The sequence below is a fragment of the Peromyscus californicus genome, unplaced genomic scaffold (genome assembly GCF_007827085.1).
Source record: "Peromyscus californicus insignis strain IS unplaced genomic scaffold, ASM782708v3 Scaffold_19__1_contigs__length_69161282, whole genome shotgun sequence".
Lineage (NCBI taxonomy): Eukaryota > Metazoa > Chordata > Mammalia > Rodentia > Cricetidae > Peromyscus > Peromyscus californicus.
The window spans coordinates 41,813,374-41,957,552 of NW_026294491.1; the positions used below are offsets into that span (position 1 = coordinate 41,813,374).

General features: G+C 38.5%; 1 pseudogene; it reads right to left on the bottom strand.

Annotated features, from left to right (window-relative positions):
- Window positions 1-28,756: 28,756 nt before the first annotated feature.
- On the bottom strand, window positions 28,757-89,609 carry LOC128113921 (60S ribosomal protein L27-like; annotated as a pseudogene).
- Window positions 89,610-144,179: the final 54,570 nt, after the last annotated feature.

The following is a 144,179-nucleotide window of genomic DNA, read 5'->3' on the forward strand; positions in this document are numbered from 1 at the left end:
TTTGCTTAATTACTTTTAAACTATTCAATTTTTCCTATGACTGTCTATACCCATTTTCTTTTTTTTCATAAGCACCTACACACACTGTATGTAACTCCTTTAAAGGTTTTTTTCTGTCTGGACCTGTTTTACTATGCAACTGTAGCATTCTCTAACCGTGTGAGCCAAACCTTAAACTGCTAAAGGGCAGCTAGGCCATCTGCTGTGAGGCTCTGGCTATTGGCTCCGCACACTCCTTGGGGGTCAAAACAAGAGCTGTGTTCAACTGGGAGCAACATTTAACTGAGAGTTGCATTTAACCACCCCAGCTCTAGGAAGTTGGTTCCCGCACTTATGGCATGCACTTTTTTGTAGCTTGTTGTTGCTACTTAATATGCTGGCTGCTCAAGTGCTTGCTGTATGACAGAGCTGTACCTCTGCACACTATGAGCACCGGGCTACTAGGAAGCATGTCTTTTTTTTTTTTTCAGCTTTTTCAGGCCCTATGTAGAAATATGGGCCTCATGTTGGGCACCAAGGTAGGCCTACAACTCAGTCTGGGACTAGTTATTTATCACTGCTGTATCTAGTTCTCCCTGTGTATTCCACACAACACTCCATGAATCATGAAGTTCACCTGAATTAATTAGAGATACATGCAATTTCAGGCCATGTATGAGCTTCAGACACTTGCCTCTCGGTAGGGTTTCTCTCACAGGCCTCTGACAACACTCAACTGAGTGCCTGAGGGAAGGCTCAGAATCTCCAGAACTCTGTCTGTGTAAAGCCCACTTGTGGGCTTTCCAGCTCACTCCCTGGCTCAGGGATCCCATCATCCTGAACTTGGGCTCCTCTCCTTGGACCATCACCTGAGTGGCCTTCCAAGGTTCACAGCAGGAAACTTGATCTTCTCTGCTCATCTCAGGGATGTCTTTTTGTTGCCTGGAACCCATCCAGGGATGTCATTTTGTTGCCTGAAACCCATCACTTTATAAATTATGCCCCCTCCCTTCCTATGTTCAGAGGTTTCAGATATGAAGTTTTATTAGACCCAATTTTTCCATTTTGCCTGTAAATTCATTTACTTTTTTTTTCCCATTCAACAGCCCTTAACACTTTCCCATAGTTTCTGCCACAGTGCTTCCCTGGAAAATTTTCCCTTGAGTCATTTTATTTTCTCTTATTGATGGAATTGGAGTTTATAAACTATCTGCTTTTGTAAATTAGAAATCTTAAGCCTTTCAACCTAAAAATGTCACTGAATTCCGGAAATTATTTTTTGATATTAAGTTTAAGAAGTGAAATCAGTTTGGACTGACCCAAATACTGATAGTTAGTTCTCAAGCTTCATATGTGAGATAGAGGTCATCCATCAATCTCTTTACAGGACAAAGACAATGCTTTCTCAGGTTCTGTTAACAAGACAGATTGTTTGGTGCCTGGAAACCCAGAGATTTAGAGATAGAGGAGCAGCTGAGAACTCCCTCAGCTCCCATAGAGGCATGTCTTATTCTGACACTTACTACACAGCTGGGTGTACTCCTATTTCTGAAGAGAAAACTCACTCCTTGCAGTATGTGCTAATGTTTACTAAATAGTCAGTTAAAGACTCTTGACTGTGGAGAAAGCTAACAAATAATTACCACAGGCAACTGCCCTCCCCTAGGCAGCTCATGCTGACAAGGGTACTTAGCTCTGGGAATTTCTTCTTGCAAATATATAACCTCACTATTACAATGTGTTAGAAGTCAGCCATAACCAAATTGAAGGACATTCAGCAAAACTTCAGATTTTAGGATTGCTGCTTCCTAAAACAGTCAAGGTCATCAAAAATAAAGAATGATTGAGAAACTGTCACGGTCCAAAGAAGCCTAAAGAGATGTGACATTTAAATGTAATCTCACATGAAATGGGTACTGTAACAGGAAATGGACATTAGAAAGAAGGTAATGAAATCTGAATGAAGTGTAGATTTTGGTTGCTAATTATGTATCTGTGTTGCTTCATTAGGCATGACAAATGGGACGTATGAGCATTAGAATTGGCACAGAGGAAACAGGACATGAGATCTAAGAACTGTGTACAGCACACTACAATGGCAACTTTCAGTAAAAACATTTCTAAAATTAAACTTTCATATATATGAATATCATCCAGCTACAGGAAGGCTGTATTATACCAGAATACCTTGGAAAGAGCAGAGGTGCCCATTTACCCTGCTCTACCACAAGGTCCAAAGCCAGGACAGGGTGGTAGACTGTGATGAGTGTTAGCAGCTGAATCCCAGGTCTCTAGACCTTTGAAAAATCCAGAGAATTAGTACCAAAGCTGAATCTCTCTGTCTCTCTCTGTATCTCCTCTGTCTTTCTGTCTCTGTCTCTCTCTGTCTCTGTCTCTGTCTCTCTGTCTCTCTGTCTCTCTCTCTCTCATGTGTGTGTGTGTGTGTGTGTGTGTGTGTGTGTGTGTGTATCAGTGTCTTTCTCTTGAGATAGGTTGTCTTTCTGAACCTGGAGCTCAGAGACTGGCTAGACTGGATGCCCAGTGAGCCCTAGCGATCCTAGTCTCCACTTGCATCACTGGGCTTTCAAGTGTACAATGCAAAGCTTGGCTTTCATGTGGATGCTGGGGATCTGAGCTCAGGCTCCCATGTTTGTACAACCAGCACTGAGACAGCTCCCCAGCCCCTTTATAAACTACAGCCTTTATAAACCAAGACAAGCATTCTTTATCCCAAGCAATTCCTATAGCAGTAGTTCTCAACCTGTGGGTCATGACTCCTTCAAGGGCAACTGACCTTTCACAGGGGTCATCTAGGACCACTGGGAAACACAGGTATTTACATTAGAATTCATAACAGTAGCAAAATTACAGTTATGGAGTTCAATGAAAACAATTTTGTGGTTAAGGGGACACTACAACATAAGAAACTGTATTGAAGAGTTGTAGCATTAGAAAAGTTGAGAACCACTGAGCTATAGAGTGGGAGTCTGGTGAAATAGGTTGTTAGAGGGAGAGTTAACATCTTCAGGAAGAACAATTGCTTGTCAAATTTTGGAGAAACAATATCAACATGATCATTTACCATCAGGTATGAATCTCAACACTTCAAGTAGGATCCTAAAAATGGCATGCCACTTATTTTTGTATAGACAGTCATGGCTATATTCCATCTTATATTCTAAACTCCCTCTTAAGAAATTACTCCATTCATTTTAAGTCTTAAATGGAAGACACATTTCTCATTTTGATTATGTGCATGCCAAGTGCACTCATATTTTTTTCTGAACAAATAATGTAAAAGATAGGAAAACATATATCATGTATCATATCTCTCTGATTGTTTAGTTATTTTTTTATCTTTAACAAATGAGTTAGTAGCACTTTTAATACTTTGAATAAAAATTTTCTGGTCCTCAGAAATATATAATCTATCCCTTGATGTGACCTTCATAATGAGGTGGAGCTGATATTGTAAGGTTAATGAAGCAATCATTCTTACAGAGAACATCACTCACAAAGGCACAGTGTCTTCCCACCTTTATTAGGCACATTAATTAAAATAATTTTCTTTGCTATTTGCATTGGTAAGTAACCATCGTGGATGGGAGGAATGCTTATGACCCCATGTCTCCTGTGCACTCCTAGGCTCTCGGTTTTTTAACATAGCATTTTATTACATGATAGGTGCTTTTAGAGTTTCCTCGCATGGTTTTCTATGTTTCTTCTTCTCCTTCTTCTCCTTCTTCTTCTTCTTCTTCTTCTTCTTCTTCTTCTTCTTCTTCTTCTTCTTCTTTTTCTTCTTCTTCTTCTTCTTTTGCATAAATGCAGAAGTAATGTGTGTTACTATGAAAATCAATTATATATGAAAGAACAAACTTTGAAATTGTTTCTAAATCTAACATTGGCTATCACCTCAAAGAGGACTCAGTTGGTTAACCGTGGCTTTAATTATACTTTGAGTTTTCTTTCAGATTGAATTTATCTTTGGGTACAATACATGTATATTTTATTAATAAAAGAACATTCACATATGAACATTCCTAACAGAATGCAAATCTTTAATATAGTTTTCACTCTTCCACAGGAAATTAGTTAGTAAGCCTGTAGGCACATGAATTATTAATAAACTTAACTGAGCATTATTTGATTCCAGTGTGGTAAATTCTCATAGTACACTTCAACCAAACTCAACTGTCACATTTCAGACACATACATGTCTCTACATCGGGGCTTAGAAATACATGAATGCTGGAATTCAGACTTTTATTTTAAAAACCAACAACGTATTTGCTTCGGTAGCTTAGAGGACAGACGTATGCTTCCCAAGGAGCCCCTTTTTCTTTTGTAAAATGCTCTGTGGAGATATTAGGTTGTGAAAATTGGGACTTGGACATGACTGGAAGGGATGAAAAACAAGTAGAGGAAGGAAATGGAGAGGCTTACGGCAAAAGAAGAGAGTGCGGGCAGCCAACAGAGCCAGTGTGCGATGGTGGTGGTGAAGAGGGCCAGAGCATGCACCTCTAGCTTTCCTTGCCTACCCACAACTCCATGGTGACAGTTCCAGCAGAGGGATGTCCCTTTGAGAAGCAGGGATACAAAAGCCCTTTCTACCTCTCAAGACCCAGAGAAGAGAGTCAACAGCTTCCCTTAGGTAAGGGTCCTCGGCCTGGGTCACTGGAGCCTGAGCAAGGACCCACCAGCTTTCAATCACCAGTGAGATAGGTGTCCTCACATTAAAATTTAGCGTTGCTATTTCCAGCACCTCCGCAGTGCCCATGTTTCATAATGCTTTAGGCACGTTGTCCGCCAGATCAGTGCACTGTGGCTTTTCCAAAGTGTTTCGTAAGAATCCGTGAACACCTATATACCTAAAATAGAAAGGATGTCTGCTTTTGAGAGAAGAAATACATCGGCCACATCGAGTAAACGCTCGAGCCGTCTCTCCCCTAACCTATTGCAGTGTCAAAATCAGAGACTGGCTTTCCAGGTCACACTGCTCAGCAGAAACCGTGGAGGAGAAACCGTTAAGGGTACTGTATAGACCTCCTGAACTGGAGGAAGTGAAGTGGGGCTCAGCTTTGGTTTTCTGTCTAAGGAAGTGCCTTAACATTGTGCTATTTCTCAAGTGATTTGGAAGTCATTATTAAACACTAATCACTTTTACAAGGTTTAAACTTTGTCTTAAGGTGGCTGACCAATAACCTTGTAGTACCATTAATTAGGCTGGTATACAGTTTATATAAATGCTTTTTGGTATATTTTCAACATAAATGACTTCTGAAAGGGAGAAGTTATACGGACTGTGATGATCTTTATCTCTTCTTATTGGATCAGGAAAGAATAGTACATTAGCCTCTTCCACAGAAGTTAATTTCATAATTTAGAAACTTACTTGGATAATAACTGACTTAAAGTAGAAATATATGGGGATTATTAGACATTCTTACTTTAGCATGAATTGCTTGTTAGATGACCTTGTACTTAACATATGTAAGACCATCCATAATGAATAATTCAGAGTGTCAACAGAGCCAGAGAAGGAAGCTTAATTCTGAGCAAGGGTCAATGACACCAGCTTCACTGACAGTGACCTGAGGCAGGTTATGGCCAAACAAAGGATGAAAGTAAGATACAAAGGATCACAGTAAAATATGTGTTCTTCTCAGTTTTCTCACAGCAACCCATACGTTTATCACATTCAGCTATGGGGTAGCCATAGAGATTTAGGACGGCCAGAGAAAATGCATTCTTAAAGATAATGGAACAAAGATTTTTAAATCTATTTTTAAAAATGGTGCTGTTTCTCTGTAGTCTCTAGATGCCTGCATCTACCAACAGTAAATCAGTGGTAGCCTTACAAAACGTCACAGACACTTGGCCTCGAGGGTAGAAAGACGAGCAGAAAGCAGGGCTGAGAGCCATCAAACACCCACTTGGAAGCAGCACACCTGTGGTGACCTGCATCGGGTGCCTTTATTTCATTCTGATGATTAGCTTTACTGTTTCCTGTAGAAAAGAGAACCGATTTCTAGAAGCATGCTTGTCTCCTGAGCCCATAATGTCTGAGCCCATAGGTAGCTCATAGACACTAACTACACTGATTCAATGGGCTTAGATAATATCAAATTTCCTGAAATCTTTTCCTGAGTAGATGCCCCTACAATAACTGTTTTAGTTTAGGATTTTACACACACACACACACACACACACACACACACACACACACACACACACACTTGTAAAAACAACTCTTCATTGATAAAATGAGGCTCAACAAATATTTTTGGTGTGAGATTCACTTAGGGGCATTGAACACAGAGTGGACATAGTCTGTCAGTTGAAGTGTGGCTGAACATATATCACTCTCCATAAGACTTTGGAAAGAATTGAGTGTGTGAAATAATATATTAAAAACACTGTAAAATCCAAAGCACATATAATGACATGTTTACATTCTTAATTGTTATCATTTGCTATAGTATACTTTGTTTTTGTGGTCTACCAGAATGCTCTAAGGTATGGGAAACATAATAACCTAAAAGAATTACGTAGAAATTAGGTCATACATGGCAGAAAGCATTTTCTGCTATCAAAATATATTAGTTATATTTGAAAAACCTAGACTGACATGTGGGCTGTCATTTAAGCTTTCTGAATTTTCAATTATCTTTGCTGCCATGTCAGGGCAGAGGTGACAGGGAGTGCTGAGACTATCTAATCTCTAAGGTCCTTTCAGCTTTAATATTTTATCATGTTAGAATTAGTACCTTTTCTATAATAAGAAGTGAGCCCCTGAAGTAGACAGCAGGTAGATTTCAGGGAAATGTCCTGTTTTGTTTTAAATATCTTGACATTCCTCTAGACACTCTGGCAAACTATTTTTAGTTAAATATTTTAGACATGTATATTTATTGAAGCTAAGTGTGCAGTTAGCTATGGTTACACAAGGATGGCTCAAAAATGAAAATGCTGCCCTTGAAAACATTTCCTTGACATCCCTGTGTTCTCTATCAGATCAGGATTCTCTAGAGGAAATAGAAACCACTCAACATAAAGGTAATTATGTGCTAATGACATTGTTGGGTGAGCTGAGGAAGCAAGCATTGCTCAGGGTGGTCACGTTTGATTTTTCAACACCAGAGAACTGGCCTAACCCCACATCCGCAGGTAACACTCCCATGGCCAAGAAGGATCCAGGGAACAGGGAGAAGACAGCTCTACTGCTAATACACCTGCCATTGAAACTACAGTACCCTCATCCCCTTGACAAGATGAAGAATTCAGCTTTTCCTGATGCTGGAGACATGGAGATGGGCCTGCAGTTCTCAGAACCATGAGCAAGCACGTCTACCTGCTGAAAACTGACTTAAGTCTATCTAGATCCCTGCTGGAAGGGATCCTGACCAAAGCAGTTTTCACTTTTTGGGGCAGTATCAGAAAATGATGGATCTCAAAGCCTTATCCTTGGGGTAGAAGCAACCACACATCCCTGAGAAATTGTGGGAAACATAAAATTGTGGCCTATTGGGCCATGACCCAGTGCCTTATAATTTCAGGAGACTTGTAGCTGACTCTGATTCAGAACGTGTTGCAGCCAATAGGAACTATTATAAAGACGTTCCCTTCTCCTTTTGCAATGATTTTGGCTCCACTACATAACAACACATGGAGATAAGTGAGTATAACATGATATGTGCCACACATGACATGTGCACCTCTAATCATGGTATGTATGTGCCTGTGAGTGCAGGTAGGTACAGTTGGCATGTAGGTGTCTGTGGTCAACCACAGGTAAGGGCCTTGCCTTGTACCTTGTTTGAGATGGGGTATTTCTTTAATGTATACCTCAATCCAGCTGGCCCATGAGCTTCTTGGAGCTCTTCTGTCTCTACCTCATATCCTGCCCTGGGAGCATTGGGGTTGCAGCCTCCAGGTGTCACACCTTGGTTTTGCATGGGTTCTGGAGATTTGAACTCAGATCCTCATGCTTGCATGGCAAGCGCTTTGCTTCCTTAGCTGTCTTTCCATTCCTGTGTTGGCTTACTTCACTTTTGTTGTCATTATGCAATTCTTTTTTGTTTTTGTTTTTTCGAGATAGGGTTTCTTTGTGTAGCTTTGCGCCTTTCCTGGATCTCACTCTGTAGACCAGGCTGGCTTCAAAATCACAGAGATCCACCTGCCTCTGCCTCCTGAGAGCTGGACAATTCTTTTTCTACATTACTATAGACAGCATAGGGACTAACATTCTTAACTCATGAGGTAGGTAAGCACTGAATGCTGTTGGTGTGTATTCTTGAAAAGGTGTTATTTTTATGTTTCATCCCCCACATTTTAATTACAACAATAACAACACGATAGTGCTATTTTTAAGAGGTTTCCTTTCAAAACCTTTCTAGAAAAACTGCCATAGAATTTGCTAATGGAAAATTCCTTGCTGAGTATACACAAACTCTGGGTGTGATCCCCAGCCCTAACAAAACACAACAACAACAACAACAACAACAAAACCCTCTCACATCTTATTGACTTCCATATTCTTTTATCTAGATCTCAAAAATTTGTGAAAGGAGGCTAGAAGACAGATGGTTCAGTGGGCAAAGCACCTGCTGTGCAAGTGTGAGGACTTGAACTCAGCTCCTTGAGACCCTTGTGAATTTGGCCCAATAGCATGCATTTGTAGTCTTTGTGCTCCTGGGCATGGTAGGAGGTAGAGACAGGGAAAGCCCTTAGAAGCTCACAGATCAGCTAGCCTGGTGAACGAAGCCACAAATAAGAGACCGTGACCCAAACAAACAAGTTGAATGATAAGGACTGACACCCAAGGTTGTCCTCTGATCTCCACATTCATCACATGGTACATGCACACTGAGACTCACACATGAATACGCACACAAACACACATACACACAAAAGTCATATATATGTAAATCATGTATGTGCACATACATACACAGATTTCTCAAAAGTACAAGAAGGACTGAGCGACACCTTCTCCTCTCTCTGTTCCCCAGACCCAATGCCTGAGTCGCATCTCTAGTGCTACAATAGAAGATCAAGTGCAGCCTCCCGCCCCCCTGCCAATATCTCCTGTGGATCCCACAGACCATCCCCTCCTAACTTCCCTCCCTGCCCCTGCCTGTTTCTGTAACCCAGCCTCCAAATTCAGCAGGCACCCCCTGTTAAACCATAGCCTAAGCCTGCCAGAAAACCAGATTGGCTGCCTACAGACATTCTCCTCTCTCTTTGTTCCCCCAGAGCCAATCCCCTATCTCATCCTGAGCTCTGCAACAGAATGCCTGTGGCAGATTTCCCTGCGCCTATCTCCTGTGGATCCCACAGATCTTCCCCTCTAACTTACTTCTTCTCAGCTTGTTGCTTTGACCTAGAACCCAACTCCAGCACACACCTCCTGCTAAACCAAGAGTTGTTCCTCCCAGGGTATAACAAGTAGGCTGAAGGCAGACCTACAACTCTCCTATTACTCCTGAGATCAATCCCGTCAGTCTCACATCCAACTGTGCAGCTGGAAACCTGCTTTGATCTCCCTTTCCTCTCTGACCTCATCCCCCAAAGATCACAAAGACCTTCTCCTCCAAGCTTCCTTCCCCCAGCTCATTCCAGTATCCCAGCCTTCAACACCAGCAGGCATTCCCTGTGAACACACCAGCTGAACAGGCCAGGAAAACAGGCAACACACAGTCATCACACTTTCCAAAAATCCAGAGAGGAAACAGAAACCAAGGAATGAAACACCCACCCAACAAAAACAAATCCAGAAATCAGCACCTAGAAATATAATCATCCCAAACCCAGATGTCTAGATGCCAGTGTAAAACAACCAGGGCAATATATCTTCACTAGAGCACAACTATCCTATCACACTAGGCCCCGAATATTCCAACACAGCTGAAGCACAAGAAAAAGATCTTAATACCAGCTATGTGAAGATGGTAGAGTTCTTAAAGAGGAAATGAATAAATCCCTTAAGGAAATCCAGGAAAACACAAACAAAAAGTTGAAGGAAATGAATAAAACATTTGGAACAGAAACCATTGTTCTACTACATTCAAGAAACACACCTCAACATTAAGGATAGACATTACTTCCAGGTATGAAAAAGTGTTGGAAAAAAATATTCTAGGCAAATGGACCAAGCTGGTGTAGCCATTCTATTATCTAACAAAATAGACTTCAGACCAAAATTAATCAAAAGAGGTGGAGAAGTAGGCTGCATACTCATTAAAGGAAAAATACAAGATGACATTTCAATTCTTGATCTATATGCCCCAAACACAAGAGCACCCAAGTTTGCAAAAGAAGCACTACTTTAGCTTTCATCACACATTGACCCTCACATACTGAGAGTGGGAGATTTCAATGCCTTATTCTGACCATTGGTCAGATCTTCTGGTCAAAATCTAATTAGAGAAATAGTGGTGCTAACAGACATTATAAACTGAATGGAGCAAGCAGATATTTACAGAACATTTTACCCAACTACAAAAGAATACACCTTCTTCTCAGCACCTCATGGAACTTTCTCTAAAGTCGATCATATTCTGGGACACAATTCAAGTCTTAACAAATACAAGACAATTGAAATAATTGCCTACATTCTATCAGACCACCACAGATTAAAGCTGGATATCAAGAACAATAGAAAACCCAGAATCTCATGAAAACTCAGGAACTCTCTACTGAAGGAAAAAATGGATCAAGAAAGGAATAAAAAAAGAAATTAAAGACTTCCTAGAATTCAATGACAATGAATACACAACAATCCAAACTTATGGGATACACACACACACACACACACACAATGAAAGCAGAGCTAGGAGGAAAGTGTATAGCCCTAAGTACCTACATAAAAAATATTGGAGAGATCTCATACTAGCAACTTAACAGCACACATGAAAGCTCTAGAACAAAAATAAATTAGGATACTCAAGAGGAGAATATGGCAGGAAATAATCAAACTGAGGGCTGAAATCAATAAAATAGAAGCAAAGAAAACAATATAAAGAATCAATGAAACAAAGAGTTGGTTCTTTAAGAAAATCAACAAGATAGACAAACCCTTATCCAAAGTAAATAAAAGGCAGAGAGAGAATATCCAAAATAACAAAACCAGAAACAAAAAGAGGGACATAACAGACACAAAGAAAATCCAGAGAATCATAAGAACATACCTTAAAAATATGTACTCCACCAAATTGGAAAAATCTAAAAGAAATGGATAATTTTCTCAACAGATACAACCTATCAAAGTTAAATCAAAATCAGATAAGCAATGTAAATAGACCTATAACCCATATTAATATAGAAGCAGTCTTTAAAATCCCTCTGCCAAAACAAGTCCAGAGCCAGATGGTTTTAGTGCAGAATTTCACTCAACTTCCAAAGAAGAGTTTGCAACAAAACTCCTCAAATTATTACACAAAATAGAATCAGAAGAAACACTTCCCAATTCATTTTATGAGGCCACAGTTACCCTAATACCCAAACTACATAAAGACTCAAAGAAAGAGATTTGCAGACTGATTTCCCTTATGAACATGATGCAAAAGATTCAATAAAATACTTTCAAACCAAACCCAAGAACACATCAAAAAGATCATGTATCATAATGAAGAAGGCTTTATCTCAGAGATGCAGGGATGGTTCAATATAAAAAAAAATCTATAAATGTAATCTGCCATATAAAAAAACAGAGAAAAAATCACATGATCACCTCATTAGATGCAGAAAAGTCTTTGACAGAATCAAACACCCTTTCATAATAAAAGTCCTGGAGAGATTAGGGATTCAAGGGAAATACATAAACATAATAAAGACAATTTATAGCAAGCCTAGAGCTAACAAGAAATTAAATGGATAGAAACTCGAAGGAATTCCACTAAAGTCTGGAACAAGAGAAGGTTGTCCACTCCCTCTATACCAATTCACTATAGTACTTGAAGTTTTAGCTAGAGCAATAAGACAACTGAAGGAGATCAAAGGGGTACAAATTGGAAAAGAAGTCAAAGTATCATTATTTGTAAATGATATGATAGTATACACAAGTGAACCTACAAATTCCACCTAAAGCTGATAAACACTTCCAGCAAAGTGGCTGGATACAAGATTAACTACAAAAAAATAGCATATATACAAATGACAAGTGGACTGAGAAAGAAATCAGAGAAGCAATACCTTTCACAATAGCTTCAAATATTATAAAATGTCTTGGAATAACTCTAACTAAGCAAGTGAAAGATTGTATGATAAAAACTTAAGTCTTAAAGAAAAAAAAGAAGGTATCAGAAGATTGAAAGCTCTCCCATGCTCACGAATCAATAAGGTTAAAATAGTAAAAATGGCTATCTTATCAATTTATCTTACAAATTCAAAGCAATACCCATCAAAATCCCAACACAATTCTTTACAGACCTTTAAAGGACAATTCTCAACTTCATATGGAAAAAACAAAAGAGTCAGGATAGCTAAAACAATCCTGAACAATAAAAGGACTGCTAATATTAACACCTAGCCCTGATTTCAAGCTCTACTACAGAGCTAGAGTAATAAAAAATGCATGGTATTGGCATAAAAACAGACATGTTGATCAATGAAATCAAATTCAAGATCCATACATAAATCCAAAATATATTAATACCTGATTTTTTTATAAAGAAGCTTGAAATGCACTCTGAAAAAAAGAAAGCATCCTCAATAAATGGTGCTGGTCAAACTGGATGTCTACATGTAGAAGAATGCAAACAGATCTATATTTAATACCCTGCACAAAACTCAAGCTTTGTAGCTGGAAGTTTTCCTGTGTCCCACCCAGGTCTGCATCCACTCAGACCCAAATAAACACACAGAGGCTTATATTAATTACAAACTGTATGACCATTAGCTCAAGCTTATTACTACTGACTCGCTCTTACACTTAAATTAACCTATAATTCTTATCTAAGTTTATCCACATGACTTGGTGCCTTTTCTCAGTTCTGCCTTGTCATCTTGCTTCCTCTGTGTCTGGCTGGTGACTCCTGACTCAGTCTTCCTTTTCCCAGAATTCTCCTTGTCTGCTTATCCCACCTATACTTCCTGCCTGGCTACCAGTCAATCAGCATTTTATTTATCAACCAATCAGAGCAACACACATTCACAGCATACAGAATGACATTTCACAGCAGAGCTTAAGTGGATCAAATACCTCAACATAAAACCACATACACTGAGCCTGACAGAAAAGAAAGTGAGGAATAGCATTGGCACAGGAGACAACTTTCTGAACACTGATAGTACAAACACTAAGATCAGCAATTAATAAATGGGACTTCATGAAACTGAAAAGCAATCTTCACCATCAATCTCAGAAAGTGTTAACCTATAGAATGGGAAAAGATTTTTACCAACTCCACATCTAATAGACTGATATGAAAAATATATAAAGAACTCAAGAACACAAGATACCAAAAAATCCCAAATAATTCAATTAAAATGGTGTGCAGATCTAAACAGAGAATTCTTGATAGAGGAATCTCAAATGACTGAAAAAACACTTAAAGAAATGTTCAACATCCTTAGCCATCAGGGGAATGCAAATCAAAACTATTCTGAGATTCCATCTTACACTTGTCAGAATGACTATGATCAATAACACAAGTGACAGCTTGTGCTGGAGAGGATGTGGAGCAAGGACAATATTCGTCTGTTATTGGTGGAAATGCAGACTTGTAAAGCCACCATGGAAATCAATATGGTGATTCCTCAGAATGTTGGGAGTCAATCTACCTCAAGATTCAGCTATATCACTCTTGGGCATATAACCAAAGGATGCCCCGTTCTACCCCAAGGATACTTATTCAACCTGTCCATTTTGGTTTTATCCATAATAGCCAGAAACTGGAAACAACTTATATGCTCCTCAAAAGAAGAATAGATAAAGAAAATGTGGTACATTTACACAATGGAGTATTACTCAATTATTTAAAAAAAATGACATCAAGAAATTTGTAAGCAAATGTATGGAACTCAAAAAAAAAATCATACCGAGTGAGGTAACCCAGACCTAGTAAGGCAAATACTGTAATTATTCACTTTTAAGTAGATAACAGATGTTAAGTAAATGATAACCAAGCTACAATCCATAGACCCAGAAAGGTTAGGTAAAGTGGAGGGCAGTAACATGGATCTTCCTGGGAAGGAAAAATAGATTAGATTTTCAGGTAGACTGGGGGCAGGTGGGGACAGAGCAAGAGGGATCAGGTAGGGGGATGATGGAGGGATAGTGTGGAGAGAGATGGCTAGAATTGAGGGGCATTTGGGGAGTGGTGTGGAAACCTAGTGCAGTGGAAGCTTCCTGGAATCTATGAAGATGATCCTCATGAGGACTCCTAGTAATGGGGGATATGGAGTCTCAATTGGCTATCTCTTGTAGCCAGGCAAGGCTTCCAGAGGTGGGGCTGGGTTGTATTCAGCTGAGTTGTTGGCCAAGTGGTTCTCATGGAAATACCCAAACAACCCAGTCTGATGCTAAGATAAAGGGTTGTTTCTTCACAAATTGACAGTGCAGCTCCATTGCTGAGGACAACATCCAAACAACTCATTAAACATGGAGAAGTTGAACTGGTTGGTGCCTATATAGAGCTTTCACCCTTATGTTCTAGAGTCTTCGGTGTGGGAAGGTTCTCTGCAGGCTACTAAAAGAGAAACATGACCAGCAACACAGCCACAAAAGTCTTTGACCTACAATCTGTCCTGCCTGCAAGATATCCTAGGGTAATGATGACACAGAACTTGTGGGAGTAGGCAACCAATGACTGATTTGATTAAGGCCCACTCAACACCTGATACTGATTGGGTAATCAAAAACCAGAGACTAGCTGGGCGGTGGTGATGCACACCTTTAATCTCAGCACTTGGGAGGCAGAGCCAGGCGGATCTCTGTGAGTTCTAGGCCAGCCTGGGCTACCAAGTGAGTTCCAGGAAAGGCACAAAGCTACACAGAGAAACCCTGTCTCTAAAAACCACAAAAAAACCCCAAAAAACAACAACAACAACAAAAACAGAGACTAGACAGCTCAGAGACCTAGGGTGAAACAAATACTACAGATATATATATATATATATATATATATATATATATATATATATATATATATATGACAGATAAAATTAACAAAATAATTCCTAATGATATTCTGCTATGCTCAAAGATCATTGTCTTATCCAGTCATCATCAGAGAGGCTTGCTCTCACAGTAGATGGGAACAGATGCAGGGGCCTACAGTCAGACATTACATGAAGAAGGAGTCTAAACTTGAAGTCTCCATCAAATCCCTTCTTTGAGAGCTCAGGGATCCCATGGAAGAGGAAAAGGAAAGATTGTAAGAGTCAGAGGGGATGAGGATACCAGAAGAACAAGGCCCTCTGAATCAGCTAAGCAAGGCACATATGAGCTCTCAGAGCCTGAAGCAGTATTCACAGAGCCTACATGGGGCTACACCAAGTCCTCTGTATATATTTTAGCTATTGGCTTAGTATTTTTATGGGACACCTGACTGTGAGAATCAGTGGATCCATGACTCTTTTGCCTACTCTTGGGACTCTTTTCCTCCTGTTGAGTTGCTTGTTCAACTTTGAAATGATAGTCTTTGCTTCATCTTATTATATTTTATTTTGTCATGTTTGGTTGTTACCTCTTAGAAGCCTGTTATTTTTTAATGAGAGACAGAAAGGGAGTTGATATTGGGAGGGAGGGAGGTGGGGAGGAACTGGGAAGAGTAGAGGGAGGGGAAACTATAATCAGGATATATTATATCAGAAAAGAATCTATTTTCAATAAAAGAAAAAAGAAAAATCAGTAAATGCATACACACACAGGAGAGAGAGAGAGAGAGAGAGAGAGAGAGAGAGAGAGAGAGAGAGAGAGAGAGAGAGAGAGACTGGGCAGTGTCTCAGTTGGTAAAGTGCAGCCATGTATCATGAAGATCCATGATCAGATCTCCAGCAGACAGGTGCAATGTTATGCATCTGTAATCCTAGCATTGGGGAGATAGAGACCAGGGCCATGGCCAGCCAGCCTAGGTGAATTGGTTTGCTTTAGGCTTTGTGAGAAACTTTGTCTCAAATAATAAGGTGGTTAGTGGTAAAGGAAGATACTTGATGTCAGCCCTTTGCCTTCACACACAAACTTGTACATGTGTACACACACTTGCACTCATGTGTGCATGGACATGAGCCCATACATACATATACCATGTACAGATAAACATTTACAAGAAATTTGAGACATACTGCTTTTTTCAAGTTAAACCTATAAGTTTTCTTGAAAAGTGGGTTGATGTGTTCATGCTGAGAAAGCAGAAATTAGTTTGCTGGAACATTTATGTTCTCTATACTGCAGATTTTGTTTTCTTTTTTGTAAATTAGAGCTTATTGAGTATTGAGGATATTAACTGGTTCTTTTTTTTTGTTTTGTTTTTTTGGTTTTTTGAGACAGAGTTTCTCTGTAGTTTTGCACCTTTCCTGGAACTCACTTTGTAGACCAGGCTGGCCTCGAACTCACAGAGATCCTCCTGCCTCTGCCTCCCGAGTGCTGGGATTAAAGGCGTGCACCACCACTGCCCGGCTATAACTGGTTCTTAAATGTACTGAAAAAACTTTCTTTGATATGCATTGATTTACATATATTTTATATATGCATAACTTATGTGTTTTTTTTTTTTTCAATAATGAGTTGGTTGCAGCCAGGCATTGTAGAGAATACCTGTAATCTCAGCATTTAGGAAGCAGAGGTAAGAACATCATCTCATCACAAGTTTCAGGGCAGCCCACACAGTGAGACCCTGTTTAAAGAAAAAAAATGATTTTAAAACTTCAACAATTAAATTCATCAACATATTTAGTGGCTTCAATCCTTGCTGTCTATCTTTTTCAAATAAAGTATCTCTAATGGGTTTTTTTTTTCAATTCCATAATTTTCAGCTACTTTTAATAATCCATACTTAATTTTGTTTTATGCATCAAGCCTTGATTATGCCAGTAATATTTTATGTTAATATATTTCATTATACAGCCATGTAGACTGTGTCACTGGCTGGGTAACCCACATCTCTCCCAGAGCTAAAATGCCACCACTTCAGCATTAAACACTGTGGCCTGAATCTCACCTTGTAATGTGTGCTATTCACCTTGTAGTTTTTCTGTCCATACCTTTGCATTTTGTGACCACAGTGCTTTAGTGTTAAGCTTTGTCCCTATACAGTGACCTTTAGACTGGCATGTTGGAAGAGTCACCTCATTCTCCTCCCAGCAGGTTTTGAAGAGTCACTTGTCGAAAATGTGCAATGAGTCTGAATTCTCTTTCTCAGCTGCTTTCTAATCACTGCTTCTTCAGAGCTCAGTATAAATATTAATTAGCCTTTAATCAGACAGAATGAAAAGTCTGTGCAAAATACATACTCATAAACTCTAGGAATATTTGTGAAAATATGTTTCATTTAATACTGCTTGTGTATGATTTTGCAATTTAAAATACTTATTAAAATATTTTTAAAATGTTATTTATTTTGACTTTCTGTGTATGAGTTTTTGCATGAGTTATTTCATGCATGTGAGTATATGCACCTCATGTGTGCCGGGTGCCTGCAGGACTCAAAAAGAGGGCAGCGGGTGGTTGTGAACTTCCATGTAAGTGCCGGGAACTGAATTCATCTCTCCAGTTCCTGAAGTCCTTTTTTGCGTTTCTGTATAAATATTTATAGTTTGCAGTTTACTTTTTTTTAATACCTGATACACTGTTGGGCATTTGGGAATTAAATACTAATAGAGACAGTATAGAAACGTCAAACATTGCTTATCTGAATTTACATTTTAAGGAGACTTGGAATTTAAAATGTTAAATTATATGTATGTTTATATATGATTTATACATATTTATATATAATTTTAAATATAATTTATATACTAATATAATATAATACTATAATATATTAGTACATAATAATAATACATAATGTCAGCTTTCCTTATGGCACTAACATCCATAGTTTTAGTCCAGCTTTCCCTCAACCCTTTCCCCTTCCCCATCCCCATGTCCTTGACCGTGATCCTTGCTTAACCTTTTTGGCCGCAGTATTCCCCCATCTACTAGTATATCTCATGTGTTCAACTTTCTTCCCTTTGAAGCTTCTATTTTCCCTCTGATGAGCCTGTCTACTTGACTATCCTCTAAACCCACTCACTCCCACGTAAATACATACATACAAAAATTAAAGCTATTGTCGTTATCTAATTACATTCAAGAGTAAATGTCTGGTGTTTGTCGTCCTGAGCCCAGATTATCTTATTTAAGAGGATAATTTCCAGTTCTATGCATTTTTCTGAAAATATCAAAATCCCACTTTTCTTTGCAACTCGGTAGAATTCTACTGTATCTATGTAGCATGTTTGCATTATTGATTCACCTGTGGGTGTACATCTATGCTAAGTCTACTTCCTACAAGGGATCTTTTCAAAACAGATCTGAAAAATATGCTTTTAACTGACTAAGAAAATGGAATTACCCTCGTTACATTCTGAATTGTTGTGCGGTGGTATTGAGTCTTACTATGAACTCTGAACAAGTGTTTATTGAGTGTCTTAGGGTGACTATTGCTGTGATGGAACACCATGACCAAAAGCAACTTGATGAGGAAAGGGTTTAGACCACTCACAGTTCCATTGAACAGTTCATCATCACAAGCAGTAAGCACCGGAACTCCAGTAGGGCTTGAGGCAGGGAAGGCAGAAGGAGGAGCTGATGCAGAGACCTGGAGGGGTGCTGCTTGCTGGTTTGCTCCCTCTGGCTTGCTCAGCCTGCTTTCTTTTAGAACCCAGGACCACTGGTCCAAAGGTGGTCCCACCCAACATGGGCTGGGCCCTCCCATATCAATTGCTAACTAAAAAAATGTCCTACAGGCTTGCCCACAGCCCGATCCTAAGGAGGTATTTCTTCAACTGAGGCTCCCCCTCCTCTCTGATGACTCTAGCTTTAATCAAGTTGACATAAAACTTGTGAGAACGAAGGGTATGCATTCATTATACCATCATCTAAAGAATTCTTTGCCTCTGAGAAGGTCTGAATGATTTTACCATAGATGCCAGGAAAAGGGGTTCCAGGGATGGGAATTGGAGATTTTAGGGTTGAAAATTCTTTCTTGATATTAAGATTTTCCTCCCCAGTGAAATAAGTCTTTATTCTTAGATATTGTACATATTGAAATTTATAAGGAAATGTTACCTAAACTGGGTGTGGTGGCACAAGTCTTGAATCCCAGCACTTCGGAGGCAGAGGTAGGTGGATCTCTGAATTCAAGGCCAGTCTGGTCTACCACTTGAGTTCCAGTACATTCAGGGCTACACAAAGAAATTCTCTCTAACTCCACAACACACCCCGCCCCCCCCCAAAGCCCTGAAACAAACAAACAAAAAACCCAGAAAACAAACTAAAACCCCAAAGCAAAACAAAACAGAAAAAGAAATCTAAGTCTACTCATGAAGTAACAAGCATTTCATAAATACCCCTTCAGTAGACATATGGGCTAGTGATCAGGTGATTTGATTTAAGTGTCATTTGTATTCAAAACTCCTGATTTCAGAACCCTCACATCTTCAGTGAAGCTGACTTTCCTGGTCATTTAAAGTTGATTTCTTTCTAGGATTTGCTGCATGTTGTCACCCAAACTGACACTATCATAATTAGCAATGCTGACATTTAGGAGATGCTGACCCTTTCTGTTTTGAAAATGCAGGAATATAAGTTAAATCATCCCTTTAATGTCTATATGTAACTGTCTCACTTTTGTGGAAGGTTTTCTAGTTTTTTGTGTAACAATTTGTCTTAAAGTACCTTTTATTACCTGTGAATCTAGAGAAATGCCAAGTAGTTAAATGTTAACACATAGGATTAAAACTATTTTTTGTTATTTGCTAAACAAAATGCCTGATTCATAAACACTGATAGGTGAAAAAATTTATTTCAATGATTTTTTCAATATACAAAAACTTTCTTTGATTGATATGAAAATGTTAGTGTGAATATTTTTAGGTTCTGTTTTTATTTAACTGATATTTTCAGCAATTTATTTTATATAATCATATTTTAGCCCCCTATTTCCATATATCTTTCATTATACTTTCCACAAATAATACAACTTCTAAAGCGCTGTTTTACAAAACCAGATATTCAACTCAAGCCATGTCTCCTGAAACATCTCTAAACACAAAGAGACCTCTTTGTCAGATGCTTAAACAAGTGATGTTTTTTCCATCCTTTGACAGTATCATGAAGAATTTCTGTGTGCTATGAAAACTTTTTAATTAAAATTTTTGTTGATTCTTGGGGATAGTTCCTGTGCTATTGGAGTGCTTTTCAGAAATCTCTTGCTTATACACATATCAAAATATTTTGCTTATTTTCCTCTAGTAGTTTCAGAATTTCCTTATGTTTTGGTTGTGAGCCTAGCCTTTAATGGCTGAGTCATCTCTCCAACTTCAGAGTTTTCTTAACGTCTTTGGTCAATTCTGAGCTGCTTTTTTGAGCTGTACACTGTTGGAAGTATTTTCTAGAGCCATCTTTTTTTTTTTTTTTTTTTTTTTTGGTTTTTTGAGACAGGGTTTCTCTGTGTAGCTTTGCGCCTTTCCTGGATCTCGCGCTGTAGCCCAGGCTGGCCTCGAACTCACAGAGATCCGCCTGCCTCTGCCTCCCGAGTGCTGGGATTAAAGGCATGCGCCACCACCGCCCGGCTAGAGCCATCTTTTACAAGGACCCCTTGTTGAGGAGTTTTCTTTCCTGCAATGTATGGTGTTGGCATCTTTGTCAAATTTCAGGTCACTCCTACAGTGAGTTTACTGCTGAGTCTTCTATTCCATTGATCTTCATGCCTGTTTTAACACCAGTATCATGATGGTTCTGTTCTATGTAGTGTAATTTGAGAAAGGTTAATGTGATGCCTCCATTTCTGCTTAGGATTGTTTTGGGTATTGGGGAGTCCTTTGTGCTTTCTTAGGAGTTTTAAAATTGTGTGTTCTTCTTCCGTGATATTAGAATTGTGATGGGGATCTGTATATTACTTTTGCTAGTATGGTTATTTCTGTAATATTAATTCCACCCATCCATAAGCAGGGGAGGTCTTTCTATCTTCTGTGTCTTCCTATAAGTATTTTCTTCTTTCTCTCACAGTTTTCATTATAGAGGTCTGTGGTGGTTTGAAAAAGAAACGTCCCCCATAGTCTTAGATATTTGAATACTTGGTCCCCAGCTGGTGGTATTTGGAGGAGGTTTAGGTAGCGCTGCTTTGGTGGAGGAAGTGTATCACTGAGGGGATTAAAGGTGTTACACTTCTTCTACATCATTCTCCCTTTGTCTTCTTCACTCTTAGGCTTGAATATGAACTCTCAGCTTCCTGCTCCTGCGGTCATGCTTGCTGCAGTATCTCCTAGCTATGACAGACTCTTTTCCCCCTGCAACCATAAGCCCAAGTAAACCCTTCCTCTATAAGTTGCCTCAGTCATAGCAATACTTTCATTAATTCTTTGAGAATTTCACGCAGTATGTTTTGAATATGTTATCCCCCACTCCCCCATGACCACCCTCTCAATCACCCTATCTCACCTCACCTAACTTTGAGTTTCTTGCCCCCACCCCATCCTTTTCCTGTCAAATCCACTTTGTCCCACGTGCTAGATTTGAGAGTGAGGCTCCTGGTGTGTCATCAACCCACCAGGGGTCATGTCATTAAAGACAACCCTCCAAGCAGCTATCAATGCCAGTAGCTCCTCAGCTAGTGGTGGTATTTCATGTCCAACTTCTCTTTTTGCTGGGATTTTGTCAGGTAAGATCCGTGATGACCTTTCTGCACCAACATCCTACATAGCACCTTTGGTGGTATGAATGCTACCCAGCAGGGAAGAAACATCCAGCTCTGTTCTGGTTTGATTCTTCTATGTCCTGCAATAAAAGTATTGGTGTACTCAGTGATAGAATCTTACCCCCTGGTACTTGATGGGAGATATTTGACAAAGAAAAGAGAAGTGCAGTTAAAGGATCACTCAGTTAACTGCTCCATTAAGTGTGAGACATGGAGGATCAAGTGGTATTATAACAGCTGGTTGGTTTGCTTTTCTGTTGCTGTGATAAAACATGCTGAACAAAAGCAACTTAGAGAGAATAGGGTTTATTTCAGCTCACACTTTCAGGTAGCAATCCATCACGGAGGGAAGTCAGGACAGGATTCAAGCAAGAGCAGTGGTAGGTACCATGGAAGAAGGCTGCTTATTACCCCTGACTCATGCTCAGCTCACTTTCTTTAAGAAGACTAGGGTGGCCCTGCCCACAGTGGGAGGGGCCTTCCAACATCAATCAACAATAAAGGCAATCTCCTATGTACATGACCACAGTCTGTTCTGATCTGAGCAATCCATCAACTGAAACTCCCTCTTCCGAGGTGACCCTTGATTATGTCAAGTTAACAATAATAGTAACAACAATCATCCAAAAAATATTATACCATCTTAAATGGGAGAAAACCAAGACTTGGAGCATTCAGCGTCATGCAGTGAGTAGTTGGTGTGCTGTAATTTCAATATAGTTGTATCTCAACTTTGGTCTGGCTCTAATGCTATTCTGTGTTGCTTCTCATATCATGCACCTGCATTTCTGTCCTAATTGCCACTCAAAGGTCCTTTAAATATCTTGTTTACCATAGAAACATAAAGATTTATTGGGTGAACAAATGAATGATGTTCTGAAGAAACACACATATTTAAGAGCTATATGTTTATTTATATTCTAGTCTCAAAATAGGAAATTTTAATTCTTTGTTTATAAAAGATAATTGAGGTACAACCCTTCACTTCATCTGTAAGATTTATGCTGGAGTTCTGAGTTATGCTTCTTATCAAATACAGTAAGTAGATTATGCATTTTAAAAATTGATTTACAGCTTGAAACAAAACTCCATTCATCAGAAGTAAGATATTGGATGAATCCAAAATTTTATAATAATATTTCATTTAATATTTGATTCAAGTCTTGACTTATTTGTCCTAATATTGATCTCTCTCTCCCCCACCCCATTTCCCTCCTCTACTAAAGACTATTGAGTTATCCTGTCAATGCCTTATAACACTTTTTGGAAGCAGTGGCAGAAACTTGAAGAGGGGCAAGGAAAGGAGAGGCCAGGGTGTTTCTTTCCCTCCCCCTCTCTGTTTGTATAACAGGGATCTTCTGTGACAACTGTCTCTTGACTCTGGTCCCCAAAGACATCCATTATGGTCACATCTACCAGATAACATTGGCCTTATGAAATTATTTATTTTTATGACACATCTTTCCCCTTTGTATAATGTAAAACCACACAAACACAACAGTGCATCCTATTTTGTTTCCTTCAGAGGAGAAAAGTCAGATTTAGCATTCCATTGCTTCCTTATAAGCAATGGTGTCTGATTCTAGGGGTGGCAAGTCAGATTTTGTGATGATTGTTGTGTTTGAGTATAGATGAAATGGAGTTAACTGGACTATAAGGAAATTAAAAGTATTGACTTAAGTTCAGCAAAATGTTTGATCCAGAAACGCATGCTATAGCAATACATGTTTGTGAATGGGTGGTTGAAGGTGAACTTCACAGCTACCACATTTTTGAAATTACAGTTTAAGAGGTTCTTCTGTCAGTGAAACTACCCTGTGGACTCGTCACACCATTTATCACCTAGATGTATCCTTGCTTTTTCTCCTCTTGCTCTTAATTCACCACAACCATAAATAAACTATAAACAAGTCAGAAGAAATTCATCTAGTATTTGATTTTCTGCACAGCAGATAGTCACATTCTGAGATATGTTTAATATACTTGTCACCTTGCCACTAATTGGCAGAACAATGAAAGAGAGATTATCCCAGTTTGTTACTTTGGTATTTACCCTTTAACTTTTAACTGGCATAGAGCCCTGTAAGGTAAGGAGCTGTATATATGTATTATGTAAATATCTTTAATAGAATGGGATAGTGGATGTCAGAGGATGGAAAAGACATGCATTAAATAATAGTAAGTTTATAACTTAAATTAGGGTCAGATGAAAAATTCAAGCTTCCAAAGAAAATGGTGGGAAGAGTATTGGATCATAATTGCAAGACAGAGGTTGAAATCCTACTTTGTTCCTCTGCTTGGTGTAGGGCTTTAAGGAAGTTCTTTTTCAGCCTTGTCAGTACCCCAGTCCAATAGACTGGCCACAGATATATAGAGTAATGTAAGCAACTGTATTTTATGAACATAAAGAACAGTATATTATTACTTTACTTCACACATTCAATGTCTCTATGATCCCCAGACATTACTAAGCTTTAGTAACAAGGGCCATGCATTGATTGTGATGTGTTGTATGACTTTTCCTGGGGAAACAACACTCACACATCTAATCATCTCAGGGAAGGAACTCAGAACAGACCAAAATAGTGACTTCGTCAAGGTCCAACTTGGTGAATCGGTGCATTTTTATTGGGGTTACTAACAGGAGTGTGGGTGAGCAATTACTTAGAAGGAGCAGTGGTAAATCTAATGCAGCTACATCAGGGGTAAGCCACCCCAACATGGGTGATGACTCCTGAAAACTGTAGCCCTGGAGCTCTCTGCAAAACATGGAAACAGCTCCATAGTTAGAATCTTGTTTTCCCTGAAGTTGAGCTGGTCAGAGTCTCCACCTTCAACAATTGTTTATTTCTTGTTATACTGCTGGGGATGAGCACTCAAGACTCACCCAAGTTTCTGTCCTTCCAGTACTAGATCCTACCTTTTAAATATTGCCCCACCTCCCCAAAACACAGCAGACTTACAGCCAAACCTTTAACACAGAAACCTTTTGGATCAAGACCACCACATTGCTGGGGATGTCTTTCTGTATGCTGTGAATGTATTGCTCTGATTGATTGATAAATAAAACACTGATTGGCCAGTATCCAGGCAGGAAGTATAGTATAGGTGGGATAAAGAGAGAGGAGAATTCTTGGAAGGGAAGGCTGAGTCAGGAGATGCTGCCATGAGAAGCAAGATGTAAAGTACCAGTAAGCCACAAGCCACGTGGCAATTTATAGATTAATAGAAGTGGGTTAATTTAAGATATAAGAACTAGATAGTAAGAAGTCTGCCACAGCCATACAGTTTATAAGTAATGTAAGTCTCTGTGTGTTTACTTGGGTCTGAGCGGCTGCTGGAGCTGGGTGGACACAAGAAAACTTCAACTACACCACATGATGTGTATGTATGTTTCTTTCTCCATGATTTTTCACCTCATCCAGGAATCACTCCCCTACTTGTTTCTTAGGGGATGGTTGTTTAGGAATATAGGAAGACTGTGGGCATTGTAGCATTAGGTACAGAGTTATTGGTTACATTTCGTATTTCCAATCTTGAACCCCACAGCCATGTACTGTCTTAATTTGTGTTACCATCACGAACCCTATTTATCCATCATTAATGGTGAACCTCTGGGTGACCCACCTGTGAAAGACCTTTTCTGCTCATCTTCTATGGTCTCTGGCACTGGCACCTTTGCTCTTAATGTGGTTCAGATAACACGTCAGTCACTTGTCTCCCTGATGCAACACAATTCTTGACAAGAACAACTTAAGGATAAGTTTATTTTTGGCTTGTGGTTCCAGGAGAGGTAGTCCATTAGGGTGGAGCAGATGAGGCAGAGGAAGAAGGTCACATGGTCAGGACATACTATCTCCATTTTATTCAGACCAAGCCTTCAGCCCTCGGGACAGGAAAATCTACATTTAGAGTGGGTCTTCCTACCTCAATTAACCTATTGAGATAACCTCTTACAGAAATTCCCAGAGATCGTTTCCATGGTGATTCTAAATCCCATCAAGTTGACAATTAAGATCAGACATCGTAGATGGCCCCTGGGGCAACTTTATCTTCAGACACTTGAATTTTGTCTCCTTTCATTCCTCTGCTACAGTTATCTCTTAGTTTATCTTCTCCCAATATGTTCCTGGCAGCTCAAGCCAGCTTCCCTTTTCTCATCCATGGTGAGAATTATAACTGTTCTAGTTCTTTACTCTCATTTGCAGAGGGCTTTGTGTTTGATAAGGAGGGATAAGTTTGCTGTGGCTCAATGGAGATCTAGTTTTACATTTATAAAACTCCAGTCCAATATTGTAAAGCACAGGAAGGAAGCTCGATAGTCTCAAATATGAATCATCTCAACTTTCTTCTTTAAGTTTCTCTCCTTGTTAATGAGCATTTTAAACAATGTAGGCAGGAACCATCTTGTTTTAAATATGGCTCACTAGTTTATTCTTGCATGTTAAAAATGGCACAGCATACTAAAGTAAACCTGAAACCTATAACCACGGCCATAATTTACATTTCAAAATACGTGGTTCACTATGGCATGCTTTTGAAGAAGCACACTTAGTTGGCAAGACTGTAAATTCTTCTTTAGAAAATAAAATAGTTCATAAAATTTCATCTCTCAACATGAAAAATCGGTGTTAAATTGTGCTAACTTAACTTCGATAGCAGCATTTAGTCTCTGATGATTTTATCTGGTACTCATTGAGAACTGGCTTTCTGAGCCTCTGATTTTGTTTCTTTGGTCTTATCACTTAGTACAAAGACATCTTTACAGAATTGGAGGATGACAGTAGGAGATAAAGATCAAATTATTTGTGCAAGAAAGAGAACTGGATAACTTATCATGTTTTTCCATTCTTAAGGTTTCTAGGTGAAATCTCCCCCCTGTCAATGTCAGCCAAATAAACATTAGAAGCACCTCAATTTTCTTTTTCACTGAGAATGATATTAGAGTCATTGCGATTTACTGTGCAGGTGGGACTAAATACGGAGCCCAGAATTTGTCGCACTGTCACCGTTATACTCCTAGCAGTGGATTTTACTTAATTATAATGCCTGAAGCAGACCTGTGAAGGCATCAACCATGTAAATAGTGATTACAACAAGTTTATTTCCAGAACCTATCGTTTTACTTAGTTTTATTGTCTCAGCTTTCCCTCCATGATAAAGAAATGGCTCATGTAATTTTGTGTGATGAATCTTAAAGCAATATTTATTTTTGAAAATGTATCTAAGTGCTATATATTGTTTTCAGACAACTTATTTAATAGCTCATGAATGTAATGGAATGTATTCTAATAGATGAGAAATACACATACAGGAAAAGTACTTCCAATTTTAAACCTAAATTATGCTTTTAAAAAATGAATTCTTGGGATGTGTCTTTTGTGTATTTAAGTACTTCCATCTCTGCCAGTAAATGCTTTGGATTTCTGTCACAGAAGGAAACACAGCCAATTAAAACTGAAGGAAAGCACTCTGTGTGGTTGGCTCTAGAAACACCTCACTCCAGTCTTCAGATAGCCTGGCACATGCGTCGTTATAATAGGAATGGAGATGGCACACCCGCATGGGCTCCACAACAGTCCTTCACTATGGCTGACCTTGAAGCTGTGGATCAAGTGTGCATGGTCAATGATAAAAATCTTTCATGTTTCTGGATCTTTCAATAGTGATTCACAATCCTTTTAAAAGGACAACCTCCTCCTCCTCCATCTTATTCTTCTTTCTCCTCCTCCTTCTCTTTCTTTTTTCTTTTTGGTTTTTTGAGACTGGGTTTCTCTATGTAGCCCTGGCTGTCTTGGTACTCGCTCTATATAGAACAGGCTGGCCTCCAACTTACAGAGATCCACCAACCTCTGCCACCCAAATGCTGGGATTAAAGGTGGACCCCACCATTGCGCAGCTAGGATAACTTTCTTAAAGGACCCAGAACAGGACTCCATGCAGTGGAGCAAGTTTCAAGTGTTCTCTGGATTTGCAAATCAGACTCCGATAGCTAAATCCACATACGAAATAAGGGAGAGATCTCTGGCAAGCCTTACCTGCATGTTTAAGCTAGTCATGGAAAGTCAAAGTACTGACACACCTGACTAAGACCTAAAATAAATCAGGACAGGCCCCCAAGGGGGTAAGACAGCAAAACTAATGAGGACCAGGCAGGCAGCCTGCAGAAAAGGGTAATACACTCCACTCCCCTTCGCGCTCTCTTTTGATTAGTTTTTTATCAGGCTCTGGGGAGCAGGCTCTGCCTCATGTGTGCAGCAGGAGGAAGCTGGTACTCTGTGGACCAATGTTACGGAAGCAGGAGCTATGGATTGTTCAGTGTGAATGGGAGTAACACAAACTTTGCAAACAACATAAAAACCTTGTGGGTCTACAGAATATCAAAAATGACAGTCTTGCTGGAAAAGGAGTATATCATTATAGTCTCGCAATCTGAAACCAATCTGCTGAGTGAGGTCATTTTTTTTTTTTTTTATTGGCATCTAACTTAAAGGACCCCAATCCATATTTTTGGGAATGCTTAATTGTAGTGTTTTGTTTAATTATTAGTGTAAACAAAGACACAAAATATTTTTAGCTTTCTTAAGGTTCTTAATGATTTCATTTTTATCTCCAATCATACTAGCTTTGAATGAAAATAGTGCATCTACAGATGGTACTGAATTCAATAAAATTAATTACATGTGCAAGGTTTCAGCAATTAACTCCAGTATGGCCTGTAAAAATCCATTGTGAACAGAACTCCATGCTTCTTAACCTCCTGGTTTCCAACCTGAAGATTTCATTTGCAGTGTTGTGAAGAAATGAAAGTGACTCAGAATTGCAAGGCTCACTCAGGAAATGCATTAAATGCTGGTGGTACAAAGGAGCCAAACTCAGGCTTGTGGGATCCCCATGGTTCCCAAGTGCAGCAGGTTTTCATTTATGGGGTGCTCGTCTCTGTGGCGGATAAGAAGGTCATCACTGTCTGCTGCAGCTGGTACTGTTGTCTTGCATATGCGCTCCAGCCACTCCACACCTCGGAGACTGGCCAGGCGCTGGTCCAGCATCTAAGACCTCATCTTTTGTACTGCTGTGAGATGTTGACTTCCACAGCATTTTCTGTTGTCTTCATAAAGGAATGCTTACATCTCCAAACATACTTCATTCAGTTGAATATTTTGAGTGAAATATTAATGTACCTTGTATAAAACAGTAATGCATCTGGTCTTGCTAAAGAGGCTACTGCCATTGGATAAGAAAGAAACAAGGGAGTTTCAGATTTTCATTCCAAACCGCTAACATTTTATTTTTGTTTATTTGCTTGAGACAGAGTTTCTCTCTTATACAGTCCTGATTATCCTGTAATTCATTAATAGAGTAGGCTAGTCTCTAGCTCACAGAGATCCTCTTGCCTCAGCCTCCCAGGTGCTGGGATTAAAGGCATGAACCAACACTACTGACAGGCTGATAATATTTTAAATTGAGAATTTTTACTAGGTATTTAGATGGCATTTTGAGTCATGGACCTTCAAAATCTTCATGGTTGTGAACTGTGGAAACTTTTAAGCCATTTGAATTTTATCCACATGACATAAGGCACTATTTATAGTAAATTTGGAGCCTGTTTAATTAAAGACATTGTATAGTTTAATCATTTACTCATGTGATAAAGTTAGGTTCTATAATAATAGATTGAATTAGTTTAAATATAAACTTGGAAGTCCCTCAAAAACATCCAGAGACAATGTATTACTTTTTAAGCATTATCATCCCGGTTCATTATCTATACATATAGACAAACTGGCTGTTTTGAAATGTAACTATGAGGTTCTTCAAGATAAATTTAATGCTAGTCTTACCCCAGACAGAGCAACCCAACCATGCATTCTCACACCTACGCATATACTCATGACTGAGCAGTTTCTCAGCTAGCATGCATTGAGACAATTATTGCTTATTTTGGGGGGAAATTGCTAACTTACTTTGCTTTCTAAGGATATGATGTTCATTCTAAGTTCCTTAAGAATCCCATGTCTGAGGAAAGATTGGGATAAATTACATAAATAATTCAACAATTGAGATTTACATTCAGTTTCTGGCATTCCTAGAACTTAAAAACAAAACAATAGATTAGATGTGAAGCTTATTTTGAAGAAGAAGAAGAATTGTCTAATTTTTTTCAATATCATCCAACTGTCAAGGAGAAGGCAACACCTTAGGATTTGTGAGGCAGTGTCTAAATCCTCCTTCTGACTCTGGGCAACTGTGAAGAGAACAGGAATTACTACAAGTGGAAACTGAGCTGATAGGCAGATCTTTGCTGTATTGCCTCATTCCTATTTCCAGGTCTTGTTCCTCAAAGACAGAGGATGTTTATATTCCTTGCTTCCTGCTTATGGTTCAGCTACAAAGTATGATACCATTTTGGACCACTGTCACATTGTAGTTGACATCCTGGAGAGATAGGAAAGATGGATGTGGGAGCCCGTTTTCAGGTTCCTCGTGGCTTTACCCAGCAGGTCCACATAGAGAGGATGATTAGGACCACGAGCCTGAGTGCAGGTGTCTGAGATGGTCTGCACTTGGCTGTGCTGGGGGGGAGGTCTTTTGCTCTACCCCTTGGCGTCTCTATAAATACCCTGGGGCAGAGACAGGCCTGTTGGAAAAGGTTCCAGGCCCTCTCGAGGCTATTCTTTATTTTCTGTTTATCTCCCCAATATAAATCCTTCTATCTAATATTTCCTGCTGCTCGCACTCAAGGAAACTCTGGGGAACTGTGGGGTTGGTGGGTAAACGCCCCACAAATGGAGGCCCCACTGTGAGTTAGCACTGTCAATTTGACAGAGTTCAGGACCAGCTGTGAGATGGGTGTTTGGTAGTGCCTGTGGGAGGTTGTTGTTTTTTTTTTTTTTTTTTTTTTTTTTTACATTAGTTGACATGAGAAGACTCATCTTGACTTTGAGTAGGATTCTTCCCTTGGCAGGAAATCCTGGACTATATGTGTAGAAATCAATTTTGGCATTAGAATGCACTGCTGTTTCTTGACTGTGGATATGATGAGACGAGTCACTTCAAGGTGCTGCTTCTGTGGCTACCTCTTATCTGCCATGATGGACTGTCACTTGGAACCTCAAGTTAAACAAACTTTTCACCATTAGGTTGCTTTTATCATGATTTTTTTTTTCACAGCAGCAGGAAAGGAAACAGAGACACCTTTGTGTCTACATGAAATGGATCAGACCCAGAAACATCCAAGGGCCTGTCTTGGAAACTTGGCAGAACGGGAAGCCATACCAATTCAGAGTAAACTGATAGCATGATGGGGAGATGGTGAGTAGAGGGTGTCACTAAGAATCTTGCCTCAGCTGGGAGAAGCTCTGTGAGTTATCAGCTGAAGACATACGTATCAGTGGCTAACAGGGCATCCAGTGATCAGCAGTGACCAGCAGTGACCAGACACTTCTTTGGTGATGGCAATACAGGCACCACACCCTCAGAAATCATACAAAACCATCTAGTCAACTTCATGAGAACATGGATGTCACACTGCTTTCTCTTGATGTAACTGAACACCATTCTAGAAAAAAAAATGAGGAAAAGAGATCAGTATGTGAGTGACTATGCTAAAATTTTACTAGGCCATGAAAGTAAGCTTTAAAACTATTAAAATAACCAAGTGTGCTTCTTTCTTTCTTTCTTTCTTTCTTTCTTTCTTTCTTTCTTTCTTTGCCTTGGAAGAAAATCATATTACTCCTATTAAATATGCTACTGACAAAGTAAAGCAAAGTGTATATAAATACTGTTTTGAATATTGGATGACATAGAAGGAACATTATATGTTCCTATTTATTCTACATATTTGCTTCAAATATAATTTCAAAAACATTCACAGAAGGACAGTGAAATGGCTGGGAAGGAAAAAAAAACTGCTTAACAGGAAAACCTGATGACCTGGGTTTGAGCCACAGATCCTGTGTAAAATGCTGGATTTGGTAGTACATGTGGAATCCTAACATTCCTACAGGATGGGAGGTAGAGACAGAATTGTCTGGGAGTTGGCAGGTCAACTAGCCTGGAATATGTGGTATAGCAGAGACAGGAGAACTATTGCTTCTAAAACAAGGTGGGAGAAGAGAAACTGTCCCCTGAAAATTGTCCTCTGACCTACACAGGCATGTGCACACCTACATTTACACATTCACACACATGCACACACACACATATACCATATACACACATATACACTAATAATAAATACAATTAAGACATCTTAAAGCATAATTTAAAACTGAAAATCTTTTTGATTTGAGTTTTATTTACATAAAATATCTCACAACATTTGAGATTTTTGTAAGTTTTGCTAGGTGTAGTGAATAATATAACTTCATTGATGTGAAATTGAATTGCTAAATTTACTAGTCTGCTCAGACTGCAGAAAAGAAATGCATTTATTCACAATTCTGGAGGTCTGGTGACAGCTCTCCCACTGGCTGGGAACAGCTACCTTCTCACTGAGTTTATTTGTCCTCTGCCTTTTTCACTCCATGTGGCCACAATTTCGTTAGACTAAGGGCATACCCTATGACTTTACTTATTGTATTTATTTATATATTGTATAATATAGTATTTACACTGGGTGACAGGGTCACAATTTATTAATCTTAGAGAGAAACATTTCTCTATTGCAGTCATATAAATCACAGTATTTCAACATAGTTCTAGTCCTCCATAACATATGCATATAAACACAACTTCAGGCTATGTAAGGTACTGACTTGGCTTCTGAAGTATAAGCAAGGACCTGAATTATGTTCATTATATTTCTTGTGTGAAATAGCTTTTTAAACTGTATAGAGAATGTGGTGATATTTGGTTGATAGCACAATACGTTGACCATCCGTTCCATCTTTTACTAATTCTGAGAAAATGGAACTCATCATGTTTTCAGCTTGGACACTTATTAGAAGACGTTTGACAGTCCTTCCTTCATTTAAGTGAAAACTTTTCTAATGTACACAATAGCTAATACGCCGTTTATTAGTCATAACAATTCGGTCAAATAAACATGCAACATTGGCACATTTCTGAAACCACTTTCGTGTGATTTTCATTCCTTGTCCTTATAAACCATGTTCCTTGGGACCCTTCCCCACTGTAACTGTAGTGAAAGGTGGAAAACACATCTCTTAGAAGGCAGCGGCCTTTAATCTCCAGGCTGCCACATACAGCTACTCTGGCTGTGACATGTCTAGTCAGGTTCCACTTATATAATAGGCATTGTTGTTTGCGTACGGATTTCCCACAAAAATGTTCCAGTAGATGGCAGTCAAATGTCTCCTTCTACGGAAATCAGTGTAAGATAACAATTTTCTGATAGGTAGAAACAATGATTTGTAAGGAAAGACCATCGTTTTGTAATTTACAAGAAGATGTTGAACAGGCTAGCTCATTCTGGGTGTGTCCCCTGCAGCACGTGCATGGGTTAAGTCGTCTGCAGTCATTCCTGGTTTAGTCACAGACTGAATGAAGATAAGTTACTAACACTTCTTCAACAGTTTCTAGTTCTGCCCACTCTCAGTATCCACAAGGGCAGGTTAAAGAGCCCACACATGGATAGAAATATCTTCAGGAAAGAGAGATGGTATGGAGTTCTTTCTTATAGAAAAATGAATTCTTTTGACAATATTATTTTAAAACATTTAGTGTAAGACTTAAATTTTACCTACAGTGAATATTCAAGATTTGATTATATTAGATATCAAGACTGATATATTTAATTTTTCTCATAGAATATTGGGAAGTAAGGATCAATGTTTCTTAATAATACATTACTTTTAAGGTCATTTCCCCCTTGTTGTGAGCAAAATGTGTCAGCTCAAGTCCTGTGAGAGGAGGGTTCTAAGACAAGACTGAAGAAGGAAAGCATGGGAATCCTTCGGACTATATATAATGTAGGCCTTAAGCCTGTGAAAGGAGAAACTGAAGGAAAGAATTGACAGGAATCTGAGAGAATATATCATATTTCTGTAAAAGCCTTGGTCAAACCAACATGACCATCTAAACCAAGGCTGTCCACAGAAGTCTCATATTGGACAGGAATAGCCAGTCTATACCACCTTTCCCAAGCTGTTATTAGTTGGAAAGAGCCTAGAGGAAGTACATTCTCCGACTTAATTCAATGGCAGATCCAAAGGCGTAACAGGTGGAGCTATCCATCTACCTTTTCCATAACACTTGAAGAAAGTTTTTAGTGAGATGTGATTACATTTTCTGATCTTGCTTTATGTATTTTAAAGCATCATTATAACACACACACATACCTATTCACCCCTTAATACATGTAATAGTGTAACATCAATATTTGCAGAATTGAAGGAAGAAGCATACAGAGCTTTAGAAGTAGTGAGATATTTCCAGTCCACATTTTCAATAAGAGATGGAGCAACAGAAAAATCAATCATGATGGAGCTGACCGGGACAATGCTAATCAGATTTAGCAGGTATATGATGAACATTTTATGTGACAAGGGTAGGACATGCATTTTTTTCAAGTGCACACAGAGAATTATCAAGAATATTTTTAGACCACAAAAAATTCTAGTAAGTTCTAAAACCTCGAAATAACGTAAGTTATTTTTTATCACAATAGAGTGATGATAGAAATCAAGTAGGGAAGAAAAGCTGGGAAAATCCATGTAAATATGTGGAAATTAACAGCATACTCTTGAGCAACTAACGGTCAAAGAATGAATCAAAAGAGAAACATTTAGGCAAACACAAGAAAAAACACACTATAAAAATGTGAGTTTTAAAAAAAATATAGTGCTAACTGCAAAATTATAGTCTGTAAACTCTCTCTTTAAAATGAAGAAATATCTCCAATCCATAACTGTACTTTATAATTCATGGAAGTACAAAATGAGGGTCCAATTAAGCTTAAAGTTAGCAGAAAGGAGAAAATAAAAATTGCCCCAGGGATAAAATGAAAAATAAAAACACCTAGAAAACTACAGAGAAAATGAATGAGGCTCAGAAATTGGTTTTGGGCTAGAAGACCCATCAAACACTAAGGATAGAGAACTCCTCGCTGCTGCTTTTACAGAAGAAGCATGGAATAAAAGAGCAGAGTGTATAAAGTTGCACATCAGCAAACAGGATAACCTGGACGAAGCAAGTAAATTCCTAGCAACACATCACCAACCAAGAGTAGATTGTGAATTGAAAATATGAATAGACTTAGTAAAGTATTGGCTCAGTAATAAAAATGTCACAAAAACAAAAGCCCAAGACCCACTGACTTTTCTATTGAATTCCACCCAAACATTCAAGGAAGAAATACCAATCTCATTCCACAAGGCTGACACCAAAGCTAGAGAAAGACCTAAAGAAAGAGAAATTGTACACCCTCTGCAACCTGCATGGCCTGGCTCTTGAAACTTCAGTAGGGTAGAGAAGGAAGGAAGGAGAGACACCCGACAGACCTACAGAAAAGCTGGGGTCAGAGTTTGATGGAGTGGCAACAGCCAGCACAACTAACCAGAAGCTCAGTGTATTTATCGTGTACAGCAAGTGGGGAGAATTTAGCTCAGTAGGAGGTTTCAATAGACAAGCAGTCTCAGGCTGTAAAAGCCCTAGAGGAGGAAGCTGCTGTCACTAGTTTGGGTACACACTAGTCTACTTGGACCAGAGGAAAGCTTCTCCAGTTTTAGCCTCGTGGGGTGGGGGCTTTATTAGATTCTCATGGGTCTGAGACATTGGTTCTCGACGTGGCCATCCCCATGTCATCAGTACACACTCTACGAAGACTTCATCTACTCTTCCCAAACTCAGAGCTTCCTCACCTCCTCACAGGATCTATATTCTTGATGAACAATGAAGTCCTCAGTAAGATCCTGTCTACACAATTCAACAGCATAAGATTATACATTTTAAAAAGATTTTTAGGATTTTTGTTTTGTTTCTCTCTCTCTCTCTCTCTCTCTCTCTCTCTCTCTCTCTCTCTCTCTCTCTCTCTCTCTCTGTCTCTCATCATGTACATCAGTGCAAATGTCTGTGGAGGCATTAGATTCCCAAGGAGCTGAAGTTATGGGAGGCTGAAAGCCACACAGCGTGGATGCTGGAAAAGAACTGAACTCTGGTTCACTGGAAGGGCAGCAAATGTTTTTAATCACTGAGCAATCTCTCCAGCCTCAAGGTTAAACTTTATAATCAAGTAATATTTATAACGAACATATAAGAATTTTCTCACATAAAAAATTCAGTATTGTATGCCACACAAATAAAATGAAGAAGGAATACACACACACACACACACACACACACACACACACACATTGATTGATGAAGAAAAACATCAGACAAAACTTGTTTTTATTTTGATTATAAAAACTCTCAACAAACTGGAGTTCAACGGAAACACTCTCAACACAATATCCATATATTCCAAAAATCCAGTTATCTTTGTATTTGGTGGTAAACGACTGAAAGTTTTCATCCAATCCAAGGGGTCAGGTTAGGGCCGACTTGTATTGGCTAGTCCTTACCCAGAGAATTGGGTGAGAACATAATACACGGAAGGATTCTGATAGCAGACTGACTCCCTTTTCCTTACTTCACTTGCTTTGTTTTGATCTCATCCTTGGCTCCCTCTCTCCTAGACTTCCTCCCTAGCACCTTTTCTGCTCCTTCCTTCTTCCTCCTTTCTTCTCTCCCTGCCCCTGCCATCTCCTTGTCTCCTCTCCCCTTCAACCTTTTCATTGACATTCTAATTGCTTCTTATCTCTGTCTGGCTTAGAGTAGATGAGTAAACAAAATGACATATATGCACAGAACAGAATATTTTCAATTTTAAGAAGGAAAGAAACTGAGCTAGGAATTCTCAATGGGAGAATGTTTTCTAGTATACACAGGGCCCTGTGTTTGATCCTAGCCTTGTGAAAAAATAAGGAAAGAAATTCTGACAAAACGTACTGTAAGGGTGGTCCTTGAAGACTTAGGTTGAGTGAAATAAACAATAAGAGCACAAGTACTAAATGACTTCACTTCTATGACGTACCCAAACTAGTCAAACTCACTTATTTAAGGAAGTGGAATGTCTGCTGCCTGAGGCTTGAGGTTTATGCTTTAATAGCATAAAGTGTCCCTTTTAAAGATAAGGAAACATCTGGAGATGGATGTTCATGGTGGTTATAGAACAACAAAATGTACTTAACACCACCAAAATGTACATTTAAACTGGTGAATTTTATTTTATATATATATCTTATTTTATTATTTATTATATATTAATATTAATTAATATATAGAATGTTAAACATATATATATTTATAACATATAATAATCTCTCAATACAAATCATGAGTAATTTAAGCAATGACGATCTGTGTCAAGAAAACCAGATTGGACTAAAAAATACCGATTTAGCCATTAACTTATCAAGGGGAAGAATGAACATTCAAATTCCTCTAAAGTATTCTGGATATATTTGTATTTCAATATTTATTTCAGATAAAGTTAAAACATAGACAAAAGCTTCAAAACTCAAACTGTGGAAATGTCCCATTGGTAAACTATTCCTGACATTTCCAAGGTATTTTGATGACAGAATCGAAGTGCTAAAATTTTGACCCTTTTCTAGACAAAAAATTGTTGTGGTATTTCTGTACATGCCCACTTAAGCATGTAGCATATATAGTATTAAAGTTTTCTTGTAGTATTTATTTAAACACTTCAGTGAATTGAAGGAAATAAACACAAGCTATACCATCGTTAGGTGATTGTGTGTCTTGGTCTTTGATGAAAAATTTACCACACATCAAAAGATGTGAAATCAATATGTGGCTAAGGGAAACACAGAATTATTGAAAAGTCACTAATCCCAGCAGTTGTCATTATTTAACAACCAAGTACAGCCACGTACCACATAATAGCATTTCATCAATGAGAGACCCCATTCCAACTGTTACTTGGCAGGATCATAATGCAGCTGAAACACTCCATCTCTGTCTGTGTTATTTTTCTATTGCTGTGAAGAAACACCATGGCCAAAGCAACTTATAAAAGAAAATATTTAACTGGTGGCTTACAGTTTCAGAGGGCTACAGTCCACTAACATCATGGCAGTGAGCATTACAGCAGACAGGCAGGTGGGGGATACACATACAGGAAGCAGAGTGAGAGAGGGAGATAGAGACAGATGCAGAGACAGAGGCAGAGAGACACAGAGACAGTGAAGAGAGGCAGAGAGACACAGAGACAGTGAGAGATACAGAGACAGAGGCAGAGAGAGAGAGAGCTAACAGAGAACGGTACCATCTTCTAAAAGTTCAAAGTTCAAAGCCTGCCCCCAGTGACACACTTACTCCAACAAGGCCACATCTCCTAATCCTTCCCAGACATTTTCAATAACTGGGGACCAAGTATTCACACAAACATATGAGTCTGTGAATGGGCCATTCCCATTCAAACCACTACAAGCACTGGGTGATGCATGGCCATTGTCATGTTTAAACTTCATGTTATTCCTCTATGTCTGGTGGTATGAGTGTAAACAGCCCCATAGTGTATTGTCAGTGATCGAAGTATAAAATTATACAATTATGCATTGAAATCATACTTGATAATAAAAATAGTTCCTATTTGGGTACTTACTATATTTCACTGTTTACTCCATATTCATATAATATATGTATAATTAAAATTTCAAGAGCCTCAGGAAGGTCCACCAGGAGACTTTACTGAAGAAGACATTGTTATCACAGGAGTTGACTTCCTTAAAGACCCTCAAATGAGGCAAGAGGAAGTCATCTAAAACTTTATGTGCTGATGGCTTGATCCTGAACTCAGCAATGTCCAGAAGTGAGCCTTTCAGAGGTAACTGGAAAATGGGCATCTGGCCTCATCAGAGCATTAACCACTTGGGGAGTCTTAGCTTAATGGAGAACTGGTGTGTGGGGACGAGTAGCAGAAATCTGGTCACCAGAGGCATGCTTTGGAAAGATGAGTTTGTTTTCCTGCTTTTCTTCCTCTTGCCGAAGCAAGCTGCTTTGCTCCAGTGCATCTCTCTCCATCACAATGTTCTGCCTCACCACTGGCCCAGACCCAGGAGCCAGGCACCCTGGACAAAGCCTCTGAACCATGGGCCCAGAGAAGTCTTCCTTCCATTTCCTTTTTTGTCTTCCTTCCTTCCTTCTGTCCTTCCTTCTTTCCTTCCTTCCTTCCTTCCTTCCTTCCTTCCTTCCTTCCTTCCTTCCTTCCTTCCTTCCTTCCTTCCTTTATTTTGATACAGGGTCTCACTCTGTGGCCTAGGCTGCCCTTAAATTAATGGAGATCCTCCTGCCTCAGTATCTTGACTCCTGGTATTACCAGTATGTATCATTATTCTGACTTTCAGATACTCTTCAAACAATAATCAGCTGATAACTGAATACTGATGATGTTGCTGACTGCCAGAAGGACTAAACTAATATATGTTTCTATCTGTAGTTTTGACAAATCTTTAAATATAAAAAAAACCAAAATGAAATCTATCATTTTTTAAAATAGAAAATGGTTTGTTTAAGACTTTTAGAATTTAAATTATTTCCATACTGTTACACAATGTGTTTATATTTGAAGTGATGAATTGTTACAGAGTTGAAAGTTAAAAAGATTGAATAATTTATTAAGTAAATAGTTATAGCAAATTTAGGTTAATTTATTGCTAGAAAAAAGTTTTAACCTATATTTAGCGAATCTGGAGAGACTCAATGGTTAAGAGTACTGCTCTTACAGAGGACTTGAGTTCTATTTCCAGCATCCAGGTCAGTCAGTTCACAACCTGTAGCTCTGGCTCCAAGGGATCTGACATCCTCTTCTGGTCTCTGCAGGGTGCAGGCAGGTGTACACACACACACACACACACACACACACACACACACACACACACACTGACACACACACAGACACACACACAGACACACACACACTCACACACACACACCCCACACACACTCACACACACACATACACAGACAGGCAGATAAATAAATAAATAATAAAATACACCTATATCTACCTACCTATCTATCTATCTATACATATCAGTGTAGCACCCATGTACCAGAAGTACAGTCTTTAAAGTCTCAGTAACTGACAGTCCAATCCCTCATGTGCATGTCTCTCACTCACTGATCCACATGGAGTAACTTCCAAACCTGTATGTCCCATTCATAGAAAATGCTCAAACGGTGCACACATTTCCAGTTTTATACTCTGTTTCTAATGTTACTTTTCTACACTTAGAGGGTGTGCTTTACCATTGCGTTTCAGTTGTCTGAGGTCGTCTGTGTACTGATGTGCTGTACAAGCAAACAGCCTGGGAGCAACAGGCTATGCCAGGGTGTTGCAGGTTTGTGGAAATGCTACCATTGATGTCTGAGTAACATTTTCTAAGAATGTTTCCCTTTGATAAGTGTTCTCATTGTGTTAATAGCGAATAGTTTGAGAGTCTGTCAGACATGAGTTTTTTTCTTTAATGTATATTATGTTCAAATCATTAGATAATTTATACAGTTCTGTCACTTCTGCAAACTTCATGTCAATAAAGGGAAAATATTCCGAAAGTGTTATTTTCTTTCAATAAATAATTATTATTTTCTGATTTAAACGTTAGAAAATACAGGATGAATTGCATATATACATGCACAAATAGGATTGATACCTCTTGGAGAAATTTCATTTAAATAACAATGACATCTTAAATTGTTTATGTAACAGTGAGACTACCGAATGCATTAGAATCAGAGTCAAGTTAGCTCTGTGTCTATAAACTACACATCATCTCCCAGAAAGTTATAAAAACACAGCTGGTGAGAATGCAGGATGCTAAGGAGAATCACTCCCTCATTTGATTCAGAGGAAACCGAACAGAATCACATCCTTGTCAATCAATTGTAGTTATATTGCTTGAACGTAAAATGCATGGTTGAAAGCGCTTGATGTATGTACCCATGCCCAGGATCCCATAAAAATCAAGTACACATTTTTTATAATTAAATTTTCTATTTATTTACTTCTTGATCCTGTGTCTCTCTGTGAGTTGATCACACTACATTCCTCCATGTCCCATTTTAGATAAAATGCTCCATCTGTACTGACCATTCTTCTATACTCTAATTCTTCTTTCTAGTAATCATAAAAATGAGGAAATAACTTGTGTTCTTCAGCCTTAGCTTCATCTAATAAAAGAGGAAAACCAGATACAGAAGTAATTTATAGGAATGTATGTAGGTATCCCTTGGGATGCACTACCATTTAGATATAAGACTTCCACAACGTTAAAGTTTGTGTGAAAATGTGTCTATTAGAAGGGCCAGGGAGATGGTTCAGTTGGTAAAGGCAATTGTCACCTACCCTGTTCACTTGAGTTTGATCCCTAGGATCTACACAGCATTGGGAGAGAATCAACTCCTGCAGATCGTCTTTTGACTTCGACATATATGTTGTGGCCTGTGTGCATGTGTCCTAACAAGAATACAAAATTACATGTATTAGTTATTTATCTCGTTATCATAGTAAACTACTCTGACAAAAGCAACTTTAAAGAGGGTTTATTTGGCTCCCATTTTGAGGGTACAGTTCACCATAGTGGGGATGTCATCGTGGCAGGAGCTTGAGGAGGCAGCTGGCCACACAGCCCTCACAGTCAGGAAGCAGAGGGAGATGGATGCTGATGCATGGCTTCCTTTTTCCTCTTTATTTAGTCCAAGACCCCAGCCCATGGAATGATGCCACCTATGGTTAAGATTTATATTCCCACCTCATTTAACCTAATCTAGGTAACCCCTCATAGGCAAACCCAGAAGTCAACCTAATCTAGATACCCCCCCCCCATAGGCACACCTGGAAGCTAATCTGACCTAGATAATTCCTCACAGGTCACACAGAAGCTTGTCTTCTAAGTGGTTATGGATCATGCCAGGTTGCTGTATGATACTAAGCACCATTATATAAAGAAGGTTGGCTTGGGAAAGGAGATGCGTGGTGTGTGGAGAGGAGACAAGAGTGATGTAATGATGGAGAAAAGAGAAAGAAGATCAGAAGAGAAAGAAGTGGGGAAAAAAGAAGGGGAGAGGTAGAGAGGGAGAAGGGAGGACAAAGGGAGAGGGAAGAAGGGAGAGAGAGAGAGAGAGAGAGAGAGAGAGAGAGAGAGAGAGAGAGAGAGAGAGAGAGAGAGTTTCAGGTAATAATCAAAGGCAAAAAGCAGATCCCTACTAAAAGAAGCAAACTTGTTGGCAGCTTAGGAGAGCTAAACTGTGGAAACACAACAACCATCACCATTTAAGTAGAACACATGCATTGTACATACTATGAAATTTATGTTTTTCTGATATTTTTCCAAGGCTTGATTTTCACTAATATACTTCCAAAAACATATTTGGTGTTGGATTTTTGAACTATGGCAATATATAGAACTGACTCCAAACGTCACAGAAGGAGCCTCATTATGCTTGGGTTTCAATTACGTATATCCAGTTTAATGGTGTACAGGAAACTGAGAGCCAATTTTTGAAGAGTTAAAAAAAAAGTAAATAGTCTTTAACATTGCTTTCCCACTTACTCAGATCTAGCAATATCTCTGAACTATTTAAAGCAACATAAGAATTTTGATTGTTCATTTATGTATATTAGTGGGTTCAGTCTTCATTAACCCTACTATACCATCACTCTTACTCTAATAAATCCATCCTTTTCCAGCAAACTAGGAAAGCTTAAAGTCTCACAATTCTCTTCCTATATTATTAATAAAATCTTACATATATTTCCACAATCATGCAAATCTATAAACAAACCAGTTTCAAAAACATGGTTGCTTTAAGATACATATATGGGCCATCTATGAAAGACAAAAATTTAAAAAGTGTGTGAGAGTAATGGTCTTGGAGCCAGACTGAAGGCCAAGAACTATCTCTGCCACAAATTAGTTATGAGACCTTGACTGCCCCATTTACACTCTCTGGGCTTCTGCTTTCTTATCTTTTATATGAGAAATTTTATCTCAATGACCTTTAAACCTCTTCCAACTCAAAACCTTTATGGGTGTTATAACGGTTGATTAGAAGTAAGTAGAGGTATTTATGGTCAGTTGTGATACTCAGCTGTAAAGTAAGTATCAACTGACATCAGCAATATAGCTTATTTGGCGACTTACTTTTAAGTCTCAATATACTATCACTCTCTTCATATATTACTAAGTAGTTTTGGAAAGTTTCCCAAAATTTTTATGTTCATAAAGGTCTAAGCTTTGAAGGAAGGACAAGAAACTCAGATCTATTTTTTCAAATTATGTTTTTTAATTATTAGCAAATATATAATCATATATGTTGTAAGAAGTAGTTCAGATAGATCCTGTGTGCCCTTACCTGGTTTTTTGTTACTAGATGGTAACACTGTATTGTTAACATTTACGTGTGTCAGTGTGTGTGTGTGTGTGTGTGTGTGTGTGTGTGTGTGTGTGTGTGTGATAGAGATGATAGATAGATGATAGATAGATAGATAGATAGATAGAGCCTTGCTATAAAGAGTCCAGCTTAAAATCAATCACATGATCTTCCTGCCTTAGCCTCCTAAATCTCGCAAGTGTTTGTTCCAGAGGTGTGCATCGCCATGATCAGTCAGATGATATCACCTTGTAGAAAATATGATGAAGTCACAACCAGGATTTTGACACTAATATACTCAAGGTATAAAGTCAATGTTGCCATGTAAAAATCCTTGATACTGCCTTTTATAGCCATATTAAAAGCTATAATGCCAATTGGCCTGGTTAAATATCCCCAAATGGGCAATAGTAGCATGCATGTCGTGAGAGTAACCAACTAATTTCTTATTTGACTTAAGGCCTACTCTATAAGATGTAACTCATGCCTTCTATCATTAATTGTCAAAAATCCCCAAAAACATGGTTGACTAGGTTGGGGGCTCTAAGGGAGAATCTAATACTGTTATTCTTCTTAACAGATATAGTGTTAAATTTTCCCTCATTTCTCAACCCTCATCAGACAAGTTTCGTTTTGCAGTAGATGGTGATTAACACAGCTGGTCAATGTGCAGAGAATAAGAGACGGTAGAACAATCTGATATAATTGAGGCACCTACATCATAGTACTTCTATTTGAGGATCAGTGGTTATTAAAGAAAGAGTGGAAATATTATAAGAGTCAGAGAAAATGGATATCTACAACAAATAAATATTTGTTGGAAAGACAAGACCATTGCACATATGAACCTCACAGTGGCTAGGGTTGTGTAAAGATCATGCTAACCAAAATCCCAGCATGGATAAGCAAGGAGCTCATGAAATCTTCCTCTAGCTGAGGAGCTTTGACAGTTGATTGCTTTGGAAGAGAGAGTCTGTTTTCTTCAGGGATGGAGAAGTACTAAGGTGACTCTTTCGTTTAAAAACAAAACACAAAAAATTAGGAGGGAAAAGTAGTGGAGTGGATAAAACATGAACTGGAGGGGAAAGACTGGAGAAAGGAATGATCAAAACACATTATATTATATATTTATGTAATGAGATTCTTAAACAATGAAAAAGTTTGTTTGAGCCATTCTTTTTAAAGTCTGTTGATGATAATTTCATATTTTCCCCAGGGAAACCTTGCTTTTCCCTTCATTTATGAATAATGTTCTGTTTGGAGATAGTTTTAAAACTATTATTCCAGTGTGCATGAAACCCTTGATTTCTGATGAGAAATCTCTGCTGCCATCCACTATTTAAGTAGTTTTTTTTTTTTCTTTAGATGTATGATTTCATTCCATAGGACTCTAGGTCTAATTTAAATCTTTTGACTTGGCCAAGAGGTCACCTCCATGGTCACAAGAGCAACACAATCAGTTACTGTTAAGTCTCATCTGCACCCTCAAGGTCCTGCAGAAGCAGTAATGAGTGCCTTAGCTCTCTGGATATAGAACTGGGAAGAAATGCCCTATGTAACATTTGGTGTGAGGCCCATGCAAAGTGAAAGGCAATGAGGTTATGTGGAATGGGGTCGATTCTTGTCATTCTATGTGACATTACCTTCTGCCAGAGCTCCCAGAGAGAAGGAAGACTTCAACGGCATCAGAGACAACTGCCAAACACAGTGATTCAGTCATCAATGATGCCGGGAATGAAAACAAAACAAAAAAACAAAACAACAAAACCAACATCACAGCCTCTTCTATACCTGAAGACAGCTGTGGTCTCCAAAGTGTAAGGCTTTTGTCTTTTGTAAGGACACCAGACAGGACATCAGAAATGTGTGCATACAACAATAAGGATGCTAAAAATTCTGGTCTTCCTCCGATATCACTCTAATGGGAATAAGGAAGATATCTGTCTCTTTAGTTAGCTGACAGTGGAAAACCAAACCTTGCTTGCTGTTTTCTTGTTACCTGGGAGGAGGGTACAAGACCAAGCACTTTCTTAGTCTTTTCTGACACTATAAGAAGGAAGGATTAGGTGCTCCATGACAGCCACTTCAGGATTGAATATGGTCTTACTACTCATATTTGCTGCCATGGGTGAGGTGTTGGAGTGTGTTTTCCCAGTATAAAAGCAGCTGTTGTGTGAGAGGTTGCTGTTCTGCTGGGTTTCCCATTCTCTCCTCTTAGGCTCCAAATATCAGGCTTTGTTGCTGCTGCTCCATCTTCACTCAGGGGTGTTTGTGGTTTTCCAGCTTTCTGTTCCCAACCTGGAATATATGGAGTGGGAAAACACAATACTCCCAAGCAAAAGCCCATGGAACTCATCCCTGCATTCCTGTCCCTCAGGTCCTGAAGTTTGACGAAGTCCGTGTTCTCTCTTTCATAGACTTTTCTTGTTCATTTGATATAAAATAGCTCCAGCTTTTCTGGAGGTGATAGGGAAAATGGGTCTGCTTCACTTCCCAGAAACGGAAGTCAAATGTTTTTCTGCATATGACTAAAGATCTAACTTAGAACTTCAAATAGTAACTTAACAGTTAGATGTCTGTGCCCCCATTCTAAGAAAAACAAGAAGAAAGTATCTTCTTTTAAAATAATTATGAATCTTCAATAAAATGTATTTACTATGCAGTTGTTCTAGAAACTGAGATGGGTTCCACTATGTATCTTGTCATTATTTTTGAAATTCCTTTAGCGTTTTCACTCCCAGATGGTACGGCCCCACAGGGTTAATGTTTACAGAGTCTTAACTCTGTAGCCTCTGTGTGTGTGTGTGTGTGTGTGTGTGTGTGTGTGTTTTCTGCTTCACTTATTGACTAATGCGTGTTTAGTCACTGCACTCTCAAGACTGAAAAATGTGTTTCCTTATCTCTACTCGAACTAGTATTCTTTTATCTTGATTTTTTTAAAGAAAATTTTGCTTAGTTGTAGAACCAATTGACTCTGATTAATAACAAAGCTTAAGCAACCATAAGATAAAAAAAATAAGTGTTTCTGCTTTTGTTATATTTCAAACTGAGTCATTATATGGATATCAGTTATTGTTTTTGTTTTGTTATTTGTTTTTGTCTTCTTTTTTCCATGTGGTTTTCCAGGTGACTGGAAGATTCATAAAATGTACGTAAATTAGCTCAGTTAGAACAAGGGGGACCTAATACCACCTCACTTACTTACAAATGGGAGAAGAAACTCAGAAACCTTAAGTAGATTGCTCAAGTTTATACAGTGACTAATTTCTGTTGGAAAACACTGAATATTGTCGCTCTTACTGAGGCTCGGGTGAGACGCAAGATGAAAGAGCCAGTCCTCCACTAAGCTCCTGGACTGGTTAGGTTATTATTGTTTGTTTGGTTTGATTTTGTTAGCTTGGCGAACAGTGGTCATCAGGGAAGAGTGAACCTCAACTGAGAAAGTGTCCCCATCAGATCAGCCTGTAGACAAATCGCTGGTGGACATGTTCTTGACTAATGACTGATATGGGAGAGCCCAACCCACTAAGGGTCATGCCACCCCTGGGCAGGTGTAAGAAGCAAGCTGAGCAAGACATGAGGATCAAGCCTGGAAGCAGTTTCTCTGTGGTTTCCACTTTAGTTCCTGCTTCCAATTCCTGCCCTTGTAGTCTTTCCATTGGCTTCCCTCAGCAATAGACTGAGATTACAAAGTGTAAGCCAAATAAACCCTTTCCTCCCCAATTTGCTTCTGGCCATGATCTTTATCACAGCATCAGGGAGCAAACTAGAACAGCCACTATTGTGTCCAGAATAGAGTCCTGTGTTGTAAGTAGATATGTGCCCAGGAACATGGTACCAGCAAGCAGTACTCTTCAATGAAGGACTTTTTCCCTCTTACCTGTGCATTCATGCTTTATTACTAAAACATTCTATGGACATTTCCAGATGTATAAATGGACCCAGTGCAAAATAAAAATGTGAATCCTCTCTTCAAAAACAACGGCAGAAGGTACTGAAATTTAAAAGGTTTTGTTGTTGTTTGCTTTTTGTCCAATGGCTCTTAGTGTCTCTACTTTCTTTTTTCCTGCTTTAATATTATTCTTTGTGGAGAGAAATTGCACATTCAAATTGTCAGTGTAAATTTCTACATTCATTCTTATATTCATGATGGCTTTAATGCAGTATGATACTTGACTATTTAGAATGGTCAAGCACACGAGCGTGCACGTGTGTGGGTTCTGTTCCTACAGAACAGTGGCAAAGCCTGCTCAACCCTGGCACTAGGATTCACCTTCAGGTATGTGCTCATGCCGCCCACATGTTTCTGTCTCACTGCTGAGCGTGAGGAACAGAACTGCATGTTGCTCTCTGTCCCTTCTGCGGTATCATTTTTAGCTTCATTGGCTAGCTAATGCAGGGAAATAGCATGAGTGAGAAAGGGTAGGATTGTGTTCCCTGAGTGTTATGTTTTCAGGACATCGTTGCTTTGTTTTTGCACTTCAAGCAAATGGTTTGTTAAAATGGAAAGCTGGTGCCTGCTCTCTGAACCGTTTCTGTTTGGAGATTCAAGACAGAGTAATTTAATCAAAATCATCATTAATAAAAAGCTATTTTCAGATTTGTTGTTTCTTTTATGTAGCAAATCAAGGTTAATATTCTAGACAAAGGTTTTTGGATCAACTCTGGGTTGAACATTTTGCATATAAATTGGAGGAAACACTTTATGAGAAAGGCTATTCTCTTTTTGGCTGTCTTGCTAGTTACAGCATAAACTTGGGAAACCTGGAGTGTGGTTGTCTCTCTTGCATCCTGTCATGCTGACCAGACACAAATGTAAGATGCTTGAAATGTTGCTAGAGTGCTATTCTTGGTAGAAAGCATTCTAAAATTTCTCTAGAAACAGGCATTGTCTTCCCTAATGATAGACTTTATGCTGTTTATTGTCTTTTCTACATGTGACTCAAATGATGTCACACACTAATTACAAGAGTCATTTCCCTTTTGCGTGTGCTCAGCAGATGCCTCTCAGGTCTGCATATTTTCCTGCATGAGTTCTTGCCTTTTTAAGGATCAAAACTAGCTCAGGAGATAAAGAACATAAGTTACAGCATATGTGCTATGACATCAGACCTCACCCAGAAAGCTTTTATGAGTCTCCTCATTTTAAACTGATAGACTAGTATTCATCATGGTGGAGGTGGCTGTTGCAAGATTGAGAAAATGTGAATCTTCTATGATAATATATCTACTGTCCTGATAGGGCTTAAGACAACTATTGCTGGAGTAGGTGTGAGGGATAACCAGAACAAGAAAATTTTGTAAGATTAGAAAAATCCATAGATCTAATTATAAGAATAAGCTTATAAAAACATTTTTTAATAAGAATATATGCGAGTGAAAAAGGAACTAGAATTGGAAGGTCAGTTGGAAGGAAATCAGGAAATCTCTTCATGTCTAAATAAAGCTGAGACCCAGGAATATTTTGCTGTTAGTTTTTAAGTATTATAGTATATTTATGTTAATATAATAATAATGCCTGGCACACAGAATATGCTCATGTGCTAACGGACTCTATTATTACCATAGTTGTCATGATTTTTATTTGAATGGAGATAGCTGGATAATGTTGGACAAATATGTAAATCCTAAAATGGTTTCTTGTATCTTTTTTTCAGATTCGAATAGATACTTAGTGCATGCTATTTAACCTTAATGCCACTGAAGTCCATGTCACAGGCTCTTTCATCTTCATTTGGTGTTGTAGAAGAACACAAGCTCTCCTATCTACTCACGATGAGCTCAGTGATTTGGAAGTCAAACCCCGAAACTCCATTACCTATTCAGCTGTTGAATTGTGACACAGTTTCATTAGTCATATCAGGTTGTTTGGGAAATACATCTCATCAACCTATAAATTATGGAGCTGTTGTTATAAATTCATAACACAACTGTATGGAAGTGTGCGATTAAGTTCATAGCTCTTTGCCTGAATTAAAATATGAATGAGCTACTCTGCATCCCAGACTGCGGTTCCCTCAAAGTCTGAAGAGGGAGGACAATGCTAGAAAAAAAATTATGAGAACACAGTGTTATTTGAAGTCTGAATCTAGGCTGTCACTTTGACAGATGCATGTTCTGGGCTTATTTTAATGCTTAGTTTGAGAGAAAAATGTAAGAATTCTAGTTCAGTTTTCTTATGGATTTTCAAATCTATAAATTTTTTTTTTACTCCCACAGGAAAGAAATCATGAGCTACTTTAAAAAGAGAGAAAGTTTTATGTCTGGTGTTGATTATCAATCCAGGAGTCTGTTTACAGTTCAGCTAGAACTTTGTGTCATTTTACCATGTTTTTAATTCACTCAAGAAAATCTGTGTACTGAGTTGTAGTTCATACACAATTAACAGGCTTAATACCCACCTTCACAAAGCATGCAGTAAGCACAGTGGGCCATGATGCAGATACACAAAATGAAAACAGTGGTAGAGAGTCTACTGTGTTGTTGAGAATAAAACTGAGGGCAAGTGCCACCAATCTTCAGAAATCTGACCTATGCTCTAAACTGCTATAGAGAATTCACTATAAGGGAGAGCAGTTAGTACCATTTTGCAGAGAGTTGCAGCCTGTTATCCAGCTTTGATATCATTACTAACCTGAGGTTTCTCACTGTCTCTAAAGCTAGCCAACAATAAGATTTGCTTAGGGCACAGAAAGAATTATAAAGTGGTCCATACATTATGGTGCGCTTAAATTTATTGTCAGATTATGTCAATTTTTATTTATTGTCCTTGTCCGTTGTGATGGTTCTTAACAGGAGCACATAATATGGGGTATGCAATCAAACACATATAAAGTTGTTTTAATACATATCTGTCTGTCACAACTTACAAATTTTTAAAATACCACTTCAACATAAATGAACAGGACTTTCAGAGATGCACCAACCATATATTGTATTTATATCACAACCAGATCTTCTAACAATATTTAAACATACCTCCCAAGTGCTAGCCCACCCAGAAAGAGCTTTTGTTTATACTTTATGCATTATTCTCTGCATGTTTTCCTTCAATCTGCATGTGTATTGAGTATACGTATCTATTGATTGCTCTAATAGTAATACCAGGAATACAGAACTGAACAAGACATGTGAGATCCACCTCTTGCCTTCTACTTGGAAGATGACAATGAACAAGTAGGTGTGAGCTTCATCAATAATTAGAAGTGTAGGAAGAAAAGTGGGAGTAAAATAATACAGAAAGAGAAGGATTGGAGAAGAGGAGTGTGTCAGCACAGCGCCCTTCCTAAAGGTTTTTATCTGAATGAGGTGAAGAAGTAAGTCAAAGATAAGGGTATAAAAAGACAAAATGTCAGGGTTGGAGGCCCGAGTGCAGCTGGTCACTCAGGACAGACCTGAGGAGCTGTTTGGGACTTTAGAGGGCCAACAGTAATACAAAAATAATTTCAGAGGGGCTCAGGTTTTATTGGAATGAACTTTAAAATTGCCAAGAAGACTTTGGTTTTGCTCTATTCAAGGTAAGAAACGACAAGATCTGGCTTGGCTATAATAGGAAAACTCTGATGTGTTGCATTCAGAACTGGCAAGTCAAGCCGGAAGAAGAGAGAACCAGAGAGGAAGTTCTTATGCTAGACTGACAAGATGGGAAACGGAAGTTTGAGCGGCAGTATAGCTGTCATGTGGGAGAGGTGACATGCAAGAGAAAGGAAGACATACATGATTGGTTAATAGGTTGTGAAGGAAGTGAAGGCTGATGCCAATATTTTTGGAAGAACAAGGTTCCCATTTCTCTGTACACGGGCTGTTGATAGAGGGTCAGCTAAATTTGTACTTAGAAGCCAAAAATCTTTGGACTGGGAACACTGACTTGGGGACAGCCATCAGACACAAAAGTGTGGACCTTGAGCCTAGAGCAGAAGAAGCAGAGACCTGAAATAGGACACAGTCTTCAGTGTGTATATGGCACCCGGTGCATGGGCCAAATAACATCAACAGTGTCTGTGCTTGCAGAAAAGGACAGAGGTTAGAGTGCTGTCTTTGGGGTATGCCAAAACATGAAGATAAGGGAGATAGAGTAGAATTATTTATAGTCCCAGGAGAAGCAACATGTGAAGAAAATTGCTGAGGCAGAGATAAAAATCCAACATGTTTCAGGAAGATAGAAATTTATAAGACATGTAACATGCTGCTGACAGAGCATATGAGAATAGCTGATTGACCAAAACACTTCACAATAGAAAGATTATGTAACCTGTCTCTGAAAATTCCCTTTCACCTACTTTTTATCTAGCTGATTACACTCACACACTTCATTTCCCAGTGGTGGAGGAGAAAGAGGAGAGGAAGGGAGGGAAAGAATGTTAAAAATAACCTTCACAGAGGGAGGAAGGATTTTATGAGTCAGAGGGGTCAAGGAAATCCCAAGAACCCCCAGAAACACTAACCTGGGCTTATAAGGGCTCAGAGTGTGAATAGCCAGGGAGTCTGCATGGGACCAACCTAAGTCCTCTACATATTTGTGACAGCTGTGTAGCTTGGTCTGGTTGTGGGACTCCTAACAGTGGGAACAACGGCTATCCCTAATGCTTTCCTGACTTTTGGGAACCTATTGCCCATAGTAGGTTGCCTTGCCTAGCCTTAATACAAGGGGAGATGCTTAGTCTTAATGTAACTTGATATGCCATGCTTTGTTGATACCTATGGGAGGCCTGCCCCCTTCTGAACAGAAACAGAGGAGTGGATTGGGGAGAGGGGAGGAGGAGGGATTGGGTGGAGGAGAGGGAGGGGAAACTGCAGTTTGGATGTAAAGTAAATATAATTTAAAAATAACTTTCACATGTCTTTTACATGTAAAATAAGCATGTATTGAGCTCTAGAACAAGGTCTAGGTTAATTGATGACACCGTCAGATGTTGGTCTGTTGTGTAGCTGTGTCATCGGCTCTGAACTCCCTATAACAGAGCACGTGCTAACCAGTGGGAAGGGTTCTGACCACTACACTCCTTGCAGCATCCATTAGTATGAGGGCAGAGGAGAGCCAACATTTAGACATCTGCCATTGCTTTCCTGAGAAAACAAACTGTTGATACCATTCTGTAAGGCAATTGTTTTTCATAAATGTTTGAGAGTTTCTGGAAGTACAATGCAGATGTATTTTGAATTAGAAAATAAAAATATTTGAGATGTATTATTACCTCCCTAAAATAATCCTTAATAAGAAAAGTAGTACTAACGTGTGGATTAAGGATAATACAGTTACCAGTGGATAGTATGACAGTCTACTTAAAAGAATCATGCAAAAGATTAAAATAAGCTTTTGGACAGTTGTTTTCTTAAGTCTTCCTATTTAGGAGAGAACAGAACTGAGATTAAAATATTCTTTTTTTTTTTAACTTCAATGTAAAGCTACAAACAGGCAGCTGTATCAGTAATATTAGAAAACTACAGGATACAAGAAAAAGCAAGACTAACAGAATCAGATCATTTAAAAACTGTCACTTTCTAACAGTTTTACCTTTTCAGGGGCTGTCACCAGCATTTCTCCAAGTGGAGGATGCTGACTGTGCCATACCAAGAGGCTTTATTTTCTCTTGTTAGTATTAGTCTAAGTTTATAGAGCTGATATGATGAATGCAAAAGTGGATAGTTTGGGTGTGGTCCAATGCTTCTCAGACTCTCATGTGCAGAGAGATTGACAAGTGGGCCTGGTTTGTTCGAATTCTAACTCCTTAAGGCTAGAACAAGATTATGCATTTTGAACCAAGCCCCAAGTGATGTCAGGGCTGTTGACTGACACGTGAATCTTTGAATAGGGAAATACAGAGGGATTTTTACTGGGCTGACCTGGAATTGTGTTTGATTGTATTTCAGAGCTGACCCTATATCCCTTATTAGCATCATTTGAATCTTCATCATTTCTTATAGATGAAGCTCATGTTCTTGAGGGGTATTTGGGGTATGCTCTTAGAAGAAGTGATGGGTTTACAGTGTTGATTCCTGCTCATTAGGCATGTTTCTTTACTGCTAAGAGGAGTGCTCTGGGCACAGGGGAATGAATGTTTTGTGGCTATCAGATAATGAAATAAGTAGACTATTATAAAATCATAAATGTGGTCTGATTAACATGTTCTAAAACAAAACTGTCTTTATTAATGTGTGTGTGTGTGTGTGTGTGTGCATTCACGTGTTCGTGTGTGTGTGTGTGTGTGTGTGTGTGTGTGTGTGTGTGTATGTGTGTGTGTGATGAGATTAAAAATCAGCTCAAAGGCTTTTACCCTTTCCTATGACCACAGCACTGTCCTAAACCAAGCAAGCTTCTTGAAACATATGAGCCATTGTGTGAAAAGGAAGTATATTCAGTAGATAGAAACAAATACAAGACTGACTAAAGTATAAAACAAACACTGCAATCAGTCATCTGAATGAATAACTTGCAACTTCCAACTACTCCAGTCTCTGAGGAGCAACTCCACACTGCCTGCCCATTAGTAGCATTGCACACAAACTTTGAAAAATCTAAAGCCCTGTCCATAAAACACCTGTAATCTTTATTATTATTATTAATTTCTAAGATGATTTGTCATTTCCCTTTCTTTGGCATTTTTCAAAAAAAATTTAAAGTTATTTTAAGTTATAGCTAAGGTTAAAAATAAATGTTTCGAGAGCTGGAAGAAAAGGAAATTTATAGACATCTCTTTTTGTAGAAAAAGTGTATAAGTCACATACCAAGTTACTGAAAAATAATAAGTATTCAGAAACATTTATTTAAATAAATCATATTTAACTATGACCAATGGATGTTTATTTCTCTACAAAAGATACAGGAGTATGATTGAAGACAGCTCTAATGTTCCACATTGATTTCTTTGCTTCATCTTTAAGATACAATTATGGTTTTCACTAAATTGATAAGCATTTCCATAGTACCTGTTTTAGTCAATGTTCTATTGTTATAAAGAGATGCCATGAACACATCACCTCTTATAAAGAAAAGCATTTAGTTGGGACTGACTTACAGTTTCAAAGGTTTAATCTATTATCATCATGGAGGGAAGCAAGGAAGTGAGCAGGCAGACATGTTGCTGGAGAGGTAGCTGACAATTCTGCATTTGAATCAGCAGGCAGGGGGAGAGAGAGAGAGAGAGAAAGAGAGAGAGAGAGAGAGAGAGAGAGAGAGAGAGAGAGAGAAAGGGAGAGAGAGAGACTGGGCTGGGCTGGGCTTGAGCATTTGAAAGCCCAAGGCCCCCTCCCAGTGGCACACTTCCTCCAACAAGGCCACACCTCCTAATCCTTTCACATAGTGCCACTCCTATGAACCTATGGGGGCCATTTTCCTTCAAACCGTACCTAACAATGTGCTTTCATCTCTCTATCCGGAGTTGTTAAACAAAACGGAGCTTAGACATATTACCACCTTCTTGTAATATTAACAATCAATCCTACCTCTCCCTCTCTCCTTTTCTCTCTCTCCTTTCCTCTCTCTCCTTTTCTCTGCCCCTCTTCCTCCTCTCTCCCCTCAAGCAACTCTACAGGCAGTGACTCGTCAAAATTCCCAATACATTCTCTCGCCTGTTTCTCTTTGCTGAATCTGGGAATTCCTGCTCTCACATCTTCAAAGTCATAAACATGGGCATCCTACTAATTTTCAAGGTTGTTCTGAAATGCTGTTTCATAAAGCCTCCCTTCCTTTCCTGGGTAAATTTAATTTTCCTTTCCTACATGAGACATTTAATAATGACGGAGAGATAATTATGGATTACCTTTAATAACATTCATTATCTAGCAGTCATTTATATATATATTATTATTATTCCCTTAACCTATAAGCAATTTGAAAGGTAGGACATGAAATTAGAGATTTTTTTCATGTCTAATTATTATATATCTAATAATAATTAATCCAATAAAATTCCTTTACATCATCCCCCCTCCGCATTTCAAGTCATTTATTTAATAGATGTTACTCAAATTATGATGGGGCTATGACCCAATAAGCCCCTTATAAATTGAAAATATCAATAAATCAAAACTTGTTTTAATCTATTGAGCATCATAGTTTAGTCATGGGTATCTAATATGTGCTTACCAGACCTATGTGGCTTTAGGTTTTGGCAAATCATGTAACACAAGGCCTGCTTTACTCCAGTGTAGAATAGGTCAGGTAGGTGTACTCTAGACTACCATTTGTTTACCCTGCCTACATGACTGACTGGGAGCTGAAGTTCACTGCAGATACCCAGAGTTCAGAGGAATCTGGTATTGAGCATCTTGCCCTGAGAGAACCTCAGAATTCAGATCTGAACAGAGGTTCCTCTAAGAGTTTTTCCCCAAGGCCAAAGTAAGGAATTGTGACTAACAACAGCCTAACCAGCATCATACAGACGTGTGCACACAATGCAACAGCACATACAGAGTTTTTCATTGTGTTTCATTGAACTGAAACTAATATTCAGTATTATGTGTTTGTTCTTATGCATCTTAAATTCAGAAGGATTCTCCCTGGTTTGCTTATCACATTCTAGGCCATCAAGATTTTCCTCCTGTGGACAACACAGTTTGCTTTATAAGAAGCATGGACTGGTGCTCAGAAAAAATGTGACATTATTAATTTATTAAAATAGTCCATATTTTTAAAAAAGTCCAGGCAAGCACTAGGTTAAGAAAAGGAGAAGGTTATGTGTGAGCTTCAACAACCTTGAGAAGCAGACCTCCATACATTCTACAATACAAGATGTGACCAAAATTTGTCGTAGGATTCTAATAGGTAAATAACAAATGACAAGACAAAACATTTCACCAGACTATGAATCTTAGACGAACCCACCTCCTTGTTCTTCAGATCTCACACTGTGGCAAAGCAGTCTAGACACCCAAGAATATAAAAAAGAATTCAGTGAATAATTCTTTCTAGGAGGTAGAGAGGAGATTGAAGAAAAGTATTTTAAGATCCTATATTGATCATACTAGAATTCTGGTGCTAGGCTTGTGGATAAAGACCTCAGAATTCAAGACAAGTGTAAAATGCAAGTTTTATAGGTGAGCACCACTGTGGAAAACCATACATTCCTGAACTTCTCAGAGTGAAATAAATTTCCAAATCAAGGTTAGCCTTCAAAAGCAAACAGAAATGAACTGGGTTACTTTTCTGGATATACGTCACTAACGGCAGAGGAAAGAGCTCTCGAGACAGGAATGCAAACTTCTCTGGCTGGTTTCTTAAACACTGAGGCCTTCACATCTGTTTATGTATTTATTTATTTATTCATTTATTTATTTATTGTGTGTATGTGTGTGTGTGTGTGTGTGTGTGTGTGTGTTTCTGCACATGCACATGTGCCACAAGGAGTGTTCAGAACTTCCAGGAATCCATTCTCTCACTCTGCCTTGCTGAGGCAGCATATCTCTTGTTTCTGCTGTTCTGCACTTTTCAGGCTAGCAGGCATTGGGTTCTGGACAGTTCTTCCCTCTGGTCTTCCATATCCTCCCATCTCATTGTAGGAATGCTGGGTTTACATATACATGCTACTGCATGTGACTCATGTTGTCAAGCTTGTTCAGCAACACCTGTTTTAATGTGTTTTGTTTTTAATTTTTGAGATTATAATGTAATTATATCATCTCCCCTTTCCTCCTTCCAAATCTTTCCATTCTCCTCCATGCTCTCTTTCACATCCATGTCTTCTCTTTTAATTAATTTTTATTGCATTCATATATATATATATATATATATATATGTATATATATATATTCCTAAACACAATCTGCTCAGTCTGTATATTATTACTTTTATGTACAACTTTAGGCTGACCATATGATATTAAATAGTCAATTGCTGTACTTTGGCCTGGGTAAGACTTATTTCTTCTGCTCCCGGCATTCTTTAGTTGTCTGTAGTTCTTTGTGTAGAGCTAAAGCCTCATGCTATTTCCACTGTCCACATTTGCAAGTCTACTGTTGTTATTTGTGTTCAGTTCATGTTTAGGCAGTCATGTGGGTGAGACTTTATGGGTAGAGCTCTTGGCATCAATTTGGAGATGCAATCTTACATAAAACTCTCTGATCTCCTGGCTCTTACAATCTTCCCACCCCCTCTTCCTCATTGTTCCCTGAGCCTTACGTGCAGGAGTGCTTTGTAGATATATGCTTTGTGACTGGGCTCCACAACTCTGCCTTTTGATTGGTGGTTATTTTCTGTAATGGTCTCTATCTGTTGCAAAGAGAAGTTTCCTTGATGAGGGATGTGAACAAATACTTAAAATGTATTATTTATTTTGTTTTAGTAAAGTGGTGGTTGTAGAGTCTTAAAGATCCACAATTTCATTGACTCCAAATAGTTGGCTACATTTCCAGTACCAGACACCATTTCCCCCTTGTTGAGTGGACATATGCACCATAGCAACGCCCAGCAGAACACAATAAGCCTAAGCATGCAGCAGTGGGATGCTTACCTTGAAAGCAGCCAATAGCTCTCTAATTGGACTTAAAAGCTTCTCAGCAGCACTTTCACCTGCAGGGCTGTCTTACAGACTTACCGTGGCTTTTGTCATTTCTCGTGTAGAAATGTTACCCTAAGACTTCACACCAACCAATAAACAAATAAACAATTCAGTGCTTGGGATTTAAAGCATACTTTTGAGGAAGTTATAAATTACGTAAAAGAGAAGAAAAGCTATAGGTAGCATTGCATCTAATGTTGAAATAAATATTTTTCCTAAGAATTAGGACAAGACAAGAATCTCTACTTCTAGTCCTTATTTGGTATTATACTGGAAGCGCTAGTGCAAGAAAGTAAGAAAAATAAATAATAGGCATCCTATTTGCCTGCTGATTTACATCAAAAGTAGGATGTATCATACAGAAAAAATGCTATTAGTAACATATGAGTTTAGAACAGTTGCAGGATTTATTATCCATGTACATGTTTCTCAATTTCTGGTAGTGTTACATCTGGATAAATCCATTAGAAATTGAAAATATAATTAAATTGAAAATGCATTTAATATCCCCCACCTTCCACTATTATAGCTTAGCCTGAGCTCCCTTTTACATGCTTTGGAAATACTGATATTGGCTTTAGTTGTGCCAGACCATCAAAAAGTCTATTTCATAGTAGCATGTTGAAGAGCTCTTATAATTTCTTGAATAGCTGTATTGAAGAAGTGATGGCAAGACAGCATACAAGAGAAATAGAACTTTTTATCTTCATGGTTATTGACTGACTGAAAGCTGAGGCATGCTGCTACCACCCAAGAATGAAAAATAATCATACTAAAAGTATATTGTTAAGATGAGAAAAACAGTACACATAAAAAGTCAAAATATGATATCTATTGCTTGTGCATCTTTTTAAAAGTCATTATAAAGTGAAAAAATCATAAGTTCAACTATTTTAAGTTTATAATCATCTTTATACAGAAACAAACTGCTAAACTCTATGTGGTGGTAAATTCATGCTCTCTCAATACTCATATAACCAAGGCAGGAGGATTGAGAGCTGAAGGTCAGTTTTGGTTATGTATGAGAGCTTGCCTCAAAACAAATCAAATCAAATAACAATATAAATTGTTTTTTTTATATACTAGCAACAAACAATGGACAAGTGAAATTATAAAATAATTCCATTCGGACTGAATTATGGGCCATTATGATGAAATCTGTTATTGACAACTATGAGTATTTTCTCTAATGGACATTTTGAGGCAAGTGAAAATTTGTGTTCAGGTCAGCCTATTAGGTAATATTATATCAATATTGATGTTCTGTTCTTGATAGCTTGGCCATGATTATGTGGCAGACTAAATTTTTTATGAAATGCACACTAAAATATTTAAATATTAAGGTTCATCTGAAATAGGCATAATGCATAATACACAAATGCATGAGAAAGAATAAAGCAAGTTTTGGCAACATAAAAATTAGTGAATCTTACTAGATGTCTCTGCACTGTTCTTATATCTTCTCTAAAAGTAATCCTGAAATTATTTGGAAATTAAATATTAGAAAATAGAACACGAGGAAGGCTGATTCACCTAGAGTCATGCTAAGGAGATAGGAGGAATAGTTATCTCCTAAATGAGATAGATAATGGCCATGTAGTGGTTTGAAAAAAAATAGCCCCCAAAGGGAGTGGCACTATTTGGAGATGTGACCTTGTTGGAATAGGTGTGGTCTTGTTGGAGGAAGTATCTCACAGTGGGATGGACTTTGAGGTCTCTTTTCTCAAGCTTCACTCAGGGTGACAGTCAGTCGACTCCCTGTTGCCTGCAAGATGTAGCACTCTCAGCTCCAGCACCACATCTGCCTGTACACTGCCATGCTCCTTGTCATGATCATGATCATAGTAGACTGAACCTCTTAAACTGTAAATGAGCCATGCCAATGAAATGTTTTGCTTGTTTTCTTCGTTACTGTGGTCATAATGTCTCTTCATAGCAATAAAAACCCTAACTAAGACCAGCTATCAAGCTCTTTTGCCATGGTGAAAGTAGAGAACTGACTCCTTCAATTCAACCTCTGACCTTTATGTATGGGTTGCATGCAGACATAAAATAAATTAAATAAATAAATGTTAAAAAGAAAAGAAATGAAATGTGGTCAATACGATAGAAAGCATTGAGTATGAACTGCTTGAGAAATTTTGCTGAGGATGAATGATAGCTGAGTGGCCAAGTCAAGGTGTAAGAAAAGTTAGGCTAGTGGGATAACAGTCCAGTGCTGAGTTGTCTGGGTCTCCACAGCATGGCCAACATTCACTCTTCCCCGTTTTCTCTTCTCTATGACTCATACAGCTATGTCTGCGTAAGTTAAGTGCGTCCAGTAAATTATTCTTTTAGTTCTCATGTGTCAGACTAGAATTTTCAATGGATAGCCATATGATTTTAAATGTCAAACATTAAAAACTGTAACAGAAAAATTTTTACAAAAACTTCGTAGAACTCCCAACATGAATGAGGCAGTCAGTCACCATCAGACTGTATTATATGACACTCAGAGAAAGGGGAAAAATGGTTCTGTTATGAGCATGTGCTCCAACTCCATTGTAAAAACAGAGGGAGGAATGAAAGTAAAAGGGAATCTCTCCTGGAAAGGACCCTGATACTTAACAGGTGGCAGTATTCCTTCAACGCTTTCAGAACATTCATGGAACCATGGTCTATGGGGTCTAATATTCCTTCCTTTTGCTGTGCAAGGAAGTTAATCAGAGATGTGGAGAGTGATGGGAATTCTTGCTCATGAGTACTGCAATCAAGATTTCAATTAAAGATATATGGCTAGGACAGATGTACTCTATATGATAATTTCCTCAGTTTAAGGCAGATTATTGCCTTTCATAACACATGTTTACCTTTCATATCTTAGAATATTTCTCACTGGATGACAGGTATTTCAAGTTTCTTTCATAACAAGATTCTGGAGAATTTGTAGTTCCATCAACAACCACATCAAACAACTACTCTTTGAAGTCTTTTCCTTGTCTTCAGTGGATGAAATTCTACGATTGGTTATGATTATATATTTCAATATTGTAGGATGACTGATGTCTAGGAGAACCTCTCTATACTCCACTGCCAGAGGGCTCAGAATTCATACTTGGGCTCCTATCGATGGAATAATGACAAAGTAAGATAAAATGAAAATTCTTTGAGGTCTCCACACTCTGTGTGTGTGTGTGTGTGTGTGTGTGTGTGTGTGTGTGTGTGTGTGTGTGCGCGCGTTGTGTATGTTATCAACAGGATTAGGAAATGGTTCTTAAGGCTCAAAGTAACAAGGAAATCAAACACAGAATTAAAATGAGAGCTAACTAAGATGGCAGATCTGAAAAATAACTATCGACATTAAAGGGCATCTTGTAAATATTGAATACACTTACTACAAAAAGGGGGGAAGCATTTATCAATAACAGCATGGAGATTGCCAATTGTTGGTGGATATTTGATCGCACTGTGACTCTCCAAGACTGTTAATACAGTTAACCTTAAAACAAAGGGCAGAGTTAGTGACTAGCTGATCAGAATTAGCCATAGAGAAATCAGAATATGGATAGAGAAGATACACAGGAAACAGAAGGGAGGGACTTGGAGATTCCATGCTCTCTTTGATCTGGGAAATATAGAGAGAAGGTAAGCTGATCACTTCTCTGCTGCTTCTGTGATCTATCATGTTTTCACCCTAATATTTGACTCTTGAGTTTTTATTGGTAATAGGACAACTTAGATAAACACGGGCCAATATTAATTTTATTCTGTATTTTTGTTTTTACAGAATGTTTATCCTGTAAAATTAGCTCAAGTTGTCCACTTATGTTTTTGTAAGTTATGTAAAACTGTGATCTGGTAAAAGATGTGTGGTAATGCAAAGCAAGACAAAAATACAGGAGAGAAACCCAAACACAATGCAAGGAGTGTTAAGTAATTTGAAGGATAAAAATTTCAAAATCCTATTGGTAGGTAGTAAAGATAATCTAGACAGTGGATGTCTGTTAAAAACCAAATTAGAATTGTAATATATAGTCAATGTGATATTAACTGAAATTTCACACTGGAAATAAGAAGGAAATATGATTTCCTATGTTTGTCTGGTCAGACCTTTCTTAGTAAATGGAAGTCTTCTGACTGTCGTTGTGATAGCCAGCAGCAAGAAAATTTCAGAATTTCAAACAAGCAAGCTAGAAACCAAAAGTTTGACTTCCAGTAATAATATAGAAAAAAAATTCAGTTTACAAAGCTTGGCCAAATTGAAATAACCCCAGACAAGAATCTGTAGGGTATAAAGGAAGAAGAAAAATTGTTTAGAATGTAGTAATGGGATGCAATTAGGGAAAAGAAAATGCAGGCTGAATATGAGAAGCAAGTTCCTAACAGTCTATTAGACTGTGCATTAGTGTCCTAGGGGAAGAAAGGGAAGCCTCATTGCCTCAGTCATTTAGAGCCAGACTGATCCCCAGAGGGTGTGGCAACTGAGAAGGAATGAAAAATAGAAAGTCAGGCAAGTCAGTCCAAGTTAATTTTATAGCACAATAAAATTCTGCTCGAGGTGTTTGAAGGGGCCTGAGTCTCTGCAATAGGCATATGTGATCACTTCAAAATGAAGAGTTCACACCTATCCATGTTTCCAGGCAGATTGGTTCTCTAGCACTCTGGGCTAGGACAAAACAAAACCATAACATGTGGCATTCTACAAATAACCACCCAGAAAGAAACAGCACAGACTTGGGTCACCTGGCTCCTTTCTTTCTTTCTCTTTTTTAAGTTTATTTACTTATTTTACATCCAGACTGAAGTTTCCCTTCCCTCCTCTCCTCCTAGTCCCTCCCCCAACCTCCCCTCTGCCTGATCTCCTCCTCTGTTCCTATTGAGAAAAGGGCAGGCCTCCTATGGATATCAACAACACATGGCATATCAAGTTGCAGTAAGACTAAGCACCTCTCCTTGTATTAAGGCTGGGCAAGGCAATGTAATATGAGGAATAGAATCCTCAAAACCAGTAAAAGAGTCAGAGGCAGCCCCTGCTCCCATTGTTAGGAGTCCCACAAGAAGACCAAGCTACACAACTGTAGCATATATGCAGAGGGCCTAGGTCAGTCCCATCTAGGCTCCCCGGTTGTCAGTTCAGTCTCTGTAAGCCCCTAGGGGCCTAGGTTATTTGAAAAACTTGTGGATTTTCTTGTGGTGTCCTCCGGCTCCGAAAATTCTTCCTCCCTCTCTTCAGCAGGATTCCCTGAGCTCACCCTAATGTTTGACTGTGGATCTCTGCATCTGTTTCCATCAATTGCTGGAAGAAGCCTTTCTGATGACATTTGGGCTAGGCACCAATCTATGAGTATAACAGAATATGGTTAGGCATCATGACATTGACATTTCTCTCTCTCCAGTCATGTTTGGTTGTATCCTAGGTCTCTGGGCCATCCAGCCTCTAGGTCCTGGAGCTCCAGGTAGTTTCAGGGGTGGACTCACTCTTATGGCATGGGCCTGAGGTTGGAACAGTCATTAGTTGGTCACTCCCACAATCTCTGCACCACCCTTAACCCAGCACATCCCATAGGCAGGACAGAGTGTCAGCAGAAAGTTCCGTGGCTAAGTCGATGTCCCAATCCCTCCATCTGAAGTTTTGCCTGGTCACCTGGCTCCTCTCACGTGCTGCACTTTTGCTTGTCACAGATATTGCTCCACAGCTCCATGGGAAGAGACTGTCTCACAGGAAATGCTGTTTCCATTTGGGACCCACTTCCCAGATAGAAAATACTTAAAAGTGCTTTCAGAACTAGTGTGTTCTGTTCACATGGGCTATTTCAGGGACTCTTAGTGTTGTTTAATTTATGTACCTTCTCACCACAGAGATTAGGTTTTGTGTGCTCGCCTCCCTTCTAAGACTTCTCAGATACTTCAAGATCTGACCAGCATTAATATAAAATAGACTCTAAGGGAGATTAATGAAAGACATCAGCGTCATATCTCATAAAGATGAAAAATACCGTGCTGACCATAAACATGTGGTGTGACAGTTAATCATTTAAAATTTTTATTTTATACTTATTTAAAGGGATTTTTTCCCCCATCGTTTTTATAGATTATCCCAATGTCAGTGTGGGTTTTAAACTGATGAAGTAAGTTACTGAACAGAACCCAAACAATGGTATAGCTTTTCTTCATCAGAGGAGCTGAGTGTTGGCTTAAATCTTTCCTTCCTCCTCTGATTCATAGGTGTGTGTCTTCCTGATGGAACCTGAGGGAACCAGCCCCAGCTGCCCAGGTACTTGGGTAAAGGAGTCTTTATTTTCTGCCTATAGCATAAGGCAAAGGATCTCAATTCCTGATCCTTAGAGTAGAAACATCAGCATGCCCAGGAAGTTGTAAAAATGAACAACTATATCCACTTTTAAACTCAGCGTTGTTACTATCAACATGTAGTTTTGCTACCTAATATCTTCTTCTATGCCATGTGTAGTGGTATTTGCTCCACCCATGAACTTGGGCTATAGGTCCCGAAGGATGTACGTGACCTCTTAAAAGAAAAGGGAACAGGGTCATGTGGGTCTTTTTTTTTTTTTTATTCTGGTGTGATCAGACACCTGACAGCCTGGGAATTGAACCTGGGTCCTCTGGAACATCAGTCAGTGTTTTTAACTGTAGCACGAATCTCTAAGGGTCTTATTAATAAAATCAAACCTAGAGCCATGTATTGGGGTGAATGCTGGAAAATCAGAGAAGCAGAACATGCCACAGCCACCTCATCTTGCCAGTTCCTCAGTTGATCCTGTTTCCTCAGACTGGAAGTCTCTGAGTCCTCATCTGAATGACTCTCAGCTGAACTGCTTCTCAAAAGCCTGAAAGCTTAACCAGGCTAGTTCCTGGTTTTCATGCCTTATATACCTTTCTGCTTTTTGCCATCACTTCCTGGGATTAAAGGCTCACTTCCTGGGATTAAAGGCGTGAGTCACCCTGCCTGGCTGTTTCCAGTGTGGCCTTAAACTCACAGAGATCCAAATGAATCTCTGCCTCCCAAGTGATAGGATTAAAGGCATGTGTGCCACCATTTTCTGGCCTCTATATTTACTGGCTGTTCTGTTCTCTGACCCCAGATAAGTTTATTAGGGTACACAATATTTTGGGGAACATAATACCACCACACTTAATCACTGAGCCATCTCTCTTTCCCACATGATCCCTCTCTCTTTCCTTTTAAGAGGTCACATCCAAGGGCAAGAAGCACCACCTCTTTCAGGCCCTATAGCCCAAGGTCATAGGCAGAGCAAATACCACTACATTATTGGATTAGTTACTTTCCTGCTGCTCTGATTAAACCCCACAGCAAAGGGTGACTTACAGAAGAAAGAGTTTATTTTTGCTTACAGTTTCAGAGGGATTGGAGTCGATCACGTTGGGAACTATGGCAGCAACTAGCAAGTACAGTGGCAGGAACAGGAAGCAGAGAATTCACATCTTCACCCATAGAATTATAGGTGGCATGAGACTTTCAATATCAAAGTCCCTCCCCAGTGACATACTTCCCCCAGTAGGACAGTACAACCTAAGCCTCCTCAAACTGTCACCAACTGGGGACCAAGTGTTCCAATGTCTCTGAGCCTATGGAGGACATTCTCCTTCAAACCTCCATAGCCATCTAAGACCATTAAGCATACAACATTGATTTAAAACATTCCTGTGGAGATGGTTGAATTTCTTCACAGTCTGCTAACCCCAGCTCTGTAAAATCTGTTGCCAGCACTTTCTTGCTTGGCACATAATAAGCAAAAGTAAGATACTACGCATTTCCTATGGTACATGCCTTCCTGCACTCCAGCAAATCACTTTGCTTCTGCTTTCTAAGTAAATATATATTTATGTTTATGATCTCGAGGATGGGTACTTGTCTGTATATGATTTAAGTGTGTGCCCCACTCTATGACCTCTGAGGAGCCTTTTTAAAAACAGCAACTTTCGTTTTCATGCAGAATCATAATTCAGTCCTTGAAGACATTTTAAAATGCAATTAAACGTAACACAGCACAAATATAATTTAATTAAATGTCAATATAAACAGTTAGGAAACCTTGCTTGTGTGCAAATAATTGCATCTGCATTATAACTGTCACCTGGCTGATGATGACAGGGAGATGTGAAAAAAAATGTATTTTCTGGAAATATCTCAAATCCCTAGATTTATAATTTCTTCAGGCCTTGTTTACCCATATGGAAGATTTCAACTATTCCTGAGTTAAATCTAAAGTTACTGAGAAGATCACTGGGGTCTTTTGTAGAGACCTTTCTTTTCTACTCCACATGGCAAATACTCCATCTGATGAAAGGGCGTGATCTTAAGGGAGAGCTTTTTTTCTTACGCTTTAGCCCAGGTTGTCTGGAATTCACTGTGTAGACCCAGATGGCCTCTGATTTCTGGTGATCTTCCAGCTTGAGCCTGCAGAGTGGTGGAATTACAGGCATTAGACACAATACCTGGATGAGAAGATCTGTCTTACAGGGTGACAAGCCTTGCTGGACATCAGAACTTTTTACTGCTTCTTCTAAGAGGGGCTGTGTCTTGCCCCAATAACTTATAAAATTACTTCTTTGTATAATGACCTTTGAGTACTTTCTTCAGAGTCTTTAGGAGGTATCTTAGTTACACTTCTATTTCTGTGAAAAAAAAAAAACCACCATGACGAGGGCAATTTATAGAAGGAAGAATTTATTTGGCCCTTACAGTTCCAGAAAGAGAGTCCATGGCTACCACGCCAGGGAAGCAAGGCAGCTGTCAGGCATGGTGGCTGGACCTGGAAGCTGAAAGCTGAATGCTCATATCTTATAACACTGAGGGAACAAACTCAAAAATGCCATGAGTCTTCTGAAACCCTCCAAACCCACCCACAGTGACATACTTTCTTCAACAAGGTCATACCTCCTAAGCCTCCCCAAAGAGCTACCAAGTGGGGACTAAATAGTCAAATATCCCAACTATGGTTATATCTTATTCAAACCACCATAGAAGGAAAGAGCTTTCAATTCTTTCAGGTCTTCTCATGCACTTCAACAAATATCATTAACTGTGAAATGAATTCCTGTTTTAGAGATAGGTATTTTACAGCTGATACAAACAATTATAGGCCATTGCATAGTCTTTTGTGCTGTTTGTTTTTCCTTGGCTAAAGCCAGGTATGTTATATATTCTCATAATCTATCATCATATCATGAACCATAATCTAGGTTTCACATCCCTGTTAGGGACAATCCCAAACTTCAAGGGACTAATGTAACACACCATGCGTCTAATTGGTAACATGAATCCACACTCACTCTCTTTACTTGAAAAAAACAATGATTAAAATCAAGTGGTTGGAAAATAAATTTATTTATTTGGGAAACTAGAAAGCCAAGGAAGGTGGAGGTTATCACAAAGACTATCTAGGCTGCAGGCATAACAGTTCAGTAAGGAGTTTGGGGGAGATGGGTGGGTACCATGGAGGTCACAAATCTCAGGCAATCTGCTTCTCTGATTCAAGGCTGCTGTTATTATGTACAGGTCACCAAATGCTCTGGGTTTCACAAATCTAACAAGGGTATCAATTAGAAATCCTTATAACTCATGTCCTGTTAGCTTATTTTTCCTAAGAATAGTTAATTGTTCAGTTAATTACCAGGATACAAATTTTACCCAGAAAACAGGGGAAAAGAACAGATAACTATTTTTTTTTCCAGAAGACCCAGGGAGTTAGAGAAAAGTAATTTCCTCGGAGGACATTCAGAAATAATATTTGCTGTTAGATGGCTTTAGTCCAAAGTGTTTTCTATAGCAAAGCCAATGGGAAACTAGGAATAAATTACTTGATGCTATATAATGCCCAAATTAGTAACTTTTAACGTCAATTAAAAACAAGTCTACAGATGTAGCTAAGTGTATAGCATTTGATTTTCATGTACAAAGGCCTGGGTTCAATCCTTAGCATTATCAAAAAGGGAAGTAAATAAATAAATAAATAAATAGATTAATTAATTAATTAACAGCAAGTGGATTTGGAAGGTTTACTTGAATCTTCCTTTGGTAACATGACTGCTACATCCCTTATTCCTGAGAGGCTCTTTAAGGGATACCAACATTGCTACAAAACACATGTACCTACTCCTAACTCTGTAAATCTATACTCCCTTTTCCCAAAGAACAAGCAATTACTAAACATGTAGCATGTATCATTTTTAGTGTCAGGCTCTAGAGAGAAAGGTGTGTTAGATAGGTGTGGCTTCTAATCTAAGTCTGAAGACTTACATAGAAGTGTCTGTCAGGGATGCTGAGGAGCTGCTGTAGGATCCAGACAGCTGGGTGTCCCAGCTGCAGAGGACATGAACTGTGCCAAAGCAAATGGTCCAACTGTGAGCTGCATCACAATAGCTTTTGATTTGTATGTATGTTTGACCATGTTAGAGTGCATAATTACACCAGAGTTCTGTAAAGGGCAGACAACTTTCAGGATAAAAAGAAAGGCACCAGGGGTTATCTGTGGTTATGTAGGAGCTCTTCTAAATTCTGTGCTAATCTTGGAAGAAGCAAACTTTAAGGTCACTAGAAGAATTTTTCAGGATTTTGCACACTTTAAAGGAATTAAATGGAGAGAATAGAATAGCTATATAAATTTACCAGAAGAGAGCTTTTAAGAGACACAAATAATCTCCTTCAAGCCATTCTAGGTTTCAAAAGGCAAGTGAATCGTTAATTGAATATTTAATTAGCATTTATTGCTTAGCATATTCGTTTGGCATGACTCACATTTACTACTACAATAGAGCCATTCTTCGCCTACCACTTGTGCACTTTATAACATGTTCAGCCCCGTGTATAATCAACACATGGTTCATTTATACTCATTTTGTAATAGTGGAATATAATTTCCATTTTTCAAAGGATTATAAGAGTTTATGGTTCTATCATTACTTCCACTGGATTCACTAAGAATTTACAGAGGAAACTAAGTGCAAGGTACTTTTCAAAGGACACTGTGAAAGGCATAAAGACGAATCAAGTATCAACGTCTATACTTAGAGAATGTGGTACTTGAAGAAGAGTCTGGACATGATTATCTGTCAATCTGTGTCTTCTGTTGGGGTAAAGCTTGGAGATACAGGGAGGAATAGAGATGTATCCTCCCTTTCTACAGAAAGAATTAGATTAGAAGAAAGAAAGTAGTTGCTTTTGAAAAAGTGTGAGAAAATTTCTTGAAAAAATAAAGGAAGAAAAAGTTCTTTGGGCTCATGTTTTGGGGAGCTCAGTCTATGACTATTTGGCAAATGTATTTGAATGAAACATTGTAAAGGAAGGAATATGTGGTTGAGGACAGTTGTTATGTCACAGCAGAAAGAGAGCAGATAGTAAGCCAGGAAGTGGCCAGGGTTAATACCTTCCTATGCTCTGCTTCCATGACTTCTTCCAGCTGGATTCTACTTCCCACAGTCTCTGCCACCTCCCCAAATAGCATTACCAAATGGGGACCGAGCATTCAAACACATGACCCTGTGGGGGATATTTTGTATTGAAACTACAACAAAATCCAGAAAACATAAGGGATATTGGAAAAGAATAGAAGAATGCTCAAGGACCATGGTAGAAAGAGACGAGGAAAGTTTGCAGAAATAGAAATGGGTTCAACATGCATTTAAACATGAATATACAAGGTATGGGGAATAGTGAAAGAGGAAGGCCTGGCAGTCACTAACATCACATGTTATGGCACATAGTGAAGAATTGTGGGTAGTTTTCATCGGATCTTAACGTGGGGATGATATGAGTATCCTTTTGTTTTAGAATAATTATGCTGGGAAGGGAAAGAAAGAGATTTGAAGAGCTTAAGCCATATTTGTTTATTTAATAATGGACATAAAAGGTGAGGACAATGGAGAGGACTGTGAAGTCTTTTTAGTAGCTTGTGAACCCTGTCCTCCTCTTGTACATGACCCCCTACATTCCTAGCCCAGATGTTGTCCTCATTACTTCTCTGTATAAGTGTGTTCCATTATTCCTTCATTATAACAAAACCATCCATTCCCTCTGCCATACTTTGCAGCTCAAATCATGGAGGAAATTGGTGTACCTACCACATTGGTAAGTTCTCAGCACTGTATTTCAGCTACTTGTCTGGATATTCAAAATGAGGTCTGAAATTTAAAATAATCAAATACTGATCCATATTTTTGTATATTCCGACCAGAGTGCTAAGCAACTGACACTCATTACATCATTGAATGGCCATGTTGAGTCACAAGTAAGTATAGTGGGGCCTACTATATTCCTATTATAATCTAGAAACTGCTTTCTCTTAAGTTGAGACCATAGTTCATTTTCTTTACCAGCGTCAGTGGTCTCCAGTATCCAATAGTTTAACTGAACATTAATACAGTTAATTAATGTCTCTGTTGATATCCTGCAGACACTAAAATATACATACACTCAACTGACTTTAAATAAGCAGATTAACTCTGATGACTTATGTGGAAATCTTCAGCTATTTAAACCCTTAAAAACAAAGATTAGGCTTTCCTGAAGGAAAAAAAAAGAATTGTGACTCAAAATTTTAACTAGAAACATTGCCCAAGTTTCCAGTTATACAAACTTTGAATTCGAAAGGCCAACAACAGCTTTATAACTGTGTTGCCAGCCTGCGGCTCTTCTCCATAGAGTTAGCTTACAAGCCTAGTCCCTGGGCAAATACATGAGCAGATTCTTTCAAATTAAACATCTCTCTCTCTCTCTCTCTCTCTCTCTCTCACACACACACACACACACACACACATACACTCACATATACAAACACTTTTTGTGATTTGTTCAGTTTCTTTAGAGAACCCTGACAGTTGCTCAGTTGTTGGCTTGGTTTTGTTGCTGACTAGAAGGGTAGAAATGAAAGATGGAGGAGACATTCCACCTAGTCCAAGCAAGAATGACATGAGAGCCAAACAATGAAAACTTTAGGAATTAATTTACCTTGCCCGTGGCTCCAATTCTTTGCTGTTCCTCGGTCTTATTATTTTTGTTATGGGGCCTATCTCATGTCCTCTAATTAGACGTAACCTTTCACAGGAAATAGCAATCATTTTTAGGTCCTAATTATGCTATCTACTGTTGGGTGTTGACTATCATTAGCTCTATGAACAATAAAAGAACTAGCTATGGTTTAATATTAATATAAAAACATAAATAGCTTTTTCACCTCTGGCATTCATGCTTATGTTCATGAGGCAATAAATGGTGGCTATTAATTGCTGTCATTTCCATGAAGAACATTCTTAGTATTTTATTTGTAAGGGAAGATGCTCAAACCATCTTGATTCTAAAGCACAGAGGTGTATTTTTCCCCTTATGATTTCCACCCAGTGCTGCTTTCAGAAACCATGGCAAATCTTTTATATTCATTGAAACATTGTGGGTAATGAGCCTGAAAGTTTCTAGCCATTCCCTCTAATTAGAGCCTCCCCAGGGAGGCGGTGGTGACAGTGGGAAGGAAATGAACTATTTGGGCCATGTATTGATTAATATTTCTACAGTAGGAATAGATAAAAAAATAATTTTTAAATTATTACATTAATTCAGTGGAAGCCAATGGATTGACCAATACTTCAGTCAAAGACAACTCAATGCTGTTCTTTATAAATGACTTAGAAGAGGTTTTTGTTAGGTCGAAACTAAGACTGGGATGGTAGGAAGCAAAGACTTGTAACAAAATAGCCTAAGAAAAATGCGGGGACCCCTTGCCAGTGCTTGGAGTTCACACTGGGCTGAGGGATCTAGTAGCTGGTCCCTAAAAGTCATCTGTAGGAATGGATCCAGGGAAGGGTACCCAGAGCAGTTGTAGGATTAACCCCAATTATCTGCAGGGGTGTTGAATTTTCTCACTTGTCCCTTATCTGACTCAATAGACAGATGTCACAGGACTTTTCCACTCAGCAAGTATCCAAAAGAAAGACACAGCGAAAGCGAAGAAGCCATTCTTGAGTCAGCAGCCATTCCGTTTGGTTCTTTCAGTCACTACGTGAGAGTTCCAAGTTGTACAATGTGTATCAGTTATAAAAAGCATAATGAGAAGTCACGGATTTTGAGTTTTATCCTGATCTTAACATGAGCAGGAACACTGGTTTCACCCACATTTCAGAAAAGTATGAGGCAAAACACAGTTTAAAAACTTGTTAGCCACTACCATTGAGGAAGCACAAAGTCTTTGAACTGGAAGGTTCTGTGGTGTTGGGATCAGAAGTGAGCCATGCTCTCTGACCTTCCTCACCATTGGGGGAAAATATAACTTTTCTTAGAAAGCATATTTAAGTCTGCATATACTAGAGCAGAGCTTTGTAAAATCACGTCAAGGGGCGGGGGGCGGCACTTGTATAAGGCCTTAACTAGCCATCTTCACTTTGGTGAAAAATCTTTACTTCAGCCGGGCGGTGGTGGCGCACGCCTTTAATCCCAGCACTCGGGAGGCAGAGGCAGGCGGATCTCTGTGAGTTCGAGGCCAGCCTGGGCTACAGAGTGAGTTCCAGGAAAGGCGCAAAGCTACACAGAGAAACCCTGTCTCGAAAAACCAAAAAAAAAAAAAACAAAAAACTTTACTTCAGAAGGATTTTTACTAAAACTCAGTATTCTATTCTCTTGTGCCATTTTTCCTCCTAAGATTCACAAGAATTTTCTTGGGAACATTTTGGATTAGTCTGACAAATCCTTAAGGTGGTGATCTTAGTCCCATGTTCAGCCACTACTTAATTATATTAGGAAGTATAATCTCTCGGTTTTCCAGCATGCCTCAGGCTGTGGCGTTGATACTGAAAGAGAATAATATGGTTGTTCCTACTTCAGTCGACGGCATAAAAACACCTCCAGCACCATTTCCGAATACTGTTTATACAGTGTGTGTACGTGCCTCCACAGTGGAAGTGGATATTGGCCATTGGCTGTGGGAGTGTCACTGATGTCTCTTCATGGTTTCCACACTTGGTTTTACTTACAAAAAAAAAAAAAGGTAAACTGTATCTCTGTATTTATACACATATTTATAATTATAAAATTATAATATATTATTTTCTGTTAAACCACAAAGGAGAAGTGTTTTAGTGATGAAGCACCTCTTGATGAACTTGCATCGGTGAGGCTTTCTCCAGGTCTCCCCACAGATACTGTATCCATTTCTTTCCTGTTGCTGGGGCAACATACTTGACAGAGCAACTTTAGGAAAGAAGAACTTAGTTCTGATGGTGAAGATGGGATACAGATGCTGGTCACACTGCCTCCTCAGTCAGCAGACAGGGAGAGATAAGGGCTGGTCTTCAGCTGGCTTTCTTCTCCCCATCCCCCTTTTCAGTCTGGGACCCTAGTGGGTAGGACACTGTCATCCATACTCAGGGTATATGGTCTCTGCTGAGTTGATCCTTGATGGACTCTCCCTCTCAGACACACCCAAGAGGTGTGTCTCCTGGGCCGTTCTAAATCCAGTCAAGTTGACAGTGAAAATTAACCACCACAGATTCCAAAATTCATGGCACCTCTTACATGAAATAGTTCAGTATTTGTCTATCACTCACATACCCTCCTCTAAACTCTAAGTTGTCTCTAGATTATCTGTAATATCAAACACATGGTAAATGTTATACAAATACTTGTGCTGTATTTTTAAAGGGACAATGACAAAAGGAAGTGAGATCATACTTGTTATGTGACAAAACATTTCCTGGGGAGATGATGCACATACCATATGTCTACACATACCAGGTAGGAACCCACAACAGACCAAAGCACAGATACCACCAAAGTCCAAGTTGATGAACCAGGAGTTTTATTGGGGTTACTTACAGGAATATGGGTAAGGAGCAGAAATTACTGAAAAACAGCTGCATCACCAAGGCCCACTGTAGCGTGGGTGACAGCTCATGAATCTGGGAATCTGGAGCATACTGCACAGCCTGCAGGCAGCTCAACAGGTTGTAGAGGGGCTTTCCTAAGTGCCTCAGTTGGTCTAAACCTCTTCCAGGCTGTTCCTCTGGTTTTTGCTTCTTTGAGGCAACTGGTCTGGTCTCAGAGTTGCTTTTCAGCTTGGCATGTCCGAGAGTCTTCCCTGTATCTCAACTCCACTTGTCTGAGAGAAGTTCAGCTTTTACTGCTTACTCTGCCAGGGAGGGGGGTCTAGTCAATCTAGTCAGTTTCAGGGACTTCCTAAAGCTGTTTTGAGTTGTTTACTTCCTTGTTTAAAAAGCTTCCCTACAGGATGGAATGTTTCAATTTCAGAGGAAGCTGTTATATAACATGTGTTCACTAAGGGGAAATTTTTTTTAAATATCTTTGATCCATAATTGGTTAAATCTCTGGAAGCCACCCAAAACAATAGATTGATCACAGTACTTTGCAAAAATAAATTTTGCTTCATAGACATTGAAAGAATCCCCCACCAAACAAACAAACAAATAAATAAATAAATAACCAATTGGGTAATTCTCATTTGTAAAACAAAGTTAATATTCTTACAGTACATAAATTTTTGTTAGAGGCAGGCCTTCATACCATAATCACTTAGAAACCATGTAATATCATCATTATCATGAGTTTTGTCTTTGGTATCATGTATAGTAGACCCTACAAATGGTTTGTCCTTTCTATGCAGCTGCTTGCACTGAAGTCTTGCTCTGTTACTTTGGCATCTTAGGTTCTATTAATGATTTCCTTTCTTATTCTCCTAGTTTACAAATATTTCTTTCATGGAGATAAGAGTCCTAACAGAGGATCTGTGCCAGGCCAATAAGATCTAAGGCAAAGTTTTTAAAATAAAGCTTATTTCCCTTAAAAACAGGAATAGACAGACCTGGCATAACCCCTTGCTTCTTCCCTGTTTCTGCCTTTGAATGTGGGTTGATGCAGTGGACATCTTTTGAAGACCTGAGGGTCAAAGTCTGAACCTTCTTGGTGATAAACAAGCATAGAAAGTTCCATCACACCTAAAAACATTATTTATCTTTGATACAAATTTTGGTGTATGTTTTCTGTCTGCCAAATAACAGAGACTGACATTGTATTTACTAATTTGGATTGTTCTAATAACTTAGATTCATGATTTTTAGCTATATATCTTTCTTCTCAGTGTATAATAGAAATAGCATATAGGAAATGGGAAACAGAGTCTTAAGGGGAAAATGAATTAAAACTGGAAGAACTTATATGATTTTCCTGAAATTTTTAATGAATGTAACGCTTCAAAAATTCAAATTCCCTGGTTATTTTGTTCTTATTGCCCAACTTTTTAGCATTATTTAAATTTTTCAAGTAATTATACATTACTTTAAAAAATCTATTTTTTGTGGGGGTATCTTTGTGGATTTCTGTGGGCCTCTCTAACACTGACCTACTCTGGTGATAGGGTGGCCAAACACCCTAATTGTCATGCTAGAAACCCCATCCAATGACTGAGGGAACCAGATGCAGAGATCCATGGCCAGGCCCCAGGTGGAGCTCCAGGAGTCCAATTGGCGAGAAAGAGGAGGGTTTGTATGAGCGAGAATTGTTGAGACCAAGGTTGGATAAAGCAGAGGGACAAATAGCCAAACAAATGGAAACACATAAACTATGAACCAATAGCTGAGGAGCTCCCAACTGGATCAGGCCCTCTGGATAAGTGAGACAGTTGATTAGCTTGATCTGTTTGGGAGGCATCCAGGCAGTGGGACTGGGTCCTGTACTCAGTGCATGAGTTGGCTGTTTGAAACCTGGGGCTTATACAGGGACACTTGGCTCAGCCTGGGAGGAGGGGACTGGACCTGCCTGGACTGAGTCTACCAGGTTGAACTCAATCCTCAGGGAGTCTTTGCCCTGGAGGAGATGGGAATGGGGGGGTGGGATGAGGGGAAGGTGGGGGGGGAGGTGGCATGAGGGGGGAGAACAAGGGAATCTGTGGCTGATATGTAAAATTAAATGAAATTATAAAATAAAATAAAAAACCTATTTTTTAAACCCAGAAGGGAGTATATTTTAACTGAAGAGACTCTTGCAGTTTTTAGTGTCTGGGAATATTTTAGTTACCATTCCATTGCCTTGACAAAACACCATGATCAAGGCATTTATTTGTGGCATTTATTTATTTATAGTTTCAGAGGATGAGTCCATGTTTAACATGATGGGGAGTATGGCGACAGGCAGGCATGGTGCTGGAGCAGTATCTAAGAGCTCATATCTGATCAACAAGCGTAAGTCAGAGGCGGGGAGGGAATTGGCATGGCATAGGGAATTGAAACCTCAAAGCCCACTCCCAGTGGCACACTTCCTCCAACAAGTTCACACCTCTTAATCCTTCTCAAACATTTCTACCAACTAGGGACCAAATATTCAAACATATGAGCCTATGAGAACCATTCTCATTCCGACTACCAGAATATTTTGGGTTGTCAAATTGAAGGAATGCTTCTTGTGTCTAGTATGTCAGGGTAAAAGATGTTTCCAAACATCTTCTAATGTAAAGGATCTAATGCAAGACACAGGATTCCACCAACTCACCAAAAAATGATCAGCTCAACGTCAAGAGTGCTGAATGCATGTAAAGAATTTGGTGCTCACTGTTAGAGAACTTCTTTAAGAGGACTGAACCAATTAAGGCTGTTTATCATTAGTCATATATGATAGACAGATTCTGGTTTTGGTAAAACTAGTGCTGAAGTTCAGGTATCCTGAAAGCTGGGTTTTATGTGTGTGTTTGTTTTTTGTGTTTTTGTTTTTAAACTAGGTGGGATCTCCCGCTCCCCCAAGCTCTCTTCCCCTCCACCCTCACCCTTCATTACCCCCACTCATGTCCAGGCTGTTCATGTAGATCTCTTCCATTTCTCCGTCATTGGGTGATCCCTGTGTCTTTCTTGGGGTCCTGTTTTCCGGGTAGCCTCCATGGTGATGTGAGTAGCAGTCCAGTCATCCTTGTTCCACATCTGGTATCCTCCTATGAGTGAGTACATACCATGTTTGTCTTTCTGAGTCTGGGTTACCTCACTCAGGATAATTTTTTCTAGATCCATCCATTTGTCTGCAAACCTCATGATGTCATTGTTTTTCTCTGCTGAGTAGTATTCCATTGTGTATATGTACCACATTTTGTTTATCCATTCTTCAGTTGAAGGGCATCTAGGTTGTTTCCATGTTCTGGCTATTACAAACAATGCTGATATGAACATAGCTTAACAAGTGCTCTTGTGGTGTGGTTGAGCATTCCTTGGGTATATGCCCAAGAGTGGTATAGCTGGATCTTGGGGGAGATGGATTCCCAATTTTCTAAGAAAGCACCATATTGATTTCCAAAGTGGTTGCACAAGTTTGCATTCCCACCAGCAGTGGAGGAGAGTTCCCCTAGCTCCACATCCTCTCCAGCATAAGGTGTCTTCAGTGTTTTTGATCTTAGCCATTCTGACAGGCGTAAGGTGGTATCTCAGAGTTGTTAAACTAGGAATGCTTTCCATGTGCAGGATTTGATTATAAAACTGCATAGAGGACAGTTGACTTACAACTACATGCAATGAAAGTCTGTGTAACAAAAGCTGAGACCATCCCAAGGTTGTAACGTTTCTACTCTGCTGACTAGTGATAACAGTGATTGTCATTGCTGGAAAGACTTACAAATCACTAGGAATAAAAACTGAGTTGAATTACTATCATCTTTTACTGAAATAAATGCCATATAGATCAAATAGTAACGTACAAAATCTTGCCATAAACCAAAAAGTAGAGTGAGAAAAATTTCACACATTACAAGGTTACAATAACATTAGTGTAGTTTCTATAAACAATACATAAAATGAACATGTATAAAAGTGAGCAAATGAAGTTGATAGAAAAATATAAATATGAACAATAAATATGTTGTTCAGTTCTATTCACTAATAATTCAATTATTATTTACCAATAATCACTAATAATCAAAGAAATTTAAATAAAAGACAATTTCATATATATATATATGAAATTATATATAATTATACATCATTTTAATTTTATATATAATTATATATAATTTTACCCAGGAAATTGCCAGGATGCATGAATGGTGCAGGAACTGGCAGTGGGAGTACTCACACCCTGTTAGGAGGAACAGGTTCCATTCTTCAAAGAGCACTTTATGACAGATGCAATAATTATTAAGGGTACACAATCTTAGACAAGTAAGTACAACCCTAGAAAATAGTCTAACACACAGTGATTTAGAAACAAAGGTGCTCATTCTTGGCTGATTCCAAAAATAGAAAAATACTCTATTTCAGCTTTTCTAAAAACAAAATTATTGTGCAGCTTTTTAATGGGGAAATGGGTTACATTTACTATTCATTATTTTATGAGCCTAAAGTCACTGTCAGTGTTTTGTATAAAAGAGACTACAGTAAGGATTACATAAAATTATGCAGAGAAAAAAATGTATTTCTTCTCCTACCTAGCACAGAATGTGATTATCAATTATATTAAGTTGATTTCCCTTTTTCCAGATTGGTAATCTTGGTCCAACAAAAGTTTTTGCCATGATTCACGGCTCATGGCCATAGCTTGAGTGCTAATTTGTTTTGATTGAGATACATTTGTGCTCTGAAAGAAGGAATATAATCCCTCTTCTCTTCTTTATGAACTGCTTTTGTTATTGATATTGAATACTCATTAAACATAGACAATTTGCTTTTAATTAGAATCTAGAATTCTTCGGATTAAGTAGTAGAGAAAGGGAAAAATAGACTTACTTTAAAAATTAAGTTGGAATCCTGCAACCTGAGCTAACATTTAACTGCAATTCTACTTTAGATGTCTTTTCATTACCATTAATTTAAGGCATAACTGGGTACCTGCTTTATATTCATAAGAAATAATATAGTTTAATATTATCAAGTCCACTAAAACCCTTTCAGAAAAATTTTCTTTGTGCTACTGACCCCAGGATAAGGTATTCTTCAACAAGAGATGCAGATAAGTTGCTTAGGAAAATATCTTTCTTTCCAGAGCAAATAACACCACTTCCCTTTGCATGGTCTTAGCTGGGTTTCTATTGCTGTGAGAAAACACTCTGAACCAAAGCAACTTATTGTTGAGGATAAAGGGTTTATTTCAGTTTACAGTTGCAATCAATCACTGAGTAAAGTAAGGAACTCAAGTCAGGAACCAAAGCACAAACCACGAAGAAATGCTGCTTAATGGCTGGCTTGCTTTTCCATCCTTGTTCAGTCTGCTTTCTTTTGAATACAGAACTACCTGTCCAGGGGTGGCATCACCCGCAGTGGGATGAGACCTTCCACATCAATCATCAGTCAAGAAAATGTCCCATAGGCTTGCCTTTAGGCCGATCTGATGGGGGAATTTTCTCAACTGAGGTTTCCTCTTCTCCAATGACTCAAGCATCTTTTGAGCTCACGAACAAACAAACAAAAAAACAAACAAAAACCAAACAAAACAAAACAAAAAACCTTACCAACACAATTGACCCCTTGCCGACTTGACACACAAATACATCATCACTGTTAAATAATACACCTTCCTTTCTTGTTTGTGGCCAAGATCTGATATTACTATCAATATTATAATATAAAACATTTCAACTTTTAAAAGCCTCACAGTCTTCAACAATACATATATAAATTCAGTCTCTTTAGAGTATCTAAAAGCTCTTTGAAAGCTTGAAGTGTCTCAACTGTGGGCTCCTGTAAGTTAGTTACATGCATTCTGACTCCAAGAGGAACGAGCCAGAGCAGTGATTCATGGCAGGAACTGAAGCAGAGCCCATGGAGGAACACTTCCTTCTGGATTGTCCTCCGGACTTGCTCTGAATGCTTTCTTATATGCCCCACCCACAACAGGTTGGGCCTTCCTACATCTATCACCAATCAGAAAATGTCCTACAGGTTTGACTAAAGACCAATCTGATGGGGGGCATTTTCTTATCGAGGTTCTCTCTTCACAGATGACTGCAGATTGTCAAGTCCATGAAAGACTAACAAACACACCCTGCAAACTCAGGTATGGCAGGGTAAGTTGAGGGTGGCCCAGCTGGTGCCCAGCCATTCCATGAAACTCAATTCCATGCCTGTTTCTTTTCTGAGGATACCTTTGTCACCAAGAAAGATTTCATTAGAAAGGGTTCAGGTTCCCAAACGTCTTGACAGCAGACATGATTTTTTTTAAACAGGTAGCCAACTTGGGGAGGCGGGGGGCGGGGAGAGACTAGGATTTAATAGCTTACATAAGAAACACGAATGTCTACTTCACTTTTTCTTTATTCAGACTATTTTAGAATTTTTGAACATTAGTTCTTTCTAATTTTCATGCTACATATGACAAAGCAGAAACCTTCTCACTTTCACAGAGCCCTGAAAGTCCCTCATTTCAGCTCACAGGTGAAACTTGAACAGTTCATGCAGATTCCTTCTTAGAACTACAAACCATCTCTTCCTTTTAAGGTGGAAAAAAAAATCCAAAGACACATGTGTTTCTATTGTAAACAGCTATCCCCTCCTTCTAGAATTCCCTTGAAAGCAAGCTTGGGATTTATGTAGGTGGCTTTCAGATCTGTTCTCAGGCTCCGAACAGCCCGTCTGCTCACTCAGGATTGCCTTCTTGGCGGCAGTGGCACAGATGGGATTCCGACTTCCTGGAGATTTCTCCTTCCTCTTTGAGTATGCAAGTGACATTTTCCCATTCATCCAAAGAATGAAGTAAACCTGATTGGATTTGTTCTCCATCTGGGAGCAGGAAATTAACTTTGAAAATGATTTAAATCTCTTGCCTGGGGGAGGACTTTCACCATCCAAAGTTCAATAGTTCAATTTGACAGAGGCCTCTGACAGAATTCTAATATATAGCTGTGTTTTAAAAAGGATGAAGATGTGGCTGCTTTAAATTTTATTCACTGAATATTTACATTAAGCCAAATTCTGAGACTAGTCAGATAGAAAAAGTTGGTGAATAAACATTTTAAGTAGACACTTACTAGTTTAAAAGAAAAATAATTGCATGCCTTTTCTATGTTGAGATGAAAATATTTAGGATTGGAACTTAGCCCATGTTAATATTTTTCTTATATTGGTGATTGTTCTAGTTTTCTTTCTGTTGGTAGATAAAACTGTGACCAAAAGTAACTTTGGAAAGAAAGGATTTATTTCATCTGATACTGTAAGGATCATCATCTAAGTAAGCAATCACAGCAATTCAAGGCAGAAGCATGAAGCATGGAGGAATTCTGCTTACAGGCTTGCTTTCAGGCTTATCTTCGGCTTATATATATATATATATATATATATATATATATATATATATATATACATACATACATACATACATATATGTACATATATGCTTTTATATATATGACCCACAAGGAATGCCCACAAATGGTACTGCCCACAGTGGTCTAAGCCCTCCTACATGAATCAGAAATCAAGATAACGTCCCACAGATACACTCACATGCAATCTGATGGAGGAAATTCTTCAGTTAAGGTTCCCTTTTCCGGGCATGTCAAGTTAAGACTCAAGATTAATCATCACAGCCAGAAATGAAGAAACGACATGACCAGGAATTAGGACTGGATGTTTAAAGTTAGAGGACAACAAAGGGGTAGGGATGAACCTCAGGAGGTAGGGTTGGTTAGCACACATGAAGCTCTGTACTTGATTCCAAGCACCACATAAACTGGACATAGTGATGGGTACCATTACTCAGGAGGGAGCTGGAAACAGGGGCATCAGAGGTTCTGGACATTCCCAGCCAAACAGCAAGTTTAGGGCCAGTCTAGAACACTGGAGACTCTGTCTCAAAATATAAAATAAAATAAAAATATGATTAATAAAGTTATTTTGAGATTCTTTTGATGTATATATACAATTTTATTGAAAGATAAGTGTCCAAGACAGCAATTTACTATACTAAATATCTTTTAAAAATTTTTTTATATGCAAATATATGGTAGTTTTAGGAATTATTTCTTCTCACTTTGTTTATCTGCATATGTCTATAGTTAACATTGGTGTTGACAATAATCTCTGTGAAGTAATATCGTGGAGGCATGAACGTATCACGCTTGCCTTCACATGCACTTATATTGGTATGCTCCACATTCCTTATCCATATCTTCTATTTGTCTGGGATCCTTTTCCCATGTTCCTGAATAAAATCACAATTTTTGTCTTTCATGTACTTACACTACTGTTTTCTTCTCAGATGAAAGACATCTTTAAAATCTGGCCAGCAGGTAATAGTTGCATTATGCCAATCTGGATTATGGCAGAAAATGACTCAAATCTGCCCCCCTTTTCATACACTTTTTTTTTTCTGATTTAGCTTTAATGAGAGTTGGCTGCCACTCTGATTTATGACATTTTCACACTGAGACATAGGTACATGGAGCAGGTACTATCTGGGGCTGTCTTAGTCATTTTCTGTTGTTAATAACAGAATACTACAGACTAGTTTAAATGATAAAGACACAGGATTGTTCAGCCCAAGCCTCTGTTTCAAGACTGAGGGGCCACATCTGCTAATTGGCAGAGTCCTAAGACAGGACAGGGTATCTGAGGTGAAACACAGAGAGCATTCAACTCCTCTAAGATTGTCCCTATAGCAGACCTGCCCTCCTGATAACCCAACAATTACTAATCAATCAATTGTATAAGTGGGTTAATCCATTCCTGATGGCAGATCACTAACCGCCTCTTCAAGGACCTACAGGTTAGTACTGTAAGTATTAAATTTAAACACGAGTTTCAGAGGGAAAACATATTTAAACCACAGCAGAAATGCTATCAGATCTATGTTACAGGAAAAATGAAAGTAGAATTTTGGATGTCCCCTAAATCTTCTGTTTGTGGGTGGCACATACTATTCTCGTTTATATTTAATTGTCCATACAAAATCATGTAGCCAGACTCAATGTCAGTGGAGTAGGGAATATAATTCTCCCACAAGGAATGTCTTGTCAGGTAAGAATCCCAGGTATTCCAAGTATATGAGCCTGTGACACTATGTCAATGTGCAGGGCACAATACATATTTGTGCACAGAAACCAATCCCAGATCACTGGGGTTGCTTAGTAAAGACTTCTAGAATGAATTATTGAAAGAACATGACATGACATGGTTCGCTCAGATATCCTGATCTTTTTGTGTTCGGTTTTTCTTTTGTAAACTGACTATCATTATCCACTAAATGTCAGGATCTGCAACTTTCGATTTTGCAGAATCAATCCTTTATTCTGCATTTTTTCCAAGAATCATGAATACACATCCAATGAACATTTCTTTTATGTGTTAGCACTGGTGTTAGGAAGTAATTATAATGAGATGAATTAGTCATTTAAAAAGCCCAGGGCTAATACTGCCACAGCAAATTTAATAGAAATACATGGTGATGAGAGAGGTGTGTGAACTAGTGATATTTGAAAAGGCTTATTCAAGAAAGGGATGCTTAAGTAGGTCATGAACAATGAGGTTTTGAAACATGAGAAAGATTTGTAGAAGAAACTTCACACTATCATGGAGATTTATGGTGAGGTTGAAGCCATCTAATAGGTAGGAGGGCAGAGAGACTTTTCATAACCACAAACTACTCCTTAATTACTAGGTCAGTCAGGAATTCCTGATCTTTGAGTCTGGGCTTAAAGGGCAAGAGAAAAGAGCGTGGAGGAGTAGAAATGAGGTTGTTGCTCTATAAATAGATGAGACTTCAGGTTAACAAGTTCTATCTCACATAATTGTTAGATAAGGTTTGTCTTTGAAGTACACTGAGCTGATTTTCTCTTAAATCCTCCCATTTGAGGTTTGCCAGGTACCAATTACTTAGTTATAAAACAAATTAGCCTCAATTTCTTTATCTATATAAATAAATGCATAATAGCTACTTTGTGCACCATGTAGGAAGTACTTGGCAGCATGTAATAGAAAGGAGCTTAACTTTAATCAAGTAAGAATGGCAAAGATAAGCCACGGTTCATATGGAGATGCTGTTTAAGCCAAGGTCACTGCATTCTCATGGCTTTCCTGCATGATTGCCAGGTAATTGCTGGTCCTCTAACTCTAGCATCCATGTATCAGGAAATAGACAAAAGAGAAGAGGAAAGAAGCAAGTACACAGTAGCAAACCTCACTTCAGAAACAGCCAGCCAATTCTGAATTGAATGTATTATTAAAGCCGTATTATTTTTAGACAGCTATGCCTACCTTAAAAGAAGTCTGGAAGGACATTAAATCCAGTTGTTACCTTCTTGTCTTAAATAAAATGAGAGTCATTTGTAATTTTGGAGAACTGCCACATCTACATACCTCACAGATTCCTGAGGGAATTACTAAGTTTTATACATATAACAGGTTTTGAGAAATGTCAAATATCCCCAAGTATTCTTTTGTCAAAATGAAGAAATCTTCACAATTATGTTTAACTAATTAGTTATGTCTGACATATTCCATTAACACATACAAAATACTATAAAAGCATTTTCAGGTCAGCACTTTGTAAAATGAATGTTAGTGCTTAGTAAAATGAATGTTTGCTAATTCATCCATGACAATCTTGAGTAGAAAACAAGCTTTTTTAGTTTTTTTTTTTCCTTTTAACTCAGAGTACTTTTGGTAAAAGCACAAGGATGACTATTATCTGTTTGGTTCCAGGGCCTTTTATGATTAGGTAGCTTGATCTAAATTAACCCAAGCATCAACATGGTATAAAAGGTAGACAATGTCTTTTTGTGAAAACACTTTTATATTCATGTCAATTGGAAATAGCCAGGACAGTGTCCAAGGATGCCTGACTACAATTGAGACCATTGTTATTTTGCCTGGTTATGTCAGCAGAGAGCTGTTTGCTAGACTAAGATCACAATAATATTGTGTTGCATTTATTAAGATTTTCTTATAATAGTTTGTATCATGAGCCTTCATAATACTGCCTTATTTTCATCTTAGCACAAATATATAAGGTTATTGATCAATTGTGTTAGCTAATAATAATAATAATAATAGCACAGACACAAAAACAAATGTCTGGAAGCACAGGACCCATGAATGCTTTGACTTACTTCTTGAACCTTAACAGGTTTTCAGTTCTTCCTGACATTTCTGACAAGATCAGAAGTCATATTAATAAACTGATACTACATAATGGCATGTCAAAACTTTGAAATTATTTGTAATTCATTGAAACGTTTTCCTTATGACCAATAAAATGAGGTGATAACCCTTTTATGCCAGGCGATTAACAGGTGTGTTTGCAAGAGCAGTACAAAGAGTTCTTTTCTATGTCCTGCCTGCCTCCCCCCTCCTTTTTTCCACTTCTCTTCTTTCTTCTCCTCCCTCCCCATCCCCTTCCTTCTCCCCACATCCTCATTGTCCTCTTTCCTTTCTCCCCTCTTTAATCTCCTCTCTCCTCCTCCTCTAGCTCTCTCCCTCCTTCTCCCCACTTCTGTCCTCTTTCTCATCCTCCACATCTCCTCCCATCCTCTGCCTCCTTCTCTCTTCCTCTCTTGTCCTTCATCCTTCCTCCTCCAACTCCACCCTCTTCTCCATCTCCTCTCTCCTTTTCCTTCACCCCTCCTCTTCCTCCTCTTCCATACCTCTTTTCCCTCCTCCTTTCCTCCCTCTTATTTCTCTTCCTGTGTCATCTTTCTCTTCCTTTTCCTCATCCTTTGGGATAGAGTTTAAACACAGAGTCTCCTGGCAGGCCCTTGCTCAATGCACAATACCCACAGCCCTTGCTACAGCTTCTGAAAGGGTTAACAAAGTTGAATCTGGAAATACGCACCTGTCAAGTTTGGATGTAGAATCAAATAAAAATATTCATAACCTTCTGAAAATACTAAACTTTCCTTCCTGTTTCCAGTTACCTGTGAGGCTAGGTTTTCATCACATACTTCAATCAAAATATATAATCATAAAGTAAATATAAAAGCAATTTGGAGAACAGGTGTCTCTAAAATTAGATTTACAAAGGCAATGCAGCCTTTCGCATTATATTTTGTGTTTTGGGAAATATTGTTGTTTACAAATATGTTTTGGTATTAATAATTAATTGATTGCTATTGTTTCTAAATGGTTTAACACATTAATTAAAAAAATGAGTCAGGCAGGCCTGGTGATATAGGTTTATAGTCCTAAGTACATGGAAAGCTAAGGCAGGAGGATTGCAAGTTCAAAACTTTTTTGGGATATAGGGGGAGAGAGAAAGGGAAAGAGAGAGAGAGAGAGAGAGAGAGAGAGAGAGAGAGAGAGAGAGAGAGAGAGAGAGAGAGAGAGAGAGACCCAAGGCATATCCTGGTTAACTTAGTAAAACTCTTACTCAAAATAAAAAGTAAAGGAAGTGTTGGTTATATACCATCATAACAGAGCACTTACCCAGCATTGCAAGGCCCTAGGTTCCACCTATAATACTACAACATAAACAATGTAAAATTAAGTTTAAATTTCTATTTTAATTTTAATATGTTAATTAATTGATACATTCATATAAATAAGTGCTTTTTAGTATCTTCAGTGAATTATAAGACTGTATAGACCTAATGTTTGTGAAAAATATTACAAAAATATCACTAAAATACTTATTATTACACCATTGTTCATACAATTGAGGCTTTCATTAATCTGTTGTTTGTGCCATTTATATCCCAGAGTTTTTATTTTTTCTTCAATATATGTTTTCATCATTCAGATAAGCAGATAGCCTCCTTAAGCTCCCAATACTTTTAAAATCATCACAGCCTACAAGGTCAATATATTCTCACTATACTTAAATTTATTTTCTTCAAAAATCACATGGTGATTGATATTGCAATCACATCTACATTGATATTGCAGTTTACATGGGTTCCTGCAAAAGGTTAATGTGTTAAAACCTTGGTTACTACCTATTGGTACAATTGATAGATGACTAGATCAGTAATGGGCTTTTATGAGTTGGTGTCTGGTTGGAGAAGCTAGTCACAAGGAACATGTCTTTGGAGAGTTATGTCTTTCCCAGGACCCTTTCTGTGTCTGCTTCCTGTGTACTACATAAGGTAAGCAAAGTTGCCCCCTAACACCCTTCCAGTATGATGGACTACCTCATTATTTCTCAGAAACAACAGAGGTATATAATCAAGGAATGAGACCTTTGAAACTCTGATCCAAAATAAATTATCATTCTTTAACTTGGTTTATCAGGTGTCTGTCCCAGTAACTGAGAACTGACTAGCACAGAAAATTGGAATCAGTGAGGTCAATGGTACAGTCATTGCTAATGACGTAAAATGTTCATAAACATTTGAGACTGTTTTATGAGAGGAATTTGGGGAAAACAATTTAGGATGTTGTGTGGTGATATTTTGTTGTACTCTAATAAAACTTGCCTGAAGATCAGAAGACAGAGTCAGCCACAAAGTCAGCCACAGAGGTCCGGCAGTGGTGGCACACACTTAATTCCAGTGCTTGGGATCACACATCCTAAATCCAAGCACTAGGAAGGTTGAAACAGGAAGTGATATGGCTGGGCAGAGAAAGGAATACAAGGCAGGAGGAGACAGGAATTCAATCTCTTGCAGAGGCTCTGTCAGACTGAGGAGTTGGTAAGGTAAGAGGTGGCAGCTGTGGCTTGCTCTACTTCTCTGATCTTTCAGCTTTCACCCTGATATCTGGCTCTGGGTTTTTATTATAAGTCCATTTAGGATTTGTGCAACATCTGGTGTCCAACTTTTGGGGCACAAATTCACAAAAAAGACGTAGGATACAAACTGAGAATATTACATGCACTTGATTTCAGAATGGGATGAGGATGCAAATGGTATTTGGGTTAAAGCTGACTTGTGTTACATTGCAACAAAGAACATATCTATATTTTCTTCATACCCTAAGACTTGAAGGGAAGCTGTTTTAAAAGGAAATGGCTCAATAAATTGGCAAATGAATTTTCAAGGTATCCCATCATTCAGGCAGTCATGTGAATCTTATTGGATGCTTCTTGCCAGATTTGCAGTAAGAAATATCAGAACAAAATGATATAAAAATCTTTCCGTTTGGCCAAGAAGAAAGATGTATGTATAAAGTTGGGGATAATTGATGTGTGGTTTTAAAGAGACTGGCACCATTACAAAGAATTCAAGTACTTCACACTAAAAATATTAAAGATGCCCAAGAGTACCTCAGGAGGCAGAAAATCTACTCACTATAGGCTCAATGGCATAAAAGTATAGACTCATTGGAGTTATTTTTCCCTTGAGAAGAAAGCATTGTTGAAGCATGCTGATCATCTAGGACCAACTAAGGGAGGATTTTCCTAGGTTTAAAGTAGCCATGATCCCAGAGAATTCAACTAATATTTTAGCTGGCAGTAAACTTTGGTATTTTCCATGTGATGCTGTCTTGGTAGGTATGCAAAACATAAAAGGTGTATAACTGGGGTCTTTCACCTAGATCTTTAATAAAAACTTCAAGGTTTAGGCAATGTGTGACAGGATTGTAGTCCCTGCAGGTAGCCCTTGAGAGGTCAGTGTCTGAAGCTGTGAAAATGAAGCCTACACTATAGTGGATACAAGAATATTAGATGAAGCAGAGGAATGAACATCTGCAGCATAAAGCCCCAGGCAGTGAGCAAAGCCCATTCAGGAAAGAGACACATGTGGTATGAAGCTAACAAGCTGAAATAAGGCTGAACAAACCCTTTGGAACTCACAGAATGTCATCACACATTTCAGATGGTAGATACATAGCTGTGGGATTACGATAGGTAATCTTGGTTGTCAACTTGACACATTTGGAAAAAGAGACCCTCAACTGAAGAATCACCTCCATCAGATTGGCCTTTGGAATGCCTTTGAGACACTTTCTTGATTGCTAAATGATGTAGGAGGGGCCTGATCCACTGTAGAAAGTCCCATCCCTAGACATGTGGGCCTGGGCTCTATAAGAAAGGAAGCCAAATATGAGCCTGGGGCAAGCCAGCCATCAGTAGTCCTCCACGGTTTCTGCTGCAAGCTTTTGCCTTGAATTCCTGCCTTGGATTCCCTAGATGGTGATCTGTAAAGTGTAAGATGAAATAAAGCCTTTCTTCCCCAAGTTGTTTTTGGTCATGATGCTTATCACAGCAACAGAAACCAACATAGAATAAGAATGTGAATTTTTTGCTTTCCTCTTTGCTGTAGGAACATGTATCTTGTTCCACCACTGTGGAACATTGGAATTATTTAATTTTTCTTTTCAATGATACAAGGGCTTACAAGCAAGAGTTGACGTTAGTGTTTTGATTTATTTTCTTAAAGTCACATACCTCCCTGTCTATTCTGTAATTTGCTATATAGACTATGCTAGCCCAGAAGTCACAGAGATTGACTTATATCTGCCTCCTGACTCTTTGGGATTACAGGTATGTGGCCACCACACCTGGCTGCCTGGAGTCTATGAACTCGACTTTTTTTTTTTTTTTTGATGATGGGAACAAAAATATACCTAAAAGCGAAGCTTCTGGAAAACCATTTGTTCTTCCCTGTCTTGTATCTTTCCTCAAACTTGACCTTGGCCTCCCGCCTGGCCTTGCGTTTCAGGGCTGGGTCTCTAAAAACATCCTTGTTGACAACTGTTTTGTCCAAGGGGATGTCCACAGAGTACCTTGTGGGCATGAGGTGATTGTAGTTATAAACTTTCACAAAGGACTTGATCTTTGACCTCTTGGTGATTTTCTTCTTGCCCATGGCAGCTGTCCCTTTTCGGGGATAGCGTCAATTCCAGCCACCAGGGCATGGCTGTAAGGGTGGTCTTAGGTGCCATCATCAATGTTCTTCACGATGATGGCTTTGCGTCCGGAGTGGCGTCCAGCCAGCACCAGCACCACTTTCCCGGGTTTCATGAACTTGCCCATTTCGACAGCAGGGAGCCGGTACCCAGCAGAAAGGCGAACTCGACTTTTTAAAACAGTGTTGGAACTTTGAAGACTAGTAGAGATAAACTTAATACATTTTATATTATGATTCTTTCAGGGACCACGAATAAAGTTTTACAGTTTGGATAGAAAATGTGACTCTAACGTATTCACGCATTGAAGACTTTCTGCCCAGTTAGTGAAAGCAGCAATGATTACATCATGAGACCTGTGACTTAAACAATCCATTAATTCATCAATAGATCTACAGTTGAATGTATTATGATGAAGTAGTCACAACTTTAAAAGGCAGGAAACGACTGGAATAAATGGCTTAGTGGGGCCATGCCTTTGGAGCCCGTATCTGTCTCTGACTTCATTCTCATTCTCTCTCTGCTTCCAGGTTGCCATAAAAGGAGCAGTTGCATTACTCCCTGCGAATGCTGCCCTGATGCTCTCTCTCACTGTGGACCCATAAAAATGGAGCCTTGTGACTGTAGATAGAAGCATTTGAAACTGTGAGACATATGAATCTTTCCTTTGGGTTACTGTGTCAGGCAATCTGTCACTGTGATGAAAAGCTGGATAACATTCATTCTCTTGTTCTAAATCCTTACATTATCTATGGTGACAGCGCTGATACCGTGGCCAAAAATTAAACTTGATTTGCATTTTAACTTTCTAATCTTCGGCCAGCTATTTATAGCCTCGGTGTGTTGTGGAGACAAAGAAATAACCAGCATCAAATATCCTCTGCTTTTCATGGACAAAGTCACAGAATCTACTTTACATCTTAAATTTGATTATCGTGTGGATACTTTCATCTGTGTAGATATTAAAGATGGATAGCTTGCCTTAGTAATGCTCAAACATTCGTTCTTGCCCTGTAACTTCCTGTCCCCTGGGAGTTAGTTAGAAATGCAGACACTTGCGCTTCACAAATACTTAATCAAAATCTGCATTTTAACAAGTTCCCTAGGAGGCTTATGGCATCATGTTTGTAGCGATGCCATGGAGTTGTCTCAGCTCTAATGATCTCAGCATGCTGCCTTATAATTGGCAAATGGTCACTATATAAATAGAGCTTCCACCACATGTGTTATGTTTCAAGATATTAGCAAAAATATCCCATCCGTCCTGTTTCTCAGTTTCTCTTCTATGTTATTGTTCCCTAGTTAATTGAAATTACCTCCTTTCAGATATTAGAATGGTTCTATGTGTTTTCAAAGTCCATTTAAAAAAAATCATATTTTTTTCTTTTATTCTTTTTGGGAACCTAAGATCCATCATTTCAGTTTCTATTAGGTTTTTTTTTTTTGTCTCCTTGAAAAGACTGATCTGTAAATTTCATCCTCTGTGGAATGATCAGGTGGAGTTGGTACATATTTTCCCTCTCTGTCAATATGGGGACTCATTTTTATGTATTACTGAATTAGCAAAGTGTTCAAACACTGAGCCTCTGGATTCTGTGAATCATCCCCAATTCTTTGGCTATAAAGTTCAACAAAATTTACTATTGTGTAGTTCAAGAGCTTGGCAGAGTAATTGGATATTTTGGAGGAGGAAGAATAAATATAAAATGTATTAATAACTTTATAGGAATTTAAACAAGTCCTTCTAAGGCAGCTAACTCACCTCGGCTGCACTTTAAGAATTGTCTGGGAAAGGTTTAGGAAACCCAAGGATTAGGCCCTTGATAGCTCCTCCATAGACATTAGTTTTCTTAGATCAGTATTGTTTCCAAGTGTCAGCATTTTTTAAAAAACACTTTGCATTAGTTTCCTTTCTTTTTTTTTTTTTTTTTTTTTTTTTTTGGTTTTTCGAGACAGGGTTTCTCTGTGTAGCTTTGTGCCTTTCCTGGAACTCACTTGGTAGCCCAGGCTGGCCTCGAACTCACAGAGATCCGCCTGGCTCTGCCTCCCGAGTGCTGGGATTAAAGGCGTGCGCCACCACCACCCGGCTTAGTTTCCTTTCTATTGCTGTGATAAGACACCTTGACCAAGGCAACTTACAAAAGAAAATGTTTAATTAGGCTCACAGTGTCAGAGGGTTAGAGTCCATGATGACATTGTGAAGACATCATGACAGGAACAGGCAAGAATTCACACCTTGATTGACAAGCAGGAGGCAGAGGGCACACTGGAAATGATGTGAGCCTTGTGAAACCTAAAAGCCCATCACCACAACGCACCTTCTCCAACAAGGTCCCATCTCCTAATCTTTCTGACATAATTTCAAATAGTGACCAAGTATTCAAATATATGAGCCTATAGGGGCGTTCTCATTCAAACCACCACATACTTAGGTTTTTTTGTTGTTGTTGTTGTTGTTATGTTTTTCTTTTTCTCTTTCCATTTCCATGTGTTTGAGTGGTGCATGTGTATGCCTATCTGTATAGGTGAGGACAAGGGAGGCCCAGAGTTCATGTCAAAGATCAAGAAGCCAGGCGGTGGTGGCGCACGCCTTTAATCCCAGCACTTGGGAGGCAGAGCCAGGCGGATCTCTGTGAGTTCGAGGCCAGCCTGGTCTACAAAACGAGTTCCAGGAAAGGCACAAAGCTACACAGAAAAACCCTGTCTCAAAAAACCAAAAAAATAAAAAATAAAAAGCATTCTTGATATTTTTCCTCCATATCCACACAGGCAAGGTCTCTGAATCAATCACAGAGCTCACTGATATGGCTACTTTATCTAGCTACCTTGCTCTAGGAAATCCCTTGTCTCTGCCTTCCCGAGTCAGAATTACAGACTGACTGCAGTGCCACCCAGAATTTACATGGATTCTGGGGATCTGAACTCCAGGTGTCATGACATGGCAGTGTTTTAAGCACTATCTCCCCAGCCCAGAAATACTCATTCAAAATATTCACTGTAGTAAGTGAGCCAAGCTAGAGATTAAGCGTCATTGTTCTTCAAAATGGTGAATCAAAAATAAACATGCCTTGACCAGCCTTGGTTCAAGCAGGGTCCTCTCCACTAAGCTCTTCCTAGGCACCAGTGTTGATGGTGTTTAATACGTCATCCACATCTGTAAGGATTAGTTGACTATCTGTAAGAATTAGAGTTAAATGTTTGTTTTTAACCTTAATAAAGGTTTATTGTATCTTAAAACAGATTCCAAAGATCAAGCAAACTGATGAGGCTACACTGTGAAATAAATTACGTGAAATTAAATAAATATCAAATACAAAGTTAGACATATGTATGTATGTATATATGTATGTATGAACATATGTATGTATAAAAAGAATGCAAACATCAAAGTAGACAACAAGTTCCCCAAACTTTAATCCTAGACAGAATATGATGCATGATCCCAATTGAGCCAAACCACAAACTGGCCTAGTATAATAACCTGCAGGAATAGGACATTTCATTTCTTTCTTAAAGTTTTATGTCATTTTGGCATCCTATCTCATAAATGTTTCATAGCACTATATTTCATATATCATAATATATATGCATTCAAGGCACCAATGTAAATCTTCAAATGCAATAGCTATTTCAAAGTTCTTATGTTTAAATTTTATCAGAAAATTTCCATGAGAAGTTTCAGTTAGGTCAGAAGAATAATAGATTAAATTTTTCAGGTCAATGTCATGTATTTTCTTTGTTCTTGATGACTATTTTAGCCTTGGGGCTAAGGGCTTTTTATTTTAAAAATAATAAGAAATTTAATAAAGGATTGTGACATTCAAAAGCAGCTCAGAATTCACCTGAGAGATTGACAGACCCACAGGGACCTTTGTTGAGGTACTGAGAACCAACTCTACTGAAATTACTGGTTGATTTTCTGAGGAAGGAAGTGGTTTGATTTAGGCTGCACGTCAACAATTTTCCATATCTTGGGACTGAACTTTGTCTTATACATATCTTTGTGTTTGCCTCCTCTGTCTTCTTGGCAAGTAAGATAGCAGATACTTATTTTTGGTGCTAAAATATTACAGCAGAATCCATAATAATCCGATGGCCATTTTGCACATCTTTGCAGAGATAATTAATATAAATGACAACAACAACAGGTCAAATGACCATGATTTTTAAAAACTATATTAAAAAGAAAATCTCAGGCTGAAGAAATGGCTTAGTGGGTGTCCTAGTTCACTCTCTATTGCTGCAAGAAAGACCATGACCCAAAGCAAGTTGGAGAAGAAATGGTTTATTACATTTTACAGGTTAGAGTCCATCATGGATGGAGACCAGGGTAGAGACATAGAGGGGGCAACTGAAGCAGAGGTGATGGAGGAATGCACTTGCTCTCTGTGTCTTGCTCAGCTTGCTTTTTTTATACCACACAGGACCACCTGATAGGGATGAAACTGCATCAGTGGGCTGGGCCCTCAGACTTCAGTCAATCAAGAAATGCTCCCATACTTACCTACTGCCAGTTTGATAGAGACATTTTCTCAATTGTAGCTCCCTCTTCTCAAATGACTCAAACTTTTGTCCAGTTGATTAAAAACTAACCAGCTCAGTGGGTAAACTTCTTACTATGCAAATATGTGTCTCTGAGTTCAAATCACCAGAAATCAAAATCTAGGCAGGGAAGCCCAAATCTATAATCCCATTGCTCCTTCAGAGAGTTGGGAAGCCAGCAGTGGAGACTCTGTGGAAGTATGTGGGCCAAGTTGCCTGGCATAGAAACTCTTTCTCAAGCAAAGCAGAAGCTAAGGACCAACAGTTGAGGTTGTCCTCTGACCTCCATACATGTCATGTCACATGTATACACACACACACACACACACACACACACACACACACACACACACACACACATTTACATGACTGAAAAATCAAATACCATACAAAATAATTTGAGACATTTCCACTCAAACGAATAGAATTCCCCTGCCGCCACCTGGAAATATATGTTTAGTTAATTTTTATGCTTGTGTCGGACATAATAATGCTAAGAACCCAAAAGTTGGGGCTGAAGACATTGTTCAGTGGTTTAAGAGCATGTACTTCACCCTTGGAAGACCCCAAGTTAAATTCCCAGCACCATGTCCAGTGGCTCAAAATTGCTTGTAACTCTAGCTCCAGGTCAGAACCTCTGTGGGCACATGCATTCATGTGTATAGAGACTTAGACATAACCAAAAATAATAAAAGATAAATAAATAAAATAAAAAAAACTTAAAAGTTTACTGTGGTATTGTGGCTTAACCTTGAAATTCTAGCTCTTTGGGAGGCACAAGAATTGCCATAAAGTCAAGGCCAGCGAGCTCCAAGCCAAGCCAAAGCTACATAGGAAGTCAACACACAGCAACAACCACAAGGATATAAGGAGGAGTTTGAGAAATGTGTCCAGTTATATCGGGTTTAAAAATAAAACCAGGGATTACCATAGCCTGGGAGACAAACTCAGAGAAGGAATTATCTACACAAAACCCACAAATCTTATCTGGAACACAGATTTAAGTTACCCTAAATTCCATGTTTCATTGTGGAAGCAGTTTCATGAAGTTTTTCTAGTTTTATAGAACAAAGAAAGTTATAAGTTAAGGCAAGTTTAAAGTACGCTAGTGGTTACATCAGAGAGGTGGTTACAGTGAGATGGGGGAAGTTTTTCTATAGGTCCAAGGTGCTATTGAGCTTTGATGTTGGTGGGAGCTAGCGGTCTGCTAACTTAATAGATTTTAAAATGTCTTTATCTATTCGTCACAAGATGGTAGTTAAACAGAAAGGTGGACAAGGAATCACTGTGCTGGAGGGCTAGAACTAGCTTAAGATAGGGCAACCAGCCTCTAAGCTTATTGCATTGAAATCTCTCCAGGTCACTGAAAATTATGCAGACACAACTTCTTTCTGGGCGTTCTCATTCATGTTGCTTTGTCCCCATCTGTGATGTATTTGAAGCTAGGAATTAGACTCTTTCCAGTGTTGCTTGTATTGATCTATATGGCTTGATTTACTTGATATCCTTTGTTTCCATTTAAATTTTAGTACTGCTTTTTCTGTTTCTATAAAGAGCTATTGTATTTTCCATGGCTATTGCACTGAGTGTTTCTCACTTGTCTTAGAGCTTTTCTGGTTTACTAAGTTATTATATTTGAGTCTTCCCTATTTCTCCTTTGTTTATCTATTTTCTAATGAGATTTGTTTGTTCTCAAGCTCTTGTGATTATGTGCATTTTCATCCTCTGTGGTAGGACAGGCCCATAGAGTCAAGGAAATTGGCTCAAACTAGTTGCTAAGGCATGCATATAACATGCTTCCTTATGAGCCAACCTGGAGTTTGCCTGAAGGCCTAGCAACAGGTGCTGTCAGAGTTCCTGGTTGCTGTCAGAGTTCCTGATCATGCCTAGCCAATGAGGGATGACCATGCAATGCCATCAGAATGGGACACAGCTTGGGTGCAGGGAGGAAGGTATATAAGGCCTTCCTCATTATTGAATAAATGAGTTTGCTGTTTGCCTTCAACTGACTTCTGGTGTCTGCTGTGGATATTGCTCTGTATAAATAAAATGCTGATTAGCCAGTAGCCAGGCAGGAAGTATAGGTGGGACAAGGAGAGAAGAGAATTCTGGGAACAGGAAGGCTGAGTCAAGAGACACTGCCAGCTGCCACCATGAGAAGATGTTAAGATACCAGTAAGCCACCACCTATGTGGCAACTTATAGATTAATAGACATGGGTTAATTTAAGATACAAGAACAGATAGCAAGAAGCCTGCCATGGTCATACAGTTTATAAGCAATATAAGTCTCTGTGTGTTTACTTGGTTGGGTCTGAGCAGCTGCGGGACTGGCGGGTGAGAGAGATTTGTCCTGACCATGGGCCAGGCATGACCGGGAAAACTATAGCTACAGGTGTCTGTGCCATCAACATCTAACCTTCTTACCCCCTCCCCTGAGGGAGCCATTAGTACCAAGCAACATTGGGAGCCATTAGGATCTAGCAACACTCCCCTGTTTATAGATTCTGTATAGGTACATTCTGTGGTACTGGCTTAATGGTCATATGTTGCTTTTGGTTGTGGACAGTCTTGATTTCTTCTTTACTTTTAAAGTGTAGCCTCAGTGGAGACAGTAACTGCGGCTTCTGTTTTTTTTTCCTTTCTTTTTTTTTTATTAGTTTATAAATGGTGTGCAACATGTTTTGATCAAATTCATCCCCCATTAACTCCCCCAAGATCCACCCTTATTTGCTACCTACCCAATTTGCATCTTGTTTTTTTCTTTAACCTATCAAGTCCAAATTATGCTATTTAATTTGTGCTGCCCATATATTCTTGGATGCATGACCTTACACTGGAAGTGGAAGTATTGTCAACTTACTAGGGGCCATTCTCAAAGATAACTGACTCTCTGTCCCACTAGCTATCAATTGCCAGTAGCTCCTCCACTAGGGGTAGGCCTGTGTGCTTACCCTGACCCATTTCCTGCACTGGGATTTAGACTGGCTTAAGCTTCCACAGATTTTAAGCAAGTTGCTATAACCACTGAATTCATATGGACAACTGCTCTGCTGTGTCTGCAAAATAATCTTATTTTACTAAATGGAAATAGTATTAAACCAACTCCCAATGACTTATCATTATATCCATTGATGATGCATCTCTTGACCTTCATCAGAGAAGCCTTTTTTCCTCAGAAGAGTGATTAACACAGAGACCTACAACTGGCCAAAGCACAGAGAATAGGAACATGTAGAATGTTAAGCCCTAACTGGGACACCTATTTCACATCCACTTCTCTCTAGGTTCAGGGATCATTACAGAAGATGGTGGGAAGGAGTATAAAATCCAGAGGTGGCAATGACTCCAAGTCGATTATTTTCTCTCAGAGCTTGAAATACACCATTCCAAGTTCCCTTGGCTTTATTTTTGCTGAGAAGTCTGCTATACTACTAATAGATTCTCTTCAAATGATTTGATATTTCTCTTATGTGGTTTTCATCATTCTTTCTTTGTTCTATACTTTTAGTGTGTAGTATACAAAGTGAAAAGGTACTTTTATAGTCATCTCTATGTGAGTTTATAAATCTTTCCTGTTTCTTGATTTCTACATTTTCTCCATGTTGTGGGAAAGTTCTTATTATTGTCTTGCTGAATAAGTTTTCTATGCCTTTAGTCTGAAAATTTTAAAGCTTTTGTTTTTTAAATACCAGAGATTTGTAAATATGGATTCTCACTCATAATCTAGAGGCTTTTAAAGTTGTTACATAATTTTATTTTTTTCTTTATTACCATTTGAAGTAATAAATAATCAACCTTTTATCCATACACTGGTTTCCTATCCTTTGTCTGATAACATCTGTTAGTGAGAGACCTGGTTTTTATTTTCATTTTTGTAGTGAGCTTTAATTTTCTACATTTTGTTTGCTCTTTTTCCTTGATTCTCTCTTTGTTGAACTTCTCATCTAAATCCTATGTTGTCTTCCTTATTTTACTCAGTTATTTATATCCACTTTGAGACAGTTGATTATTTTTAATATTAAACCTGATGTTTTCTTGGGTTCAGAATTCTGTTATTGAAATTTGTGAGAACTTACACTAGTCACAATGCCTTGGAATTCTGTTATTGAAACTTGTGAGAACTTACACAAGTCACAATGCCTTCTTTCATTCTGTTTGTGTTTCTATATGTATTTTGTGTCTGTTGTGGGATTTCTTCTACTTCATATGCAGAGATTCTCTGTGAACAATATCATTTGAGGACTTAGTACTCAATACAACTTAGGAATGAGAAGACAGTATAGTAACAATGTCGATACCTAAACAAAGCAGTTACGTGTATAGAGTCAGAAGCCTTGCACTACACTCCCAATAACAATAGAAATAAAGGGGCAGCAATAATGCTGAGCAAACCAAAAGGGTAAAAGCTAATGAAGTTAAGAGTAGTATTATTAGAGTGGTAATAAGAGGATGGGAGAGAGGAGAAAGAAAGAAGCAGAAAAATAGAAAAGAAAAAATATGAATGTAGATATGGAAAAAATAAAAGAACACATAATAAAAAATGTAAAACAGAACAACAAGGAAAAAATTAAAATTTTCTCTTTTCTAGGGACCTAGACATATCATTTCCTTGGGCCTCTGGTTCTAGAGTACAGTAGGTATGAAGGTGGAATGCAGTGACTTACCAAGTTTCAGAAACATTCAACATTTCAAAGAGACTAGGTACTATGGAGACTGTGTCCTGCCCTGCCTTGTCTGTGAATGCAAGGTGAGCCATGACAGGGTGAGGCATGACCATGTACCCTGCTGGACTGTAGTCACTGTCAGGGAACTCTGTGTGTGGTCATTAGAGGTTAAACTTGAGGCTACACTGGTACGTGTCTATTCACACCTAAGGGGCCTGAGAGGGGATGTGTAAGCAGTAACAGCACATATCTTCCAAATGCATCTGCACATCAATATGTGCATGTGGCAAGAAAAAGCTCTACACCAGGGGCCTGTGATGACCCATAGGCTCCAGGGCTTTGAGGGGGGAGGGGAAGCGGGCAGTTCCTGCTCTACTCATCACTCTACTCCCTAAAAATTAAAACACACATGGTGTGCATGGTGTGACTTCTCTCTCAGAACTCAGATCAGAGACTTTAAATATAGAAACTCCTTCCCTTTCTTCTGTGAAGCACACCATGGTTTGTGCCTCATGGATTTATGTCTGTGAATGGTGTCTAATAGTTATATGGACCTATACTACCTGGCGTAGAGAGGGAAGAGGAGATATCTTTGCAACGAGGAGGAGATATCTTTGCAACTTGGGGATAAAGAAATGCCAGTAAGCTCAGACAATAAGATCCCTTTGAATGTATCCCCCTCATATGGTTCCTGTAATTAAGCTAAAAAACTCAGGGGACCCCATTTAACTCAGCTTGCCATGACAAAACTCCCGTTTTACACTATAATATTTACAAAGCATCTCTTTCTGTGTTTGTGGAGGGAGCCCTTTGCCTGCTATTCCAATCAGCTCTTCTCCCACCTTGCTACCAGTCCTTGCTACTAGAGTTCTCTTTTTTCTTATAGTTCTAAAATCCAGTATTTCTGTCATGGAACGGTTAATGACTGTTACAACCCACTGATTCCCATGACACCCCAGCTCTCCCTGCAGCCACACACCTATTGTTTGGAGTCGGTCTACTGGACATATAGTAAAGTACCAGTGCCTTCAGTCTCTCATCTTCTTCATCACCTACGTGTTAGTTTATTGCTCATCAAATAATAAAAGATTTTTTTATCCTATTACAATTGTATGCTATTACAATTCTATCCTACTACAATCTTGTTTTGGAGATTTCATTTTAATTCTATTTTCCCAGCACTGATTTCCAAGTAATCTTCCTCCTCTGGCACCTGATGCCCAATTTATCAATTTCTGGTGTCCAACTATAAGTGTTTGGGGACTCTGTTCGGTATAATTTTTAAAATGTAGCCTTAGAAGATTCTACTTTCTCAACTGAATTTCATTGTTCTCAATGTACCTATATCTTTACTAAAACTTTGGCAAATATAGAGTCCTTGGGACGTGTTGTATCTGATAGAAATGCATTTTACAAATGCTATCTATGCATTCCTCTCTTCTCTACATTCCTGAGAAAGGAAGTATCTTAACTCTATCCTTTGATTACAGCCTTACAGACATTTCAGCCTTAAAAAGTAAATGTTAATTGCCAATACTGAGTTGAATTTTAACTAAGGTTGATGACCTTCCCTTTATTAATATTAATATTGATTGGTTCAATCTAATTTACTAACAATGAAGAGAAGGTACAGACATTGTACATAGAGTCAGTAGCATTTGGATTTACAGGAATTAGGGCTTTCGATGCTAGCCTTTTCACTTTCTGAAAGACTTTCATTTATCCATGACTTGTAGTTGTTCTTTCCAAGCAAAATATGTACAGAGGAATGTCTATTAAAATAGATTCAAAATACATCATACAGAGCCTAAGGGGAAATGGCTTGTTGATATGAACCTAGGCAGTTCATGGCAGCCAGTGAAATGGTATCTGGAAGGGCATTTGCACATAAACAAAGAGTTTTCTTCACTATGGCGTGCTCAAGCTTTAGAACTACGCAGTAGTAGAAAAATAGGAGTCTGCTACACTTGTAGCAAGTCGGTAAAATCCAGCCATTTCCCTTATTTTCAATGCAGTGATCACAGATTTACAACAAGTCAAAGGACTTTCTGTATGGTGACTGCCATGAGCTCACCAGTGTAGAGAAAAGCAGTAGCAACCTTAAGGAGCCGAGAGCTTCGAAGGTCCTTGTCTAGGTCTCAGAGCACAGATCAGTCCCTTCATGTGTCCAGCTTTACTTCATTGAGCATTTACCACAGCCCTTTGCAAAATACCCTAATTCTGTAAAGGGAATACAGGGTATAGTTCTTGCCCTTTAAAAATTGCAGTATTTAGTTGGAAGAAAGAGGATGTTTCTGTTGTCCCAAGTAACTACTGTCTGTCTGTAGCACTGTGTGATTCTCTCAGGAGTACCTTCAGCCTCTGTGTAAAATAGAGGTCTCCTCCGAACCAAGAAGCTAAGGTTCTGAAACTGCATCCACAGCCAAAGAAAGAAAGTTCAAGACAGGAACAAAAACCATTGAATTAAAAAATATTTAGTGTGGGGCTGGAGAGATGGCTTAGTGGTTAAGACAACTGACTGCAGAGGTCCTAAGTCAACTCCCAGCCACCACATGGTGGCTCATAACCATCTGTAACTGGAATGAATGTACTCTTCTGGTGAGCAGGTGTACATGCAGACAAAGTGCTCATATACATAAAATACATAAACAAACCTCTAAAAAATTCAGTGTTGTTTATTGGAGCACAATAAAGAAGACTTTATTAGGGATGGTGGTGGTAGGAATTATATTGCAAAGGGTTCTTGAAGTCGGAGAGATGGGTTTGGCTTAGCTCTGGCCACAGAACAGGAAAGTACAGATTTATAGCTAAGGATCAGAGGATGGCAGATTACTGAGAACAAACATCAGGAGTAGGAGGAAGTCTGCCTATATTACCCTAACAGCATTCTTGCTGAAGACAGGGCAAAGTGATCAGTTATCACCTGGGGGATAATGGAGGACAAGTGTCCAATCATGTATGGAGGAACTATGGGAGGTGGGGGGGTTGTTTAAACTGACTTAGTGGGGGTTCTTTGCTGAAACAATTTTACAACACTGCACAGATGGTCTAGCAGAAGGTTCAGGAACCTGACTTACATTTGGACAGGCAAACAATCTTTGTCACTGTCCATTTCTGCTCTGCTTGTGCAATTTTATTAAGGAAAAAGAGACTGTGGGAATGGATTTGAACCTGACACACTGGGATCCAACTGTACTAAACATTTTAATTTTGGACGTTGCTTCTCCATGGGCTTGGCATTTCCCCCTTCTATGTCAGGGCTGCTTCCCACAGAAAACACAGGGCTTCAAAAGCCGTGCTCCTTTGAGTCAATCAAACTGTCTCCAGTTGGGGTATCTGAGAGCCATGGTGGCAGTCGGTGGAGGGTGTGTGTGTGTGTGTATGTATGTGTGTGTGTGTGTGTGTGTGTGTGTGTGTGTGTGTGTGTGTGTGTGTGTGTTTGTGTGTGTGTTTAGCTCAAGATGAGCTAAACAAAATTAGAGAACTGGCAAGAAATGAAATGTCGAAAGGACAAACTGAACAGGCAAGAACACTACTCTGAAGGGGAGGGATGGGAGGATTTTCAAACGCTGGGATGAGATCATGGGAAATTAGGGAAGTCCATAGAAGGACTCTAGGCTGGAGACTGGGGAATGTGACGAGACCAGGTGGTGGAGTCAGGCTCCCTCATATCCTCCCACAGACTGAGAGACAGGGGCCCTATCTCTCCTAATAGTTACTTCTCCAAAGGATGGCTCCCTGATCTGAGAGCGCTATCACTGGATTATAGAAGATTTACATCTCAAAGGGACAAAGAAAAATTTTACAAATTTGTTTTCCCAAGTAAATGCACTAAGGAAAGGAAGATCAAGAATTCAATGTGATGAAGGTATCTGTATAAAGTTTAGTTAAACTAAGGATTACATTTAGCATGTATTGGTTAGACACACAAGGGTACAATATGTTCAATGATTTGCCTCTGTGTGTGTGTGTGTGTGTGTGTGTGTGTGTATGTGTGTGTGTGTGTGTGTGTGTGTGTGTCCCTCTTTTTCTGTTCCTATGTTTGATTTCTCCCTCCCTTCCCCACCTCTGTTTCATTCTTCCCATCTTTGTCTCTTTCTTTGCCATGAAACTAAGTCTTTATATCTTTAAATCTGGATGGCTTGACTGAGGCTATTTGATTGAAGATCAAATTATCATATTAATCATAGATTGACCAATAAACGATTAGAGTGTGGTGAAATGTATTTAGCATAACAGTAAATATAATTGAGCTTACCATTTAAAAGGTAATTAAGATGTGTTGTGGGAAGGAATAAAGTCATTATTAGTTGCATAAATATCAAATGCCCTAAACTAACTATGGATACTTTATAATATGGGTCAAAATAAAACATTTCTATATGAACTTTTCCTGGAGGAATGCTAGCAAATGTCCACTCTCCCCAGATAGGGCATCAACAACAGGCAAAGTAGCAATTCTACCAAAGTCCAATTGAGCCAATGAATCTTATTAGGTTTTACTTACAGGAGTATGGGTGAGTGTTTATTCACATGAGAATGAGTGACCCCCACCAAAGCAGCTTCATCACAAAAAAGTCTCATCCTAGCTTGGATGTTGACAGATTCCCTGCTTCAGTCAAACTCCCACACTCGATATACTCCAGCACTTCCCAGGACTGTAGCATCACTTGCCGTGAAGGGGGAATTACACATAGTTGACAGGGAGGTCCAGGAAGAAGAGGTTGGGATCTCAGGTGGGAGTGTGTCAGATGACCTTCCCACCCCTCTTTCTGTGATAGAATGTCAGCAAGTCCAGTCTTAGTGGCATCTAATGGAGGTGTTAATAGTTAATGTACTCAGAGGGCAGAATTCCACAACAAATATGCAAGATAGATTTTGATTAAAAATGGTTGTGAAAGATAGTATATAGAAATAGTATTATTTTCCTAAATGGGATATAGAATATTTGGCATTTCCTATGTTAAGGTTAATATAAAAGACTAAAATATTTTTGAAGCATAAAAATGTGATTAAGATCCAAAGTAAAATTTGATGTTAGGTCACTATTTAAAGAAATATATTCCAAAATATTCTTAATATACCCTGACTCCATTTCATTGTTTGTTATGTTCATTGAAATCTTTGTATACAGTCTTCTAGAACATGATCTATTATGTATTTTAGTACAGGTTCCACCTACTGGTAGCATGTTGTTAGCAGATATACTAATACATAATCTCCCAGGATCTGACAGAAAAATCTAGTTGTGTATGATCTCTATTCACTCTTATGGGGCTAGTACTGGGCTATTGATTGTCTACTTGTAAAGCCAAGCAAAGAAACTTACTTTTAAAGGCCTATACATTTAAGAAAGGATATGTTTACATATTTTAAAATCTCTCTCTCTCTCTCTCTCTCTCTCTCTCTCTCTCTCTCTCTCTCTCTCTCTCTCTCTCTGAGTGTATGTGTATGTGTACCCAAAGTGGTCAGAAAAATGCAGTGGATCTCTCAGAGTTAGAGTTACAGGTGATTGTAAACCATTCAACATGGGTACTGGGAAGTACACTTGAGAAAGATACTCAAAATTTTTCCACCAAATTCTATGATTTCATTTATTTATAGACCTCTCTCTGAAACTATGGTTGTCAATGCCTGGGAATGATTTAAGTTTTAGATGAAGATCTCAATTTCTTTTGACTACTTTAAAAATTATATCTGCTATACCAATCTTCACATTTTGTTTCCTGCCTACTTTGCTTTGCTCTTTTGAGGTTTTGAGTATCCTCGAGTTTAGAAATCTTTCTTTGCTTAACACTCTTGTGCCACTATAATTGGAATCATTGTTGATTTCAATATGGATTGTCAGCCATTTGTAGGCTTCTTACTGGTATACCGGTGTTTTTTATCGACTCATATGTACTGGACACCTGGCTTATGGAGGAGATCACACCAGTTCTCTTGATGTGTTCTCACACTATGCCCCACATACATGGATGTAGATGTTCTGAGCAACCATTCACCCCATTTTTACATTTTAATTAATTAATTTTATTTGGAGGGGTTGTACACATGCTCTGATGGGCACATCGAGGTCAGAGAACAACTTCATGGAGTTCTGGGGATTGAACTGTGGTCATCAGACTTACATTGTTGGGCAGCAAGTACACTTATTTGATGAGCCATCTCACTGGCCCGTAGACATTATAGATAACCATTTTAATGACATTCTTCCTATTAACCGTGATCATACTTCTTGTAAAACTTTTTCATGTTGGCTAAACAATGACAATTACTGAGACTACTTGAACAGTATTATTCTACACTTCTCTACAGGTAAGGCTCCATGCCATTCTATACTGTGGCTGCACTTGTCTTCCACACACTTGCATATACCCCAAACCTGTAGTGGAGGAAAATTCCTTGTACTACTAATAGAAATTCAGTTGGAACTTACTTTTTCTGTTTTGGAGAATTTAATTGCCAAAAGAGAAGAAGAAAGGGCCTAAGTATTAGAGACATAAAGCATACAATTTACAGTCTTCTCTTTCAATGGAATAAGAGAATAATAAAACTCTTCTTCCATCAGAAATAAGAGGAGATGAAGTTCTTCTTCCATATGAACTGATGTACAGTGACTGCCCCGGAGAGACAGCAGGAAGCATGCACATTAATGCATGCAAAGACTGCTGAAGAGAGAGCTGGGCGTCCCCATACTAATGTATGCTGTGACTTCCCTGGAGTGACAGTTGGGAGTCCTCACACTAATGTATATATTGACTGCCATAGAGAAAGAGCTCAGATCACAGGCCCTGATGCAGTGTACATGCCTCTCACTGCAAACAAAGTGTCCTAATAAAAAGACATGGGTAAGTCCCAGAACTAAGGACATGATGGAGGAGGGTCTGACTTGATTTGTACATACATACATCATGCCTGGCAGTGGCTCCCTTTGGTTCAGATGCCTCCTGAGTCTGTTTTATCCATGCTGACAGGAGTGAACTGACAAGATACCTGTGGGTCATCAAATATGCATTCATTATTGAACTGATATAATACCTCTCTTAGTAGCCTGCTGTGCTTCTCATGAAATTTTAAATTGTACACCTAATTTCTTGATAGGTCCTTGTGTGCAGAAACAGTAAATCCCAATATGGACCCTGAAGGAGAAGGCAGGGGAGAAGAATGGCAGGGCCTGTGCTTGATATCTTTGGCCCTGGCCAAACTATGTTCAATTTAAATGCACATGAACAGGGCCACATTCTGGTTGACAAATCTGGTTGAATCTCTTAGAGCATGGGGCAGGACATTCAGGCAGATGTTACTTCCTTATTCATTTGCTTGCAGAAAACCCTGTGAGGAGTCACCATCCAATTATTTCATCAACAATCACTCATAGCAGCTCATATTTGAAACCAGTGGTCTAGTCCTCAGCTTAAATATGCCCCTCTCAGATTTACTATAACTATGACACCCCAAATCATGGGCACACAGATATAGTGGTGGCCTGCACAATATCAAGCCAGTCAACATTTAAACATGGAGGAGGGATGGGCTCATGGGCCTCACTCCTAGATGATAAGTTATTGATAGTTGATTGCTTCTGGGAGAGTGAGAGTCAATTTTCTTTAATGGTGTGGGCCAAGGGAGATGAGCCTTTATCCAGTGAATGGTCACAAATTCATATGTCTAAGGACAGCACACATTGGAGTCAATAGGTGATAAAACAAGCAAAGAGAAGATACACAGTTGGGAGGGAGTGCAAAAGTAAAGGGTGGACCTGGAAGAAGTTAGGAGAAAGAATAGCAGGTCAATATGATCAAAATAAATTATAAGCATAGATAAAATTCTCAAAGAATTACTAAAATAGTACATAGTAAAAGAAATGTTTGTTGAATGGATGAATGAATATACAATGCAGTTATACCTAAAAGCCCCTTGTATTTGTTTGGGTTGTCTGATAGGGACTCAAGGTCCAGATTCAGGCTTGCCTTGCATTCGTAATTCTCCTGACTCGCCTCTCTGAGTGCTGATATTACAGGCTTGTCCCACCATGCCTGGTTTCTCATGTTCTGTTGAGGCCATCTTTTTGAGTGAAACTGAGTTTTACTCATTTCTATTTAAGTTGTAGATTTTAAAATAATCTGCATATGATGGAGGAGGAAAACCAGGATGCTGTGTGGCTTTGCTATTTGCCTCACTTGCTCAGAATTTATTCTTCTGATGATATGGGCCATGTGGGTTGCTCCTATTTTCCTGCCACATTTTAAAAAAACTGTATTTCATCAAATTAGAATACAGCAAAACACAATTGCCATTGATCTCCCAGTGTTAAATGAAACCTTAAGCAATTCTCATCTACCAATATATACAATTTATTCTTCAACAGATCAAAGGAAAAATTGAAGCATCTGGTATCAGTTTCTCTTATATTTATTTAAAGTCAGATTTCACAATGTTCTGGCCCAGTTGAAGGATAATGGCTTTCCCACTGATTGCCTGTTGTCCATACTTTCAAATCTGACCCTTCTTTAACTCTTATAATTCAGAGAAATAGCTCATGAGTGTTATAAATGCTCACACCATGTGCTACAAGCTATATTTTATTGCTTGTAAATAAAATTAAAAGCAAGAAAATAAATTTATATATTTTCATGTCTTATAAAGCATTATAGGGACATACTAACATACTTATAAAACATTATAGGGACTACTAACATCCCATGCCTGTAATTCTGCACTTTGGAAAGAATGGCTGAAAAACCTATCTAGTAGTTATTATTACCATTAAAATGGCCCTATAGTTTTAAGTGGCAAGGAAGGCAATGCCTCCTTCAAGGTAAAGGGGTAAATAAAACAAGCGCTTATTTTGGTCCTTATTGACAGATGGCATTCCAATGAGTAAATGACCATGGGGAGAGTAGGAGATTTATGAAATAGCAAAGAATCTAGAGTATGTCCAACTTCACCTAAGAGAGTAAAAGTACTTGGTAGAAGGATGTATTTAAATTTTGAAAATTCTTTAGAAGTTAATAATGAGATATCCTGGGGCTCTGTTGACCCTTGCAACAGATCCAGCCTTCCTCCCTTATCCCATCCCTTTGTGTCAACAGCCAATACCCAGAGGCACTCTCTATCTAGGAACCTGCTGGCCATGACAGCTTGGAATCAGGGTGATCTTCTCTCTTCTTCTAGTCCTTCATTGCAAATCTCCTGGTCTCATCCCCAACCCTCTAGGAGACTACTTGTAGGGTCCTGCCTTCTCTCTCTGTCCTCATTTCACGAGAGCTTCATTGACTCTCCCTGCAGACCCAGCTTTCCTCCTTCCTACACACCTTCTTACATCTGAATCTAGCCCACCCCCATTCCCCAATATCTAGAAACATGTTCTACTCAAAACTCCCAGTGACCACACTTGGCAGGGAATCAGAAGCTATCTACCAGGCAACCAACAGCCACCACACTTCCCTAAGATTCAGAGAGGGCAACAGACACCAAGTGATAGAACATCCACTCAACAAAGATAAGACCAGGTATCATGTCTAGAATCATAGTCATCTCAAGTTCAGATGCCTAGATGACAGTGCAAAAACACAACCACTAACAGCCAGGACAATATGTCTCCACTAGAACCCATCAATACTAATATCTAATATAAAGAATTGTGTTGGAATTTTGATAGGGATTGTATTGAATATGTAGACTGACTTTTGGTAAGATGGCCATCTGGATGCTAGTATGGAGAAGAATGCAAATAGATCCATATCTATCCCCATGCACAAAATTCAAGTCCATGTGGATCAAAGACATCAACATAAATCCAGTTACACTGAAAAACTTAGATGTCCACCAACAGATGAATGGCTAATAAAAATGTGGTAATTCAAACAATTAAATAATATTCACCTGCTTAAAAAATTATGAAATTCACAGGTGAGTGAAAGGAGTTAGCAAAATAAATTTGAGTGAAGTAACCTAGACCCAGAAAGATAAATATGGTATGTGTTCACTTATATGTGGGTGTTAGCTTTTATGTCTTCAATAAACAGTCTCCAATCCAGATAACCACAGAAGTTAGGTACAGCATAAGGAACTAGGAGAGGGAAGTATCTTCTGAGGAAGTGGAAATAGAGTAGATATCTAAGGCTGGGTGGGGTTGAGGGGAGAATGGAGTACTATGAGAGGGAGGGGGGATAAGGGAAGAAGAAGATAAACTAAGAGCCATTTGATGAGTCCTATGGAAACCCACTACAGTAGAAGCTTCTTAAAATGCATACATATATGAAAGAAATCTATGTGGACTTACCAAATCACAGGGGAGACAAAGCTCCAGCTAGACATCTCTCACCACCAAATGAAAACTTCAGTGCCTGGAATGGATTGCATTTAATTGAATTGTTGGACAATGGGGTCCTGTGGAATCACACCCCTCCCTCCAACACCAAAGCTATTGGCTGTTCTCAACAAATGGATGGTAAAGCCCTGTTGCTGGAGACAATACATACACAACTCACTGGATTCAGAGAACTCAGGCTGATGCCTGCCTAGAGCCTTCCCCCTATTGACTAGTGTTCATGGTACTGTAAGGCACTCGGCACACTACTACAGGAGAAAGGTGAACATCAATCCAGCTACAAGCTCTTCAGTGTATAATGGTGACATTCCTGCAAAATACACTGGTACAATAGTCGCACAAAAGTTGTGGGAGTAACTAATCAATATCTGATTGGATTTAAGACCCACTCTATGGGATAGAATCCATACCTTATGGGGTTTAATTGGCCAGGAACTTGAGACTAGATAGGCTAGGGACAAAGGAAAAAATGCTACTGTTCTGCTAAAGGAACATGGCAAGAAAATGGGTCCTAATGACATTCTATTATACTCATAGTGGAATTCTACTAACCTTATGCCTTGCTCAGCCATCATCAGAGATGATTCCTCTTGCAGCAGATGGGAACAAATACAGAGACCCAGAACTGGACACTGTGAAGAGAGTGAGAGACCTTGGAACACTCAGGCCTAAATGGGAGTTCTCCATCAAATTCTTCCTATCAGGGCTCAGGGAACTCTGTGGAAGAGGAGGCAGAGTGATTACAAGAGCCAGTAGGGATGGGAGACACCAAGGACATAAGACCTTCACAGCATAATAGTACTGATGTATACATGAGTTCACTGAGACTGCCACATGCACAGGGCCTGCACAGGTCTGAGCCAGATGGGGTCTCAGTGCTGAGACGGGAAGTGGACACAGTTCACATCCCTAGCCCAGAAGCTATCTTCAAGTGACAACTGCTTGCAGAGAAAAAATTAACTTTCTCCCATTGAGTCTCATTTGGCATAATAAGTACACATAAGGGCAGGTCTCATGCCCAGCAGTAGATGGCCAGCACAAATTAACTCAATAGCACCCTTAGAGGTCTTTTGTCTTAATAATGCTTTTTTGTTGTTGTTGTTGTTTTTTCCCCTTACAGGATTTTGCATATATGTTATGGTTTGTGGTTTTGTGTGTCTTTTTTTCCCAGTGGGATTCCTGTGTGTGTGAATGTGTGTGTTTCTGTGTTTGTATGTGTTTCTTGTGCTTTTTCTTTGGCTCTTTTTTCCTGTTTATTAGATTTGTCCTATTTTGTTTGTTCGTTCAGTTTTGTTTTTAGTTTTTAGTTGACTGTTTTCTAATGAGAGAGAGAAAGGGTACATGGATTTGGGTGGGTAGTGAAGTGGAGAAGATCTGGGGGGAGATGGGTAAGGGGAACCATGGTGAGAATATATTGAATAAAAAAAATCTATTCAACAAAAAGCAAAATAAATAAGTTAATAATGATTTAACCTATTCTTTGATTTATATTAATATTATTTTCACCTATTTTTAAAGAGATATTTTTGGGGGAATTTCATGAAACATACTTTGATGGAGGGAAGGTGAATGCCCACCTGCGCTCAGGGTGGGTCTTCACACATCACTTAAGGCAATTAAGACAATTCTGCAAGTGAACCTCCCTACTCAGGTCATCCTAATTTGTGGCAAATCACCATTAAAAACAACCAACCCAACAACTAATATGATTTTTAGTCAGTTTACGCATATTTTTTGCTAGAAATACAATCAAGAGAAATCTAAATTCCTTTAATTAAACTTTAAACTCAAATTGGAAATTTATGAAATTGATAAATTACCATCTAAGTTTTTGGTAGTTGTTTTCTTACATTGAGACAGTGGTGCCCAATGGCACCAGCTTTTTTGCCCTCCTCACCAACGTGATGAACCACGGGACTTCCAGAGTAGCATTGTTTTGATCTTAAAGGTACTTGTGTTTATGAACCAGTTTAAACATATTTGAATTTTTTTTAGAACTTTGTTTCCTGTTCTTTGAAAAATATGTTCATATTATTTGCCCATTTTGGGGGATTCACCTTTTCTTCTCTTAACAGAAATCTTTAGTAACAGGCTTTATATTTTAAGGGAATTAGATCATGGCTGAAATAGGTCGCACTTCTAAATTTTTCTACTTTTTTTTTTTTTTTTTTTTTTTTGGTTTCTGGTTTTTCGAGACAGGGTTTCTCTGTGTAGCTTTTGAGCCTGTCCTGGAACTCACTCTGTAGTCCAGCCAGGCTGGCCTCGAACTCACAGAGATTGGCCTGCCTCTGACTCTCGAGTGCTGGGATTAAAGACGTGTGCCACCACGGCCCGGCTCTCTACTTTAATTATGATATATTTGTCTAAGTTCAGAACCACTATCACTACATTTTTTATTGTTTATGCTTTTAAGACAGGGTTTCACATGGCCTAGGCTGGCTTCCCTCTGTGGCCAAGATTGACCTTGAACTCTTGATTCACCTCCTGCTACTTCTCATGTGATAACTTTACCAACAAGCACCATTATATCAGTCCTCATGGCCATTATTTTTGTCTTTGTGTGGTTCAATTTTGCATCAGAGAAATTAAAATGCATTCTTCATGGTTTTATTGAGACATACTTAAACTCTTCATGTAATTAGAATTTTTGGCTTTTTTTTTGAATTTTTGGCTTTAAAGAAAGCTTTATTGGGGGTGTAATCAGCATAAATAAATTAAAGATATTTAGTTTTAAAATATAACACACTGGTAACACTATTTCAGTTGACACAGCAAACAAATCCACAACCTTCAAATGTCTTCATATAAGTATATATGTATATACATGCATGCACACATTTTCTTCCTTCCTTCCTTCCTTCCTTCCTTTCTTTCTTTCCTTCCTTTCTGACATTATCTTGCTATGTATTCAGACTGGCCTTGAACTTGTGACCCTTCTGCTGCTGTCTCCCAAGTGCTCCAATTCACTATTTCATTTGTTTAGCAGTCTCGCCAAACCTCTGGTGTGATTTGTTATTTTCATTCCATAAAACCACTTCTAACTTCATTTCTGATGGAACCTAGCCTTGCTTCCCTTATTTCCTATCTCTTATGGGTCAGTGTGTTTGTCCCTTATTCTAGCTAGGTTTCATACACCATGTCTGATTTCTATGTGAGCTTGCAAATCCAGCTCTGTTCCTCTGTCTTGGGCTGAGTCCTGTGTAATCAGACTTAATGATTTTATAATTTGTGGCATTTACCATTTGTGTTTCATATAGAAAGATCTCTAATATCGAGAGGTTTTTGTTTGTTTGTTTGTTTTACAAATTTTCTTCTAGTATCTCGTGTTTGTTTTTCTGTAATTTATTTTGGAGTAAAACATAAATTATAGGGATAGAATACATATCATTATCTACCTTACATACACCCTAGTTTTTTACTGAGTAAATCATTATCTACCTCACACAAACCCTACTATTTACTGACTACTGACTGTAGATATTTGCCCCAGACTAATTCCAGTGTGCATTCAAATGTACTTTTGTCTCCTTATTATGAAATCACCGTCCGTCCATGAGCCAATTCCACAGTTTTAATTTTTGACATGAAAAATTACAACAATATTGAATAGAATTTATCTGACTTTCTTATTCTCCATTTTTTAAAATTTCTTGTGTGTATATATATAAATCAATATTCATGTCCATATGTATGTGCTTGTGTGAGGGTGCATATGTGTGTGTGTGTGTTTGTATGTGTGTGTGTGTATGTTTGTACGTGTATGCGTATGTGTTTATGTAGGTATGCAGGTGGAGGTCAGAGGACAGCTTTCAGAAGTTGGTTCTCATCTTTCACCTTGTTGAGGCAGCGTTTCTTGTTGCTTCTGCCGTGCAGTATACTTCAGGAGAGCCCACTCTGGAATTGTCTGGGTGATTCTCCTGTCTCTACTTCCCATCTCTCCATAGGATCTCAGATGCTTGCCACCCCATCTGGCTTTCTACGTGTGCTTTGGGTTTCAATTCAGGTTGTCAAGTGTGCACATCAAGTGCCTTTACCCTCTGAGCCTTTCCCCCAGACTCCGCCTACTTTTGTTCTTGAGGCATGGTCTCTCACTGGCTAGTGAGCCCCAGAGATCCACATGTCTTCACTCTGGCCCTCAGCGTGAGATTGCAAGGCTGCATGACCACATCAACTTCTTATTTCTATGGGTTTGGGGGTTTGAACTCACACTCTTATGACTGCAAAGCACATGACCAGCTGAGCTATTTCTCCAGACCAGTGACATCCTCAGTCTTGCTTGTCCCTGTAGAATCTGAAACAGTTTGTTTTCTGTAAGATGTTGTGTCATTTTACATGAATTACAGAAAACCTTGGCTGATTTTATTCTATTTTATTTTTACTATTTTGAATTTTAATTTTTTCAAATCTTAAGAATTCCCAATTTTTAAAACCATGAAATGTATTACTTTTTTAAGTATAGTCTTTTTTTTCTCTTAAAAAAACAAAATTAAAAACAAATCTTTTGTGGTGTGTTATTAAAACAAAAACTGGTTGGTGCACCTAGCACTAATTGTGTTATCAAAATTACCTTTTCTTTGTCAAGTTTTATAAAATAAGTTCTTTTTAACCTTAAGTGGAGACATGAAATGAGCATGCATTCATAGCAGCCAGGATGGGACCACAAGTGAAAAGCACAGGAACTTCCAGAGACATCTGCATATGGCTGTGAAGTCAATGTTTGGTTTTCATACCACCCTCACTCCAAACTTTTCATATTGGGAAAAGACAATAAATTGCTTAGAAGACTATGAAATATTACATGTAATTAATAGGATTATTTTTAGAAATCACTTTTTGTAACACGAATTTTAAAAGGTCTTATTAAATAAAATCACAGAGCCAGATATAGGGGTGAAAAACCTGAGATTAGAGGAATCAGAAAAGCCACAAGCTAACCTCACCTCACTGACATCTCAGTCTCCAAAGAGACCTACTTCCTGTATACCCACGCCTATATGTCTTTCTGTTCTGCTATCTCATTTGCTTTCCTGTCCAGCTATATCACTTCCTCTTCCTGTCCAGCTCTGTCACTTCCTGTCTCTCTGTACAGACCCCCAGGCCCCCATGGTTAACCAGTGTTGGAATTTAAGGCATATGCCACCTGGCTCTGTTCCCAGTATGGCCTTGAACTCACAGAGATCCAGACAGATCCCTGCCTCCCAAGTGATAAGATTAAAGGCGTGTGCTACCGTTGCCTGACTTCTATGTTTAATATAGTGACTGGCTTTTTCCTCTGATCCTCAGATAAATTTTACTGGGGAACACAGATAAAATATCACCACAACTTTTCCTAAAACTATATCTTTTATAGCATACATCATACAGATTAATAATACTGAAATTTGAATTATGATAACTAAAATGTTCTTTATATAATAGGTATTTGTATAGAGTTAAAGATAGCATAGAAGCCTTATTCTAGTAAAGGGTCTATTTGGAGTAACAAACTGTACTGGGACAGCCAAAATCCAGCCTTCTTTATGTTTTAATATTCCCATGATGACAGACAGATTTAAAAATCTTCTTCATGGTTAAGAACATTTTTCTCCCAAATTTTCACACAAATGTGATTTCATAAAAAATTGACTTGGTCTAATAAAATTAGTATCATTGAATAGACAGAGATTTGAAAATTACTGGTAAGGAGGGAGTCTTTTTATAAATAAACATTCAATCAGATTATTTTACTATATCATATATTCATAATTAAACTTTAAGACACAGGACTCCTGGTAGAAAAGGCTTAATGTGGCGATGTGGAGATTGCTCAGCAGTTACTAGCAAAGGCTGTTCTTGCATGGGCCTGAGTTTGATTCCTAGCACCCATATGGCAGCTCCCTACCATTTGTCACTCCAGTCCTAGGGCATCTGATGTCCTATTATGACCTCTGTGGGTACTCTTCACATATGGTGTACAGACATACAGGCAAGCAAAAATGTCATACACACAAAATTATTAAAAAATTATAAAGGACTTACTGTCAAAGTGTCCTCAGCTGGGTTAAAGCAGAGAGGAAAGAATCCAGATGGGGTGGCATGGTAGAGGGGTAGTAGAGGAGTGTGAGGGTGGAGGGGTGGAGAAGTGAAGAGAGGAGAATGGCAGGGCAGGTCACAGGGGACCAGCTTATCTTTATAGCTCATGGATGGCACATTGCATCAATATTCCACCAAATGTTTGTGTTGTTCATTGTTTATTTTCATCTAAGAACAGTCATCTTGAAAAATGGCAGAGCCATGCTCGTGAGAGATTCCAACGACAATTGCGCATCACGGTTGCCTTTGGAACTGAGAAGACATGTGGCTGTAAAACCACTGACTTTTATAGAAGACATTAGTTTAGTGGGCCAGGCATTTGTTCCTCCACAGCAGTAAAGCTTTCAGTTACACAAAGCCTTCCCGATTCTGCCTTTGCTTCCTATAGTTCATCTAAATCTACTTTTATTTGATAATAAAAAATTTGCCTTATAAAAACCAAATGGGATTCATCATATCAGAAGCATGTGAGGTCTATTGCACATAGGTCATCATTGTGATGGTAAGATATTTTTTAAAGTCATAAAACTACATTTTCACGGGCATATCAGTAGTAAAATGATCATAGTTAGATGCATGGACAACGAAACTATCCCCATCAATTAAATAAGAGAGGTCCAATTTACTGAGGATCGTGAGAAGGTTTTCGTTTTCCTTCCTCACTTTAGAAGCAATTTATATTTCCATGGAATATGCACATTACTGGTAATTCCCTCTCTTGGCCCAGGAGGTAGGTTGGTAATAGCATTAATGCTATTTAAACAATCTCACAGTGTAACAATTTGTCACAAAATGTTAGCCCTATCCAACCTTGAAGTAGGGATAGAGAGACATGCAGGAATCCAGGACTAAGATTAATGCAGAATAAGGATGGTGCATTGTGCGGGTCTAGAACAAGTACAAGATGAGCAGTGGTGCTAAGAGCTGAAACCACTGACAGACACCTTGACCTTTTGCTCTAGGGCTCTCAGAACTTCCTCTGCAGGGTTCTAATTATGCAACTGTAATCTTGGGGAGGAGTCCTTTGTTGGTGAGGAAGGACGGATGGTGAGGATGGGTTTTGAAATGGTCCTGTATAGTTTATATATTCAAGTCCAGATCTCCGACTGGTAGAACTATTTTAGAAAAAGGACGCATACTTGGGAGGTAGGTCCCATATACAGGAACAAGGTCATTGTGTGCATGTCTTTCCGTAGGTCCCCTCCTTCGTCTCATTTTTATTTATTTATTTATTTTTGCTTCCTGGCTCCCATGAGGTGAGCAGCTTTCCTCTTTTCTCTGAGATGTTTCTGTCTCACCACAGGCTTTAAAAGCAAGGCAGTCAGCCCATCACTGTAGACTGGAACAGCTTTTGAAACAGCTAAGATGAACCTTCTAACCTTTTGTGTCTGCCAAGTATTTGTCTCAGCTCTGAAAATTTGACTAGCGCAGAAGTGTCGGTGCCTTTTAATACAAGTTTTTAGTACCAGAGTAAGATGTTTAGTAAATGTGTGTGGTTAAACTACGGAGCTGCTGGGGAATGCAGAGTATACGTTTTTTCTTGTTGATGGCCAGAAACTTGAGTTTTAACTGGAGAATCATAGAGTAACCTTACATTCCCCATATTCTGTTCAGCATGAACACCCACTCTGCTCAGGTGGTGCATGCACTTTATAAGTCTTGTCGTGCTCTTTTTCTCATGGCTTGGCCGATGTATTGAGTCAGGTGTGTGGGATGTTGGCCTTCACCTTCTCGTAGTTTAGTGGGTCTATTCTCTGAGAAATCATGCTGAGCTTCAATGTCATCTAAAAACCACTTTGGATTAATCTGGTTCAATCTGGTTTTGATCTCTTTAACTAACTTGAGTTTTCTTTTCTTTTTTTTTTGAGACAAGATCTCACTATGCAGGCTATGGGGCCTCAGAGGTCATTATGCGGTTAACAGACCTGGCAAACACATTATAATCTAGCCAGGATAAATTCTCCCATAGTTATGGTTCTCGGGTGACCTGCATGGTACAGACCCTGGGATGAATTTAAAATGTGACCGTGTGGTTGCCTGTTTGTCACCTTTCTTTCTGATTCCTTCCCTTGGTTGCCATGATAACTGCTTCCAATTCTCTCTAGAACTCACTTTACATTTTAATTCATTGTGTTGTGCATGGGCACTAGAGACTTGTAATTTTCCGTGCCTGTTTAATATACATCTTTTCAAATACTTCACAGAATAACCTTTGAAACAATTAATTATTTTAGTTAGATGTCTTTAAAAAAAACAAATTCATGCCCACAGGAAATTTGTAAATAGTAGTGTGAACTTCTACCTATTGTTCATTCACTTAGTGTTACCATTCAACCCCATTTGTGTGCTCACGCTTGTTTAGTAAAATATTACAACTGGACTCAGTTTCTCATCATTGTTCTACAAACTTTCTTTCATACCTTCTTGAGTGAACATCTGTCCCTGAGAAGTAGTCATTAATCTCATATGTAACCACTGACAATTTTTACCTATTCTAGAATTTTGTTAATCCAAATAGTCTATCTTTTATATGTCAAAATTCTTCAACAACGTATTTTTAAAGTATTATTTGCATATCCTAGTGGTAAATATGTGGTATGATAATTTGAAGATATGTGTAAAATATGCTGATCAAATCAATGTAAAAAGCCTTTCCATCTGTTCAAGCAACTCTATTCATTACTGACTCTTACGCTTTTCTAGTTACTTTGAAACGTATTGTTGCAATCAATGTCTATCTACTACGATTTTTACAACCAGAGTCAGTTCTTTCTCTATAACTGTGTATTGGTATCACTTATGTAGCTTGATTTCTGTCTATCCCCCTCCTTCCTCTTCTCTGTAGTGTCTACTATTTCACTTTATTCTCCCAATGAAACCTTCCAGAAACCAGTGACAGCATAATAGTATGGGGCTTCCTGCCTCTGACTTACTTTGGAAGTAATTGTTAATCCCACCAGTTGAGAATAAAACCACTACCATAGTTTAAAGCCAAATTTGATGCAAGATTTAATTAAATACTCGCCAAGTTGATGGACTCTCTCCAGGTCCACCTCTGGTTTCCCGGGAAATGGCCCTGACTCAAGTTTTGCAATGGTTTATTAAGGCAAAACTCATAATTCACTGGATTTTGCATGAGGTCTAGTCAGGGGCAAGCATACATCCTGATGTACTTCCTGCCCACATACCTCCTGCTCACATGTGATTAAGCACATCCGGTGCAGATGGGTCAAGCAAACTTGTTTAGGGAAGTGAAAACATGTGGCTTGTTATGTCCCATAAACAATAGCCTCCAGCATTTCAGAAACTATCTGTCCTTGGGCAAGCAGATCAAAGGCATTTTTGTTTCATGGGTCTCTTAGTAATTAAGATGTTACACATTACTTAAAATGTAACTTTGGTTCTTACTTTATGTCCTCCAGTTCCATCCATGTTGTGGCAAATTACAGGATTTCATTTCTTGTTGTGGCTGAACAGTAATCCCAACCACACATATACTCTGTTTTCCTTACCCACTTTTTCATTGATGATCCCATATCTTCATCATCCTTCATGTCTGTTGTTGTTAAGAGTGCTACAGAAACACAGAAGTACAGGTCTAAGAATTTCATTTCATTTGCATATTTATGTAGCTGTGTGACTGCAGTTCTATTTTTAACTTTAAAACTAATCTTGATTCTGTTTTCCCTAGTGGCTGTATGAGTTCACAATGCCACCAGCAGTGGATGAGTCCCCTTTCTGCACAGATCCACCTGTGCAGAAAAAAAAAGTATTTATCTTTTACTTTTTTGATGATAGTTTTTCAACACAATATGCTACCTTTTTTTTCATTTTGATTTGTATCACCATGAATTATTGGTATTGGGAAGTTGTTTATATGGAACTTCTGGCCATGTGTATGTCTACATTTGAGAGATGTCCAATCAAATCTTTTGCTCATTTTAAAATTAGATCTTTTTGGTGTTGAGTTCCTTAGATATTCTGTGTATTAATTTCTTGTAAGACGAATAGTTTGTATTTTCTCCCACGCTGAAGGCTATTCTAACTGATTTGCTTGCAGATACTTCTTAATTTGTTATAATTCCACATGTATCTTTACTTCTGTTGTCTGTGCTCATGGGTTGGTTATAGTCCATCCCGAATTTTTGCTTTTAATAATTTAATTATAATTTAATGTTGTATATGTGTATCCAGTTCTGCTAGTACCATTTATTGAAGAGACTGTCATTTCTCTAACATCAGCAAAGTGATCTGGAGAGTCATCTCTATTGCTGAACATGAAAGTTGTCTGTTTTTGTGGAATCATCTCTGGTGTTGAATGGGAAAGTTGTCTTTTTATGACAGAGTAGTGTCCTACTTAATAAAGTAGAATTGGTCTCTTGTTGCTGTGATTAACATCTGCATTATTTCAAGTTTTTGGTTATTGTAAATAAATGCAAGTATTATAAACATTATGAAAGATATAAAAATTTTAAAATACGACTATGTAGTTCTTTCAGTATCATTTATTTGAAATTCATCATTTTTTCCATTGAATTATTTAACTTCACTGGTGAAAAATCCTCTGATCATGTTTGTGTGACTCTTTCTTTCTTCTCTGTTTCATCCATTGGCCTGTATGTTAATCTTTTTGCCATGCTGACTTCACTACTGTGGGTTTATTACAAGCCCAGATTCAGAATAATTCATCTGAGTTTGTTCTTTTTGTGTACTTAGGCTGTTCTAGTTTGTCTTTTAAGCATTTTTTTCAAAGCTAGACTTTACAATTATAGAACAGGTTCTACAAATATGTTAATTTAGATTTAACTAAATTTATGGATCCATTTATGGAAAATCAGTAGCTTAAGGATATTGAATATTCTAACTCATAAACACAGTGCATCTCTCATTAATTTAAATCTTTAATTGAACTCAGAAATGTTTTATCATCCTCAATGCAGATATCTTATAAATAACATGCATTAAGTTTATGCAGAGGTATTTTGCTGTTTTAAATTCTATTGTAGATAGTATTCCTTATTTCTTATTCAGATTTCATTGTTAGTATGTATAAAAAGCTTTGATATTTATAAGTTGGTTTTTATATACCATGACATTGATATAATTTCTGCTTTGAAGGTTTTTGTGATGATTCTTTTGGATTTTCTACTTGACATTGTCTTCCTGACGAGGATTAATACAGTTTTATGTCTTCTTTCCAATCTTCATGTCTGCTGTTCCCACAGTTATGAACTGTGCTGGCTGGTGTTAGAACATGGCTGAGTAGAGACAGTAAGAGTCCACATCCTTGTTGACTGCAGATATCAGAAGATGCATCCATCTCATCCCATTTCATTGCTGAGTATTTTCTCCAAAACTTTATGGTTCCTTTTTATGGTTTAGAACCTGATTTTCTTTTGGTACTTTGTGGAGAGTTTTAAATGTAAATATCCATCAAAATTATCCATATAAGTAGTTTATATGACTTTTCTTTCTCAGTCTGCTAGTGCTGTGAATTGTATCGACCAATTTACATATGTTAAACTAACTTACTGTTTGTAAATCTCAACTGTTTGTTTTCATATTGATGAATTTGATTTGTTAACACTTTAAGGATTTTTGCACCTATAATTTAAGGGTTATTTAGGAGAGTTGATAGTTTAGTAAACATGTTGACAGCAAGGTAGATTTTGTGGATAATTAATATATGAATATGGAAGCATGAAAGGGTATGCTTCTTGGTTGTCTGAAGTAAATAATTCCTCTTGTAGGGTTGTTTGGTGGCTTTTGGGGGACAGAAGATGGAAGAGATATTGTGAATATAGAGTGAGATCAAATATCACAATATAAAAATGAATTTCCATTCCTTTTTTTCAAAACTGTTAAAGAGGATTCTATAATACTGTCGAAAATTTTCTTCCCATATTTATGTTTTCAATTGAGATTTTCCTTTGTTTTGGTGAAAATTTGCTTTAAAATTATTAACTTTAAAAAACTATGCTCATATTCATTTCTTATCAAAATAAAAAACATAATCAGAAAAGTAAACCACATAATTACTACAAAACAACTAGAGTGCAATGTATTCATCACATTACTCATCATTGTTACTTAAAAGCACTGGGAGCTGTTCCCTTGGCCAGTTTTCATCCAGCGCATGAAAGGGTGATGGGAACATGATGCAGGAAAGCCAGAGCAAGTATTAGCACAAGTGTGGTTTGTGAAAATCCTCAGACTATGTTAAACAGATAAACATGGCACTCCATCATTTAAGAGATTCCGTTCATGGATGAAAACATCTACCACACAGTGCATAGTACAGGGCTGGCTGTTTCCAGGATGGTGAGCTGGAAGAGCACAGACACTAAAATGGAAATCACAGGGGTGACTCTTTGTAGCTCTAGACATCATATCACTTTTCTGACCTTGTGTGCTATTCTCAGGCATCAGCTTAGTCAACCAGGTGTGTAAGGTTTCATGGGTAAGACCACACCTGGCAACAAATAGCAGTCATCACTGTGATTCTAAAGTTCCAAACATCCTGAGAAATTACATTCCAAATTACTTTTGATATGAATATTTTCTGTGTCTGTCAGCTATTCCCTTTTTTAGAAACAGTGGTCAGATATTATTTATCAGGATATTCTTTTTTTTTTCAGAGTCCATGCATCAAGGTTGGTGCGAGGCTTAAGTTTAAAATAACTGTAGGCCCACTGCCCTGATTTCAGTAATTTATGGATATAGACCAATATAATTGATTCGATCAGTTCAACCTTAAATCTTGTACTTAGATATTATGGAAAATATATTTTTGTGCTACTGTGAATAAGAAAGCATGAAGCCCTGGGTGTGGCCAGCAGCCAGCAGATCACAAAGGAGAAGTTGATAATAGAGCTAAAGCTTAGGAGAAGTGGAAAAGGAAGACCTGGCGCTGGGTTGCAGATGATTTGTGCGAGCTTTCAAAACAAGCTCTGCCAAAGACATCAAAACCTTCTGATATCTTTGCTTACTCAATTCTCTAACTGCTTTGTTTTGAGTATTTGTTATCTAATCATACTAAAAGATCTTGTTGATATTAACTGGGAAATGCACTTATTTAGAACATACTTCAGGGAGTATATGGCTTCCTACATTTACATGTCCCCTAATAATAGCTCAATCTCATTTTAATGGTGATTTCCCTAAGTTTCACCATTTTCTCAATTCTTTTCTTCAGGAAATAGATGCCTTTCTCTTAAGAATCTCTTCCATGTTTTATAACTCAATTCTTCTGTGAGTACTTTCCTCGGATAACTACCTGAGTCTCCCTGTGTAACTCCTCCAGAATCTATAAAGACAATGCCCCTGAATTCTACGCTAACTCCAACCTATCAAAGATTCTAACTTTCTCAGCAGAGTAGCTAGTACACAATTACTCATGGCCCTCCAGAGAGGAATTACCTGTCTTCTCGAAATAAGTCTTCACATTTAGAAAGAGAAGTCTTTTCTCTGCTTGAATTTCTCAAATGCCTTCTTTCTTGTCACCTCATGGAAATACATACAGAGAAGAACAGAGTCAACGCAGTAAAACTGGAGAAATGGAGAGAGGGGGAAGCCCCAAGGACAGTGGGGCTTGCAAGGCAATGTCTGAAGCCAGCTTCGTTCTTGAACTTCATTGTTCTTTTGGGTCAGCAAATCCCCTTTTGAGGTTAACTAGCATGAGTCTGTTTCTGAGTTTCTCAAATACTGACTAATAATACATTAGAAAACCTGTTCAAATTTCTCTATGCACAAAGATAACTCCTGACTAATTTAGAAGCACACCTGCTCCCTTCATCTTCTCCTTGTCATCTGCATTATTTCTCAGCATCTGATGTTCCAGCAGAGCACGGGAAACTCACGGCACATCCTCCCTCTCTACCTAGTCTCTGCTGCTCATGGCCTTCCTGACAGCAAGTCTCCTAACGAGGGAGCCCCAAGGCTGGTGTTTCGAATCAGTGCCTGGGCCAAATATTAGCTAAGCTTAACAGGCACTTCTTTAGGAGCTGCCCAACATCACAGTTTGGTTTTCTTAAAAGTTGATAAAAATCTCAGCACCCTTTTGCTGACCATGTGCCTAGCAATAGTCAGCTGGAAGCAACCAAATTAGGAACAGACAAAAATGCTATAGATTGCTTTGCAATTTTTTTTTCATAGGTACACCCTGCCAGGAGAGCACATTCTCAGAGCAGCAAGAACACCTATTCTCAGTAGTTTCCTTGTGTAAGTTTAACAACTCAATGTTATATCTCAGCCTTGTTTTTGTTGCAGTTTAATGGAAACTTACACATTATTAGTAGGTATTCAAAAATGATCTTGACTTTGTATGGATGGCCCTACCTTCCTCCATCAGGAGGTTTGTCTAATACAGGGCTATATTCAATGAGCTATCACTGGAGACAAAGGCATGGCATTTTAAATTCTGACAGGTTGTTGTCCTTTTTAATATCATAATTATAAGTTGTCTTAATCTCCAAATATCATTGGTTACAGTGTATATCTTCATAATAAACTCCTGCTGTCTTTTCTCTGATGCCATTCTTCTCCTATTACCCTTCCTCCGTGGAGGTCACAGTAATACTTTATTTGACAGTCACTCCATTCTGAAGTTTACTGTTGGTATTTACTGAGTCACTTAAAAACTAATTAGAGACATAGTTTTCCTTCCTTCCCTCCTTCTTTCTTTCCTTTCTTCCCCTCTTTCTCTTTCAGTTCTAAGTATGGAACCCAAGGCATGTGCATGCTAGGCAAGCATTCCACTATCGAGCGACATCCCAGATCTTGGTTTACGGAGCAAAGTCAACTGAGTTTACCATATAGAGGAAAGTTAACATTTTCTCTATATAGCCCAGGCTAGCCTGGAACTTATTATCCTTCTGTCTTATCTTCAGTGCATTCTCTGGGAATGTACCATCATGATCAGTTTGTGTTTCTCATTCTCGCATGAAAATATATAATTGTCTTACGTTGCAGGTGATGGGCTGCTTCATCCTTTCCACCTATTCCTAGTTCATTAATCTTCAGGCATTTATGAATTCCACGTTACAAGCTCTATGGAGAATACAAACATGGCACATGCTCCCATCAAACTAGTCGATGATCTGGTGGCCCTTAATTCTATTCGTATGCGGTCAACTGTTTTTCAGGATTTTTAATGTGTTGTCTCAATCATTCACAATACAATTATTATTTGAACAGTCTTTGTAAATGAGAAGGTTGTACCAACATGTATGATTGTGTCAAAAACTCTAAGATTATCCATAAGATATGAAGATCATTCATAGGTTGGGTATGATGGCCCACACCTTTAATCCCAGCTCTTAAGAGGCAAAGGCAGAGGCAGATAGATCTCTGTTAGTTGAAGGCTAGCCTTGTCTACAGAGTGGGTTCCAGGACAGCCAGGATGCTGGGATGACATACAGAGATACGGTCTCAAAAGAGTATGTGGTACTGCAGCTGCAAGTGTTTTGCAGGTGTTTTCTCTGTATTCCTTTTTTTTTCTATGTTTCCATTTGCTCTTTTGAAGTTTCACAGATTTGGGGAAAATTAAAACGTCTCTGTCTTAGTCACTGTAATGACAATGTTTATCCCTTTATTGTCTGAAGATGTGACAGTGATATGTCTCATATGTTTAAGTTTGAATATTCTAAAATTAAATTCAACCATAACTTAAAAAATAGATACAGAGACCTCACAGATATCTTGTTGGGTTCATGGTTGCAGTTCAATGATTCAGCTAATTCTAGGCTCCAACTTCTATATTCTAGAAAGAATCAGAACCACTGAGGATCTCAGGAGATCCTTTGCCTTTCTGGGGACAAAACACAAATTTAATGCTGTTATTCAGAAGTAGCATGTCTCTCAATAACTAAAATGTACTAAATTCTAGTACATTTTCTCATGAATAGACTTTTCTCTTTCTTTCTTCTATGTGTAATTTTCTTGGGAAACTATGACACAGCCAACTAGCTATATCATGCAAATGTATTCAAAATGATACTACTTCACCAATGAGATATAATTTCATAACAAACAATAAGCTGGCAAAGAAAGGACTAAAATAGCAAAAATTCCTGACCCTTGATCTTGGTGCGGTTTTGATCCTGTGTCCTCATGGCCCAAGGTATTTGGTAATAGGGAAGAAATTTGCTTGCTGAGGGGAAAGCTTGTAGTTGTTGGAAAATAATCTCTTCAGTAAAATTTGCCTGAGTATTGTTTTCCCCACAGAAGACTATAAATAGCCCCTTCCACGTTCTCCATGGGGGTTATAATCAGTGCTAGCTACAAGCAGATGAAGAAGGCTACCTTAAGGCAGTCTTTCAAATACCCAAATGTTCAACTGCTCAGAAATAGCCCCGCCATGACGACAGAAAGGCCTACCATTGGATGTCCCTCCTTCCGGATTTTGTGAACACATTGTGTGTTCAAGAAGCATCTGCTAATGAACAAAATGCCAACTGCAGGAGAGACAAATGTTAGCCGTGGAAATGGTTCTGTGCAGTTGCGTGTCAACTTGACATGAGCTGGAGTCATCGGAGAAGAGGAAACCTCAATTAAGAAAGTGCTTCTATAAGATTCAGGTGTAGGCAAACTTGTAGGACATTTTCTTAATTAGGGATTGATGTGGGAGGGCCCAGCCCACTGTGGGTGGTGCTATCTCTGGCCTGGTGGTCCTTGGTTCTATAAGAAATAGACAGAGCCAGCCGTGATGCTCAAGCCAGTAAGCAGCACCCCTTCATGGACTCTGCATCAGCTCTTGTCTCCAGGTTCCTGCCCTGTATGAATTCCTGTTCTCACTTTCTTTGTTGGTGGACAGTGACATGGAAGTGTAAATCAAATAAACCATTTCACCTCCAGTTTGCATTTTGGTTATAGTGTTTCATCACAGCAATAGAAAACCTAACTAAGACAGAAATCCTGTAGTTTAATCTGTTCATAGTTTTTAATTCCAATAACCTTTACATTCCTGGATTTATTATTTTTGTCATAAGGCTTGGGATGCTATAATATTAAAAAATAATGTGGAGTGGTTAAAAAGATTGTTAGAAGTATGGCACACTTGTACGGCGTAGAATCTTGGCAATGAGTATACACTTCAGAAAGCTGTAAGTCCTAAAATCTCATTAACTATCATATAATGGAGATGTCTTAGGATTTCTCTTGGACACATAACCATCCTGTGCTCTCCCAGGAACCATCAGGGTGACATTTGCCTTGATGCATTGTGTCTTTCCCCAAAGGCTTATGTGAATAAATAAGTTACTTAAAATAACAGATTTACTGAGTCAAGTAAATGTATTGTAAATCACTCTAAAAGACTCCTGTTTGTTACTGTAAGGATCCCAGCAAGAAACCATGAACTAATGAAACACGCTTAGCACTTCACACAGCACACCTCTAGTCTTTGAAGCAAGTTGTACCCTGTGGCTTTACCTTGGGACATGGGACCTCCTGTGGTTTTTTCTTTCTGATGGCTAAGGAAGAATGCCAAGCTACTTTCTCAGATGAGAATGCTGAGGTAACAAGATGGTATAGTCACTAACTTGGCAGCACTGACATTCGAATTTGAGTTACTTGGTTTCCAATTCCAAATATTCTCTGCTACACATTGAAAAGTTAGAACTTTCACCTTGAGGTTTTATAAGCGAATCTTTATCTAAGGTTCAGGATGTTCTACCTATAGTGCTGAAGGTCCATGGAAAGATTTCCAGAGGAAGCACTTTTAGGCCAGAATACAGTACAAGATACTTGTCTTGGTGAAGATTAGAACCTTCAGAATGAATCATTTATTTATATGGGATTATTCATTGCTTCTGAAAATGTACAAGCACTTTAACCACAACATTTTGCTTCTGATAGTAAGTTACAAGGAAGATTTGCACAGGTGCACAAGCTACTTGAACAAACACTTGTTATTATAACTTGTCTCTAATTAAAAAACAAAAACAAAAACAAAAAAACCCTAGAGCTAAATCTCTAGTCCATCCTGAGTTAATGCAGTAGTCAGGTTTAATTACTATGTCAAAATACCTGAGGTAGTAATCCTAAAGGGAGAAATTTTTTTTTTGGGGGGGGGCCCAGGGCTTTGAACATTTTGGTTCATGGTCCATTGACCTGTTACAAGGCAGTATACCATGGTGAGTGGGAAACAAAGGAGGGGGGCAAGACTGAGACAGAGAGGCAGAGAGACAGAGGTTAGAGCCAGGATCCTAATATCCATTTCAAGGTCATATTCAAAGTGACACAACTTCCTTTCACTTGTTCCACATCTGAAGGCTCTACTACCTGTCGGTAGTGTCACAGGTTGACAACCAAAGTCTTCAACACACGAAGCTTTGAGAAGCATTCAAGATTCAAGCTTTATTTTCTTTCTTGTAAAATAGTCTTGCTACATAACCCTGGCTGGTCTGGTACTCTCTGTTTATATATCCCAGGCTAGCCTCTTATAGACATCCTCCTGGCTCAGTCCACTGAGTGCTGGATTTATAGATGTATATCACCATGCCTGAATCAAGATTCAAACTTTGGCAAGTAAATGTACGTTGGTTAATATTGAAGGATCTAGAGGCCATATGGCTGAACTTTAGTTACTGGAGAGTCTTGAAAGCATTGCCGGGTGTAAAGTATGGAAGATGAGAGTGCTAGGGAGAAAGGACTGAAGAATGGATACATTGTTTTCCATTGTGCTTACCTCTGGGCACGGGGGTACTTTTGAGAAAGGATTTAACAATTCTCCTGTGTATATTTTTATATCTTAAAATAAGAATGGTTTTAAGTAGTTAAAAGTTAGCATTGTCAGAAATTTCTCAGAACTCAGAGATAATGTCTCTCTGAAAAGTGAAATAATTTTAAACAATAATTTTTGTAGAAACGGTAAAGGTGTTTTAAAAGTAGTATTAATGCTGAATCTTTCTATCTACTGCATTTACACAGCTGTTTATTATACTTAAAAATCCATTTCTAAGGTTGTCTTTAATGCATATAATTTTCACAGTCAAAATGATACTGTTTTAAGGCCACACACTTGTGAGGTGGCTTCAAGGCTATCTGTGTCAAGGCGAATACTGTCCTAATGTTCGCTAAAACAAGTCACTATTTTGGGGGATGCTTTGGAGCCTCAGCAATGGAACAAGGAAAATGTTGAAGGATTAGTTGATTTTTTTTTTTTTTTTTTTTTTTTTTTTTTTTTTTTTTTTTTTTTTTTTTTTTTTTTTTTTTTTGAGTGTTTTTTCTTTTTTTTTTTTTTTTTTTTTTTTTTTTTTTTTTTTATTTTTTTTTTTTTTTTTTTTTTTTTTATTTTTTTTTTTAATTTATTTTAATTTATTTTGCAATACAATTCAGTTCTACATATTGGTCACGGATTCCCTTGTTCTCCCCCCTCCCGTCCCCCTCACCTTCCCCCCAACGCCCCCCCCATTTGTGTTGTTTCTTTTTTTTTTTTTTTTTTTTCCCCTTTTCTATTTTAATAAAAAGGAAAAAAAAGAAAAAGGTTATAACTAACAAAAGAAAAACTATATACAAAAGTACAATGACTATATACAATATATACTTTCTGTTTTTATTTTTGTTAGCTAATATTATTTCCTTCTTGGGTCTCTGAGGGAGTTGAAGATTAGTTAGTTATAGTTGAAGGTTAGTTAGTTATAGTTGAAGATTAATTAGGATAGAAAGTGAATTAGATACATTTTGGACTTAACAAAATAGGATAGATAATGAAATTATTTTCTCTGAATTTGTCAAATACAAATGGACTAGACATTGTTTAGACATTTATTACTTGTATATATTGGATTAGTTGATTTTGAGTTAGCTTTGCCTGTACCAGGTAGGAAACAGTGACGACATTTAAATGCCAGGAGGAAGTTGGTGGATCTACAGCCATCAGTCTGGTCATGGCAGGAGAAGAGCCATGTTCTAAGATTCTTTTTCTCAGAATATGTTCTGACTCATGTCAATTTTCCAGATACTTCAAATTTTGCAAGCAAAGAGTTTAGAGAACAATGTCTATTACATTAACTTACTTAGAATTAGACAGCATTCAAAGTTCCAGTAAAATAATTCCTTTTCAGTACGGGTTTTGAAAGAGTTTTCCTCATGGGCTTAAAATTTCCATCCTTTTATTCATTCTGATTTTTTAGAAGTTTTTATTAGTTCTTTGAGAATTCCATTCAATGTGTTTTGATCACATGCACCCAGCTCAACTCCTCCCAGATCCTCCCAGACTTCCCACCCACCCAAATTTATTACCCTTTCTCTCTGTCGCTCTCTGTCTCTGCCACTCTCTTTCCTACTAATAAAATCTAATTTTTTTGCCCATATTTGCAGCCACCCCTAGAGTGTGGTTGACTTACCAGGGACCACACTCTTAAAGAAAACCAACTCTTCCTCTCCTGGCTGGTATCAATTGGTAATAGCTTCTTGGTTAGAGGTAGAACTTCATGCCCATCCTGCCTTTCCACACTGGCATTTTGTGTGACTTGGGTTTGCAGAAGCCGTGGGTACGTGGTTATAAACTCTGTGAGTTCATATATGTAGCTGTCCTGCCCTGCCTGTACTCATCCATGACCTCTGGCTCTGACACTTTCTGCTCAGTATTTTCAAGATGACTTATCACTCTCACAGCAGTGAGACCTAGGGTTTGAGAGGAAAGGAATGGGATAATTCTTAGGCCCAAGGACTATCTGAAATGAAACCTTAAATTTGCCTTTTCTCTCTCTTGTGCTTTTGAAACATGTGCATCTTGGTATAGTAAATCTTCATTAGAAATAGCAAACCAGTTTGCTAGTGATTTGCATACATGGGAAAATTCATTGAGTTGGTCCTACACGCTCTCCTTTTATTCTATTTTAAAGCATTTTGAATACCATTCTCCATTCAGGAATGATTTACATCAGCTGCATAGAGAAGACCTGAAGGAATCAGATCATTTCAAATGCATGCCTATCTGTAAGTGTGCATAAAACTCAAGACGTGGGAAAATGCATATGCATCCTGTCATGATTGCATGCAAAGGGAGAATGACTAGAAAAAAATAGAAGCAGTATCTTCAAGATTTCCTGCATAAATTTTTTTTCTCAGAAAATTTGCTAGATTGAAAGCTTCTAGCAACATTCTGTCTATACAATTTCCCTCATCTGCTGCCTTCATGAGACTCAGCAGCACATTCTTAGGACCCCAGGATCTCATTGATCATGTTTCCACACAGATCATGTTTTCACATTGATAATGTTTCTGCACTGACCACACACCTCAAAGGCCATCTAGTCATAAAACTGGAGTTGAGCACTAAAGCCTAAGTGCCATCACAAGACTTTGGAAGTCACGTGGTTTGTTGGAATAAATATGAGCTTTGGAGTGATTTACCAAAATGTTCAGCTACTGTCTGTGAGACCAATATTCTGTCTCTGTTTTCTCATGTATTATATGAGCACAATCATGTCCACTTGTAGCACTGATACACATGTGAAAATTATAAATATAATAATATTTGACAAAAAGCAATCAACAGATAACTTATATTCATCATTTATTGAGTACTTACTTTGTCATGGGAAATATGCCACCTCCTCAAAGTATCCATAGAAACAAAAATTCACAGACAACTGGGAGACTAGAACCCAGGAAAAAAATCTCCAGGAGACTGTTAAGAAAACAAAGAAAAGGGCACCTTGTCCTTCTTCCCTAAGGTCTCTGGATAGAGCTTGGTTAATGGCTGTTAGTATATATGTGAATATCTTTGATAATTATTTTTTAAAAATAAAATATGACCCCATTTGAACAATTTATACTTGTAAGAATTTTGAGCCAACTGGAATATGTAGTATGTTCCAAGCCAGAAGAGCTACAGTATGAGACTATTTGAAAAACAAGCAGTAATTTGGATGCATAGAAATTGAATATAAGATAGATTCAGAAACTTGCATATGGCATTGACCAAACAGTGAAGCAACCGTACTCAGACCAGGATGTACTTGGCTGCCTAATGTTTAGTATCTTTTCCAAAACTATTTATAATATTGTATTATACCCATGAAATGTGAGGTGCTTTTAATTCTGTGGCACTGATACATTTCCAGATAGGTTAATGAATTATTTTCTTGAAACAGGTTTGGTCTCATCCTGTACCCTAGACTGGTTTGAGATGTAGTCAAGGTTTGCTCAAAATTCTTATAAGTAGAAATTGTTCAAATGGGGTCATACTTTATTTTTTAAATGCATTGTCAAAGTTATTAATATACCTAGTACCAGATGTTAAACAAGCTCTAGTCAGAGTCCTCAGGCAAAATGGAACAGACAACTTTTGCTGTATATTCCTGATGGTCTCTTATATAACTTCATGGATACTTTGAGCATCCAAAATAACCCAGAGAGGTAATGTAAAACAATGTCCTGCACACACAGGGGCTCAGGGATGTTATAATTTGATTGTACAAGGGGTAGATGAGGGACAGTTGGGGGGGGAACAGGGCTGATAAGACACTCAGTATGAGTCAGTCTTTCTTACATGTGCATAATATACCTCAGGACTCTGGTTGTGGGGCTTTCTGATATATAGACTCAACTACCAACTCACTATAGAGTCCAGTGATATAGTCAGTAATCAGGATTCCTTTGCTGTTAATGTACTTGCTATAATGATGAGCAGGAAAAGCCTACAATTTGTTTATTTCAAATTTATTGTTAAGATTAACAATACTTGCAGAAATTCATGAAAATTAGTGGGTTTTTTGTCTTTGTTTTTTTTCTGTTCTTTAAATTGTCTTCATATAGTATGTTTTTCTTGGCTTTGCAATTGTGAGCTGGGGATTTTGTACCATGTTAAGGGCTCAGACTCTAAAGTTGGTGAGACCTTGGCTTACTTCAGCCTTGAGACACTTGAGACTCTGTAAAATTTCACAAGTGAATCTCAAGGAACACAGAAATTATAGAAAAATAATCCAGATGTTTAATGTCAAGATTAAATGAGTTACTCCAGGCATTGTCTTCAAAACAGTGCCTGACTCAGTATAAAATAAATACCTGGTGAAATTTATCTTGAAAAGACATAGCTTAACTTTTCCTGGTCTTTGCTTACATTGTGAGTAGATGTTGTCCACAATACAGAAACAAAAACGTCAAAGGAAGGAAGGAGTAGTCGTGCTGTGTGTTCTTTCTTTTCATACTCTACCCCTATTTGTAGAGTCAAAGACCTTGTTTTTTAACCTGGGAAATTGCTAACTTAGAGATATTGATTGATAATTTACATGCATTTCTTGCCAGAGTCAAAAACATCAGAGATACAGCCCAGACCTCCTGAGCTTTGTAATGCCAGTTGAATTCGTTCAAAGTTCACCAATCCATAAAAGTCTATGAAAAGGACATTAGGACTGCTTCAGTATATTATAAAGAAAACCAGTCATTTTTCCTTGAAATGCCACTTTTCATTTCCATTAAGAGACTGAGTCTTGAGTTGGATGGATTATAGTACTGTCTCAAAATGGCAGTTTCTTCCTGAAAAGGGCTGGCTTTACACAAAAGTCTACATTTCTGTGTCTCCCACACTAGATGGACAGGAGGAGGGAGGATTAGAACGCAAGCAAGATTTCTATTTATCCAAAAGGTGCTAAAGATAATACCGTTCGAATGCTTTTCTGGAAGGCTGAGACCTATGATTTATGATAGAGTGTTGTGGTATCTCTCTGCTCCAGGACTGCTACACCTCCATATGGAATTGAAGGAGGAGGAATGGTGAGTGAGAGATGAGGAACAAAAAGGAATTGAAATGGTCCAATAGTAAAAATGTTCTAGCAAAAATATTGTTACAAGGTAAAATAATATTTATATGATATACTGTTTTCTTCTTTAAGATTTATTTTAGTTTTTTTTTTTTTAAAGATTTGTTTATCTATTACGCATACAGTGTTCTGTCTGCATGTATGTCTGCAGGCCAGAAGAGGGCGCCAGATCTCATTACAGATGGTTGTGAGCCACCATGTGGTTGCTGGGAATTGAACTCAGGACCTCTGGAAGAGCAGCCAGTGCTCTTAACCGCTGAGCCATCTCTCCAGCCCTTATTTTAGTTTTATATGTTTTGCCTACATATCTGCCTTGTCTGCGCAACATGTCTGTGTAATACCATGGAGGCCCGAAGAGGGCATCAGATCCTTTGGGAACCCAATTGGGGATTTTGAATAGCAACAAGTGCTCTTAACCACAGAGCCATATCGTCACACACACACACACACACACACACACACACACACACACACTGTGCTTCTTTATTTTAAGTGGAATGTTTTAAGTGGTACATAAAACATGGTATTTGTACATATTTATAGAATAGCAGCTGATGGATGTTTCAATTATGCAGTATTGAGATCAGGGTAAACATATTTATTTCCTCAAACATTAATCAATCATGTTAAAACCTTTACTTAAAAATCCCTTTCATGAAGTACGTGGTCCATTATCATTATGGTTACTCTCCTGCATAATAGTGCACAGAACTTACCTGATTGCCTTCTAAACCAGCTATTACATGAACTATTTTATACCATTTCCAACATTCAAGTGACTTAATTACTTTGGATGGTTTGTTAGTATGGATCTTCTGAATTTGGTAAGGCCAAATATGAATGAGCAACTTGCAATCCTGAAATGCTGATGTCACTCAACACTGTGAAAGGCATCTTAAATAAAATAAAGAGATACCAAGGAGTCCAGTGTCTTTGCAGAGCCCATGTAGCCAGGTCATTAAAATGTAGAACAGACTCAGCTTCCCCACTTTCTAGTTGAGAATTTTATTTTTCTCTAATGTCCGAGCTTAACTGAATTTTTGTTTTTTAATTCAAGAAAAACTTTTTTTTTCTTAGTAAGCCTATAACTGAACTTGCTAAAAGCAGAAATGTTGAGATGACTATTTTAATTCTCAGGAACAACTTATTTTATTTGAGCACCTCTCTTTCTTTCTTATATGTGCAGAAAATTGGAATGAGACTAAGTGCCAGTTGAGACAGATTTCAAAACAAAAGAAACAAGAATGTCGATGCAGGTGAAAAGCAATTAAGCTTTTGCAGCAGAAATAATTGAACTACTGGGATTTTAAAATGCATCTAGGATATAACTGATCTGGTTTGATATGTGTACTTGCTGGATCTTAAACCTTAAATTTAGAATCATTAACTAGTTTCATAACACATTATGAACTGCATTTTCTCTACAGGTCTGTACACCTGTAGTTTAAAGACTGGTACATAACAACAATAACAAATCCACTTCAGATTACTTAATCAAACAGCTAGCGTGACTGCCTAAATGGCATTCTACGTACCCGGTTTCATTGTTTTGTTTTCTGCAAGGTCTGAGCCTGAAACTCATTTTATAACCCAGCCTGGCATCAAACTCATGGTAATTCTCCCTGTCCCCGTTTCCTGAGTGCCTGGCTTTGGGTATCCATTTTTGAGAACAGTCGTAAATTGATTAAGCTTACTTGTCTCATGTTCCCAGTTACCTTGTTTTACTTATCTTGCTAAAATACTACCTGTTATTAAAGCCATTACCCATGATTATTCCGTGGCGGCACTGGTGCGGCGTTCCAATTCCTGTAAGCGGTATTTATTTTGACATGTTAAGCAGCCAGAGTATGTGAATTAGAACTGGATATTAAAAAAATACAAATTGAGAAAAATATTAATTAATTTTGCTCCAAAAGCTTATTAACTCAAGGAGGTTCTGATTTTTTTAAGACCTATTTTATGTATCTCATGTCAGTGGCGCCATGCTCACAGTACACCTCATTAAATAAACTAATTAACAAAACAGTGTCCAAATGAATTCTAATAACTTTGAAGACATTAGTAAAATTGAATTTGTGTGAGAAATTGTTCTTTTTTCTATGCTTAGATACGAATGCAGGAATTAATTTCCACATATGTCCAAGACATTGAGAATCTCCACATTCTTATTTTATAAGTTTTAAAGAATATCATGAAGAAATAAATGCTATTATTCTCTGTTGTCAACTTCCCCAGGAAATTAGCACTATTTTACCTCAGTTTCCCACTCATTTCCAAATTCTTTTCTTCTCATAACATTTCAGATATAGTTGCTCTCCATGCTACTATATATGAATTTTGGAAATTAGGACCAAAGCAGAAAAATGACTCTAGTTAGTAATGAATTAGTGAGCAATGATAACCATTTGCCTCTTTTGTTTAGGATAAAGTCCCACTCTGCATCCAAGGCTGGCCCTAAACTCTTCATTATCCTGGGACAGCCTCCTGAGTACTCAAAGTCCAGGTGTGTGTGACTGTGATAAGCAAATGATAATCATTTGAAAGACAAATCTTTGCAGAGGCCCTAGAATTCATGCACCAATCAACAAGATGTGCTCCTGCCATTTGTTAGTCACTGGTTTGAACACTCTTGTCCAGCAGGGGATATGTCTCTGCTAAATGGTTCTCTTTTCTTGCTGGTCTTTTAGTTACTGACCACCATGAAATCTAAAGCCTACCAGACTATGTGGGCAATATTTAGTATGACTGACTTTGGTAATTTGCGGGGGGGGGGGGGGGGGGGGGAGATTAATTCTTTAAAAAAATTTAATCACATTTATTTATTTATTTATTTATTTATTTTTATTTATTTATTTTTTTTGGTTTTTCGAGACAGGGTTTCTCTGTGTAGCTTTGCGCCTTTCCTGGAACTCACTTGGTAGCCCAGGCTGGCCTCGAACTCACAGAGATCCGCCTGGCTCTGCCTCCCGAGTGCTGGGATTAAAGGCGTGCGCCACCACCCCCGGCCTCTTTCTTTCTTTCTTACTTCTCTTTCTTTCTTTCTTTCTTTCTTTCTTTCTTTCTTTCTTTCTTTCTTTCTTTCTTTCTTTCTTTCTTTCTTTCTTTCTTTATTTGTGTGTGTGTGTGTGTGCGAGAATGTGTGTGTATGTGAGCCCGCATGAGCACACACTCATGCACATGTGTATGTATGGACAAGGGCCTTGGCATGCATGCTGAGGTGAGAGGACAGTTTGCACCACTCAATTCTCTTCTTCTACCTTATCAGCTCCAAGAATAGAACTCAGGTCATTGGGGTGATAACAAGTACCTTTACCTCCCAAGCCATCTTTCTGGAAAGGACAGTTTTAAAGGACTTTTAAAAATGCTTTAAGTTCTGCCTTGCATCTTTTAATTAATCAATTAATATTTATTTGTGCACTAACTTTTGGAGTTCTTTAAAAAGCATCTGCTGCTGTTTCTATATATGGCCTTTAAGAGCCTGTTTGGGCTCTAGCTGGGGAGTTCAGCTACTCTACCCTTGACTTAAGCCCAGTCCAGTTCTATCGAAGACGATCCTCTATGACCAAGTACACAGCTTTGGGAAGGATTCACATGGTATGATAGGGAGGAAGTGGGTACTCTACTGTCCAGCAAGATCAGAGAGGGTGATCAACGGCAGACATTACAGCCAGAATGGCCTCACAATCAGTATTGTCAAAATAGTTTCCTTACAGATTGCTTTCCGAAATGCTTGAACTTACCTGTTTCTACCTTATTGTTGCTTCTCTTGCTAGAATGGTGATTAAGATACTTTTTCTGTCCTTGTAGAACTTAGTTATTTTCCTGCTATGATGTTAAAGAGTAAGTGAGCTAAGTTTTGTGAGATTAATGTTAAAAAAAATCTAAGCGTTAATTAAAGTCAGTCATTTTGCATTAAGAGCTCCATTCTATTTAATAGATTATTTGCTCAGTTCGGAATGAAGATCAGAAATGTTACCATTCTGTATCAGCAAAATGCTTGCCTGGTGGTAATCACTCCATTTCTATTGGTTATTTCCTACACACTCCGTATGTACTTTTTTATTTGCTTGGAGGAGTTTTAATTTTAAAGAAATTCATTGTATTTGTAAAGTACACATAATAGTGATATAATTTAGAAGATGAAACTGTAAAGTTCAGCTACCGAGAAGCATGTTCTACCTCTGCCTTTTCACTGTTTCCTTTGCACATACTTTGGTCAACATTTTTAAAAATTTCGTATTTCACCTACAACCATTACTTTAAGTAAATGGACTCAAAGAGGATTATTTCTTAAGTGTTGCCTTATCAATATTATTATTAATGATTATTGAAACTGGTATTTTTAATATGTATATGTTATGTGTTTAAAACAATGATTATTTCCAAAGTTCATTTGCTAAGTCAATATGGTGATTCAATATCCTGAAAGTATCTCTTACATTCTAAGAGAATGGAACTTTTCTGGAACTCACAGCCAGCGTTAATAACACATCTTGAGGTTACTTCAGACTTAATACTGCTATCCTAGTGTGTACTCAACTTGTTTGTTTAATCTGCCATTAAGAGAACAATGTAACATCAACCTTACTTGCTATGAATCTCCCACATTTACAATCTAAACTAATGCAGAGCTCTAATCTCAATCATCTCCTCTTCCATGTCCTTGGCCCAGATAATGCCTGTGTATTGTTTGCTGAAAGCAGAAAGTACTTTTGTATTTTGAAAGCAACTTCCTAAAATCTACCAGGAAGGTTGAAAACAACCATAGGTCTTTGGTTGATGAACAATGGTGTTTGGTGTGTGCTATATGATATTTCGTTTGTGTTCTGACAAATATAGCTTGCCTGGAGATCAGAGGGAAGAGCTAGTCACTAGTTGAATGTAGAGGCCAGGCAGTGTTGGGACACAACTTTGATCCTAGCACTTGGGAGGAGGAAGCAGGAAGATCGAGAGTTCAAGGCCACCCTGGGCTGCACAAAATTAAATCAGTCTAAAAGAGAAACAGAACCACCACAGGCAGTGGTGGTTCACACCTTTAATCCCAGCACTTGGGATCTCAAGCCTTTAATTCCAGCACTAAGGAGGTAAAGACAGGAATATAAGGTGGGTGAAGACAGGATCTCTGCCCCATTCAGTTTGAGGATTCCTAGAGACAGGATTCCCTTTTTGGTCTGAGATTTCATAGAGGTAAGAAGTTTTGGGTGACTGGCTGCTTTGCTTTGCTGATCCTTCAGGTTTCACTCTTGATATCTGACTCGGGGTTTTTACTGTTAAGACTAATTAGGATCACACTTCAGTTGTGTGGGTCAGTTGGTACCATTGGGAGTCAGTGACTGAATCCCTTGTTAAATATTATTGGAAAGTATCTCTTTTCTTACCCATACACTCCTTTTTATGCTGTTCAATAAATAGAGTGAAGCTCTTTGTTAAGGTCAGAAACAGGCAGACAGACAAACAGTGAAAGACATATACATAGGGACAAACAGATTCACAAGATATCCTTCAGATAAGTCCAGATTCAGAGTCATACTACAGGCATTCAGAGAGCAGAAGACACAGAGAACATGTAATAGGGAATTAAAATCTGAACTTGCTCTTGGTTCAGTGATTCCAAGGGGAAGTGCTTTGGTTTCTTTCCTTAATGTGACATAGATGCATTATTGATAACTTGGAGTTAATCACTAATGTTTATAATTCATGCAAACCAGAGAAAATAATGACCTACTGAAAAGAAAGCGCAGACTTTTGAACATCTTCTAGACTCAGAACAGCCTTCAGACTCAGCCACATCTCAGGCTCAGCTTCACCCAGAGGCCACATTTATCCCAGGGCCCTGTAGCCAACAGGTACCTGAGCTCAGAAGGGATAGTGCAGGAGCTTGCTGGCAAACCATCTTTGCTTTGAATTCTTCTCCTTGGTAGTTGAAACATCTCTCAGAAGCTTCTACTCTCTAATTCTCCTTTCTTTCCACATTAGTTTCACAGGTGTTAGGTCTTCATTGCAGTCTCAAAATCACACTCATACTCCTGCACCTGATGTGCAGTCCTGATATTTATCCTAAATAAAGCTCTTATACAATTTACCTTGGTGTCTGCTTCTCATAGGATGTAAAGTAATCCAGTTGCTGCAGAAGTGGTCAAAAGGCATGCAGTAAATGTAGTTTAGGGACAGCATTGCTTGTCCCAACTGTGTGGGGACACCTACTTGAGTAGAATATGTGGCATGCAGGTAGAGGACCAGTTGCTGAAGATTGTCTACTGATAGCCTAGGATAGCCATCTCAATGTGAGGAATATCCTTGCCAGTATAGTGATTCAGGCATCTGAAATATATTGAGAAAATGATGCCTGTAAGAAGGGTAGAGTTGTCCATTCATTACTAATTTGCAGCAATGTCTGCAAAGGGAAAAACTAGAAACTGAGGGAGGGTGGCAAATAGTTTTTAAGTGAGGTAGGAAGCTAGTGGATACCTGTGGTGGTTTGAATAAGAATGGCCTCCCCACAGGCTCACATATTTGAATGCTTAGTCATCCAAGAGTGGCACTATTTGAGAAGGACTAGGAAGTGTGGCCTTATTGGAGTGTGTGACCTTGTTGGAGGAAGTGTGTCCCTGGCAGTAGGCTCTGAGGTTTCAAAAGGCCAGCCCAAGCCAAGCCACTCAGTGTCTCTCTCTTTCTTCTGCCTGTGGATCCAGATGTAGAACTCTCAAATACTTCTCCAGCACCATGTCTGTCTGCATGCCACCGTGCTCTCCCACATCATGATCATAACGGACTAAATCTCTAAACTGTAAGCAAGCTGCAATTAAATGCTTTATCTTATAGGAGTTGCCTTGGTCCTGGTTTCTCTTCACACAACTGAACACTGACTAAGACCTCTTTAGTGGTTTATGTGACCCTTACCTCATTTAGTGAAAGCCATCATGGCTTCAGAGCAGCTGAAGATTTGCAGCTGAACATTTAGATTCTCAGGCAAGTGAGGACTGTTTTAACAAGGTCGTGATCCTGCTTAGGAAAATCTGGTGTGTTGGAACATCAGCTGTAAACCTCTAGGTGGATAATCCCAAATACTCTTTACACTTGTGATAAACAAACCATAAAGTGACCCTTTAAGATGTACATTCTTGAGTCATCTCTTCCTAGCAACCAAATGGGACCTCTGACTCAGTCCTAACCATAGTAGAATGTGGTGAGAAGACTTAGGGCAGGACAGCAGTAGATGGTTTATTACCCATGAGACCCGGAGTTTAAGAGCAGCACACACACACACACACACACACACACACACACACACACACACACACACACACCGGTGGGCATGAGATATCACTTCTGAGATTTTTTTTCATTATATAATACTCCATATTAGAGGAAGGAAGAGACTCTCTTGCTTCTGAGTCTGTTTATGGAGAGGGTCAAATGACATGGAATTTACATATCTCACATACCCTTTAGGACTGGAGGGAGGCTATAGCTGAGAACCAGTAAGAAGCTTGAAACCTCAGCCACACAGTCTTAAAAGTTAATTTTGACAGCTTAAACAGGTTCAAAAGTTTTGCCAAGCAAGCCTCCCACTGAGAATACAGCTAACCTTGATTGTAACCTTGTGTGAGCCTAAACAGAGGATCCAGCCGAGCTAAAAGCTATGCCTGGGCTTTTGACCTACAGAAACTTTGAGATAATAACTGTATGTTACTTCAAGTTACCAAGCTTTGGGTAATTTGTTACACAACAATAAAAACTAATATAGCTCAATAGAAGTCTTTAATTCCTTGCATAGATGTCTTCCCTTCTCCACCAAGGAACACCAGTAAAATTATAAGGTCTCTGCAAGGCCACAGAATCACTACTGCATTGCTTAGGAGTAGTCCCATCTCCTCCAGGTAGACTGATAACTAAGGTGAAAGCTCAGTATTGCATGGTGGGAGATAAGCTGAGTGTGATAATGGAGAAAGAAGATTATAGCAAAAGGAGCTGCAAAAAGTCGTAAACATGAACCAATTAGATCCAAAGGCACTCCTCTATGATTTGTGGGTATTTGATCAAGTAAGCCAGAATGTAAATCTGAGCAAACAAGACCTCAATAGCTCAGGTATCCTCCATTGCAACAGAGGCCTCAACACTGTAGCAATGACCTGTGAGACAATAGGAAAAACTCAGAGTGAAAGAGCAGCAATTAGAACTCAGGAGAAAATGATGGTGTCTGCTTAACAGAGTAGAAATGTCTGGGGTTCCTTAGAAGGAGTAAGAAAGGTTAGAAAAGTGGGCTTGCTGGGATGGATGGGTATATTATGTGAGACCAGAAGACCAGCCAAAGGACTATGCCACACGGAAGAACTCAGAGGACACACACTCATCAAGACCTTCAAGAACAGCAAGTGGAAGGGGCATCAATGGCATCATGAAATGCAGTGGTAGCTCTTCTGTTCTGTAGGTCAGACATGATGGCTGAAGTGCTCACAGCTCTGGGTTCATTAATAGTGAAGGGAATCAGGAGGCCCAAATTAATAAAAGTCATTTGGTGATGTTTGCTTGACTAATGTTATGGGATCTCAGTTACAATGGCCAGCAAGACTGGAGGAACAATCATAGAGAATTGTTTTGCAAACTATTGGGGGTAATTATGGCATCTCTAGAGACACTGATGATGGCCAGTAAAGGTGTTGTTTAATATCTACTCACAGAACAAGGCACATCTGGGAAATATGAACTGCAGGTAGTCATCTCTTCTAAAGGTAATGATCTCTTGTTTAGCTCCTGGATCTGGATAAATTTTATGATATGAAAACCATGGAATAAGAGATGTGGGCTATAGACAAAAGATGCTTTCACAGTGTAGCCTGTCCAGGCTGCCAAAATTCCCTCAGTCCTGTGGTCACCCTGCAGTGCTAGAAATGTCATTTGGGGTTAACGAGGCAGAATGTGGATTTTACCAGCCCTAGTGGGACAATTACAACATCGGTGCCGAGACTACTCTATTCTTTCCAATCAGCAGTTTCTGTATGTTACTGACCCCTGGTAGAGACAGACTATTGCTCTGGGGTAATAAGTGACCTGCAATCAGGGTGTTGCAGAATAAAGTAGATTATTGGCAGGAGTAATTGATTTCCAGCAAAATATAGCTAATTTTACCATGAGGAGACAGAGAGAATATGTGGATTTTAGGTGAGTCTCCTGGAGGCCTTACAGTAGCCTCAGAATCAGTTAGTAGTGAGCAGACAAGTATTGTTCTGGTGTGTTATGCTTACCCAGGGCCAGGAATGAGTAAGTACAGACAGGATTGTGATCTGCTCTACTCTTCTTATTTTAAAGTTTCTCTCAAGACTAAAGGCCCATGGGACTGAGTGACTATGTCATAAAAAAAAGGTATAGATAACGATTCTTGGAGACATATGGAGGGTGAGCTGCAAGAGAACCCAGCTGCAGAAGTGCTTGGCTAATAGTCCACAGTCGCTACCCTTTTGAGATATACCAAAAGTCTCCTTGAAAGGCCATGCATTCTTCCTCAGCAGTTTCCTGCCCAAAACTAAACAGAACAGGACTACTAGACCCAGGTAATTTCAGTCCTATGCAATGCTCTGCTGATAGTCAAACTATTTCATGGCTGAACTGTACACTGGTTCGGGACTATAGCTCTCTTCCTTCTCTTTTTCTTGTCAGAGATACCAGACTTCCCTCAGAGACAGAATCCTTGTCCTCTGGTGAACCCCTTATTTATCCTTCCTTTAAATCACTGGTGTATTTGATTGTCTCAGAATCTGCTTCTCACAGGATACAAACTGACACATTGGATAATGACCATGAAATTCTCATCATTTTAAAAAAAACCAAAATGTCTATACTTCTTAAGCCAATTTCTCAAGTATCTTAACTATGGATCTATGACTATTTTGCATGGACACAGGTCCAATGACAGAGGGATATAATCACCCCTTACCAAATGATTATATTTATTAAATAGAAATGAGAAATACTCATCTATACTTTTGTAGGCAAAGAGGGTGGTTTAGTTGATCTTCTTGACTAGGTTATAGTGATCTGTGAACAAAAAGTTGAGAGAAATTGACTTTTCACTTATCAAACGAGAATAAAATGTTTGAGTTATTATTTTGTCAACTTTATATATCTATATCTATATATCTATATATATATCACAATTGCTTTGTTCACTGATTAATCTGGTTGTAAAGGTTTCTACATTTTAGGCATCTGATTAAGAAAGAGAAAATGTTGTAGTTGTTTAGCTTGTTTTTGTGGGACTCCTAATAGTTGGAGTAGGGGTGTCTCTTACTCTTTTGCCTGCTTTTTGGATCCCTTTGCTCCTCCTGGATTGTTTCATCAAGCTTTGCTAGAGGGCTTTTGCCTAGTTGTGATGCATCTTTTTATATTTGGTTGATGTCCCTGGGAGATCTGCTCTTTTCTGAAGGGAAATAGAAGAGCAGTGGATCTGGGGGAGAGGGGAGGTGTGTGTGTGTGTGTGTGTGTATGTGTGTGTGTGTGTGTGTGTGTGTATGTGTGTGTGTGTGTGTGTGTGTGTGTGTGTGTGTGTGTGTGTAACTGGCAGGAGAGAAGGGGGGAAATGCATTTGGGATATATTATGGGAGAGAAGAATACATTTTTTAAAAAAGAAGGAAAACAATAAAAAAAGAAAATTGTTTCTATTTATGGTAATGTCTATATCAGGCTAATTTTTTTTTAATTCTTGCTATTTGTTTAGGTGCCTTTTCCCATGTATACCTTCCTGTCAATGTGCTGAGACATGTGGCCTTTGCAGAGGAGCTGTAATTAAGCTGACATTGAACTTCTCCACCTGACTTCACTTTGTAGTCAACAGCACAGTTCTGGTTCTCATTTTTCTGTCTTTCAACTCTGTGTTGTAGTATGCACCTGAGTGGCCCTGGTTGCTGTATCAAGTTCATTCTGCTGGAAAATAAGGAATTTAGCTTGCACTATGCTTGGTCATTTGGAGGGAATCTCTAAATCCTCTGACTTTTCAAATGATAGGATTATGTTTGATAGTCATGGTAGTCCTAGTGACCATACCAGTTTATATGAAGAAGATTAGTCCTGCAAAGCATCTAGATTGTTTATTCTAACAAGATGAGTCAGGATAAAGACTGGTAGTTCTAGAAGGAACATTTCTTGTGATTAGAAATGTGTGTGTGTATGTGTGTGTGTGTGTGTGTGTGTGTGTGTGTGTGTGTGTGTGTGTGTGTGTTTGAAAGTTTGAGTACATGCAATCCACATTGTGAATGTGGTCACAGGATAGCTTTTAGGAGTTGATTCTCTTCTTCCACTATGTCGGTCCTGAGACTG